Here is a 144179-nt window from a genome sequence, read left to right on the forward strand (position 1 = left end):
AGGTAGGAAGCTTCTGCCAGGTGACCCTCATCCTATTTTTTTTTTTTATTTCAATTTTTAACCGTATAGAGTAAATTTGTAACTTCCAGTTCCAGGAACGAACACTACAAACTCGCCTCTTTAGGCTTCATATATTTCAGATCATGGAGTTTTCACAATATAATTTTCAAACATAGGATGAGGCATCATCTTGAAGAAAAGGTTATTTGTAGAAGTTCTAGTAGTAAGAATAACATGTCAAGGGATTCGGAGAAACTAGGTCTCAACAACAAGCACAAACAATTCCAGGATTGATCAGGCATGATGCAAATTCTACACAAACACAAGGCACCCATAATAATTTCGCCTTAGGCAGGTATAGAAAATAATTAATGCGACTATTATCCATCTAACTGATCATAAATACTAGTAATAGCAAGAAATGAGATCATCAATTAAAGATTTGCAGGTCTCATCACTACAGTTCCAAACTTTCCAGGGCCAATCCAGTCATTAAACATGATATTTGAACAAAATTGTTTAAAAGCATGCATACCATATGCACTCCCAGGGGCTTGATAGCCTCCATTAGCAGGTGGAAAGCTTTGTAAGTTGGCAGACGAGGCTGCATATATGACCAAAAGGAGTCAAAAATTTTGATAAAAAAATCACAGAAACTGTGATTTAAATTTCCCTTGCTAAAATTAAACAGCAAAAATATGTATTATTAGTTCATCAAAAAAAAAAAAGGCATCATTACATTCACTAGCAGCGCCTCCTGTTTTATCCTCAGCTACCGCAGCCTGCAAGCAAATCACAGCAGGATATTTTTGAAAAACCCAGAAATTCAATTTCGATCAATACTGAATTAAGAAATATATCAAAGAAGACCAGCTCATATCACTGGAACTAGGTTTCATTAAGAACAAATTGGGAGGCGCAAGAATAAATTCTTTCGCTTTCTGAGAAAATACCACTAAAGAAGATCAAATATCTGGGAAAAAGAACATTTAGAAAGTGAGGGAAAAGATCAGATCGAAAAAAAGAACCAAGACGAATTTTTCTTGCAAAAACAAGAAGGCAAAAAAAAAGATCAGACCACCATGTGATTAAAGAATTCATGTTTTTCTTGAAAAGAAACGTTAGCGACGAAATCGAGTAAAGAGAAGGAAAAGGAGGAGGAAAAAGGGGAAGAGGCGTACGGGAACGGAGCCGAGCAAATGGCTGGTAGGGAGGCTCGAGTAACCTTCTTCCATGGCGGACTAATCTCAGCAGCAAAAGAGAGGCAGAATCAACGTTGTCTATAGAGCACCATTTCCAAGCCCAATCGGAGGTCTTTCCTTCCTCTCTAACGATTTCTTTTAACGGGAAGGAGCGCCAAACCGGGTCTTCTAATGCACCATACACAGGGTAGGTGATTAAAAGCTTTATTGCCAATTTTACCGCTGACGATTTGCAAAAAACCGGATCGGGGTGCGTTGAAGGGTACACCAACGAGTTACCAAAGTTTTTTTTTTTTTAATCCCTCCCCTCTCTTTCTTCCGCCTATTCCAATAAAACCCTAACCTCCAGATCTCCCCACCGACCACTTCTTCCAGATTGGTATTCTTTCTCACGCCACCGTGCTGGGAGCGAGTTGGTTGAGCCGGACCTCAGATGTGGTCACCGTGCGGTGAGAATAGGGACGCTGACAGAAACTCAATTTTGACAATAAAAATAAATTAGAATTTTCTCCTACAACGATGAATTTAGATTTTCTTCTCATCCTCTTTTATTTTGGTATCGATACGAGATTTTCTTTTTAGCTTCTTGGAGATTGATACCCTCAAAGTGATCACGATACGTGGAGGTACGTATCATCTGGTATCAGAGCTAGTGATCCTATGTCATGGGTTTGACCTGATCTAAGATTTTCTTGATCTATGGTGCAAATTCGTTCTTAGAATGAAAAAATGGATACGGAGTTTGCAGAAAAGGAGTTCACCGATATCCGAGTTACCAAGCTTGAAACTAAGATGTAAAATGTCACCAAAATCATCAACGATCTCAAAAATTTGATCATTGCCATGAATATGAAGATCGACTCCCGGCCATCTACTTTAATGGAGGAGGTGTTAATGCTAAGTTCTGATATGAACCACCCACTTCTTCCCATAATTATGAGGAAGAAAGATCATATTTTTCTTTTACAAAGACTGCAACTACAATGCAGTCATGGGTCACTTGATTGGAGTTTTCTCGTTTTGATGGTGATGATCGTACTTGATGAATCTATCAGGCAGAGCAATTCTTTACATTCAATCAAATATGCAAAATTCAGAAGGTACCACTTATATGTTATCATCTAGAGAAAGAGGCTCTATAATTGTAACATCTTACTCTATTACCAAACATGTAACACCTCACTCCTAAATCGAATAAGGGTGCCATAAAAATTATAGCTGAGCTGAACTCTATTAGCATCTTTCACAAAATACTATAAACTTCGATCATCTTCTAATAACCTACATCCATTTAATTCCATCAACTTTTCAATCCGACAACACAAGCATTTTAATTTATCTCATTATTTTTCAAAATTAAATTCAAATTTTCATTCATTAAACTATGCTTAGCACATATAATTTTTTTAACAATAAAATACATGTAACTTTTACTGATTTTCACAATCCAAACACATAGTATACATCTCCAGATATCCTCCTCTTACAAGTAAACATGAACAATCTTTTCTAGTATTAATACTGATTAAAGATGCTGATGTTTTACTTCTATGCTTGGCTAAGAGGCTGTAAATTTATAAATAAGAGAAAGTGAGGGGGATGAAGCCTAAGTCCCAATGAGTGAATAAACTATTTAATTATTAGAAAATAAGAAACTAGCTGTGATACTCATGGCACATATATCATAAATAACTGTTATACTTTTAAAATTTTGTATGCTAAACAAGAATAAAGCTATATAAATGATCATCAAAATAGAAAACTACTGGCTACCACCGATTGTGCCATAGTGCACCTCTATCATGGGCAGTCGATACGGTGCATCTGAAACTACTGAATTCTACTGGACATAATATTTCGTAAGGAGGCACTGGCTGGGGTACCGTCAACTACACTAGAGCGCACTTTCATTATGGACAGTCGATACGATGCATCTGATACTGCTGGATCCCACTGGGTATATATTTCGTAAGGAGGTATCGGCTGGATTTTGGCACACTTATAGGTTGATCACTCCTATGGGTAGCCTGCTGAAAACATGCTCGATAAATTTTTAAATGCTGAAAAGTTGATTTGAAATAATTTTAAGCCAAAAATACTTTGCTGTGTAAACTTGTAACACATATACATACATACTCTGAATAACATTTTAATAAGATTTATTTTTTATTTTCATGCTTGCATATACATATAAGCTGTAAAATAGTAGAAATATATTTTTTTTTCTAGAATCAATGTTCTTGCATAGCAAAATATAGCCAGAAAATACTACCATTAAATGAAAAACCCACTCACCTCATAATGACAATGGTACTATCTTGATGCTTAACTCACCCAAGCCACCCCTTGAGTCCTCTTTCTTCCTCTATAAAGTTGATACACACTGATTAATACCATATTAACATGATACATCAACATAGGAACACCTACTTTGCTTCTTTATACTTATTCTTTAGCTTTTCTAGTTCTTACTTTTTGTCCCATCTTGTTTTGCCCTGCTTAAGGTAAGCTAAACCTCAACATGACTTAAGAATTTTCAGTAAATTGATTGTATTTCACTTTCATCATCTATCCTAAGCTCAGCTAACATCATATTATTGCTTAATTGTTGAAATAATTTAAATATTTTTTAAAAAAATTAGTAGCAACACTATTTCTCCAATTCAAATTCGCAAGTTATATTTCAATTCCTCGAACATCAGGTCTTATATTTGTCATTAAAATTCAATTTAAATTCAGCTAACACAAGAACCTATTTGTTGAAATAATTCATACTATTTTCAATAAATTCTAGCAGCAGCAATTAACCCTCCAATTCAGGTTTAAATTCATAATTTAATTCACTAAAATACCAAATATGATAACAACTATTCAAGGTTCAATTTAAATCTACTTTAGAGATTGAATTTCTGATCTCAAGAAATCAAAATCTTGCTGAAATCAACACAATCTTATTTCTTTTTCAACTGTCAGCAATTTCAGCAATCTTCCTTTCTTTTAATTCAAAGCCATCTTTTTAGCTGAATTTTCTTTAATTTCTAACCAAGAACCAGTCCCTCTCCAGCTCCTCTCCCTCTCTATCTCTTTTGGTTTAACTAGAGAATTAAAACCACAGCAAAGAAGGAACCGGTGGTAGATAAGGCTGAAAGGGAATAAAATAAGAGAGCTGCTCGCCACTTATCACCCTCACGAAGATCGGAAATTAATGCATATGCTAAGGTGTTGTCGAAAAATTTTTTTGCCATTTTTTTATTGTATACAGCTGTTGAATTAACCTTTTAAATATTTCTTTTAAAAATTAAAATTTTAAAACATCTGAGATCCACTCTGTTTTTGCTGTTCTGCAGCAGATGAGTCAGCTCATCTGTATCTTGAGTTAGCTCACCATACACTATCATCTATTATATATATAAATTCATATAATTCTAATCTAATTAATTTTTTCAATTACATCTCTGATTACTTATTCCTTTCATTCTAATTTAATTTAGATTAATTTTGTATCTTCAACTGTGCATATGATATGGATCTGTTCATTAATTCCAAGCTGATTTCTCTTTCAATTTTCTAGATAAATTCTATCATAGTTATGCTATGTACTCTAATAAATTTTTACTATTTCTTCATGCTACTAAGATTTCAATACTGTGATATATCTCTTCATACTAAAATTTTAATGCTATCTTACAATTCCGCATCCTTCCCTCTACACCATTCAAGTCTAACTCTTAGCAATCACTAAGCAAATTCTTGATAAATTTTTTTTTCTAATATTCACTACTCCTCTTACTTTAAATTTTATGAATCTATACCACAAAATCTATCATGAATATCATTTACGACATACTTACAAATATCAGCTCATTTTATGCTCAATAACCATCATAATTTAACTTTAATGCCACTATTATTGATTTTGTTCCTCAATCATTTTCTTTCTTAATTAACAACTAAATTTATGCTTCATTAATGCAAATCAATTAAAATTTTAATGCTCAAGTATATCATAAATGAAATACCATGCCATACATATAAATAAATACCTCATACGAATATAAGTTTCCAATGTTACCACATTCTCGGTTCGAGGTGTTATAATTCTTTCCTCCTTTAAAGAATTTCATCCCAAAATTTGATTACCTTAAGTTTGAATATTTACTTATAATTTTATCTTCACTTTCTCATATCATGGTTCTAGCACAAAATCTTAACTAATGGTATAATCCAAGAATGCAATTCTTTTCTTCTTTTTGCTTAAGATTTATACTAATTCTTTTAGATAAGATAATTTTTTTTTTAATTCAACTAGTTTGAAATATATAACATATGATGTCTTATGAGATTAACCACTCTTATCAACTCCTATTGGTCTACTCCGACCTCATGCCTTTATCTCCCACTAATGGTTACTCTTGATCAAGTCCTGATCTCGTCTATATCATCTTTCTATAAAATATAATTGAAATAATCAAATTCACTATCCTCAAAAATAATTTAATAATTCTAAATATTGAAACATAAGAGTATACTATTATCTCTCAAATTCTTTTAGAAATACTTTTGCAGATGGAAACTACCTTTGGAGTGAGATTAGAACTAATTAAGAATACCTTGAACAAATTAGACATGAATTAGGGATAAATCCTATGTAAAAAGGTCATCTAAAAAAATTGAGTCGACTCAAAATAGATTTGACTCGACTCTGGTATGCTTTGGAAACTGGCACACCTGACTGGCATGACGTTGAGTCGACTCAGCCATAGAAAAATAGAGAGCCAATTTTTGCGGCTTGAGACTCGATTTGGTTCGAAAAATTCTCGAGTCAGCTCGAAGACCACTTATTATGTTTTTTAGTTAATTTGCTAGGCAACATGATTTACAAGCAATTATGCTATGTATATACCCATACAATCTATACTCTTTATTTGATCCTTACTTTTCTTTCCATAATATTACCATGATCAAAAAGCATCAAATTCCTTTCAAAGAATGATAGCTTGATTCTTACTCTTCACATATTATTTTCATGATCTAATAATTCATAGCTTTCAATGTCTAAACCATTAATAGTTCACAGCTTCATAATCTACTCAACTTTTAAGATTTACCATCTAATATGCTAATACTCAACCTTTCATAATGACATACATAATTATACTATTTCTTAAATGCATGGATATCACTTTGAGTCTTTCAACATAAGCTAGCACTTAAATAAACTCAAATTAGAATATTTTCAGTTATCAAGTGTGCATAAACTTATTCTGAATAACAATAAATCATATCTTTCTTATTTACTCTGATTCTAATTGCTTTACTTTGCTTGGTTACCCTTGACTTTCAACTTTATGAGACTCATTCTTTTTCATCATAATATTTATATATAATTGCACATACTATCCAAATACAGATCTAATTAGTCTTAAAATTTTAATTATCTTAATCGAAATAATATTTAAGGATATCTCGACCACCTCTATTGCTTTACAATCACCACCATAGAAATTTAATTATTGATACAAAATAACTATCATGCTATATGTATGAGGATGAATCCTAACTAGGTTGTAAATATGTACCAATCAATTCTCTTCTTCTAAAATTAATCATCATATATCAAAGATTGTTATATGCTCAGCAGGTCATAATTTCATTATGCTTCCACTGTACTACTCTAATCTATTTATCTTGCTAAATGCTAAATATTTATGGAAGTCAATCTTGTCTTCAAATATTCATATTATACTTGCCAATACTATGTCTTAACCATCTGAGTTCATTTTATCTTTTTTTTAGCTTGGAACTATAAATCATAATCTTACAAATTCTAAAATTCTCAATACATTTCAATCCTTAACAATTGTCATCTAGTTCTCTATCTATCAACATAAGTCATACCAACCATCATCCACATAAGAGCACAATCCCAACTTCCACCAGTTGATAAATAATATTCAGTATAAACAGAGAATATATAAATTCATATATTTCACTTATCATAATAACTATCAATAATTTAAATATACTTGCTCAACTTATGCTCATTAGGTAAAATATCTTTCCGCTAGCATCTTATGTCTGAGATCACAAGCTACTAATAAATCCTATCTGTCAGGCATAACTTGCTATAATTCAGATTATTTATCTCAAAGATATGCATAACAATTCATAGTATCACAAAAGATTGTATCTTAATTTTTGATAATCATCCAGCTTATGCCCAGGATATATCATCTTCTAGAATCTAAAGAAATACTTATAATTGAACCACTACTTTCCATATTACTTATACCACAATCTCTAGCAATTATAAACCCAAGTTCTCATACCACTTAAATCATAATCCCAAACAGGGGCGGCTCAACATTTTGGGAGGCCTAAAGCTAAATACTAAAATATAAATTTTTTTTATTAAATTTTTTGTAAATTTTTTATTAAAAATTTATTTTTCTAATTTTTTGAGATGTAAAATTTTTAATTAAATTTTTATAATAAATTTTTATAATATTTTTTTTCAATTGATAATATAATTAATCTATTTAATCTTTTTTGAGATATTATTGATCTTAAGTAAGATTTTATTAATTTTAATTTTAAAATTTTTTTTTTCTACCAAAGCAACACTTATTAGAATTGTTAATATTATTCTAAAAATAATATATGTATTTGAAAAAGAGTCGAGTCATTTTATATGATTGAATATGTTCATTGGACTGTAATCTTCCACTTGTATAATTTTGTTTTTAAAATTTTTAGCTCTGAAAATTTTTAGCCAGAAACTCCACCCCGCTGGAGATATCCCTCAAGCGTGGAATGTCCGCCGTCGGAGACCAAGAGACGCCCCTCAAATCAGACCGTTGCTGTCGGATGGTGGGATGGGTCCGCATCCTCTCCATCAATGGTGGTACCATCGGTGCCTCTAATGGCCTTCTCGTCGGTGTCGTCCTCACCTGCCTCAAGACCTCTCTCTGCAAGCTCTCCGACGACCCCACTATCCGGATTGCCAACTTCTTCACCCACGGCCCCGACGGGCAATTGTTCTTCTCTGCCTCGAGGCCTCCTCACCCACTCCTATCTCGTCGCTTCCACTCATCGTCTCCTGTCTCATCATCTCCATCTTTATCTCCAGTGTCGTTCATCTTTTCGTGCCCGTAGGTAGATGGTTGGATATGATGCAAATGGATGACAGAGGGAGGGGGTGGGAGGCCTAAAACAAATTGGGGCCTAAAGCCCTTGCTTTAGTGGCCTTACCTTTGAGCCGGCACTGATCCCAAATGATCATCAACCTAGGCTCAATTTGTAATTGATTATGCTATGCTTATGTCCATGAAATCTATAACCTTTGCTCTATCTCTCCTAATTGATCATAAACCTAGGCTCTGATACCAAACATATAACATCTTGCTCTGATACTAAACATGTAACATCCCATCCCTAAATCGGATGAGAGTGCCATAAAAACTATAGCTTAGCTAAATTCTATTAGCGTCTTTTATAAAATACTATAAACTTCGACCATCTTCTGATAACCTACTCTCATTTAATTTCAACAACTTTTTAGTTTGCCAATACAAATATTTTAATTTATCTCATTATTTCTCAAAATTAACCCCATGATTTCATTCATTAAACTATGCTTAGCACATATAATTTTTTTTAACAATAAAATATATGTAGCTTTTACTGATTTTCACAACTCAAATATATAGTATACATCTCCAAATACCCTCCTCTCATAAACAAACATGAACAATCTTTTCTAGTACTAGTGCTGATAAAAGATGCTGATGCTTTACTTTTATGCTTGGCTAAGAGACTCCAAATTTGCAAATAAGAGGAAGTGAGGGGGATGAGACCTAAGTCTCAGTGAGTAAATAAACCATTTAATGATGAAAAAATATAAACCTAACCTTGATACTCATAACACATACATCATAAATAACTGTTATGCTTTCAAAATTTTATATGCTAAATAAGAATAAAGCTGTGTAAATGATCATCGAAATAAAAAATTACTGGACTACCATCGATTATGTCACAATGCACCTCTATCATGGACAGTCGATACGGTGCATCTGATATTGTTGGATCCCACTAGACATAATATTTTGCAAGGAGATGCCGGTTGGACTATCGTCGATCACACCACAGCAAACCCTATCATGAACAATCGATATGATACATCTGATACTACTGAGTCTCACTGGACATATATTTCGTAAGAAGATATCAATTGAGCTTTGGCACACCCACAAGTTGATCACTCCTATGGGTAGCCTACTGAAAATATGCTCGATAAATTTTTGAATACTGAAAAATTGATTTAAAATAATTTCAAATAAAAAAAATAATAGCACATATACATATATACTCTGAATAACATTTCAGTAAGATTCATTTTTTATTTCTATGCTTGCATATGCATATAAGCTATAAAATAGTAGAAATATAACTTTTTTTTTAGAATTAATATTCTTATATTGCAAAATATAGTGATAAAATATCATCATTAAATAGGAAATCCACTCATCTCATAATGGCTATTGTACTATCTTGATGCTTAACTCACTCAAGGCACCTCTTGAGTCATCTTTCTTTTCCTATAAAATTGATACACACTGATTAATACCATATTAACATGATACATGAGCATAGGGATACCTACTTTACTTCTTTATACTTATTCTTTAGCTTTTCTAGTTTTTACTTTTGTCCTATTTTGTTTTGCCCTGCTTAAGGTTAGCTAAACTTCAACACGACTTAAAAATTTTCAGTAAATTGACTGTATTTTACTTTCATCATCTATCCTAAGCTCAGTTAACATCATATTATTACTTAATTACTGAAACAGTTTAAATAATTTTAAAAAAAATTAGCAACAATATTGTTTCTCCAATTCAAGTTCGCAAGTTATATTTCAATTTTTTAGAACATCATATCTTATATTTGTCATTAAAATTCAACTTAAATTCAGCTAACATAACAACTTATTTGTTGAAATAACTCAGACTATTTTCAATAAATTTTAGTAGTAGCAATTAACCCTTCAATTTAGATTTAAATTCATAATTTAATACACTAAAATACCAAATCTGATAGCAACTATTCAAAGTTTAATTTAAATCTAATTTAGAGATTAAAATTCTTATCTCAAGAGATTAAAATCTTACTGAAATTAACATAGTCTTCTTTTTTTTTTCAGCTGTCAATAATTTCAGCAACCTTCTTTTCTTTTAATTCAAAGCTACCTTTTTAGCTAAATTTTTTTTAATTTTTAATTAACAATCAAACCCTTTCCAGCTCTTTTCCCTCTCATCCCTTCTAGTTTAACAGAAGAAATAAAATCACAGTAAGAAAGGAACCGATGGATAGATAAGGCTGAAAATGAATAAAATAAGAGAGCTACTTGCCACTTGTCATCCTCATAAAGATCTAAAATTAATTGCATATGCTAAGGTGTTGCTAGAAAGAATTCTTACCATTTTTTTATAGTATACAACTACTTAATTAACCTCTTAAGTATTTCTTTTAAAAATTAAAATTTTAAGATATCTAGGACCTACTCTGTTTTTGTTGTTCTGCAGTAGATGAGTCGGCTCATCTGTATCTTGAGTCGGCTCACCATACACTGTCACCTATTATATATATAAATTTATATAATTTTAGTCTGATTAATTTTTTTAATTATATTTCTGATTACTTATTCCTTTCATTCCAATTTAACTCACATTAATTTTGTATCTTCAATTCTACATATGCTATGGAGCTTCTCATCAATCCCAAGCTGATTTCTCTTTCAATTTTTTAGACAAATTCTATCACAATGACACTATATACTCTGATAATTTTTTACTATTTCTTCATGCTACTAAGATCCCAATGCTATGACATATCTCTTCATACTACTAAAATTTTAATGTTATATTACAATTCCGCATCCTTCCCTCTACACCATTTAAGTCTAACTCTTAGCAATCACTAAGCAAATTTTTGATGAATTTTTTTCTCTAATATTCACTACTCTTCTTATTTTAAATTTTATGAATCTATACCACAAAATTTGTCACACATATCATTTACGATATCCTTATAAATATCAGGTAATTCTATGCTCAATAACCACCATAATTTAACTTTAATGCCACTATTATTGTTCCTGTTTCTTAATTATTTTTCTTCTTAATTAACAACTAAGTTTATACTTCATTAATACTAATCAATTAATATTTTAATGCCTAAATATATCATGAATGAAATATCATACCATATATATAAATGAATACCTCATACGAAGATAAGTTTCAAATGTTACTATATTTTCGGTTAGGGGTGTTACAATAATAGTTCAAATGGTTTGAAAAGAACTGTGAAATTATATCTTGGGTAGAGTTTGTTGAAGCTCTTTGCATCCATTTTGGCCCAATTATGTATGAAAATTATATAGGAGAATCAAGGCCTTACTCAATTGATTCGAAATTATCAAGCACGATTTGAGATGCTTGCAAATCGCACAACTAGACTAACTAATGAGTTCTTTATTAGCTACTTTATTAGTGGGCTAAGAGAAGATTTAAAATATGATATATAGACTTTTCGTCTTACCTCTATGTTTGTGGCGATTGATCTTGCTTGCATATAAGAAGAAAAGCTAATCGTCCAACGATGCATATCGAAGCCACTCCTTATTTGACATGCGATTTTTCTAATAACTGTATCTAAAGATGTACTTCCTCCTATTAAGCACCTAACACCTGCTGAAGCAAAGGCACGAAGAGGCAAGGGCCTTTGTTACAACTATGATGAAAATTTTAGCCATAGCCATCGATGTAGATCAAAGCAGCAATTTTTGATCGAGGGTGACTCTGATAATGAGATCAAAAAAATCATGGAGGAGATATATGAAGAGACTATGGAGGAGATGGCATCTGAAATCACTATGCATGCTATCTCGAGATCCTTATCCCCTCAGACAATACAGGTTAAGGGGCTAATCAAGCATCAACTAGTCTCTATTTTCATCGATTCTAGAATCTCCCATAACTTCATCGACCTCACTCTTGCTAAAGAATTAAATGCCGATCCTTGGAGAAAAAATCTTTTGAAGTAATGGTTACTAATAGGGACAAATTAGCAACAAGTGGTAAATGCTCTAACCTACCAATTATTATTCATGATTTTCATTTTAAGATAGTTGTGTGGTGGTGCTTGGAGCTTACTGGCTTCACACCCTTGGACCCATAATCTGAGACTTCTCAAAGCTATCTATGTAGTTTATAACATAGGGATGATAATATTCACCAAAAGGTTCCAGACCTCCAGCTACACATATCGTAAGTAGTGACTCAATCAATAAATTTCTGACAAAGGTAGGAACTGCAATGTATATGACTCTATATTTTATAGAAAAAGTAGAGTCAGAACAGCCCTTGCATTTGGAGTTGTAGAACTTGTTAGAAGCCTATGAAGACATCTTTTCTATTGCTACAACACTGCCTCTTAGTCGAGCTCATGATCATTGGATTCCTCTTCTATCTGGCAGTCGTCCTTCGAATATTAGGCCCTATAGTTTCTCACACTATCAGAAGGATGAAATTGAGTGCCAATCATAAGAGATGCTTGCTAATGGTCTTATTCAACTAAGCAGCAGTCCTTATTCATCATCAATATTGTTAATACGAAAGAGGGATGGATCTCGATGGATGTGTATCAATTATAGGACTCTGAACAACATCACCATTAAAGATAAATTTCTAATCCCAACTATTGATGAGCTATATGGAGCTATTTATTTCTTTAAGTTAGACCTCATATTAGGCTATTATCATGATGATGATATTTCAAAGATAGCTTTTAGAACTCATGAAGGCCATTATGAATTCTTAGTTATGCCCTTTGGGTACACTAATACTCCATCTACTTTTCAAAACCTTATGAATGATGTCTTTCGACCATTCTTACGGTGCTCAGTGTTAGTCTTCTTCGATGATATCCTAATCTATAGCTCATCGTGAAAAAATTAGTTGGCTCATCCAGAGGTAATATTTCGGATCCTTTGAGAAATGAATTATTTATTAAACATTCATAGTATTCCTTTGATCAAAGATAGGTGGAGTATTTGGAGCATATTATATCCAAAAAAGACATCGCTACTGATCTCTAGAAGATATCTTGCATGTTGAAGTGGTCTATCTAAAGATGCTAAAGGACTGCGAAGATTCTTGGAACATATTGGTTACTATAGAAAATTTATCAAGAATTATGAGAAGATCAGTGCTCCATTAACTACCTTATTAAAGAAGGATTGCTTCTAATGAAATAGTGCTGCAGAGTTGGCCTTTCAAGTCCTCAAGCAAGTTATGGTAACTGCTCTAGTCCTAGTACTCCCTGATTTCTCCAAACCATTTGTTATAGAATATGACACATCGAGCATTGGGATTGGTGCTGTATTGATGCAAGCAGGATGACCTCTTGCCTTTACTAACAAAGTCTTATCAGAGAAGAACTTGAGTCTTCTTGCTTACAAAAAAGAGATGATTGATGCAAGCAGGATGACCTCTTGCCTTCACTAACAAAGTCTTATCAGAGAAGTACTTGAGTCTTCTTGCTTACAAAAAAGAAATGATGGCTATATTACATGCTGTTGACAAATAGTGATAGTACCTGATGGAAAGACATTTCAAAATCTACACCGACCACCATAGCCTTAAGTACTTGATGGAATGATGAGTTTTTTCAGAGGTACAACAAAAATAGACTGCTAAGCTCTTGGAATTTGATTATGAGATCAAATACAAGCATGGAGTTGATAATTCAGTTGTTGATGCTTCATCACATAACATAAAAGGGTGATTATATGCCATCTCCTATCCATTATCCAATTGGATAGAGCAAGTTCGAGTAGAAATAGAACATGATGATTCTTTGCAAGCAATTATTCAAGAGATTCAAAATAATCCCGATAAGCTTTCACCCTATACATATATTAGAGAACTTTTTCGATATAAAAATAAGATGGTTCTAGAAGCCAACTATGAGTGGTGAGAGAAAGTTCTTCGACTTTTACATGAGTTTCGAGAGGCAGGATACTCCAGTATTCATAAGATATATAAGAGAGTTATTAAGAATTTTTATTGGAAGAGAATCAAGAAAGACAAAACATCATATTGCTTCTTATGATGTATGTCAGAGAAACAAAATAGAGACACTTGCACCATCGAACTTCTCTAGCCCTTACCAATTTCTCAATGCATCTAGACTGACATTTTCGTAGATTTCATTGATGGCCTGTCAAACTCTCTAAGGAAGAGCATGATAAGGGTTGTTGTTGACCGTCTTTCTATGCACGTCCATTTTATTGCAGTGGCATATCCATATAGTGCTTTTCAGATTGCTCAATTATTTATAGAGTATATTTTTAAATTATATGGGATGCCTATATCAATTGTTTGTGACCATGATCCATTATTCACTAGCACATTTTAGCAGGAGTTATTTCATCTTCAAGGCATTAAAGTATGTATGGGTTCAGCTTATCATCCCTGATTCGATGGTCAAACATAAGTAGTCAACTAATGCTTGGCGACCTATTTAGATGCTACACTAGTCAATAGTCTAAGAAGTGGACTAGATAGCTTTCGTGGGTTGAATGATGGTACAATACTAGCTATTACTCTTTCATATAGATGACTCCATATAAGGCAGTCTATGGACAGGCCCCACCTATAGTGCTCTCTTGTATTCTTAAAACTACTAATGTCCATTAATTGGAGGAAGAATTAAAGAATCAAGATTGCATCCTTCATTTATTGAAAAAAATCTTCATGTGGCTCATGCTAGAATGAAGCAACAAGTAGACAAACATCATTTTAAAAGGGAGTTTGCAATTGGTGACATGGTATATCTTAGGATTCAACCATATAGACAAATTTCTATTGCTGTTCGCAGTAATCTTAAGCCATCTCATCGATTCTACGAACTGTACAAGATCATTGAGAAAATGAGACCAGTTGCTTATAGGTTTAAGCTGTCAAGTGGATCTAAAATCCATCTAATTTTTCATATCTCTTGTTTGAAAAGAGGTTGGCTCGGTGGATATGATAATTTCTTAATTACTCAATTTAGATGATGGGGTACTTAACTTAAAATTTAGTTAGTAAAAATTCTTGATTATCATCTAAAAAAGTATCATAATCATGCAATAACTAAGGTGCTAGTCCAATAGGCCCATTTGCCTTCTGAAAACACCACATAGGAAGATTAGCATAAGCTTAAGGAGTACTTTCTAAAATTTCAACCTTGAGGATAAAATTGTTTCTTAAAATGATGGAGTCATAGAAACCCAATTTTGGCAATAGAAATAAATTAAGATTTTTTTCAATAAGAATAAATTTAGATTTTCTTCTTAGTCTTTCTTATTTTGGTACTGATATCATCGTCTATTAAAATTTTCTTTTTAGTTTCTCCTATTTTGGTGCTAAAATCATATGGCCTATTTGGTATTATATTTATTTCGCATTTGTGCTAAATTAAGTATGATGTAATAAATAAAATATTGGGTCTATATCAGTTTATATAATGTAAGCCATTAGCTCTTGATAATTAAGCAATAAGAAATCTCTTTCTTTCTTTAAATCTTTTGCTTCTTCCTTATCTTTTTCTCTTCTAATTGGAGGTTGACTCTCTCGAAGTGGTCATGATATATAGAGGCATATATCAGAAGCTTTCTAAAAGCTAGATTTTTTTCCATACTCAGAAGCCAAAACATATCGATCTTTGAAGTCAATAGAAAATTACTACTTATAACAAATGTATACATTAAAAATAAAGAGTGAAATGCATCTTTTTTATAGAAAGGAAGGGATGGAATATATACTATGTTAAAAAAAAAGCATTTGTCAATGAAATGTTAAGATTTTGTAAATAAATTTTATTATACAACAATCAACTGGATTAGTTTTGAAACAAAAATATGCATGTAACTAATTTAGTACTCTCTCTAATATTTAAATACCAAACTATATGTGATTCTCATGATAACTCTAAATTTTTATCTCTATTATAATATTTTTCTTTAAAAAACTTATTTTCCTTCCATCTTTACCCAACTATATCCGATCATTATTCCATTTTTATTAATTGTTATTAGCATTTTTATTGATGTTGATACAATACCAAAACTTACTGCAAATTCACACATAAATATAAAAAATACAATGAGAATGATATAAAAGCTTGAATGATTTCATAAGATGCATTATAATAAGTGAAAAAATAGAACTTTCTTGATGTTTTATGAGTTGATGGAGAATATCCTAGTTCTTTGGTTATTGGATGTATGTTTAACTTATTTGTAGTAAAGTGTTATTTTATAATAGAAATATTGTTTGCATCACTAGGCTTGTGACTATATTTTCAAACATGCAACTGAAGCCATATGACACCATGATCAATGAGCGAAAAAATATCAATTTGACAATTTTGCATGTGAGATCATTGTAAGGCATATCCCAATTTGAAAAATATCAAAAAGTAATAAAGGGTTACCATCCAATTATGATCACAATGATTAGGGATCATCAGAGGGGTAGAAATGAGAATAAAATTGTATGAAATTAATTCCAATAATTAATAAAATAGTAAAAATAGGAAGAGTATGAATCAATTATTCTTTCTTTTATGTATATAGTAAATCATCTTTACAATGACTCTACATTATTTTAAAAATTAAAAAAACTGATTTCTGATTCCAATTCCTCATCTCCCTCAAACTCTTCCTTAATAACTCTCATTTCTACATATTTTTTGAAATAGAATGCTTGCCAGAAAAATCTTATGGGCTTGATAAAATCTTCTAGTATCCAAATACCCCTTTGTAGATTTTATTAAGAAAATGATCATTTATAGTTTTAATCCATCATTATTGCCTTCTTCTTGTTCCTCTTTTTTTTTAATCATTACATATAACATAAGAGCTCGGCATGTAACTTTGTCGAGCTCATAATATATCAATGCTTATAAATGTGACTCTATCTGTGAGAAACTTTATTTTAATCTATATTCTTACTATATCCTTACGAGAGTTCTTGTACTTATCTATTACAAAATATATTTTTTTGATATTTATAAAATATCATACATTTAGTTTTTGGAGACTCATTACATCAATAAGTTTTGTTCTTATTTTTGTGTTTTGACTATTACTAGGTTATTGTTGAGACTCCACCTAGCAGGAGAATTGCTGCTTTATTTATTAAATGATGGTGAAACTAGAAGTTAGGAATCAATTTTTTCTTTTATTTTCCTCATTTTAGTTTTTCATCTTTAGTTTTGTGTTGGTATTATAGGATGATTTCTCATAAGATCAAGTGTATGATCATTAAAATACTGAAATAATTAATCAAAAGTTAAAAGAATACCTGTTTATGCCATTATGGAATACACAAATGTGTATTTGGTGTTTGATCTTTCTCTTCAAAAATCTTGCTCGAATGACGGCTATCAATAGGACAAGCATCTAAAAATTAAATTTTGAAGAGAAGACTTAGTCTATTTATAATGATTTACTGATCCCTCTCATTATGGATCTAGTATCCCTCTCATTATGGATTCAGTAAAATTCAGTAGCCCACACTTACTATCCAACCAAACTTTAAATAAAAGGTGCATTGGTCTTTTTAATTTTATGATCACAAATAGTCCATAATTTTATCTCATTGGACTATATCACAATTTGATTTTATTAAGCACAAATCATACAATTAATAAAAATCTAAATATTAATAAAATTTTCTAACATTCACTCACTTGGGCGATATTAATTGTAGACAAAAAAATTTAGACATGGCCATATTTAAAAAAAAAATTTGAGATAACACCTCAATAATAATCCAAGCAATATGACCATCAGTAACAAATTATGGTAATCACTATGCCATTCTACTGACATAAGATCAATTCATGATTACAATTACCAATAACCATACCGACATAAATTATTAGTCTAGTAGTGTAGCAAGAATAGCATCCAACAAGTAATCTCAAAATGTATGCTATATCCATGTAGGTCATCATCATGATTTCTCTTTAACCTCATGCTTTAATAAAAGCTAGAGAAATTCCACGGCTTCAAAAAAAACCTGTATATCTCCAAACAAATATATCAAGATCTCATAATAGTAAAATGAGACATATCCATACAACTGTCATTCTTAAGATAAATATTTGTTCTTGAGACACCATGTTGTATTTTATTTCATACGTGCATATAAATCATACAAGAACAAAATCCATCAATTAATAAAATAATCAATTATAAATAAAATTTATCTATCAACTCAATGCATAAACTCAAAATACATTAAACTCTCACTAACCTAAAAAATCAAAAGACTCTAAAATATCTATGTTCTCGATATGTTTTTTAAAAACTATGGGTCTTAGTCCTTTGGTTAGGGGATCAGCAAGTATTGACTCTGTACCAATGTATTCTACTAGAATATCTTCCTTCTTCACTAGGTCCCTGATTGTGAGATATTTAATTTTCATGGGCTTGGATCTACTACTGATCTTGTTGTTCTTCGAATAAAAGATAGTTATATTATTATCGCAGTAGATCATCAGTGGCCTTGAGATGAAGCAGACCATATGGAGCCCAGAAATAAAATTCTTCAACCATATAGCTTGAAGGGATGCTCTATAGCATGTCACAAACTCAGCATATATAGTTGAAGATGCGATCAATGTTTGGCTGATATTTTTCCAAGATACAACTCCTCCAGCAAGCATAAATATACATCCTAAAATGGATTTTCGATCATTTAAGCAGCCATCAAAATCTAAATCAGGGTATCCAACTACTTCAAGGCTATCCATCTTTCTATACACAAGCATAAAATATTTTATCTTCTATAGATACCTTATAACCTTTTTAGCTGCAATCCAGTAATCATATCTTGGATTTGAGAGATACCAACCAAGAACATTCACAACAAAAGTAATATCTGGTTTGGTGCATACCTGCGTATACATCAAGCTTCCAATGACACTAGCATAAGAGACATTCTTCATAGATTCTCTTTCAATATCATTCTTAGGATACTGCTTGTTACTGAGCTTATCTCCTTTCACAATATGTGCATCTCTAGGCTTGTAGTTTTGCATATTGAATCTCTTAAGCACAAGCTCAATATAAGCCCTCTTGGATAATCTAAGTAGGCCACGAGACTTATCACGATGAATCTCGATACCAAAAATAAAGGATGCATTTTCAAGATCTTTCATATCAAAAATCTTGGACAAGAAATCTTTGATCTCATGAAGCAGACTCATATCATTACTGGAAGGCTATATGTCATTAACATAGAGTATAAGAAAGACAACTCTGTACCCACTGACCTTCATACACACACTGGTCAAACATGTTTTCAATAAAGCCAAATGATGTCACAACCTTATCAAATTTGAGATACCACTACCGCAAAGCTTGCTTGAGCCCATAAATAGACTTCTTCAATTTGCATACCATGTGCCCCTTTTCTTCTTCTTTGAACCCATCAGGTTGCGCCATATAAACTTCCTCATGAAGATCTCCATTCAAAAAGACTATCTTTACATCCATTTAGTAAAGCTCCAGATAAAAATAAGCTATCAATGCCATCACTATTCTGAATGAGTCTTTAGTAGAAACTGATTAGAAGGTCTCATTATAATCAACATCTACTTTCTGTGTGAAGCCCTTTACAATCAGTCTGATTTTGAACCTGTCAATTCTATCTTTAGATCTTTAGATTATATTTGGTAGTTGGCAATCTATCCAGATTACTAATAATTTAAAGTGGATCCATACAGATTCTGTATTTAGTATACTTTTTGGATGGCAATCTCGATTGCTTTGGCAATCCAGATTACCTCTTAGAAGATAATCTAGATTGTTTTGGAGAGAGATGGCTATCCAAATTACTACTTATTTGGTAATATTGTAAAAAAAATTTTAGACAAATTAACCATCTAAACAAAATCACATAAAATTCATTCCTTCACCCCCTCTCCTGATGGCTCTCACACTCCCCTTATTATATATAATAATATGATATAATATATTATTATTATATCATTATTATATTTTTATAATAACTATATTATATTATAATAATATAGTATATTATATTATAATAATTTATTATTATATTAACATATAATATTATATATTATATTAATATATTATAATATATATTATATAAATATTATTTTATATAATAATATATTAATTATATTGTTATATTATTATATTATAATATATTAATATATGAATATTATAATATATTCTAATAATATCTTTTATTAATATAACATAATATATAATATAATATTATTATATATAATAATATAGTATAATATATTATATTATAATAGCTTATTATAATATCATAATAAAGATTATAATATACTATATTAAAATATATTATATTATATTATAATAATTATGTAAATATTATTATATATAATAATATATTATATATTATTATTATTATTATAAGGTTAAGGAGGTATTTTAAGAATTTGATTTCATATTATCAGTAATCTGATTGTCATACCAAACATGTCAATTAAGATTTTCAGTAATTTTATTACAATATTACCTATATGTACCCAACATAGTAATCAATATTATTGATAATTTAATGGTAGCAATCTATCTTGAAGGCAATCTAGATTATCTTTCAAGATTATCTGGTGATGCACCAAATACAACCTTAGAGTCTTTTTTAGTTTTGAATACCATTTGCAGCCTATGGGTTTGTAACCTCCAAGCAATTCTATCAGTTTTCAAACAAATTATTTGCCATGGATTTTATTTTCTTTTTCATCGCATCTAACCACATGTCAGATTAATGGCTTAAGATAGCTTCATCATAATTTATGAGATCCATGATCTGGCCAATATCATAATCTATCTCTTAAAGATAGATATAATAATCATTGGAGATTGCTGATCTTCTCTTCCTTGTGGATTTCCTCATAGAAATTTTTGTAAAAGGCTCATCTATAACAGGATCTCCTTCCGTAGTAGCTTCAAAATTTGATGGAATCTCATTAATAGCAGGTACATCTTGAGTCTCTGCATTGTGCTGACTCATCCCTTCTATAGATTCTGCCACAATATTATCTCATTTTATAGGTAAGAGAATTATAATGGAGGTGCCTAGCTCATCCTCAATCATAGATTGAGGATAGCTTTCATCAGCTACATCGAGCTTCAAGAACTTTGCTATTATTGATTCAACTACTCTGATGCCTCAAGTTAGACAATAAAACTTATATCCCTTGGAGTGCCATGGGTACCTAATAAAATAACAGTGGATGGTTCTAGGATCCAGTTTTTTCTTAGAAAGATTGTAAATCCTTACTTTAGTAGGACACCCCCAAACTCAAAAATAGTTTAGATTAGATTTTCTTGATGTCCATAGTTCAAAAAGAGTCTTGGATGCAGACTTGCTTGGAAACTCTGTTCAAAATGTACAGTACTGTCTTAATAGCTTCTTCCCATAAATACTCCTGCAGATTAGACCTGCTCACCATGCTCCTTGTCATATCCTTGAGGGTGCGATTACATCTCTCATCCATGCCATTCTGTTCAGAAATCTCAGACATGGTGTATTGGACAACGATTCTATAATCTTGTAAGAACATGACAAATGGATCCATCTGTTATCCAACTTTATCATGTTTGCCATAATACTCACCACTGCAGTCAAACCTAACAATCTTTATGACTTTTTATGTTTGCTTCTCAATTTTAATCTAAAAAATTTTGAACTTCTCAAGCTCACTAGATTTCTCTTTTATCAGAAAGACATAGCAATATCAAGAGAAATCATCAATGAATATCATAAAATATTTATTACTACATAAGATGGTTGAATAAGGCCCACTAATATCTGTGTGTGATTTTCAAAAGGCCTTGACCACAGGTTGTACTTTTCTTCTTAGTCTTAATCAACTTTCTCCTAATACAGTCAACACATATTCCAAAGTCTTGAAGATCAAGGACAAAAAAAATTTCTTTCTTTATCAGTCTGTCAACTCTTTCTCTGAAAATGTGGCCCAACCATTTGTGCCATAGTAGGGAAGACTTTTTTCTAATTTTGGATCTCTTTAATCCAACATTTTTCATATTAAAATATGAGTCAAAATTATTGGGAGCCAAGTACATCTTGCACAATCCATCAAATAAAACACAACTACCAATAACTTAGGAATTAAAACTTAAATCAATTATTTCATTACTGATAATAAAATTATATTTAATCTTGTCAAGTAAAAAAAATTGAAACTAAATTTCTCCTAAATGAGGATACATTAAAATGTTCTCCAAAACTAATTTAAATCCTAATCTAACTTCAACTTCACAGTTCCTACGCAGCTGATTCTTATTTCCACATCATTCCTCACTTTTAGTTTACACTCCCGCTCACTTGGCTTCCATCTCCTTATGAACTCCTGCAAGGTAGATGCTACATGAACAATGGCACTACCATCAAGCCATCAAAAATCTAGGAGAACATTAATCAAATTTGATTCAAAACAGACATAGGCTAGTGAGTTATCTTATTTTTTATTTTTCTTTTCTAGCCAAACTTTGAACTTAGTGCACTTAGCCTTCTTGTGACTCTTTTATTGCACAAATAGCACTTGTTCTTCATGTCACTCTTTTATTCTTCTCCATCTTGTGTCTGACCATTACTTTGCTTCTTGAAATCCTGATTTTTCTTAGGAGTAAAAGACTTGAATTCCTTATTGTTTTATTTTCTCTTAAAGCTAGATTTAGACTGAGCAACAAAGTGAGTACTTTCAGTCTTCTCCTTCTTCAGCCACACACTTGGTGATTTAATCATTGATGTCCCAAGACTGATTCTGAGTATTGTAGGCTATCTTGATATGATTGAAATCAGCTGGTAATGAGTTGAGGGTATAATAGATAATAAAGTTATCATAAATAGAGATCTAAAAATTTTTGAGCTTAGATTGAGTGTGGACCATCCTCTGAATGCATTCCCTTATTCCTTTTGAGTTGTCATATTTTGCACCTATTAATTCACTCATTAGATGCACAGCCTCAATATTGTCTGGTACCTGATATCTCTCTCTTCAACAATAGTAAAGAATTTCTTGGCACTTATGGTCTCAAACAAATCACTCATCAGATATTCTGCAATCGACTTCTTCATGACAAATAGGCTCAGTGGGTTGGACTTCTCCTACTTAGCATGGAGCTTTGTCTCTTTAGCAGTGCTATTGTTAGCAAACTTAGATGGCTCATCAATCTACAGAGCCAAATCAATATCCACAATCTCTAATGTGAACTCAATATCTTGCTTCCATCTTTTATAGTTGGAGCCAGTCAGCACATCAATAGTGGCATTATTACAGTCCACATTAGAGGAGACTAAACACAAATGTAATATGTGCATCTCTAGGCTTGTAGTTTTGCATATTGAATCTCTTAAGTACACGCTCAATGTAAGTCCTCTGAGATAATCTAAGCAGGCCATGAGACCTATCACTATGAATCTCGATATCGAAAATAAATGATGCATTTTCAAGATCTTTCATATCAAGTCTTGGATAAGAAATCTTTGGTCTCATGAAGCAGACTCATATCATTATTAGAAGGCTGTATGTCATCAACATAGAGTATAAGGAAGATAACTCTATACCCACTGACCTTCATATACACACACTGGTCAAATATGTTTTCAGTAAAGCCAAATGATATCACAACCTCATCAAATTTGAGATACCACTACCGTGAAGCTTGCTTGAGCTCATAAATAGATTTTTTCAATTTGCATACCATATGCCCCTTTTCTTCTTCTTTGAACCCATCAGGTTGCGCCATATAAACTTCCTCATGAAGATCTTCATTCAAAAAGGCTATCTTTACATCCATTTAATAAAGTTCCAGATAAAAATAAGCTACCAATGCCATCACTATTCTGAATAAGTTTTTAGTAGAAACTGATTAGAAGGTCTCATTATAATCAATGCTTACTCTCTGTGTGAAGCCCTTTACAACCAGTCTGGCTTTGAACCTGTCAATCCTACCTTTAGGTTGTATTTGGTAGTTGACAATCTATCCAGATTACTGACAATTTAAAGTGGCCCCATTAGATTTTGTATTTAGTATGCTTTTTGGATAGCAATCCAGATTGTCTTGACAATCCATATTACCTCTTAGAATGTAATTTAGATTGTTTTAGAGAGAGATGGCTATCCAGATTACTACTTGTTTGATAATATTGTAAAAAAAATTTTGGACAAAATTAACCATCTAAAAAAAATCACATAAAATCTATCCCTTCACCCCCTCTCCCGACGGCTCTTACACTCCTCTTATTATATATAATAATATGATATAATATATTATAATATAATATACTATTATTATATCATTATTATATTTTTATAATAACTATATTATATTACAATAATATAATATAATATATTATAATAATTTATTATTATATTATCATATAATATTATATATTATATTAATATATTATAATATATATTATATAAATATTATTCTATATAATAATATATTAATTATATTATTATATTATAATATATTATAATATATTAATATATGAATATTATAATATATTCTAATAATATCTTTTATTAATATAATATAATATATAATATAATATTATTATATATAATAATATAATATAATATATTATATTATAATAGCTTATTATAATATCATAATATAAGATTGTAATATACTATATTAAAATATATTATATTATATTATATTAATTATTTAAATATCATTATATATAATAATATATTATATATTATTATTATTATTATTATAAGATTAAGGGGGTATTTTGGGAATTTGATTTCATATTACCGGTAATCTGATTATCATACCAAACATATCGATTAAGATTTTTAATAATTTTACTGCAATATTACCTACATGTACCAAACATAGTAATCAACATTATTGACAATTTACTGATAATAATTTATCTTGAAGGCAATTTAAATTATCTTCCAAGATTATCTGGTGATGCACCAAACGCAACCTTAAAGAGTCTTTTTTAGTTTTGAATACCCATTTGCAGCCTATGGGTCTGTAATCTCCAGGCAATTCTATCAGTTTCCAAATAAAGTTATCTGCCATGAATTTTATTTTCTCTTTCATCGCATCTAACCATATGTCAGATTAAGGACTTGAGATAGCTTTATCATAATTTATAGGATCCACGATCTGACCAATATCATAATCTACCTCTCAAAGATGGATATAATAATCATTAGAGATTGCTGATCTTCTTTTCCTTGTGGATCTCCTTATAGAAACTTTTGTAATAGGCTCATCTGTAACAGGATCTCCTTCCATAATAGCTTCAAAATTTGATGGAATCTCGTTAATAGCAGGTATATCTTGAGTCTCTACACTGTGCTGACTCATCCCTTCTATAGGTTCTACCATAATATTATCTCATTTTATAGGTAAGAGAATTATAACGGAGGTGCCTAGCTCATCCTCAATCATAGGTTGAGGGTAGCTTTCATCAGCTACATCGAGCTTCAAGAACTTTGCTGTCATTGATTCAACTACTCTGGTGTCTCGAGTTAGACAATAAAATTTATATCCCTTGGAGTACTCTGGATATCCAATAAAATAATAGTGGATGGTTCTAAGATCTAGTTTTCTCTCAGAAAGATTGTAAATCCTTATTTTAGTAGGACACCCCCAAACTCGAAAATGGTTCAGACTAGATTTTCTTGATGTCCATAGTTCAAAAGGAGTCTTGGATGCAGACTTGCTTGAAATTCTGTTCAGAATGTACAGTACTGTCTTAATAGCTTCTTCTTATAAATACTCCTACAGATTAGACTTGCTCATCATGATCCTCGTCATATCTTTGAGGGTGCGATTACGTCTCTCATCCATGCCATTCTATTCAAAAATCTCAGACATGATGTATTGGACAATGATTCTACAATCCTGTAAGAACATGACAAATGGATCCATCTGTTATCCAACTTCATCATGCTTGCCATAATACTCACCATTGCGGTCAAACCTAACGATCTTTATGACTTTTTTTGTTTACTTTTCAATTTTAATCTTAAAAATTTTGAACTTCTCAAGCTCATTGAATTTCTCTTTTATCAGAAAGATATAGCAATATCGAGAGAAGTCATCAATAAATGTCATAAAATATTTATGACTACATAAGATGGTTGAATAAGGCCCACTAATATCTATGTATAATTTTCAAAAGGCCTTGACTATAAGTTGTACTTTTTTTCTTAGTCTTGGTTAACTTTCTCCTAATACAGCCAACACATGTTCCAAAGTCCTGAAGATCAAGGAGAGAAAGAATTTTTTTCTTTATCAGTCTATCAACTCTTTCTCTGAAAATGTGACCCAACCATTTGTGCCGTAGTAGGAAAGATTTTTTTTTGATTTTGGATCTCTTTAATCCAATATTTTTCATATTAAAATATGAGTCAAAATTATTGGGAGCCAAGTACATCCTGCACAATCCATCAGATAAAACACAACTACCAATAACTTAGAAATTAAAACTTAAATCAATTATTTCATTACTGATAATAAAATTATATTTAATCTTGTCAAGTAAAAAAAATTGAAACCAAATTTCTCTTAAATGAAGATACATTAAAATATTCTCCAAAACTAATTTAAACCTTAAATCTAACTTCAACTTCACAGTTGCTACGTAGCTGACTCTGATTTCCACATCATTCCTCACTTTTAGTTTACACTCCCTCTCACTTGGCTTCCATCTCCTTATGAACCCCTGCAAGGTAGATGCTACATGAACAATGGCACCACCATCAAGCTATTAAAAATCTAGGAGAACATTGATCAATTTTAATTCAAAACAGACATAGGTTAGTAAGTTACCTTATTTCTTATTTTTTTTTTCTAACCAAACTTTAGACTTAGCGCACTCAGCCTTCTTGTGACCCCTTTTATTGTAGAAATAGCACTTGTTCTTCATGTCACTCTTTTATTTTTCTCCATCTTGTGTCCGACCATTACTTTGCTTCTTGAAATCCTAATTTTTCTTAGGAGTAAAAGATTTGGATTTTTTATTATTCTATTTTCGCTTAAAGCTAGGTTTAGACTAAGCAACAAAGTGAGTACTTTCAGTCTTCTCCTTCTTCAGCCACACACTTGGTGATCCAATCATTGATGTCTCAAGATTGATTCTGAGCATTGTAGGCTATCTTGATATGATTGAAATCAGCTGGCAATGAGTTGAGGGCATGATGGATAATAAAGTTATCATAAATGGAGATCTAAAAATTTTTGAGCTTAGATTGAGTGTGGATCATCCTCTGAATGCATTTTCTTATTCCTTTTGAGTTATCATATCTTGCACCTATTAATTCACTCATTAGATGCACAGCCTCAGTATTGTCTGGTACCTAATATCTCTCTTCAACAATAATAAAGAATTCCTTGACACTTATGGTCTCAAACAAATCACTCATCAGATATTCTGCAATCGACCTCTTCATGATAAATAGGCTCAGTGGGTTGGACTTCTCCTACTTAGCATGGAGCTTTGTCTCTTTAGTAGTGCTCTTGTCAGCAGACTTAGATGGCTCATCAATCTGCAAAGCCAAATCAATATCCACAATCTTTAATGTGAACTCAATATCTTGCTTCCATCTCTTATAGTTGGAGCTAGTCAGGACATCAATAGTGGCGTTATTACTGTCCACATTGGGGGAGACTAAACACAAATGTAACATATTAGTGGTATGAATAATAAATAAATAAGTAAAAATAGCTTTAAATATGATAAGCTAGCTATTCCCCATAAGAGCACCAAGTGTATCATCATAAACTCTCATTTGGGTAGAGAATATGACATGCTATTGAGCTCCAAGTATAAGGTCAAAATAATGAGAATACAAGATGTTTGAAAATCTATCCTCTTTGGGCAGATAATTTTTTTAAGTCCAATATATCTCTTTACAAAATCAAGGATAATACATGTCAATTGAAAAATCTACTACCTTTAGGTAAACAGATTTCTCAAGATCAGTATATTTTCACCATTAAATTTCATATTATCTTCAATTTTAATATGCACAATAACCCCCTTTAGACAGAAAATTACATATATTAATATGAAGAATGTCTCATAAAAATAAAAAAAAATTTACGAGATTTGAATTAATACATCACTTTGGCAACGACATTCACAACAACTCACAAAATTCTCAATTGAGACCAAAATTATTGCCAAAATATGATTTCATGAGATATTCATTAAAAATTATTTTCAATAATCACAATTCAATATTTATTGTATTTAATTTTGTGAACAATAATTTTACCTAAAATTTAAACTCTAACCTCATATAAAATATATACTACACAAAGGTTTAGACTATAATTTCACATTCCCATCTAAGGAGAATATAATATGCAATCATGTTCAATAAATATCAAAATAATTTTTGAACCTTTTTTTGGGCACTAAAAAGAGCTTGCATGTACCCACACGCACTACATGATATGAGTGGACTTCGTTTGATGCGACTGGAGGTTGTCTTCAACATCTAGTCGGGTCCACCCGATTAGGATCCAGGTCATTCTGACATGAATCATGAATTGACTGAAAAACTTCAAATTTACGTCTTTTAAGCCACAAAAATTCAATGGATTTTGTTTAAAGCTTGATTTGTACTTGAAATCCATGTTTTAATCACATAAAATATGAAGGATTTGGATGATTTTTGGATCATAAAGTTTTAAAAAAAAGTAAACCCTTGCCTGATTTCTTTTTAAAAAATACATGATTTTGTGCAGTTAATCGAGTTCTTTCATGTTATAATTATCAAAAAAATCAACCATAAGCAACAACCTTCATTCAAACTCGAAAATCTCATAATTTTTTAAGATTTCGAAGATCGGTTTGTGCATGAAATAACAAAATTCTAATGCAGATTTTTTACCAAACTTTTAATTTTAGCCAGCAAAAAATAACAGATTTTCAGGTTCTAAATCATAACAACATGCTCTGGTACCATATATCAGATAATTTCTCATAGGATCGAGTGTATGATTATTAGAATACTGAAACAATTAATCGAAAGTTAGAGAAATACTTGTTTGTATCATTGTGGAATACATAATGCATATTCGATGCTTGGCCTTTCTCTTCAGAAATCTTGCTCGAATGACAGCTATCAATAGGGCAAGTATCTAAAAATTAGATTTTAAAGAGGAAATCTAGTATATTTATAATGGTTTACTAGTCCCTCCTATTATGGATCCAGTAAAATCTAATAGCCCATACTTACTGTCCAAGTAGACTTTAAATAAAAGGTGCATCAGACTTTTTAATTTTATGATCACAAATAGCTCATAATTTTATTTTGTTGGACTATGTCACAATACAATTTTATTAAATACAAATCATACAGTTAATGAAAGTCCAAATTTTTATAAAATTTTTATACTGTATCCTTACGAGAGAGTTCTTGCGCTAATCTATTACAAAATATATTTTTTTTGATATCTATAAAATATCATATGTTTGTTTTTTAGAGATCCATCACATCAATAAATTTTGTTCTTATTTTTATATTTTGATTATTACTAGGTTATTGTTCAGACTCCACCTGATAGAAGAATTGCTGCTTTATTCATTAAATGATGGTGAAAGGGGAAGTTAGGAATCAATTTCTTTTGTTTCCCTCATTTTAGTTTTTCATCTTTATTTTTGTGTTAGTATTTTATAAGATTCTATGATAGAGATGACTTGGAAGATGGTGTTAAAATAACTACATGGTGTTATGAGAAAAAAATACCTGACAAGTCCAAGACATGAAATGCAATGGTTATTAGTTCATAGGCCTCGTGGCAAGAAAATAAACAACTTGAGCCCAACAATTAAGAAATAACTCAATTAATATGAAATTATTTCAGAAAAAAAAAAACTTTCTCACAAGAAAGTACATAATAGCATATGGTCTAACATAACTTATCGTAAAACAATATATTCATCCAAAAATTTTGATATGTTAATGATACAATTAAATGTAATTTAACAGGGAGAATGAAATACAGGGTATATTGGAGATTTTTTTAAGGACCCGACAGCCAAAACTTGATAGTATTTGCTTCTAGAAGCATTAAAAATAAATTTCAATTTTATCTTGAAGAAAATTTTTTTATTTATTTTCTAAGAAGAGCCACTATAGATGTTCTGAAAATATTTATTTATTTATTTATTTTTTTTATAAAATTAATAAGTCAGATGGCTTCATCAGGGTCGTTTACTCTTTTTCTCATTTTTTATCTGACTAACCTAATATTGGATTGTCTATTCAGATTTATCCCTATAAATCATTTAGTGGTCAGGATTCAACCAGCATCATAAGAAATTACAGTCATCCAGTTCTCTTTTTTTTGTTAACATATATCCAGTTTTTTTTAACATTTATTATTTTGAGTGACTTTCCACGTGATCTTTCCGCTTTGCTTTCGAGAGCAACCCAATGATGAGGCCGCTAGCACCTTCGGGGACCGTGAAACTAAATTAATCATGCGTTACTCTTCTTATTGAAGCGATAATTATGCGTTACTTAACACCCACCCTGCTGCAGCGGTAGGTACGGATTGGGGGTGTATATTTCGCGCGAAGGGTTCACCTTCCTTCGCAGGAATCGTCCTTTGGATAGCACAATGATCGCTTCCAAATTTGTGCAGGCGGATGATTGAAGAGTTTGGATTGCTTGGATGGCCGTGTTGTGAGCGATCCAACGGTCGATGACGCGAAAGAAGATGGATCATTCTTTCGCGCGAAATATACAACTCGGACCCGGAGCTCCCCTACCTACGGAGTAAGATTCGTAACTCCGCTTACCATCCCCACCGCGAGCCCATCCTTCCATCTCTTTCCTCCGCTCCTTGGCGGAATCCCGAAATCTTTATTCATGGCCGCCACCACAAGGACTCCGCTACCGCGCCCTGCCGACACGCCACCGGAATTGTCTCCGTTACATTCTCGCCGATACGCCCGAAGCCCCGCCCTCCTCCTCTCCCTTTCCTCCTCTACAAAACCCTTCCCGAAGGTAACGTCTGTCCGGCTCCATCTTCTCTCTCTCTAACCTGGGCTATCCCAAACCTTACTCTTTTTTTTCCCTCTCTCTCCTCTCAAAGCTCGAGATTTCGATTGGGAGACGTCGGGCGAGCTGCTTCGTCACGAGATCCGGCACGGCGATGGGGGAACATACCGTCGCCGGCGAGAGGATGCTGGTAGGTGTCGAGCTTCTAGCGGCGTCTGAGTGGATCTTTTTGTGGGAGGTTTTTTTTTCCCCTTGCTTGTTCTTTTCTTGTTCTTTGATGATCGAATTGGGACTCAGGTGATGGTTCCGCCACATCCATTGATCAAGCACTGGATCTCTGTACTCAGGAACGAGCAGACCCCGTGTGCCATCTTTAGTGAGTAGTTTTCCGCCTTCAGTCTCGTTCTTTTATTCCTTTGGAGCCGATTACGAAAAAAGAATTGCTTGATTGTTATAGCAAATATGTCTGGATTCACTATACAGAGTGATAGCACCGATGGGGGGGTCAGAAGTTGTTTCTTTTACGTAGAATAGACATTTAATTCGAATCTAAATTTTCCTGTGGGAATTCTACAAGTGGATTGTATATCATCACATTGTTTGCATGCAGAATACTTGACAGGGTTTCATGATAGATTTTTTTTTCTGTTTCTGCTCAGTAATAAATTTATTGCAAATTGTGGGTGTCTAATTATATTTATATGAACTACGACTGACGAGAATTTATACATTTCAGTGTGTACAGCATATCATTTATTGAAACTGCTATTCATGAGATATTGTATCTTGGGGAAGAATAGACTACTATCATCCTTGACTTTGACTGTAATGTTTTAACATTTTTTATCTATCTTATATTTGATACTGCTGTTGCTAATTTTACTTTTAACCTTGATACATTCTATTTCAAATGGTGCAAGATTACCAACTTCTGCATGTAAGGTGATGCAGCTGTATGGTCATGGAAACTGCATGAAAAATAGCATATAACTGTTAGAACCAAAGGCATTGTAGTGTTCGTTTCTGTAATTTCATTTGGCACACCTAAATGTATTTTCTTAGTATATATTTTTTAATTGTTGTCACCTTGTTATAGAGAGCGCCATGGCAGAACTTGGGAGATTACTCATATATGAAGCTTCAAGAGATTGGTTGGTAAGTATACTTCTCAAAGACCTTGTTCCTCTCATTTCATATGTTGCATGAAGACTATAGTCCAAGCACATGGCGTGTACTTATCAAGTGAAGAATCCATGATGACTCTAAATCCTCAACCAGGTATACACCCATTCCAGTCATTGGCATTGATATATTGGCTTTTGCATGCCACCATGACTTATCACGTAAAATTATTGAACAGAAAATCGGCAATGTCTTTTCCACCTCACAATAGGAGATTGGCCATTAAATCAATGGTCGTCATGGCTAGACTTTCTCGTAAAGATCCAAACCAATTTGATATTTTGCAAAAAGACTCTTGTGCATGTTTTGAACCAAATTTCTTTCATATCGGATGGTCTTACCATTTGCAAGCATCTGTTTTAGAAAATAACATATTGTGAGGTTATTGGCCATCCTTCCCTTATCCTTTCTAACAATGCCTATACTTTCAGACATCTTAAATGCTAGAACGGGCATAACTGACATTTAATGTTTTGCTAGCTGTGGACTTTGGCATAGTAATCTAGGAAGTCCCACACTCAAGTGAGGACTTAAAGTATTTCATTGACATGTTAATTGTGTGTTGAACATGTACTTTCAATTACTTGCGTGTTCTCCATGATTGTGCAAGTGTTCTTGTCCAATGAATGTTCTTCAGTTTGTAATGGAAGTCTGTGAAACATGGGCATCATTCTGAGAGGGATATACATGCAAAGCATGGCACACTAATCTTTTTTTTTTTTTTTTTTAATTTTATTAGTGCTAAAAAAATGTTTGATAGGTAAAATGTAACTGGACATCTAGCAACACAAGGAAATTTTCAATTCTGCAGTTGGAATCATCATCATTATCATTGTTCTAACTGCGGAGTGAAGCTTTCTTGTGTCGCTTCAATTGGAAAACATGAAGATCTCTTTATTTGGATTTTGGAACAACAGGATCTGTTGGGCTTCTAGGTGACCGGGAGATTGCCCCTATAGGCTGAAGATACCATGATAAAATGAAATTTCGAAAGCCCTCTTTAATATAAATATAATTAAAGATATATTGCTTAACTTTTTTTGATTGCTTTGGCAGCAGTATACTCTACATTATATCATGGGATGTGGCTGCTCAGGTCTTTATCATACAGTAGTTTCTAGATCTCTTGTTCCTCTCTTTTTAGTCAGGTGTTAGTAAGCCTAGCAAGAAACAGCTCTCATTGAAAAAGATAAATTAAGCATGTGTTGCAAACATGGTTATCTTTTCCAGATCTTTGACAATTGACTTGTTCTCCTTGCAGCCTACAATTATGGGAGAGATCCAGTCACCAATTGGTTCTGCTACTGTGGAATTTATCGATCCACGTGAGCCTGTGGCGGTTGTTTTTTTTATCTCTTTGTTATTTTTAAAAAAAAATTGTATCTTGATTCTTAGATAATTTATTAGAAACGAGAATATGGTTGGCTGGTTCTTTTTGAAATTTTTTTTCTTGCCATTCATAGTTTGTTAATTGAGCATTCTCTTGTGCATGTTTTGCTTTCAAATTAGCAGGTCATTCCCATCTTGAGAGCTGGTCTTGCTCTAGCTGAGCATGCTCCATCAGTTTTGCCAGCAACAAAAACTTACCACCTGGGTAAGGAAAGGTTCCCTTTTTTGGATTTGTTTAGGCTCCTAATATTATGATAGCTTGATGATATATCCTGTGTTAACACTTATGGTTCTCCAGATTAATGCCCTGTGATACAATTTTGTCATATGCATATTGATCGTGATAAACATCTATACTTGCTATTTAGGAGTTTTTTATGACGATGATATTGGGTTTTAGGATCTAGGTAAACCGGATTAGATTTGGACTCTTTCAAAATACCAGTCTTAGTTTTGTTCTTTGTTCGGTTATTCTGAAACAGAGATGTTACTTGCAATATTGGTTTAAATCAAAAAGCTAGTGAAAACTAGCTGACGGTCAGCTTGATGGTTATGATGATGGAAATAGTATAAAAGCTAAATTTTAAACCTCATTAGTTTCATAACAGTATTTGGTCTATATGTAATGTCTTCTTTTTGCAAATGAAGGCGTGTGCAGGGATGAGGAAACGCTACAGCCCTCTGTATATCTGAACAAGTAAGAGCATATTTTCCTTGCCTTTTCTCTTATACTGTAAAGTTTGAAAATATTTCTGTGTTATCTTGTTCTATTGGTGTCACCTGGAGAGTTCAAGGCTTGAAAACCTAGCAACTTGATTGTACTTATTATTATACAAGGATAGAGGGCATGGAAGGATTGAAAGTTTCTTTGACTGGGTTATTTGAATTCACCTTGTCTGAGCTTATCAGTGTCTTTCCTTTCTTAACTATGTGTCGAACTTTATTTACCTGTTTATTGGTTCCAATTGCTATCAGTGAATTATTGGTTTCATTTTGTTAACAGGTAAGTTCTTGCTTGCTTTGCTAATTTAATAAAATTTCTACCAGAATATCATCACAGCAGTTTCCCTGTCCCAATCGTCATAGCTCCATTATCTTATTTTGCTGATTGAGGACATATCCTCATTTGCAATGCTTGTATTGTTTCAGTGGTGGCATCAGAATATCTTGAAGCTGGACAACTAGTTAGCATAGAGTTGTCTATTAACTATGCAGGTGATTGAGCAAAACCTCACCCCAGCCCTTGGCCATTGTCCTTTGGCTGGCATACTTCCCTAACTTTGTAAGATTTGTTGTTTTATGCTATCAATGTGAAGCTGAATTAAGTGGGGAGACTTAAGAAAACCTTTGTGCAACAGCTTCGCAAGTAGGATGGTAGCTGGGTTGTTTGTCAAAGGACATGAGGAAAGAAGGGGAAGGCCTGAAGAAAACCTGAGTGCAAGGCATGATTCAAGGATTAGGGAAACTGAGTTGAATAAATAACATTTTAGGGATAAAGTAAATGGTTAAATAAATGAAGAGCGCTTGTTCGTTGTTGATTGATTTATGGTTTTTACTTTGTGATTTATTTGTATATAAATTCATTGTTACTTAGACTAAATAGTTTGATGTTCTTCTGTCATACAACAATGTCAAGTCGTCTGTATGTTTTTCAGAAAGGGACAGCTGAATTGTCTTATCATGTCTGTTTTACTTAGTTATTTATTTTCTGTGTTCCTTAATGTAGTGTGGCAGTATCATGCATTATCCTGTCAAATTTGGCAGTGGGTGGTTTTGCAAATAATCGCGGTATTGGTATTACTAACTCACAAACTTTGTTCTGGTATAATGATGTATTTATATTCCTTCACTCATTTACTGCAGCTTGCCTGATAGATTTCCAGAGGGATCTCGTATACTTGTTGTTGACCCTATGCTTGCAACCGGTAAGTTTTTTTTTTCTTACCGATGTAAATTCTTTCTAAACATTCTGGTTGAAATTTTTGATTGTGGCAATTTCCATTAGAATCATAACAATTTTATTCTAGTTCTGTGGTATTTGTTCTTGTTTCTGATGCTGAGATCAAATTAAAGCATACGATTAGATTGTTTTACTTCTATCTAAATTAATGTACTATAGTTAGTGGCATTGCACTGTTTTCATACAATTTGTTCCCTTTGCTCTTGATATAATAAACAAGCTCCTTTTCTGGAACCTTTTCAATGTTATATTTTGTTGCATCAACTCAAACCAAATTATCATGATTTTCTTGATAGTTTCAATGGTTGCAAATTACATTTGGCTCTGAGGTTTTGCATTGTAAGGGCATGTAATCAGCAAGTTGCATCCTTAACATTCTTTTTATTTAGTTAAAGTGTTAAACCCTTCTGCTATCTTTAGTCCTATTGATTGGCATCGATAGTCTAATACTGTAACATGCAAATTTAGGCAGATATGTGGAAAAAGAATTATAGCTATGAATAACAAGACTTGTAACATCCATTTGAGATCAATTGATTGAGCCTCCATGAAGATTTGCTCTAATTAAAAATATGTTCCTCATTCATGGCAAACTGTATCAAATCAGAAGAAAGCAGTTCATTTATTTCCCTTTTTCTTTTGAGATTTTTCACTAAATAGAGCAATGAAGTATACATGAACATGCCTGGCTTGATTTAAATGATTGATATTATATCTAAAAATACAATTTTCTGACCAGTACTTTTCTTTGTAGAACAGCTATAATTCAACCAGAAGCAATTGTCACTCATAGTTAGAAAAGTTACATTCCATGAACATTGCTACTGCATTTCATTGTTTAATGATTGTTAGAGAAGCTGGCGATGCACTAATATATTTCAGCCCTTCAAAATTAAGAAACATTTAACTAAGACCATGACAATCTGTCTAGCTGAGGGGTGAAAACTTTTGGAGTTATCATTAAAGGAGAGTGGGAAGGCTCCCATCTTATTTGTGCAATTTTGAGCATATTTCTTTTTTGATATGTACAATTAATCATCGATATGATCATGATCATTATCATTGTAAACCAGTCCTTTGGATCAAAATGGGATCAGAGTTGGTGCCTATCCTTTTCTCTAATAGTAGTAAATTTAGCCTTTGAAAAAGAGTATGGAAAATAAAATGAAAAAACTTGCTTGCATCCCTTAGGTGGATCCAGATATTGAATAGCCCATGTCTAAGTTCTTTTCTGTCAGCATAACATATACAGAAAAATAATATTTTGCTTACATGGTGTGGTGATAAATTTATTTAATGCAGAGTCATTTGGGTTCCATTTCTGAATCCAGCTGGCATATCCCTATGTTGAATTACTCAAGATAGGATTTGGTGCAGAGCTTGTTTAGTGACATAATGCTAACCTTGATGTTTTCCTGAATTGCAGGTGGCACAATAGTTGCAGCTATTGAGTTGTTGAAGGATCGTGGTGTTGATAGCAAGCAAATAAAAGTTGTAAGTGCACCAAAACATCCTTTCAGGCCACTTCCACATATTCTATACATCTTACTCCTTTGTACAAATCCCATTTTCCACTGTAGATATCTGCCGTTGCTTCCCCGCCAGCATTGCAGAAGCTCAGCGAGAAGTTCTCGGGGTAAGTTAAATGAATCTTTACTTGCTTGTTGCACTTTTCTGGGCTAGTAGTTTATCAAACTGATGCTGGTTCTGTTTTCAGGCTTCGTGTATATGCAGGAATAATAGACCCAGTTCTGAATGAGAAAGGGTATGGTCCTCTGATCAGTTCATGCATGACAAAGCACATGCACACATGTTCGCACTCACTGCACGAGAAGCAGGCTTCACTCATACACGCACAGAGTATAAAATTTGTCTTGCATTAACATCTTAGTATATATGCATTGTCAGGTTCATAGTCCCAGGGTTGGGAGATGCAGGGGACCGCAGCTTTGGTACCTGAGACCATGCATGCCTTCGATGTAGCTTCTTTTTTCTTCCCAAAAAATCAGACTTTGAGCATGGCTTCAGCCAGTTTTTAACGCTGAGCATTAATTTGCAAAATCTTTGTCGGTGCTCTTTTGGTGATTCTTGTTGGTTATCTTTGGTCTCAGTCGAATTTTTCCCCTCAATCACCTCTTAAGGTGGCATGTAAAAATTTGCTTGCAGACTGCTTGGAATGTGATTCCTTATTTGCCATTTATGAGATATGAGTTGTTTTAGGGACCCAAAAGCTTCATAAATTTTCGGGATAGTGGTGTGCTTGTCACGTGATACCATTTTAGGTTTTATTTGCTTTTTCGGTGGACAAGCATTTTTAGGCTCTAAGAATAGGTAAGGTTGTGGATATAAAGGAAAATCTCCTCACTTTAACCGAGAAAAGTTGGAATAATTGTTTGATTATTAGTGAACATCCAATGTCCAAGTCAAACTCGAGGCAAGAGTACCGTCTATTCTAACTACTGAGATGTTCAAGGCGTGTGGCGTGAGCTCAAATACTGACTAAAATTGCATTACGTCGTTGCCAAGGTTCTTCTGCGAGTGCGTGCTGTGGCATATGGCATGAGCAATATGATTCTTAAGAGGTTTATGTTTGATATCATAATCTTGAAATCATATTATATGCCTTGACAACGCAAAACCAGTGGCAAGAAAACAACCATGTACCAAATCAGACAACGGAATAAGATGAAATCAAACATATGATGATGAACAAATAAGTCATAGGGCATATTAATTTGGACGATATTTTGTAAAATTTAAAACTGAAGTACTACTCAAATCAAATAATATATCTCAATAAAACTGATGTCCTACTTTAGTCTCCAACAATGAGAGAAGAAAACCATAGATAAAAGAGCCTAAAATAAGAATGATCATATATATATATATATATAAAGATTGTAATGAGAATACTTTTAATTTTAATTATCCAAAATTAGGGGGAGCAAATATCTGCTTAGCAATAGATCTATCTACTTAATATAAGTTATAATAAATATCAAGAAAATACTCAGAGACACAAATCGAAAAGGGAAATACCCTAGATTTTTTTTTTTTTTTTTTGTCTTTTATTCACATATGATTTTTTTCCTCATCTTCTTGGAGCTTCATAAAATATAAACCAATTTTATAAGAGCTAATTTAATCAATTTTTTTCTTTGAAAATGAGTAAAGTGCATTTAAAATATTTTTTTTTTCACTATGATTTTATTAAATATATCAAATGTTAGCATATCCTACATCAAGTGTATAGTATATTATGAAACTAGTTAGAAAAAGAAGAAAAAATTAGGGTGTTGCATTCTATATTATCATTAATAAGCTAAAACTCGCATATTAAATAAATCAATGTATTGATTGAATTATGTAGCGATTAATTATATATTATAAAATAATAATTTCTAATCACCTGACATGTGGATATAAATAATGAAATTTAAATCCTTCTCATATTCTATATTATCATTAATAAGGTGAGAACTATATATTAATTAAATTAATGGGACAAAAAGAGCTGATATTAAGCATATAAAAAAATAGTTACAGATTTTAGAATGATTGCCTTTAACTTGTTTTACAAAAATTATAACAACTACAAATAAAATTTTCATATAACACTTGAAATAAATATATCTAAAATTAATAATTTATTTAATATAACATAATAATTATATAATAAAAATATCAAATAAATATATTTTGGATTTGTTATAACAACATATGAAATGTCATATATGTAATATTACATATTTATAATTTAATTTTAACTCAAGCTCAAGCCAATTAGTATATTCATAATCTTAAAATTTAGTATAATTTAGCCAGCACATTCGTAATTTATTTCATGCTCTCAAGTAATACTCATCATAACATCATATTAAGGTTTTGTCAAATCTATACAATATTTTAAATATAATTTATTATTTTTATATTATATTTTAAAAGATAATTTAAAAATAGTTAAAAAAATACATTAATGCATTGCACGGGCTTGGATTTATGCGGCAGGAGTTTCCTTAGTCGATGTGACATCCGAACGGGCCCGGCCAGGGGGCACGTCGGCACGGACGCGTTAGCTGCTTCGGGATTCCACACAGATCACGGGGCGAAAGCGGGGCCAGAAGTCAAGAAGCCGTGTCGTCGCGTCGCTCTCCTGGCCTGGGAGTTCCCAACCTAAAACTCGCACTCCACAGTAAGTCGGTCACGGAGCGTCTGCCGCCGCCGCCGCCTCCTCCCAACCCCATCTGCCGATAATAATATAAAAGGGTCGAAAAGAAAGCGCTGCGGTGGGGAAAGCAGGAGAAAACTCAAGTGAAAGAAAAAGGAGAAAAGAGGTCTCTGCTATCTTCTCCTCTTCTTCTTCAACCTCGTTTCTCGGCCGCCATGGATCCCACTCGAGCTTTCGTAAAGGACGTCAAGCGCGTTATAATCAAGGTTCGTCTATCATTCTTTCTCTTACCCCTCTTTAATCTGCCTCTTCCTCTTTGCTCGATCCTTTTTTTCAAGAACCCTAATTTTTTCTTTCTTTCTTTCTTTCTTTCGTTCTTTTTTTTCCACAAGAACCCTAGTTTATGGACTGCAAGAAGCGTGAACGGTTTTGTCTATCAAGAATGGGGGTGGTTCATGTTAACTTGCGCCTGTTTTATCTTTTATTTCAAGTCAATGGATTGCTATTATGTTCTACATTGCTGTTGTTTTTTGTTCAAATTTCTGAGTTCACGCTTTTGATTCTTTTCGATGACGCTGTGAGTTTTGTTTACTTGCCTGATACTCACTTTCATGATGCCCCCACCCAAAGAAAGTAGTGATTCTTGTTCTTGATTCTTTTCTAGAATGCAGTGATTTTTTAAAAATTTTCTGAAACTTAAGTTCTTGATTCTTTTCTAGATTGAAATGATTCTTGTTCGGTTTTCTTATGTTCTCCTTGCTTACTGTCTTCTATAATGCTTTTTTGTTTAAAAAAAAAAAAATGGTCTGATGGAAACGTTCTTGGTTTATCTCAGCTGCTTATTATTAATTGAAGTATTATTTCGTTGATTTATAGTCTTGGATCTGTTTTACTGAAGCATATATTGATGGTCTTGAACTTGAATCTGGCCTTCCGATCAGAACTTAGGTACTTCTTGTTCATAGACCTTGTCTCAGTCCCTTCATGGCTTCAATAATATCCTTCTGATGTCTTTCAAGTCAGAATATTCCCTCTCTGTCCCAAATTCTTTCTCATCCTAGTAAATTCTCTCGCAAAGTTATATTTAGCAATGCAAATGATTTTTAAGGAATGTGAAATTTGGAACTCACCAAATCGCATTAATTAAAAAACTATTAGGTTTTTCCCTTTATGGTCTTTTTTGGAGAGAGAAAAAAAAAGAGCAATGAATCTCTAGTTACTATATATTGTCTGATAGCAGATTGACTTTGTTAATATACATCTTATAGGTGGGTACTGCTGTTGTCACTAGAACTGATGGGAGACTGGCTCTGGGAAGACTTGGAGCTCTTTGTGAACAGGTATGCTTGGACTGTGCCATGGCCACATGTACCTGTCCCTTTTATCGCAAACACTATAGTAGTGCAAGATTCAAACTTTTAGATACTCTTCTTATCGAAATGAGACATTTCTAGGTTAAAGAACTAAATTCTCGAGGCTTTGAAGTTATTTTGGTCACTTCAGGTGCAGTGGGTGTTGGCCGGCAAAGGCTTAGATACAGGAGACTGCTTAACAGCAGGTTGATACATCTCCTTGTTTTTAAGTAAAGCAAGCACTTTTGAAATGATGCCCTCATCTTTAATTTTTTTCAAAAAAAGAATCTCCTCTCCAACTAAGCTACTTATATTCTAAGTTCTGCTTGTTCAAATTCAGTCAGTAACTAGTTAGATTATGCAGCTTTGCTGATCTCCAAAAACCACAATTAGAACTGGATGGAAAGGCTTGTGCCGCTGCTGGTCAGAGTGGCCTAATGGCTCTATATGATGCCTTATTTAGTCAGGTGTGCTTTTGATCTACCAACCTTTTACAACACTTGTTGCTTGTTGTCCACTATTGATTGAATATCTTTTCTTTGTTTACATGTCACCCTAGTTTCTCATAAACTTCATTACAAATTCTTAATGCAGCTAGATGTGGCATCGTCTCAGCTTCTTGTCACTGATAGTGAGTTTAAGCATCCAGATTTCAGGATGCAGCTTATTCAAACTGTGAATTCATTGATAGCTCTTAGAGTTATTCCTGTTTTCAATGAAAATGATGCCATCAGCACTAGGAAAGCTCCATATGAGGTACGCTTTTCATGTAAACCTAGAATCTGAACAAGTTGAATTCTGGCAGCTTTTTTATAATATTTTGCTGATGTAATTAATTGCTGTGTATAACTTATTGCTGTCTTCAATTTTACATATACATAGACACAGATGCACATTCCCAGAAGGTGGTAACTGGTTAACTTTCCTGTATAGTTTTTGGGGACAACTAATATGGCAGCTTATTCTCTGTTATGCGTATTACAATATCCATATGAAAGGATGCGGATCTGTTATCTTTAAAGGTGTAATGATTCTTACAAGCCTGTACACAGATTGTAGATACTGAGTTCTGCGTAAGTTGGGAGGAGTTGATTTGTACTATTATAATGCCAATCATCAGGGTTTGACTCCAACCCCGAGTTCGACTCTGCTTTGTTTTGTTTTTTGTTTCCTTCTTTTACCAAATAACTCCACCTGTGGAACCTATATGGAATTAATCTAAAAAGAGGCAGTTAAAGTATCCTCTTATATGTCCATACATGAAAATAAGAAAGGCATCGGCTGGCTTTATTGGTTGTGACTCTCATCTGATGGTTGATTCAGATGGATAGGGAATTTCATTCAGGTCTGTTTGGCTAAACTAGGACTCCAGACACTCCTGATCTTTGCATTCACGTGTGTTGCACATAGAGGATTCTGGTATTACTAAAATAGATGTCATGAAAATGCAGCAATGGGATCAGAAGTGCGGATCAATCATGAAATATAGTAAAAGGAATGAGGAATTTTAGATAGTGATTACATTTTTAAGGTAAAGAATGCTTTTAGACTTTAAGAGATATTTGGGTGGAAAGACAGAGTTGGCTATTAGCTTTCCTAATTTGGACCATGTCTTGTCATTAAATTTGAGAATATCTACCAAGGTATATTTTTGTAAGCTCCTTTTTTTTCTTTCCAACATATAAATACTTATTTAGTCATCTAGACTTGTGATTACTTAGCCTCTTTATGTCTTGAAAGGATGAGGGAGAGTGATTTGTCCATTGGAGATGGGGAGCTTGTGAGATGTTCACCATTGGGCGTTCTCTGGATGAAATATGGATGATAATGATCCTAAGTAAAAAGTGCTGTAGCTTCGTGAGTGTGGAACCAAGTTCTTGTTTCTTGAAAGAGTCAATGGCTTATAGGCTTTCCACCATGGTGTGTACTTTTCTTGATGTAATTTTTGTAATTTAAGAAGATAGAAAGGTTGACCCATTAGGTCCGGCAAACATTTATGCTGCTTCAGATGTCAACCCTCAAATAAGGTGGTCGGCTAATGAGCATTTAAGCTTGTCAGGGGTTTTCTTTTATACCCCCATACCCAATGAGGAGAAACCACTAGGTTTTGTTGTGGTCTGAAGCCACTTGACTTGTTGTGCCAGGGGGCTCACCACTGGCCAAAATTATATGCTGGGTGTTATGTTTGGGAGTCTCGATGCTTCCTTTTTGCTGTTTCTGGAATTCATACTTTGTTGGAGGGTCCACAAAATTTAGAAAATAATATGTTAGCCTCTATCTGTTAACGTAAATTTATCATCATTGTAAAATTATGATTATTTTTAATTGACACATGCAGGGAACTTGCTATCATAAGATTAAGTTGATATGTTCTAGAACATGTTGTTGACCAGTTTAATGTTATGACCAGACCCATGTCAATTTAACGAAGCGATAGGGTGTGCCTTGATTCAGTTGGTTATGAACGAAAACCAGTTGCTCCTCTCTTTGCTATTGCATTGTTCTACACTAAAAAAATGTGATCTTATCTCTCTGTTTCTCAGATGGAGAAACCAAAGATTGCTTCTTTCTTGCATGGGCTTATATTGCAACCATAAACTTCATGTCCTAGATTTATCATTTTAGGATTCATTGTTAGTTCTTTTCGTGGCTAGAGTTCCCTCCCTGAGATTTTAATAGCAACTTTTTATGAGGTCTAATTAATTGACAGTCATCATTTAATTTTGATGACTAGAATTGTGCTATAGAGCCACACCATGAGGATGGGAGAAGGCTAGAACGATGATAATATTGGAAAGTGGATTGAGAGGTCTCTCTTGTCCTAGGAAACAATGGCCAGATATATTGTTGACATCCCTCCAACCTTTCTACTTGTACAAGGCATCATGTCATTGTCAAGAATTTGCACCTAGAGGGTGGTAAGTCGCACTAGAAGCAGCAAAGAATCTCTCCTCCTTTCTGTTCTTGATTCAGAATCTTTCAATCATTTGGGTGGGTCCTTCACTGGAATGGCCAGACCTTGTCACTTGTAGACGCCTCTCTGTCAGACAGGAGCATTCTTTACTCTAAAAGAGGGTTCATCGCTTGTAGTATGCACAATAATGCTGTGTCACTCACATCCTCAGTTATGATTTGTGATGTTGAGAATTTGGTAGTTAATTTGAATGGATATGCAAGTTAAGGATATTTGCAGGGCTTAATTTAGCTCTTTTTTTTTTTTTCGAAATAATTTGGTCAGGTTATGTCACAAAATCTTTGTAAAGCAGATTGCAATAAAGAATTAATAATCAAAAGTTGGTCTCTGATATGAGAGAATCACTATTTTAAAATACATGGCCTTAGAACCATGATAGTACGATCTTGTTCCTTAGAGCATTGTTATTATTATTATTATTTTGGACTTGCAAACTAAAGTTAACAACCAAGGTAGGCAAATCAGTAAGCTATTGCAATCCACTTGAAAACTAATGAATTTTTTCCCTACACCACTCAATATGGTTCTCAATGACTTGATATCTATCCCAAAATTTGTTTTTGCTGGATGCCCCCTATTTTTGTTGTGGGAGAAACAGTACACGTGCTTGGTGGAACATCTGGGATTGTCTGTCAGAAAGGAAATAAATCTACAGTATCTTGTGAATATGATGTTTCTTGATCTTACTAAATTTCTGTTGTGTCAAAATCATTAGGTAGAGCCATGCTTTTAAATGTATAAAGGTTACATCTTCGGAGACAATGATGCTCCTGATTAATCAAGCTTATGCTGTCAGTATTATCCTTATTAAGACTAGTCATGACATTGTAATTCAAAAATCTATCTATAAACTCATCTATAAGCTTATAAGTTATAACTCTGCTCACTATCTACTTTGAGTTTTCCGTCAAGGTTATTTATCACTGTTTGTGGCCTGTTGCTCTGTCTGATATCTGATAATTTGCAGGATTCTTCGGGTATCTTTTGGGATAATGACAGTTTAGCAGCTCTATTGGCTTTGGAGTTAAAAGCTGATCTTCTTGTTTTGCTTAGTGATGTGGAGGGTCTATATAGTGCTCCTCCTGGTGAACCTCATTCAAGGATAATACATACTTACATAAAAGAAAGGCATCAGGGCGAGATTACTTTTGGGGACAAGTCTAGGGTGGGAAGAGGTGGTATGACTGCTAAAGTGAAGTCTGCAGTTTATGCTGCGTCTGCAGGCACCCCTGTTGTAATCATTAGGTATGCCTAGTACCTTAATCCTTATTTTCAAACTCGCCAGTTACTGGGTCAAAATGCATGTAGTGCAGCATATTATTAGACTTCATACCGTCATTTAAAAATTTTGATGTCTTTTCTTTATGTTAGAGTCAATTAAAGAAGGAAAAATCTTTGTATGGTCATTCATGTCTAAAGTCACCAGAATGATGGTTGAAAGCATATGCTTAAAAACCTGGGTTTCAAATGCCGGAGGGATGGTGGGGCATCCAACCATCCTAAGTGTTGCGACGGGGCACCATCTTGAGTATTGAGATGGGACAAGACAGTAATTGGATTGGGATGGAATGGGACATTCACCACCCGAGTGTCGGTACTCGGTATGTGGGATGTCCCATTCCTTGGAATTGGAAAAATTGGTACTGTTTGATTCCGTGGTATTTGATGATTGACGACTGTTAAATAAGATATTTGATGCTCTCTTTCTCTCTCTAACATGCGTTTTCATGCACAGACGTGTGCGCACTGCATATGCATGTACACCCTACTTGCAGTCATAATTTCTACAGTAGTATTATAAAGCTGATGTAAGTTGCTAGTAGTCTAGTACTCTACATATTTAGTATCTGTTATGATGTAAATGATTTTGGTGTTATGATAATAATAACGACTCGATACTGAAATTGGCACCATACGGACCAGTATGCTGTTATACTAGTAGTAAGAGGAGTGCCTAAACTTGTGCATGTAATAATGCTAATTGCTCATTTTAAACTAGCACCAGTTCTTAATGCTTTGATTTGTGATGAAGACTTGAGAGTTGGAGATTCGTCTCCCACCTTTTGGGAGCTTGGATCTGTACTACAGAGCATACACTGCTATGCCCTACATGGTGTGGTAGCGGCCTAAGCAGCCATAACTGAGTCACCAGACCCTCTGTGGGTCCTGAGTTACAGCCAATGATTAGACTGGCGACTGGTCAGAGGACCAAGTTGCCCTGTGATGCTCTTTAGCCATATTTAGGTGGTCACAGCAGGACAGCTTTTGTCTGTTCTAGTTTCATCTGTTGTTTAATAGAAATTGTATATTTCTAGTCTACGGCGTCTGATTTTTATACAGTTTTGAAAAGCCAATGAGTCTCAACTTGCTTCTTTTTTTTTTTTTTTTTTTTTCTTTTTTTGGGTGGGTGGGTTACTGTAGTGGTTTTGCTACTGATAGCATTATAAAAGTACTTCAAGGGGAGAGAATTGGTACTCTGTTTCATCAGGATGCACATTTATGGGCATTGCCCAAAGAAGTTGGTGCTCATGAGATGGCAGTTTCAGCAAGGGAATGCTCCAGGCGACTTCAGGTATATTACATGAGTTCAAATAGTATGGCATCCATATTCCTTCATGATACATTCTTTGTCATGCTGTGTTGTTTTATTGTTTATATTTTGAAGTGTTCCTTTAATTATAGAATTGTTTTGCTTACTATGAACTCATTTCAGTCTATTCTTCAATATTGAGATATCCTGTTCATATTAGAAGTTCTTGTTAATTGTTTTTGTGTTGTTTCCAGAGTGTGTCATCAGAAGACCGCAGGAAGATTTTGTTGGACATTGCTGATGCTCTAGAGGCAAATGAAAAATCAATCAGAATTGAAAATGAAGCTGATGTTGCTGCTGCACAGCAGGCTGGATATGAGAACTCATTGATTTCTAGGTTGACCTTGAAGCCTGGAAAGGCAAGGCACAAAATATCTATTCTAGCTTATTTGGGACAGGACTTATGTCCATGGATTGGAACTTAACATTGCTTGCTAGTTTGAGATAACATTTATATTCATATTCACTTCAACTGATCCACTATCCACTGTGCCCTTTATTTATGGATGTTTTTTGCACTCTAAATGCTGTGTGTAGATACTTGCTCTTGTTTGTTTTAATCTAATATTTCTTTGTTTGACAGATATCAAGTCTCGCAAAGTCCATTCGTATACTTGCAGACATGGAAGACCCAATAGGCCATGTCTTGAAGAGGACAGAGGTTAGGAATCTACACTAAGAAATATATATTTTTTTTGCTTTGCTTCATTTTTTGACGTAATTTTTGATTGAAAGATTATGTATCATGAATATAAATTTATAAATGCTTTACTCCAATTTGATACACATAAATTATTATATTTGTTTGCTGTTGTCATATGTTGCTTGCAAATCCTGAGGCATGATATTCATTCAGCTTGCAGATGGACTTGTCTTAGAAAAGACATCATGCCCCCTGGGTGTTCTCCTGATTGTTTTTGAGTCACGACCTGATGCCTTAGTTCAGGTAAAAAAAACATGTTATTCGTACTTTTACTTTTCTATCCCCCCTCCCTCTAAAAAAAAAAGCATGCTGATAAAGTAAGACTCTTTGATATTTCTTGCATTGAAATGTTAACTGTAATAAGTCTACACAAAGATTTAGCAAGTACCATGCTGCAGCATATGCACATCTTTTCTTCCTTTAGCAACGAAACAAATCCATCTTGCTGATGTACTGGCTGTCATGTTTGTAAACACATCATGTCTCAGAAAATGACCCCTTTTCATGGGTAAACAAATTTTGTCTTAGTTCACAACTTTGCAAAGTCAAAATGGAAAATAAACCTAGATAATCAGACAAATGAGAGGTATTTCTAGAGTGTGGTCATTCCAAACTTCATCTTAAATCTCTTATCTATGTCACATAATGAGATGCTTGCTCATTCAAATTGTTTTTTCTTCATATTTTTACGATCTGGCTTTGCTTGAACAGTGTTGAAGAAAATCCATTTGGTAACACCTTTAACCTCCATGAGATGCCTCGGTGCCTCCATTTTGTTCACACCTCACATCATGCCATACAATGTTCATCAGCCATCTGCTAATATAACATCATGTTGGAAACAGCATCAAGATATTGAGATATTGGAATGGAGAAAAGGTCAAGAGATGAAATTAAACCCATGTGGTAAATCTTGTTTTGTAAAAAATGTCAAATTTATGAAGAAACTAGGCATAAAAATTGGCTTTATGATTTTCAAGACAGAACAAAGAATGCAGGCATAGCTAGGTATGCTACAAATGGAACAAAACTTTTTGTTTGCTACTGCGACATAGAAGTTACATGAAATTCCTTTACAAGGCACAACTTTAATCTGCTATAACTAAGATTTTTCTTGGATTTGGATGTATATCCCTGTTTCTGATCTTTTTCTGTTTCTGGGCGTCTCTGTGAATGCATCCAGTATTCTGATTATCATACGATCATCCAGTCTTGTATTTGGTTTATACTTAGGTAATCATGTTGCAGTGAAAGCAATATAAAGTTGATTTCATGGATGACTACAGATGCAAGAGTCCGTGTTTTTATAGAATTGCATAATGTTTCATATGCCTCTGTGTTCATTGAGCCTATTCATGTTTATCTAGGTTGCAGCATCTGAAATGCATTTGAGACTTTTGCTTATTCACATAACAGTGCCATAGGTCAATTATGTGGGTGTTCTTAAGTCCAAGACTCAACTTGTCAAGTAAAGGTGATACTTGAAATGCGATACCTTATGATTGCTGGGAAGTAGTAGTTAAAGAAGCAAATTTGGAGTTATGAGGGAACTAGATAATCTCTTGCCAGTATCTGGTTCTTCAGCCTATCATAGTTACTCGTATAATGAGCCTTTTTGGTTGGATATATTGCATGTTTCCCAAAAGTAACTCGTTGTTTTATTTACTGACAACTTCTTGATACATTTACATCAAAATAGAATTCTTTTTACGAGGTACATATACGCAGGCATGCATGTGTGTTCACCCATTTGTTTGTGTCTAGAAACCCATTTTGTAAATTTTGAGTATGGAATTTTAATGTGTGCACCAACTGTATTTGTGTTGCTTTTCAATTCTGTCGATCATATCTTAGATTTTAGTTCATACATCAGTAAATTTTATTTCTGTATGTAATTGTTATTGTTCTGATTCATTTGTCATTTGCTTTTGGTTTGATTGGTACAGATTGCATCTTTAGCAATTAGGAGTGGGAATGGTCTTCTTCTGAAAGGTGGAAAGGAAGCGATGAGATCTAATGCAATCTTGCATAAGGTTTACTTCTTTGATACCAAATTTCTCAAACTTGAGGATTGTCAATTTTAAATTTAGATGCTTCTTTCATTTTGTTTCAAACTGTTTGTTTGATGTTATCTGTTAGGTTATTACTGGAGCTATTCCAGATACTGTAGGTGAGAAGCTTATTGGGCTTGTTACATCAAGAGATGAGATTCCTGAATTGCTAAAAGTAAGCTTGTTTTAGGGGCAGAATCTTAAAAGAATGTCTTTCTAAAAATTATTGGAGTGGTTTTCTTTTTTTCACTTTGAAATTGCAATTTTTTTCCAGCTTGATGATGTCATTGATCTTGTCATTCCAAGAGGTAGCAATAAACTTGTTACTCAAATCAAGGAATCTACTAAGATTCCTGTTCTAGGTCATGCTGGTAAGATAACTAATCTTGCTGTACTTTAGAAGTACAATGCAATGTCAGAACAATAGTCCTATTGCAAGATGCATTTTTCTCCTATGGTTCTTTAATTTAAGTCGAAGGTCAAGTTCACTTCTGGTTTTTACCCTTCAGATGGCATCTGTCATGTTTATATTGACAAATCAGCTGACATGGATATGGCAAAGCGCATTGTATTGGATGCAAAAATAGACTATCCTGCAGCCTGTAATGCTATGGTATTTTCTAATTTTCTTTAAGATGATTAGTCTGCTGCGTAATGATTTTGCTTTTTCAATGCAATTGTTATTGTGACTAACCATTTTTTGTCCATCATAATTGCAGCTTATTGTGTTCTTGTACATTGTAAATTAATTTCTCTAGGCAATTTAAACCATTAAGCCATGCTATCTGGGGCTGGCTTTGCTATTCCTCACATGCCAGACTTGCCAGTTGTTTCTGTTAGGGACCACCTCTAGTTTTACCAAGTGTTGCTATCCCTTTTACAACTTCCTTGCATGTCAGCTTAGGTCTTTCTCTCTTCTTTAGATCTTTCAACACGGATTTAAACAGTTGGCAGTTTGCATTGTCAGGGCCTTATCTAACTTGTCACAAATGCCAATGCCACTTCATTTGATTTTTCATTACTCTTCCATCAATTGGTTCAACTTCTATGTTTCTTATAATTTAGTCATCCTTAAGCTACACTATTTTCCCTTTACCAAAAGTCTATCTCTAGATTCTCACTTTCAACAATGTTCTTTATTGCTTAACATTTTGAACCATATAAGTGATATAACATATCGAGCTTAACTGCCACCATGTGAATTCCTGCCTTAAGATGCCAAGAAATGTATTAATCATGTAAATGTAATACCTATATTTTTCATCTAAATCTCTATTGTTTTCCCCCACTTGACAGCCATAACAACATATATTGTGGGAGCATCTCTGTCCAGGCTTTTTTTTTTTTTCCGGTTTCACTCTATTGAATTACAGGCCGTTGATTTATGTAGTGGACCCCAACTAGTTTGGGATTAAGGCTTAGTTGAGTTGAGGAATTTTAGACCATTATCCTCTAAATGCTCTTCCATAGTCCCAATTTAATATTTAATCTTGTCCTCTTCACATCCATTGAGTCTGTATCATCTGGAAATAACATACAGACCTATTTTGTGAATTTATTCGCCTTTGAATTTAAGTTGCAGCTCTTTCTGCGTTTTGCAGGAAACACTCCTTATACATAAGGATCTTTTGAAGACCAAAGGGCTAAATGATCTAATAGTACAACTTAGAGGTCAAGGTATGTTGGTAACCCTCGTTTGGCAAAATTTGTAAGGCACAGTAATTGTGATGGATTAACAGATACTGGCCACATTGGTCTTCTGTTGTATTGTTCATTGGCAAAATGTCTGATATGCATTAGTGAAAATGTGAGATGGTTCTGTTATATTTTAATAGAAAAACAGCTGCTAAGAGACATCATGCAATGACAACCGACAAGCAGCCTTTATTGTGAGCAGAAGGGAAGTTAGCTACAATGTGTGAATAGACAGATGCAAAAGTTGAATTCTGACATACAATGAAAGTATTTGAAGATTCATTCCTAGAATATTTAAATATCAAAAGTACTAGGTGTCAAAGCCAAATTAAGAAAATAAACTTTCCACCATTTCTCTGGCATTATTTTGAAGTCCATTTTCTTGCTTCTTACATTTCTAATAATTTTAATAGATATTAATTTATGTTACATTGTTTTTCTAAGAGTTAAAACATAGACGTGGTGGTCTGGTGTCATGGAAGTAGAAATCTTTGTTCGGATGGGCCTGAGAACCCAGGTAACATCATCTTGATTCTTTAGAAGTACTAATCAGTTTGATGTGAGTTATCTCACCATTTGGATTTTGTTCTGTGTCTATTGAGAGATACAAAGAGCAAAGATCTTTACCAAAAAAGATGTTGTGCAGCAATACACTCAGAGTTCTGGTATTTTGTTTCTGAATTTCTGTGGTTCAGTTATAGAATTTGTAAGTTTCTGCATTACCATGGTTTATTTATAGCATTTGTCATGGAAAGAGTTTGATCCACAATGCACAAATTCTTCCATGTTACACTATTCCAGAAAGCATTGGCATCACCCAATGAATGATTCACTTGGAAACTCATTAACTATCTTCTATTGATATCTTGAGGCTCTGATATGCCCGGATAGTTTTTGTTTATCTGGTACTACTTTGCAGCTGTTTCATAGGTTTGTTTAATTATTTATCTGAAGTAGGGATTAGAGTGTTTTAGTTGACATTTTCCTCCAGAGTTGAAAGGCATGCTACTGCAGTTTATTTGTGTGTACTCCATAAAGAATATTCCGAATAATTTAGTGTGGTTGAAGATTTTACCTACTACACAGCATGATCTTTCTCTGATAAATAATGCATTAGCATGATCTTCCTCTGATAAATAATCCATTATATCATATTAGTATTTTAGATGGCTATCATCCAGGCCTTTTTCTTTTTTGCTACAATTTGTGCTAAAACTATATAGTTTGTTTCGAGTTTATGATTTAGGAGTTGCATCAAATGGGAAAAAGGAAATCTATGATCATGCCACCTCTTCTGGTTATTGATTCCATAGGGATTTTTGGGAGTGATAGATAAAACTGGGGTGACAGATAAAACTGGAGCACCCATACAAAAGCAGACTGTAATCGTCACTTCTTGAGAGAATTTGCAATCTACTAAATTTGTTCTGATCTGTATGACGGAACATCATGTAATTGGGCCTTTCTCATTGGTAATCCTCTTAGATGATGTTTAGGGATGGACATCCTTTTTGGACTGAAAGGAAAATATTGCTTAAAAGAAATCAGCACTTGATGAACATCTAAGATATTCATCCATGCTCAAAAACACAGAGTCATAAAAATTTCCTTGAACTCAATTTTTCTGTGGTAATTCTTAATCCATTTCTCATTGTAGGGGTTACTATTTATGGTGGACCTAGAGCAAGCATTGAATTAGACATTCCACGGGCACATTCATTTCATCATGAGTATAACTCGATGGCTTGCACTATTGAAATTGTTGATGATGTACATGCTGCAATTGACCATATACATCGTCATGGAAGGTATGTTTTAGCATCTCTGCAGCACCTATGTTCCTAGCCTTAGTTTGGGCAGGGGTATGTTTCCATTTGGTTTTCATTGCCATCTCAGTTACACGGTAGTATTTTTAGTATTTAGAGTTATGCAAAAGCATCTTGATCTTCAATATCAGATACCATGAAAATTTATTGTTTTGGTCCCCTGGTATTCTCCAGTGCACATACTGATTGTGTGGTTGCCAAGGATCTCGATGTGGCAGAGATTTTTCTTCGTCAAGTTGACAGGTATGACAAGGGAAGTTGATTTCCTCTTCATTTGGTTTATTAAGTTGTATCCTTATGTTTCTTTCGTATGCATCCTTTTCCGGGCTGCATTTTACATTTTAAACACTTGCCTTTTTAAAAAGGAAAAGATTTCCTCTTGCTTATTTGAATCATCTTCTAGTCAAATTTTATTTCAAGTATTACATATTATACTCATTAACTACTGCATGTTGCCTTTTCTTGATTGGACATTTGATATGTTATATTCCAATTATATTGAAACAGACTCGAAGCATTGCTTTGCAACTATGAAATCCTCTGTGGATTCACATTGCCCTATATTTTAATTCTTTATATCAGTTATCAGGTTTTGCCCTTTCAATCAGCTCATTAGAAGGTCATATTTATTTGGTTGTTGGTCTTAGTCTGGCTCATTATGACAAGCCAGTATGAGTCAGTTTCGACATGAGCAATTTAGGCAAAAAGGCTAAAGAACAAAAAGGGGAGGGGGCGGAGAGAGCAGGGATGACTAAAGAAGACTTATATGGGAATAGAAATTTTCTTTTTTCGCCCTCTTGAAAATCATCTCTTTATGCTGGACTACACCTAGGATAGGAGCAAATACGTGGGATTCATATAGTGATCCTTAAACTTCTAAATTTGAACATTGAAAGCAAAGATTCAGGTCCCAGCGAGATGTTCTGTGGGACACCAGAATGGGATACCATCCCATGTGTTGGGACAAGGCCATCCTGCTAGTGGCATTTTGATCGGGATGTCTTGGGATATCCTTTATCCCAAGTGTTGGGACGGGACAGGATGGTGGCGTGTCCTGTTTTATGAGAAAATCGGGACAGTCCCATCCCACGGGATTTAAAATCTTGATTAAAAGAGACTTGAGCTCAGTTTAGTCCAAACTGGTTTTGTTAGTCTACCTAGTTGAATAATTCTATTTTGATATAGTGTATTTGTAAGAGTTCTATTTATAGCAATGTTTGCTGTACCGGTATCGGACGACGTGCCGGTACCGGTACAAAATTTTTTTCGATTTTCAATTTTTTTTTTAATTTTTAAAGTTAATAATTGATAAATACAACCTCAATATGGCATTATATTGCATATTATTGACATATTTGGGTTCAATTTGGAGTTAGGTTGCGGTACAAAGACTCTTGATCCAAAATTTCAAACATATATTTATTTACATTATATTTCAACTATGTCATCTTAAAACTAAAGAAAAAATATATAAAATACGCATGAAAATGTATCTAAATATTTAAATACAAAGCGCAATAACTGATATACGAACCTTAAGATGTACTCTGCATTTAATTTCTTGTCGAGTGTCTGTGACGCTCGTAGATATCTGGATCATCAACATAGTCTAAAGGGACATCAGTCCAACCTTCTAGCCAAGCTGCACTGTACTCTCGAATATTCATCATCTCATAAGGCATCCTCTCTGGATTGTAAGACATCTCAGACTTCTCGCTAAAATTCTGACTCTGAGAAGTATCCTCGAGATGATGGTACGGTTGTGGAGGAGTCCATCCAAATATGTCAGTAGCAAAATCTGATCTTGGAGCTGCTCCAGGCTGCATATGGTAGTAACCACTAGAAGATGATGCCTCGGGTGCACCATATGCATATGGATCATAAGGTGGCTGTGGATAATAGGATCCATAATGCGAGGATGATCCAGATACATCCAAGGATCCTACTCCACGTGCAAGATCGTCCGCAGTTGCATCATGTGCTGGACGACCTCAGGAGCCCGTCGTCTATATGAAATCGGCTCCCCACGATCTCTACCGACTCGTCCACCATGATCTCTATCTTGTGTGACATGCTTAAACTGAGACTCACCGATGAATCGAATATCACCCTGTGGCTATGTCTCATAAACGGTGGTTTTCTGTCCTCCAGTTCCTCCCTGATCATCAGATCCATGGCTACTACTACCAGTATCATCATCACTCTCTCTGGTGTCCGTATCTGAACCAGATCGCTCCTGTACTCTCGAGAGTGGTGCACGTGCAACTGTCTTTTCCTTTCCCCCCTTGTGCCCCTCTGTGATTGAGTTTCCTGTGATTGGGAGGATGGATGCCTTCTTGCTGGCTGCCGGGAGGAACGTCTATACATCTCTCACTCGAATCTCTGGAAAGATGTATCGGATAGCGAGTCATGTGATGAATGAGTCCCTTGTGCCCCCTCAGACTGTGGCTGATCAGTTGAAATCCTATGTGGAATATTTTTTTCTGCCCATTGCCCTGGATCCACCCTGATCTCCCTTGCCACCACACTGGCTGGTCGTGGAGGGGATCCTGGCTCATCAAGCTCTGGCTCCTGTTGCTGACCTGCAAGCCATCCGATGATCAGATCGTCATCCTCGTCGGCATAATCATCCAGCGTCGGATCAGTGTACTTCAACTGAACTTCCTCCTGAATACATTTTAGCCTCAACCTCAGATTGTAGTGAACATATACAAGATCGTCGAGGCATTTTTGTGTTAGACGATTTCTTTGTTTACTGTGGATAAAGGCGAAAGTGGACCAATTACGCTCACAGCCACTAGCAGAGACCGTCTGAGAAAGAATTCGGACAGCCATATGTCTCAAATTTTCTGCTGACGTTCCAAAATGAATCCAACATTCAGCTACAAAAGCAAAATTATATATCAAATTTGATGATATTATTAAGCAAAATTACATATTAATCTACATTGCTCATTATTGATGTGTAATTTACCTGGATTCATCTGCTTTTTGCTTACGACAGCTGATGAGACTCCAAAACTGTCTGATCCCTCTCTAAACTGTTTCGTCTGAAATAAAATATATTTATTATTTATAAATATATCAGATCGAATTCAGTTGAATAATTACATCTGTTTTAAACTAGCATACCTATTGCAGACACAACGACGCGATTTCTGGATCGGGCACCATCTTATATATGACATTGCGAAGAGCAGCAAGAAGCTTGCTATCCATATCTATCTCCGAAATAGTATACTGAAATCTCGGATTCAAGTAATAAGCTGCAGATAAATTTCAAGACTGATTAAGCACAATTTTATTTTCATGCTTCGAAAAAATATTTTAAAACATTCTTGAATCCAAACTTACCAGCTAGATGCAAATCTCTGTCCATCTGATAGTCCCAACGGTGCTCAATAATGTTAATGAATTCTTGAGCATGCTTGGAATCATTCTCACTGATCTGTTTCTTTGTCCTCTCCATCATATAATATAGGAAGCCCATCTGGGGGTATCTCTTGCTGTCCACGGTGCGAAGCACCTCATATAAAAGTTTGATAGCCTTCACTATCTTCTCAGCCCGCTGCCAAAATGACTGACTCATCACCAAGTTCTCCACATGACTTCCATCAGTGCCGGCCCTCGCATATCTACTCTCCTGCCACTCGGCACGGACAAACATCTGACGTAGGGCTGTTTTCTTCTGAAGAAGACTATCAAGTGCTATGTAGTTGGTAGCAAATCGTGTGATATCCGGTCGTAAGATCTCCCCCTCAGTATATGTCCCCATCAATGAAAGAACCCATGTGTGGTTGTAGATGAATCTAGTAATGGTCTGGGTAATCTCCACTACCTGCTGCACCCTGCGAATCTTTTCGATATCCATCAATATAAGATCAATGCAATGTGCAGCACATGGAGTCTAGTATATCTGCGGTCGCTGCTCCATCAGCAACTCTCCGGCAGCCTTATATTGTGGTCCGTTATCTGTGATGACCTGCACGACATACTGCTCACCCACTGAATCAATCACCTCCTCCATCAGATCAAGGATATATGTGGCATCGTGCATCTTATCTGAAGCATCGATTGATTTATAAAAAAATATTTTTTCATCACAGTATGTCAAAAAATTAATGATGCTCTGCCTAGTAGGACCTGTCCAACCATCACACATCACTGTCAGACCGTATGTAGGCCATTTATTTTTGTAAGAAGCAATCCATCTCTGTAAATCTTTCTTATTGCTGTCAAGAAGCTGACCATAGATATCCTTGGGTCCTGGAGGATCTACATCCTGGCCGGCAGCCTCTATGGCTGAAATAGCAGATCGGTAGTAAGGATTGGCTGCTGCATTTGCTGGAATATGGCTGAAATGAAACAATGATCCAATAGCTCGCCACATATCCTTCTTATCTTTTTTCAGCATACTGTCAATTCTCTGCTGCTTTGAATCCTTGCTGGGCAAAGCATGTGGATCCAAATTCTGAATGCTGGCTCCTGTTGGAATATCTCTGGAGGACCTCCTCCTACTACCAAAAGCTCCCAACAAAGAAGACATGCTGCGTCTGCTCCCTCTACCACCAGGCTCTCTGATTGAAGTAGTCCTCCTGAACTCGAATTCTCTCCTACCAGTCGCTGATCCAGATCTTAATTCGTAGCATGATGGTCCGAATCGATTTCTGTACCGGGCCATCTCCTCCTGCTGGTACTGATCCGCCAAGCTCGCATGAATAGCAGTCTCAATCTGTGCCTCCTCATCATCTGGAGCAGAAGCCTCCTTTGACTCTCTAGAGTGATAAGAAGGTGGCTCTGCAGCTCGACGATCTACTTCGGTCTTTTTCTGTTTTGTCCTTTCCTTCGCTGCTTTCGAATCAGCAAAGTACTTTTTCATCAATTGTCGGACCTCTTGCGGATATTTCCGACACATCGACACATCAGGATAACCACCAGCTAGATGCTGCTTCAACCTAGTCACTCCCTTGAACTCTGTGTTGCACCATTTGCATCTCCAATGATGTCGAACCGAGAGCATCTTGCCATGATCCCAACCGATGTCACGCTCTTGATTTTTCTTCTTACTCATTTCTACAGATATAACAAAATACTAATTATTTCGAATTACCTGTAATATAACACTAATTACATATATTTTTTATTTGATAATATTTTTTACTATTTAAATATTTACAAAAAAAATTTTAAAAAAATCTCAAGTTAGATTCAAATATTTCAATTGTTTTGAATCATTCTAAACATTATTCTCAATTTCAAAACTAACACTGATTTTTTATTTTTTTATTTTTTTAATAATTTTTATATAAATAAATATATGCTATAAAATAGCTGATTAATTAAAACAGCTGATTAATTAAAACGAACGAACGTCATGCTCTAAATTTTTTTCTTATAAATATATGCAAGTATAACAAAATACGATAGTTTAACGATAATTAAAATAATTATATATAATTTTAAAATAATTTTAATAATTATTTTAAAACTTATAAATTCAAAATAAATATGTTATATGCTTCAAATAATATTTTTAAATTAACTAAAATATAACATTATTTTTATATATTTTTTATTTTATAATTAAATTTTTAAATTTAAATAGTTAAAAAAATAATTTTTTAATTTTAAATATTTGAAAAAAAAATAAAAATTAGATTTAAGTAGTTTGAATCATTCTAAACATGATTTTCAAACTCTGATTTTTTTCCTAAAATTTAAATTTTTTTTAATTTTTAAATAAATAAATATTTAAAAATATTTAAAAAATATATAATTAACGAAAATTAACAATTTGGATGTCATTGTGTAGATCTTTCAAAGATCTATCACATATAATTAAATCATTCCAAAATCACAAGATTTTAGCATGATTTTCTCTTATTTTCATTTTTTCTCATTCTTATCCTATTTTTAACAACAAAAATTAAAAAAAAAAATTTACTAAGAAAATAACACATTATCTTACCTCCGGCCAAAGATCAGTCTCTCCTCGAACCACTCCTGCAATTTGACGGAGTTTTTTTTCTTTTTTTCTAATTTTTCGGAGGTCTGAACGGTTTCGTTGAGACCTTCGGACTCTCGGGAGTTCTCTGAAACATCTCAGAGAACTCCAAAGCAGGGTAACAGGTTCCTTTATATATGTGATCTCCGACCCCCCTCCCCCCTCGTCACTTTTGGCACATGGGGTGTCGGTACGGTTTGGTTCACGCCGGACCGAATCGGACCATACCGTCCGGTTTTGGACGGTATGGAAGCGAACCGGACCGAACCGCTCGGTTCGGTACCGGTTCGGGGTGTTTCTCGAAAAAAAGATCCGAACCGAACCGTTTGAGCACTGGTCCGGCTCGATACGCCCCGTACCGGGCGGTTTGGCCCGGTACGGCGAACCCTGATTTATAGTGTTTTAGAATTGGAAATTGCTCCAATACTCTTATAATATTTTATAAAAAGTTATGAGGTATCTGGACTATCCAATAAATTATCGTATTTAGGGAATTTTGTTCCTAAAAGATTTGTGGCAGGTTAGCAGTTTCCTCATTTTTATCATTTTCCTGAAAAAAATATTTTATTGCTAGCCTCAATTTTTGTTTTCAAAAGAAAAATATTTAAATATTTTTTCTTGCGGTGGGTGGTGGCGGCGGAGAGGGTGGAGGGGAGGAGTCGAGGTGTGGTGGCAGTGGAGGAGAGGGAAGGGAGTGGAGGTGGCGGTGGCAGAGAGTAAGAGGAGTGGAGGTGGTGGCGATGGCGGAGGGAGGTGGCGATGCATGGTAGGGTGCTGCAAGTGGGAGGGGTGCCATGGGGGGGGGGGGTTGAGAGAGGGCCGGAGGTCATTGCCCTCTAAGCCTCCCAACTGCCCCTGTCCTCCTTGTTTGACCTTCCTTCCTCCAGTCCTCCTCCTTCGAGCTGCTTTCCTTCGGTTGCTTCTTTTGCGGCTAAAGTGCCCTTGCCATTGCCGCTGCCGCCGCCTCCTCCTTCCCATGTTCTTAGGTTTATAATGGAATGGCATAGATAGCTTTTATTTTCTAACTTCATTTTTTTTCCTCCTTTGAGTCTCTTGGTACACCAGCATGCTCTCCTTTTGGATGTTGTTTTGTGCATCTACGAGTGAGTGAGAGCGAGAATTTTTTATAAGAAAATGAATGTATTTTCCTCTGCAAAGTCACCAAAAGGATTTTTTTCCTCCATTTTCTGATACTTTTTACTCTCTAAAAGCTCTGTATTTACTTTTTTTTTCCTGCAATATGTTAATTCTTGATGAATAATTATATTTTGTTTGCTATGTCATGAACGATTATTGTGAGCATTCTTATTTGTCCAGATATATGTTTTTCTTATTGGCTTATAGCTGGGTATATGTATGATCATCCATTGGATTTATCAGTCAAAACATTATTGTCGATTTGGCTCCTAAGTTCTATTATCATTACCACTATGACTGATTTCAGTTTAGCACTGTTCTGTTTTAACTTTCTTTTATGATTATTTGTAAAAACTAGTGCCAAGTTTCATGTCTTATTGAGTTTATAAGGCAAAAAGATTATGATTTTTCCCCCTTCTCCAATCCCAACAGTGCTGCTGTTTTTCACAATGCAAGCACACGCTTTTGTGATGGGGCTCGTTTTGGACTTGGTGCAGAGGTATGCTTTCTTGGAACAAGTTGTTTGAAATATCTTAGTTTTATTTATTGCCCTTTTACTAAATCTTGTTTGTGGCCTATGAAGGTTGGTATAAGTACGAGTAGGATACATGCTCGAGGTCCTGTTGGTGTTGAAGGACTGCTAACCACACGATGGTACATGCCAGATGATGTTGCTTTTCTTGCATCTTGTGATTGTTCTACTTTTTGTGGTTTCTTTTGTTTCCTTAAGATAACCTGAGCATTCATTAGAGAGTATTTTCTTTTAATATAATAAGCCAAAAGAAACTAAAGTAATTGACAAATAGCATAGAGGAGGAAGAAAATGAGCGGAGAAACTAAAATCTGCCAAGTGACAGCCATGCTTAGTTCAGGTGGTTTTCAGAAAATTTTGAGAATTTGTAATTCTGTTCTCATGGATGTGTTGTTATTGATAAATTTGGTGTTGGGTGGATGTCTGGTCAGGACACCACATTTCAAGACTTTTTCAGTACCACGCGATGCAGCAGGCAGAAAGAAGGAACAAAACAAAACAATCAAAATATATGGATCAGCCACAAAAGGATTTGCCTCCACAGGGCATGCAAACTTCACTATGAAAAAGAAATTTTACAAAAGGAGACCTCATCCTCAATCCTTGTACATCCAATTCTCTCTCACTAGAAGTTCCCCTCTCAAAAGCTCTCTTTCTTTTGGAAGACCCCCTGAATCCCTGAAGTGCTTGGCGTCCACTGTCCAGGAGCCTCCTGCTCCTCTCTAAGCGCTTTCGCCTCTCTCTTCTCTCGGATTCCTCCGTACGGTGTTTGCGGCAAAATCAGAAGACCACACCACCCACGGCCATTGTTCCCGTTCCCAAGCCTTTATAGGCCTTAAACAAGAGTTAGAATAGGATTAGAAATCCTAATCCGCCTCAAACAAACTTTAAATAACCTCCAGCCGTCGGATCGAAAGCAGGATCAACCCATGCCGTTTGATCGCGATCGGTCCACGGAATAGTGCTATGGACCGCGTGAAACGCCTATGCGGTCCACAGGCCCAGCTGTGGATCGTCTGGTCCACGGTGGATCGGGGTACAGGCCCAAGCAGGGCGCTTGGGCCTGGGCCGGCCCGCGCGCGGGCTGGGTTGCGCACCTGGGTCGCGCGTCCCACGCGTTGGCCCCGCCTGGGCCGTGCGCCGCCGCCTGCGGCCGAGCCGCCGCCGCTTCGCCAGTTGCCGGCGGTCCGCCGTCTCGAATCTCGTGCCGACTTCAAAAGCTCGTATCTCCTCCATCCGAGCTTCGTTTAGGGTGATCTTGATCTCGTTGGACTCTGTTTTTCGCCACGAACATCACTGTGGGCTCAATATGGGCTAAATCTCGAGGCGTCAAATCTCAACAATCTCCACCTCGACTCGATATTCGGCCTCCAAACTTCGAGAGCTTCTGGATCTCCTCGCCCCCATATCCTGGGGCAATCGTCTGCTGATCATAGATGGGCAAACATGGGAGTCGAGCCAGGCTGCTCGATCCCATCTCCGTCGTATGCTGTGTTCCTCCTAATTTGAGATCTGCTCGGGGCATCATCTTGCGGTAATAGGAATCTTATCTTGCGACGTCGCCTCTCATCCTCCCGAGTCTCTTGTCTCGTGCCCAATCCATCTCCAGGAGCTTCACTTCGCTCTGGGCTCTGCCTGGCTCCCGAAGCTCCACCTCGCACTGGGCTCCCTGCTAGGTAATAATGTCCTCTGCTCCCCTTCTCCTCCAGCACAATCCTATCGCCGCGTAGCACCCTCAGGATTCCTCCACCAGCTACCGTCCTGTAGCCTCTCGAATCCAGTCTGCTAAGTGAGATAAGATTCTGCTTGAAATCGGGTATGTATCGGATCTTCCCCAATCTTCTCACTGCACCGTCATGTGTCCTCCAACTGACCGTCCCAATGCCTCTGATCGCACAGCTCGATCCATCCGGCAGATATACGATGCCCTCACTGTTCTCCAGAGAGTCAAACTGCTCCTCTCTGCAACATACATGATAGGGGCATGCAGAATCTAATATCCACTATTGGAAAGTAGATACCTCGTTAGATATCTCCAGAATATCTCCATCTGAATCGCTGCCGGCCGTCGCTATAGCAGCCACCGTTCGATTTTTGAGTTGAGGGCAATCTCTGGCTAGATATCCCAACTCCTCACACCGGTAACACCTGATTTTGTTCAAGTCCCTCCTGGACTTGGACCGCCCGCGTTGCGATCTCCTGTCGCTCCGTCTACCACCTCCTGCTCCTCCAGAAGCCACCAAAGCTGAGCTGAGCTATCGTCACCTGAGCTCGAAGCTGGGTTTTTCCTCCTGAGAACCTCGTTTTGGAGTATCGCCGCGGTGACCTCGTCCATCTTTATAGTGCTCTTCTCCACTAGAAGAGCAGTCATCAAAGACTCGTACGAAGGAGGAAGCGACGCCAGCAAAACCAGCGTCCTGGTCTTCTCCTCAACATTCTCACCAACGCTCAGGAGGTTGGTGAGGATCTTCTGGAAGTGGCTCAGATGCTCCTGCACACTGTCCTTCAGTCATCTGCAGTTGGTAGAACTGTCTCCAGAGAAAAAGTGTTGGTGAGAGCCTTCGCCATGTACAGCTCTTCGAGCTTCGACCACAGCACCGTCGGAAAAGTTTTGCCAGCACATGGATCACCACCTCATCCGCCAGGTACATATGGATGGTACTCACCGCCTGCATCTGTAGCCGTTTTCAATCCCGCACCTCCATGGTGGTTGGTTTCTCATCGCACAAGAGAGCATCGATCAACCTCTGTTGGATGAGCACGTTCTTCACCCTTGCCTGCTACAAGGAGAGATTGCTCTTACTATCAAACTTGTTGATCTCCATCTTGATTGTTCCTGTTTTCTCCATCTTCAGTCTTGCTCACCATCGCTGCAATCTGTGTCTTTGTACCGCCTTACTCTGATATCACTTGTTGGATGGATGTCTGGTCAGGACACCACCTCCCAAGATCTTTTCAGTACCACGCGATGCAGCAGGAAGAAAGAAGAAACAAAACAAAACAAAACAATCAAAATACGTGGATCAGCCACAAAAGGGCTCGTCTCCACGGGGCATGCAAACTTCACTATGAAAAAGAAATTTTACAAGAGGAGACTTTATCCTCAATCCTTGTTGATATGTCTTAAATTTACTGCAAGCGCACGGTGTGCAATGTAGCACGTCCGACGGGTACGAGTCGATCCCACGAGGAATTGGATTTTGAATTGTATTTAAATGCTTGCTCAGGCGAGCTTTAGAGAAAAAGGGAAGAGATTGTTTGTTGAATTATGAACTACCAAAGCAATAAACTAATTAATTATAAAGATAAATTATCTAAAAGATCTAGGACTTTTGAATCCACTAGACCAATGAATTAGAGAGCCTTCTTATGATTTCTCTTATAATGTCTCTTGATCAAGGTGTAAAATATGAACAAGCATGGATCATGAAGAGATTTAACTCAACTATGATCCATCAAACATTTTGTTCTCACCCTAATTAAGAGATCCTTCTTTTCTTCGTTTTTCTTGTGTTATTCAAGTATAGGCTATGAAGGGATTCTGACCCAACTATAACCCATCAAGATTTCCATATGGAAAGAGAAGAAATGATTTAGAAAATTATGATCCTTTTATTAATCATCTCCTCTTACACCGAATCAAGCATGGACTATGAAGGAAATTTGATCCAATTATAGTCCATCAAGTCTCTTGGCGAGAGAGATAAAGGGAGAAGGATTCTAAAAATTTTAAAGCTCGAAAAGAGAAATTGAATAGAGCAGACTTCTATTCATGATCTAGCTTCATCGCAAACCCCAGAAGAAGGATTACTTAGCCAGACATAGTTGATTTGAAGTAAAAAATAAAATAAAGACTAATTCTACTTGCTGGAGTTGAACTTGCGGAAATTAAAAATTACAGAATTAAAAGATGTAAAAATTTAAACTATCCTATTGTAGAAATTAAAATTATAAAAATTAAATAGAAAAAAAATAATTAATTTATTTCTAAATAAAAATTCTGATATAAAAATTTTTAACTCCTAAGCCATTAACAAAGCTTGGAGTTTGAACAGAAAATAAAATCTCTTACAGAACCAGACTTCTCTCCTCTTGGCTTGGGATCAACCTTCTTCTGGCTGACTCTCCTTCTCGTGTGTTGAAAGGGTGGAAGAAAGTGAGAACAAGATGGTTAAAAAGTTTTAAAGGTGGGTATGTCTGCCTGTCACACAGACCCTCTATAAGAATTATGGAGTGGAGAGAGATACTATGAATGGAGGCATTAGGCTTTATTTATAGATGTATGCAGGGAGGAGGATTTTATATTTTTTCAATGTGGGATTAAAAAGAGAGGATAGATGAATGGTTAGGATTTAATTTGGAAAGTACGGATGGATGGATAGACAATTGGTTAAATAGGAAAGACAGGGGTGGTTGTTTTATTTTAAAATTTTAAAAATATCTCTCTTCGTTGCGGTTAGTGATCCAAACGAGATCCAATTTAAGGTCCGTGTACGCCGCCTCCCTGCGTTGCTCGCATCCCATCAAACTCCTGTTGCCGAATTTGAATCGCTCTTATGTTCTCGCGCCACCAAGATTAGATTTCGGGTACACATCAAGTCCAACTCCTATCTCCACGCTCGCGTGCCAAAGTTCGCCCAGAGTCTTCTCTTAAGCCCATTTGAATCCAAGCTTTGTTTGTTTCACAAACCCCTCAGGCATCCTATCTTTGATTTGAATCCCATACATTCCGCCAGAGTCCTCTGTGAGCCATGTAAAAATTACTGTGGCATTTCATGGCTCATCAATTTTCTTATGGACCAAGTGGTCCATGGTGGACCACCAACTTGGGTATTGGATTTGATTATCTTTCAGTTTTGAATTTAAATATATTTTAACTCCATTTTTAGTTTCGTTTAATCCCTCTAAGCCTGCAGATCGAGCTCTTCATATTGGTGCAGCTCTTTTTTATAAAATATATAAAAAAGTATCAATTTTAAAAGAATAAAAATAATTTGATCCATAAATTAATACTAAAATGGACAAATTTATATACCTATCACTTGTATACCCAATTCTCTCTCATTAGAAGTTCTCCTCTCAAAAGCTCTCTCTCTCTTGGAAGAACCCCTGAAGTGCCTGGCGTCCGCTGTCCAGGAGTCTCCTGCTCCTCTCTCAGCGCTTCCGTCTCTCTCTCTTCTCTCGGGTTCCTCCGTACGGTGTTTGTGGCAAAACCAAAAGACCACACCACCCACGGCCACTGTTCCCGTTCCCAAGCCTTTGTAAGCCTTAAACAAGAGTTAGAATAGGATTAGAAATCCTAATCTGCCTCAAACAAACTTTAAATAACCTCCTCCAGCCGTCGGATCGAAAGCAGGATCAACCCATGCCGTTTGATCGCGATTGGTCCACGGAATAGTGCCGTGGATTGTGTGAAACGCGTGGGAAACGCCCACGTGGTCCACAGGCCCAGTGGTCCACGGTGGACCGGGGTACAGGCCCAGGCAAGGCGCCTGGGCCGGCCCCCGTGCGCGAGCCTGGGCCGGGCCCGCGTGGCCGCGCATGGGCCGGGCCGCGCGTCCGGCTGGGCCACACCGCCGCCGCTCTGTCGGCCCGCATCGCCGCCGCTCCGCCGACCCCTGCCGGCGGTCCTCCGTCACCTCGGGTCTCGTGCCGACTTCAAAAGCTCGTATCTCCTCCATCCGAGCTCCGTTTGGGGTGATCTTGGTCTCGTTGTACTCCGTTTTTCGCCGCGTGCTCGTCTGGGCCGCGCGCCAGGCTGGGCCGCCCGTCCGGGCCGTGCGTCCGGCTGGGCTGCACCGTCGCCGCTCCATCAGCTCGCCGCCGGCGGTTCTCCGTCGCCTCGGGTCTCGTGCCAACTTCAAAAGCTCGTATCCTCTTCCATTCGAGCTCCGTTTGGGGTGATTTTGGTCTCGTTGTATTCCGTTTTTCGCTGCGAACCTCGCTGTGGGCTCAATGTGGGCTGAATCTCGAGGCGTCAAATCCTAACATTTGGCATGATAGCTTTTGTTCACTCTTTAGATTACTATGGCTTTGCCCTGGGAGCCATCTTTTTTATGGAGATACCCTATATGACTGAGACAAGATAGCTCATCCTATCAAGTCCTCTTTCGTGCAGTATGTATTTTGTCCATTTCTCTTCAAAACGTCTGGATATTCTTATGCATGTATTCCAACTTAATTAACTGTGTTAACTTCATGATGTGAAGGATTCTAAGAGGAAGCGGGCAAGTGGTGGACGGAGATAAAGAGGTGATCTACACCCACAAGAATCTTCCACTTTAGTAAGTTTCAATCATCTCCTCTCATGATGCTAATTATTTTATTCTACCGAATCTATATATTTTAAAGATTGTGCTTTGATTATATTGAATTAAAATTTTGTAAAACATGATGGACGAAGAATGTGGCCGTTGATAGGAATAGATGAGGGAATGCGATCTAGAGAAGTTGATGAGGTAAGGTTTGTTGGTTACTGTTGTAGAGGCTGTTTTCAGAATGGCAAGAATTTCTTAATTTGTGTATAGAGTAAATGTAGTTATTCTATCAAATAAGACAAATGCTTCATCACAGACCATCAGATTAAAAAGAGAGATCAGTCCTTTAGCAAAAAAAAAAAAAAGAAAGAAAGAAAAAAGACTTCCGCATATGTATTATAACATAGTGTACATATAATGTGCATTTTATATTATATTTCTGATTGCACATCTTATTGGACTCAGGACAAACTTATTTTGAGTATTTAATGTCATACATTTTTCAAATCTTAAGAATGTCAAAGTTTTTTTTTTTTACTTCCAAGTACGATAATCAATTTTGTCTTGCTGTTTGATATGACCTAAAATACATTTCAGATTTTCTTTCCCTTTCTTTAGGGTTTTTTTTTTTTTTTTTTTGTTTTGGGTATTAGAGTCCTCTTGTACGGATATTCCTAACCCATAATTCTAAGCTTTTAGATCTTTTTGTAATAAAAGATAACCAAAAGTTTTTAAAATCACAAACTATAAATTCTTGGGGGTCATGGAACTCCATATTGGAAGGACGGCTATTTGTAACAGTCCCTAGTGCTTGTAGGACTGTCTTGACCTTTATTCAAAATAAAAAAATTTCTTCTTAATCTATATATTTCTAATAACTGATAACTCGAGATCTAAACTTTATAATGTTTTGTGCCTCTGAATTTCACCTCATCAATTGAGGTGATCTGGCAAATCTCCTGCTGCCATGTGGATCCGTTCTTTTATTTATTTATTTATATTTTATTTTATTTTGGACTTCCAATATGTGACAATGTAGTCAAATTCCCTCTTCCTCTTCCTGACTGAACATGGTGAGGAGGCTCCTAAATGGCTACACATTGGGACCCTTATGCATGGCCAACTTCCATTGATCTCCCACCTTTCTTTTCCCTTCAAAGCTTCTGTTTAGAATCAGTTCATGATCTAACGTGCTGCAATTTTTCTTCTCTCTTGTACAGGAGGAATACAAGTCTATTATCAACTTCCATTGATCTCCCACCTTTCTTTTCCCTTCAAAGATTCTGTTTAGAATCAGTTCATGATCTAATGTGCTGCCATTTGTTTTCTCTCTTGTACAGGAGCAATACAAGTCTATCATCCGCTTGATCTTGATGTGGCTAGACAGATTTTATATGGCGCCTAACTTTTCAGGCAACTGGGAGAGGGAATTCTTCAGCCACACACAGGTGAAGCAAGAATTGCTAACTGACGCAAATCCGAGATTTCACCAAAGCCCTTCCATTTTTGGTACTGTATAAAATATCTGTTCGCAATCTCTCTGGCTAGTCATTGAGAATACTTTCTTGCCCAGCCTTTCGTGCTGAGATCAAGATAACCTCACCCAATTAAGTTGGTGTAACGATGGTATATTCTTTTAGTACTTTTTATAAAAACTGCAGTTGAAAAATTGCACCGTTTTTTCGGAAAAATTTTCCATGAGTATTGTGTTGTCTTTTGGCTATGAAACTTTCTTATGCTGCACACCGTTCTGCTTATGTACCACATATGATGTCCTTTCCTCAAGTGCGGAAAGCTGTATTTTGGTCTTGGTATCCTATTAGGTGTGGTGTGAGTGAAATACTTGGGAATCCGGATTTGATAACAGGAAATAAGTGAAGTCAAAATGTTTGTTGAGTATGTGATCATTGAAAGGTTTCTTCATTTTTCCCAAGCATTGAATCGGAAGATTCAAGTAACACTGATGCTCCATTAGGTGAATTTTTCAGTGGCTATCATAGAACATTGTGATGGGAGTTGGTAAAATTCCTTTGCATCTTGTGGCCAAGAATCTGAGCTGCTGGGATTTTGCTTTTGCTTTTGCTTTTATTATTTTATAATTTTTTTAGTTTTACGTCCCTTTTGAAACCCAAGTGTTTGCCTGATATCTGCCAATAATTTCGTGTAAATTGTGGGATGAAATAGAGAGTTTGCAGCATTTCACCACATGCTGCACATTTTCACAAAGGATGTTGGATGAAGAGGTGTACCATACTCTTTGCATGTCTGGCATCCACGCCGTATCATTTGGAAGGCATTTGGCATTTCTACTAGCAGTCCATCTGCTGTTTGACCTATTAGATAAGGTAAATTATCCTTGTGTGATGATCAGATTGAGTCTTGGCGGCATGTTGTATGGGGATGCTGGATTTAGGTATTCGAGTCATCAGTTACGGAGCCTTTAGTTGCGGTTTTGGTCGTACCAGAAAAAGGTCCGTTCAATGTGCCCAGCATTCCCATGGCATACTTGGAGGTCTGCGGCTACACCGCGATGCCTTCGCAGAAAAAAATGTTCATCACCCTGTAGTGCAGTAAGTGCCGAGGGAAATTCTTTGTGCACCACGGATAATGTAATAATTTTTTTGTGCATCATAAGTAATATAAAAATTTAATATAAAATATATTATCTTATCTAATTAATTCATATAGTCATCACTTTCCAACGTATTTTCCAACGTATTTTTAATATGTGCAGGTTGATTTTTTCGTTTAAAAATTTTGTATCACAAAAATATATATATATATATATTTAAAATTATGATATCTTATATTTATATTATGATATTTTATATTTAAAAAATTATAATTTTTATCCACTGGATGTCATAATATAATGGAGAATGTCATAATATGTATAAAATACTATAATTTTTTTTAAAGAACAGAAATATTTTCATCATTCAAAATTTTTAAACGAAAAAATAAAATTACAGATATAAAATACGTATTAAAAAATAATTAGATAAAAATATTCTTTTTCATATTATGATATCCTAGATCATATTACGATATTCTAGACTATAATATGTTACAGAATGTCATAATTTTTTTTCAAAAAATGAATATTTTCGTCATAATTTTTAAACGAAAAAATTGTGTTGAAAAATGATGACTGTGGATCCATCGGACAAGATAGTACGCTCCACGTTGGATTTTTTATACTGCCTGCAATGCACAAAGAATTGCTCTAACTCCCAATGCACTGATCTACTAATAAAGAACCGAAAAAGAATAGCAAGGAATTCAAAGGATCAAGAGAAAGTCTCTCTCTCCATAAAATGATCAATCTCCTGCACTTGTGTCGATACAACTATGTACACAAATTAAAAGAAAAAGTTGAAATCTATAATGGTTGCACACAATTTCTGGTGACAGAATCTCACCTGGATCTTCTTAATTATCGAGTCTATTGTTCCCCTTTCTCATATTACATCACAGATATCAGCAGAACCAAATCTAACGATACTTCAGAAGATCCTCTAGTCCTAGGCCTGCTTCCACATTGATCAGCTGCTATGTAAAAAATCCAATTATCTCAAACTATTTTCACAACACAAATGTTGAGTATTCTGAAAGTAGAAAACACCCCAAAAAAGGATTATAATTTGATTGAAATCCCTGATCATACTTCAAAGTAACTGGCGGAGCTGTTGGTTTTCCCTTCGTAGCGACTGTACTTCTTTCGTCAACTCATCTTGCTTTTCTAGGATTGAGGTTAGCAATCCCAACATTTCCGTCTGTCATCAAAATATGAGAAACAATGTTAAGAGATGGCAGCAGTAGGATTATCATCATTATAAAGGTTACCATTAGATGTGTATACATATGAAGTAGAAGCAGTAACCACATCACAGGAAACTTGATGTAAAATTTGCATAGGTTTGAGTGTGAGAACTATTGTTAAGATGCTTGGAGCCATTTGTGTTAAACATATGACCTTGGCAAGAAGAGTGCTACGTACATGTTTTAGGGTCAAAAGAGGGGGTCAAATTGCTTGGATGGAGCTGCTGCAAGTGATCTTAAAGGCCATTTCTGTCTTGGTTGCTCGAAGAGAAGTGGTGTGCAAGAGCAGATTTGGATGAGGAAGCAAGACACTGTAGGACTCATAATTTAGGATGTCAAAGCATCCATGTAAGAAAGCACTTGCTTGGCCATTGTATCAAAGTAATACATATTATAGGGATAACTTAAATGGTAAAATGATAATAGTTGTAATTATGATTAAACCTACTGATCTTAATAAAACATGGCATCAACTGTAAATCTTTATTTGATGTGGGTTAGCTGCATTGGGAGTGGGAGGGAAGTGGGGCAGGATTTCAAAGGATGTGGGACATGGAAGGTGATTTCAGGTAAGATTTCCATTTTGGAGGACTCGGCCTTATCTGCATAACTGAGCTAAATTGATGGGATAACACTTGCTCTTTATGTTTATGTTGACAGGAATACAGAGCATTATAACTCCAACCTAAATTTGTAAAGATCAGCCAAGATTTCCACAATTCTCGTAGGTTATGCCATTTTGCTCTTTCTAATACTAAATATCTTGTATCTTATGCAAAAATATGAATCAAGGCATCAGCTTTCTAAAATCAGAGGCATATGCTTGAGAAAGAAGTCTCTGCCATCCTCGCTAGTGTAAAAGTTTATTGCTGAAAATGCAACAGGTTCTTTTTTAAGAAAAATGTAATGCATATTTATGCCATAGAATTCTAAATAGTGCTTGCATACAGATATGTACAGAAAAGCTAAAAATAAATCATCATTATAATCTACCTCCTGCATATGGAATTGTCTTAGCAGCTCAATGTGAAGATTCCTCACATCTTCATGGATTGACTTCTGCAGAGATCCCAAAGTCTCTTCAAGAGTGTGCTGGACTAGCTGAAGTGAAAATGAAGAAGTTCCTTGTTGATCTGTTGGCTGACCTAATGCTCGCTTCAATTGAGATGGCACTCCCTGTTGCAACAAAAATTAGGCACAAATATCAACCTCTCATGCAAATTCGTAGTGCTGTACGAGTGATGTATCACATGAGTATGTGTGTGTATGCATGTCTAATTACATTGATTGCTGAAAGGCTCCCTGTCCCCAAGGCATTTGATGCTTCTTGCCCAGATAGCACGCTATTTAGCAACTCTTCTCTAGTTTCTGCTCCTGTTTTCTTTGATTTTGGTGAACCCACTGCGGAAGCTATTCCCTCACTGAAGGAAGAGGTGGTGCTTATTCTCTCAGCATATGCAGAATACCTCGAAGGGAAAGTTGATAGTGATGTTCCTGACAACTCAAGATTAGATGATGATGATGACATCATCTTAGTCCCTAACGATGTCGAAACAGAGCTAAGATTGTAAGCAGATGAGGATTCCATGATTACTGAAGAATTTGCATGGTTCAAGGTAAGTTTATTCTGCAGATTTGTAAAACTTGTGCTAGAATTTGTTGCAGAGTTCTTGGAGTGACTAGTTGATGAAGATGAATCTTGCAAGCCTGCAAATATGGATCCAGTGGCCAATGATGCAGAAGGCACAAAGCGTGACAGTGAAATTGGCTGGCGGTGAGTTAATTTGTCCAGCAATGCATTTCCACCCCAGGCTTCAGGAGTTGAAGAGAAAGATGATGGTTCACTCTTTGAAGAGGCAACTTGTGTGGCAGCTGATGATGGAACAGTAGAACTGTCCTGCAGTGGTGATGATCAAATTTCAATTAGAACTTTTCCAATGGGTTCACGGAATTATACAATAGAATGATATGTCATAAGGTCTACAGAAAGAATAAGATAGCTGAATGCTGTGATGCCAATGCCTTTTCACCTTGCGTCTTACAATGTCTCACATGTTTCAAAATTTACATATGCTAGCAAAAAAGGAAGGATGCAGAAATAAATTCATCGACTAAAGTCATCTCATGAGGACCATAAGTAAAATCAGTTGTTAGTGTCCTTCATATATTAGGACTTTAAATGAGCTCTCACCAAAATTTGAAAACCATTTAAAAAGAAATGGTCCAACTCTTGCAATTGGTTGCTGTAATTTCTAGCTATGGAACATCCACATAGTGCCAACAGGTTGCAGTCATTACCATGGTAGACAGAGATAACATCACACCTAGAGCTGCTCTTTTTACATAATGACAGGCAGCAATATGGAAAGAGTAAGAATCAAGTATTAAACCTGTTTGGATGTTGAATTAGACCTCCAATCTGAGATTGGATGAGAATCAGTGCTGCCTTCACTCAAGGGAAATCTCCTAACTGAGGGAGGAAATGCTGCAGATTTCTTGTCATTGGGCATGTTATCCTTTGTTGCTTCGTCATGGTCATCCCACCAATTGCCAAGAGAAGGTGTAATTGGCTGAACATCCACAAGCGGGGAAAATACATCCATATCATCATCCTTTAAGTTATAACTAGACCGAGGTGCATATAACTTTGGCAAAGATCCACCTGACCAAAGTCGACTCCGCTGTGGAGTTTCCTCTATTGCAGGTGCAGCTGATATTGACCCATTAGTGTTTGCTGTCAAAGAAGAGCGAAAGCTAGGCACCATTGCAGAAGGGAAACTCAATGCTGCCATAGAAGGCAGGGGATCTGGCATAAGAACAGAGTCCTCACTGGTACCCCCAAGAAGAGCAATTTCAGCAGTGCAACTATTCTCATTTACAATAACAGGCTTTGATCTTTGCCAGCACAAATTTGCAACTGCCTGATAGGAAGATGAAAACAAAATTACATTAAAAAAAAGGGATAGCAGCTCCAATCATAATGGATGTATGTGCAGAACAAATTACAAGAAGGCCATTTTACCATTTTCTGATATAAGGATTACCATATGGAACACAAAATACTCAAGAAGTAATCACATATGTTATCTCAAAGAAACCCCATCAAGAAGGTACTATTAAATATAAAAACCATGAATAATGTGTGGCTGGGGTAAATGTGTATGCACAAGAGTTTTTTCACATATAATAGGTAGTGATCAGATTTAAATGGCAATAAAAACTTACTGCAAAGACATCATTAGCAAACAAATGGTTAGAAGAAACTCACTAATAGACCTTTTTTTTCAAAAAGAGGTTATAAATTTCCCCGTGGCATGTTAGATCTGAATTTATTTTGTTTATGATGACCCTGCAACTGATGTTCTACCATGTAGACGTGCAAAGTTTTGTTGGTAATCTCTGCCAGTCATGACACTTCTAACAAACATAAGCACTTGATCTTCAGGATTGCTAATAAGAGGGGCAGTGAAATCAATTATTGGAACATAATCCTGTTCATGAGGGTTGCCCATGGTTGAAATGGATTCCTGCTTACTTATTCCTTAAAAGATCTTCTGCTATCGTCAATTCCACTGGACAGACATCCTAGTGAAAACAAAGCAGGACAATTAGTTGCTTTTATTTATTTGATCTGACATGCAACATATTAGCACATGTCGATGCTAGTAAATCTAGATATTCTTAAAAATCAATTTCTACATGTCTAAGGATGTGGAATCAGAATCATGAATATAAATGATACTGGAATGGCCACACATAAATAAGAGGCTTGCTACAGGATGATACTATTAATTTGATTATTTATTTTATCATTGCATCAATAGACAAGCTCATGGGTACATCTTAACATCGTAACCATAGATGGAATATTTTACTAGAAGTCCACACAAGGTAAGAAAGTTACAGAGTTTCAAATAAGAAAAGCGTAAGAATTCACAACGATAATATACTTGTATACCAGGTCTGCCGAATCGGAATTGGATGCCTTGCAGGCCGGCTGGCGGTATGGTTTCGTACTGGTCCATGCTGGGCCGAACCGACAAGGCAGAGAGAGAAGAAAGAGAGGAAGAGGGAGGGGGGAGGAGTGGGAGAGGAGGAAAGGGCCCCTGAAAGCTGTTGGAGGCCATCCGAGCTCTTGTTGAGCTTGATAAGGGCGGAGGGAGGGAAGGACCGAAGGAGAGAGGGGGAGATCCCTCTTATCGTGTGTTTGGAGGCCGTCGGAGGCCATCAGATGGACAGCGATGCCGCCGCGACGTCGGAGGCCATTGGAGGTCATCAGATGGACAGCGATGCCGCCGCGACATCTCCGACGGCGAGCGAGCGAGTGGGGAGGGCGGCCGGGGTTGGAGGAGCCAAGGAGGGCCTCCGCCCTCCTCTAGCGTGGAATAGGGTTCGTTCCGTATTTTTTATCAATTTTATCACATAGTTGCCGACTTCAACATATTTTATTTATTTATTTTTTTTAGAAATTCGATTGAAGTCGACAATCAGATTACGGACTTCAGCCAAATTGATTAAAAAAAATAAAATACACCAAAGTTAGCAATGCAATTGCTGAGTTCGTGTGATAAAATCAAAAAAAAAAAAAACACAGAAACCCATTCCGCACTAAAGACCATGCTGGAGGAGGGCAAAAGGCTCTCAGCTCCTCTAGCCCCAGCCACCCTTGCCACTCGCTCACCTGCCGTCAGAGACGTCGCGGCGGCGTCGACATCCATCCGATGACCTCCGACGGCCTCCGAACATACGGTAAGGAGTATCTCTCCCTCTCTCTCCTTCGGTCCTTCCCTCCCTCCGCCCTTATTGAGCTCGGCAAGAGCTTGAACGGCTTCCGGCGGCCACCTAAGGCCCTCTCTTCCTCTCCCTCTACTTCCCCCCTCTCTCTTCCTCTCTTTCTTCTCCCTCCCTCCAAGACAGCTGCATGCCATTTTCTACACTAGAACCGAACTGATTTTTCGCCGGTATGGTTCGGAATGGCCTGAACCGTCCGATTTGGGATGGTTTGAAAAACACTGCTTGTATAGGAGTATAAAGTATTATACATTACAATTGATTCTATACACAAACTAACTACCATATATGTACAGAAGACGGGTCAAAAAAGAATAGGCAGGCAAGAGATTAAGAAATGAAGAAGCTAATCCCAATTTAAAGAATTTTCTATGTTATAGCATGTTTAGAGAAGATAGCTACCTCAGAACTATTATATGCACGAAGAACGGTAAAAGGTTGAGGTTTTCCCCGAACATCATAGAATACTACACGTCCATTGTTTGTTCCAGCAGCCAATACATTGCCATCATCATGATATGCCAGCGATGAGAAGGGTGCCTCATAATGAGTGCATGATGTGGGCCTTCTTGCCCCAGAATCATATGTATACAACTTTTTATCTAGACCAACACTTGCAATTATCTATAAGAAGGTAAGAAAAATGTCAAGAGGTATCAACTGCATATCATACCTATAAAAATTGAAGAAACTTACAAAAAGAATTAAGGACAAATAGGGAAAAACAGTTCACATATTTACTGAATGTGTTAACTAATGACAAACTATTCATCTAATCCAATGATACACAATGGAATTACGAAAAAGATAAGACCTTGTCACTTGATGGTGAGAAGCAAATGCCAGTTGTTGGTGCAGAATGCTGTTTCAGCCAAGAAACCTGTTGCCAGTGAAAGTAATGAGCAAAATCCCTCATCTAAACAGTAGGAACTTAACATCAAAAACATATGAAGTAACTGGAAGCACAATGACTTTCAGCAGCAAAGGGAAACAGCTTTCGTTAACCAAAATAGGGTACACAAAGTGATCTGATCAAAGCATTGTATCTATATCTTTAGAAATTGCATAGCATGCATAGGGTGAAAAAATCAAGGCCGATACAAGATTGATATTTGTGTTTCCTTTGGTTCAAAATTTGTGGAATTTTAAACTTCAATACATTGAAAGATTGAATACCTGAGAAAAAACAAGTTAGACAGATGGACTTAACACCAAGGAAAAAGAGATGGACTTAAAAACACTCCATTTATTGATTTTCAGTTCAAAGTTTTCAAAACGTTTTAAATACCTACACATCAACATGTACGTATTTATAGAAATTATAGCTTCATATCTGTAAATCACTAACATGATCTGCTAACACCTCCAAAAAAACAACCTAAGTTATCAGCCTCCCTAAACCCCCAGACCATCTAACAATCTGGAGAAAAGATATCCAGTCATGACCTAGAAGCAAGATATGAGAGCATCAAAGTATGGCAGCATTTAGAATTTTTATACAGTTCCAGAACCTTGTTATGTACATAGGAATAAGCTCCAACCATTTGATGCTATCAACTTATAACATCATAACCACCTCTTATTTACACAATTTTGATTATTATTTGCGACTAGGAGTAATAGAAAGCACTGACATCACACAATTTTAAACCAGTAGGAAACCCAGCAGCATCACCCTTCATTCTTACAATTATATGCAGTGAGAATCAGCAATACATTACCGACCTTTGGACTGCGGCCAGTTGTATCCCATAGATGTACAGATCCATCATCACCTGCTGTCACCAAAATGTGCCTACTAAGTCGAGAATAATCAAGCACTCTTAATACCTGGTCTTAGAGCATTAACACAATTGAAACATCAGATTCAGAAACAGTTTGTCTAAACATCTCTACATGCACATCAATAAGATTAAGTACATAACAATCAACTAAACAAAGAAAAGAAAAGACAACCAAACAACCTGCCCATTTGGGTCCTTGAGTTCAGCAGCCCGTGCTCCAGAAGCAAGATTATGGAGAATAAGATCCCCCTTTACACTGATGGATGCCAAATGCTCATCTTTGCAATTGTACATAACGCCAGTGATTGTATCAGCATGACCACTCAGCCATTTGATGCAGCGTTTTCTTTGTAAATCCCATATTCTGACAATATGACCACTTCCACCAGAACAAAGATATCTAGAACCTTTGTTACTAAAGCTGATAGAAACTATAGCCTCCTGCAAAAGAAGGAAAAGGATTTTCAAAGAATGGTTAGAGAAATTGTGATCTAAAACAAGATCCAAAAAAGTGATGGTGTTTGATAATATTTATGCAGACATGACATCAGACCAAATTTACGACCCCAGCAAGCTGGTTCAGAATTTCGTCATTATGGCCCAAGCAAGCTAATTCAGAGTTTGGTTATTCAAAAATTGTTCAATATCATTTTATGCAATATGGAACTCTGACTTGTCTCTGATTAAATAAGAAAGTATCAGGTTGCAATCCGTAAAAATTCAACAGTGTATGTATGTATGTATGTATGTTGGACAAACTGAAATTAGAAGTCAACATTTAGAAAATCTGTCCTCTGTGAGAAACAAACAATTATCCGCATCTTGAAATGAAGCAAGATCAAAATATAGCAGATGCAACAACCCATTAGTGCAATCTAGCATGTAAGTTAATCCCGTGAAGGTAGCCATGCAATAATATAATGCCTATCAATAAAAAAAGTGCTATGAATATGGCAAATGTAGACATCTAGTGGCATCATTTTCCCCAGTAGAATCCATGGTACCAGTAGCTACTCTCATGCCCCAGATATATTTCAATTATTTTTCATATTACAAGTTAATAGGTGGATCAGCAAAGGCATAATCAAATCTGCATACAACCTTTGAATATGTACATCATATAATGTATGCTATCTTACTTGAAATAAACCAGCCTAACTTCTTTGCTAATTACAAATATTTAACTATTATTAGCATTCTGAAGTTGCCAGCGGCAGAGTTGCTTAATAACTGCTGATACTAGAGACTGGGTTTGATCTCCACATTCACCCAATAAAACAAGGTGGACCTCTGCATCTGCTCCTCCTCCTCTCTAAAAAAGTATTAGTATTAGCTTCCTTATCATCTTAATTCTCTCATATGCCATCTTAATTTTCCCATATCATATGACATTTGACATTCTATTCTTCTAGTTTTATGTTGGTATATCTAGTAATTCCAGAACAGGAAAAAAGTAACCTCAATGCTCAACAGCTGAACTCAAGCCAGAAACATGACAATAACAAATTGTCTAATGTGCAGACATCATTAGCATCCCCTCAAATGAACTATAAGAAATGTGATGCATATTTTAACTATAAGAAATGTGATGCATGTTTTAGAGTGCAAAATGACACTTGGAGAGGTTTGTAATGAATTTTTTTGCATGTAAAATCCTTGACATGGTTGCAAATCCTGTAGAACATGTGTCAGGCAAGCATAATTAACCCAAAACACAAAATTTAGTGGAATTGTAACCCAAAATTTTAGGGTTTTCTGTTGCACATTTTTCTTTTCTTTTGGTCTTTTCTTTTTCATTTGATGGTCCACCTTATTACTGTGACAAATGGAGTTGGATTACTTGTTCACCCTCTCTCTAGTTACAACTTATTGTTAAATTTTTCTAGCTTTTCTCAGTACCTAGATGAAAGTAACAAAATGAATCAATTACTCCAAAGTTGAATTCCCACTTACTATCGGGAAAAGGCCTACAAGAACATATCCTTTCGGGATTGATAATGATTAGTCCATGATAGTATTACAGCTCATTTTTTAAAGAAATATTAAGACTTAATCAAATTTTGAGAAGGAAGAGGTAGCTATGGCCCGGGACCAAATTTAAATATTTCCAGCTCATCTTGCAGAAGCACATTGTAGTGCCATATATGTTAACAGATTCACCCGACCTTCCTGGTAATCCGGTCATTCCACCGATATTGCAGTGTCTATGTAACATACTTTTGAAAGCAAGTACATTGTACAGAATATGAACTTAGAACAATTGCACCAATGCATAAACTCACAAAGTAATAAAATGAATCAATTTAATGGCAAGCGTGTTAAAATCTAAAATGTTCAGGTAATCAGAAGCCCATTCATCATGTAAATACTGAGATGAATATATACAAATAGGAAATTACTTCAATATCATCACCAAGATCACCCCCAGAAAGAGGTATCACTCCCATGCTTTGACCGTTTTTATGCCACAGAGAGATCATCCTATCATCCCCAGCACTAGCAACCACTAGATCTGCAACAACAACAAATAAAACTAAGATGAAAATATCAATGCTATCATAACTTATCATGTGCATACATCTACTGGGTGTTTTATCATCTTCTATAGTACCGTAATATACTAAATTAAAGATTTGTGCCCTACCAATAACAACCTGACAAGACACAACCCACATCAAAATCAAGACCATAATCTGGTCACAGCCAAGTCCAATTGGTATCAAATATTAACCAACATGCATAGTGTCCTCTGGCTGTTCAACAAGAACAAATTAGTTATGTAAACATAAAAATGTCTGTCATTCTTATTTAGGAAGTTCATTCACCCTCTTATGCAAAAAACATTGATCATGGGCAAGATATCTATACGATTTATGAACAAACGTTGCAATGCCAAATTTAATATCAGGAGATTCATGACATGTTGCTGATACAAGAAACCTCTCAATACCAGCTATAGGTGGTATGCAGGACTAATAAGAGATTTCAAACTAAATGTCATTATGTATGATAGCCATCATACATATGAGAGCACATTGTAGTTAAAGGTCAAGTCCAGGTACTGTGGGATGGTTTAGTAACAATGTAACATTGACTAAGTTGTACTGTTCTAATAAAGCAAGTTATTGACAATCAGTAACCAAACAAGGAAAAAAACTAATTTGTGATTCAGAAAAGGAAAAATAAGAATCTACATTTGAACTGGAAAATTAGCTAAACCGGTGAAGCAAAATGCAAAAAGTCAGGAAAAAAATCAAAGAAAAAAGTGAAATGACAAAGCATCGGAAAAAGAAACACATATATCAGCTAAGATGACAGAGAGAAAACAAAAACATGTAGATTTAAACAATTAATCTTAGAGAGGGTGGTGCAATTTAAGTGAAAGCAGTTAAAGTTAAAAAAGGTAAAAGCATCCCACAAGTACTCATCAATGCTTCTAGAGACATATAAAGGACCACAATTAGGTAAGATTGATGTTTGCCATCATATGAAGTAACATTAAAGCATATATCATGTAACGCGGGATTAAGATGCTTTTTTTCTTGTTTAAAAGCAGGATAACTTTTTGTGAAATGGATACAAGTTACACAAATAACCAAAACAGTTTGCGTTGATAGAGAAGAGGCAACCTGAGAAGGAACTGATGGAAAGGAAGGGTTCCAACGTTCACATTAGACAGCTGATTTAGGTTTTCCGACTATTGTAGTAATGATAATTTCTTGGTTGTGATGTTTGAGATGTGCCTGTCGTGCAATAGTTATAATTTCAAGTGGTCCAAAAAGCACATCTCAAACATCATAACCAAGATTTTTTTTTTCCTCTCTTTTTTTTTTCTTTTTTTAAAAAAGAAGAAAGATGGGTATCCCATCGTTTCATTTCAAGACAACTGAAACCAAGCATTAGAATCTTATTTTTATTTTTATTTTTTTTGCGCGTAATTGAGAGCAAAACTAACTTATCCATAAAGGGATATATGATTGTTATCCAAAAAAAAAAAAAAAAAAAATTGATGATCAGAGAAATAAAGCAAGGAAGAGGTTACTGGTGTGGTTCCATTTGAGGGAGTTCACTTGGGATCCAGCAGAGGGAGTGTAGCTCAGCACGCACGGATCGCCCGAATCCACCGTAACATCGAAGATCTTAACAGTGTCCCCACCGCACGTGGCCAGCAGGGACGCCGATGGATCCACGAAGCTCATCGTCCGACCGAATGAGCAACCGAATCCTCGCCCTATCAAGCAACAAACAATACCTGATCCAAAAACTCAAAGATCAAAATAATGCCCTAATTTTTTCCTTCTGAAAAACAATGCCCCTAATTCGACGGCGAGGGGAAGATAGAGTGAGATCAAAAACCCTAGTAAGAAACAAAGAGATACCTGGTAACGAGATCGGGAATTACGTCTGATTCAAATTCTCACCTTTTGTCGTTTCTTCACCTTGCAATAAAATTCGCGAGGAGGGGATGGAAAGAATTGAAGGAGCAAAAGAGGGAAGGAGCGGAACCCAGCGGCCGACGGCTATTCGACTGGGTTTTCAAATAGGTTTCGGATTTTCCTTCTGCTTCAGTTCCGTGGGAACTACTAACGGTCATGTTTCCTATGCGTGCGTTGGGGACGCGCTCGTCCCGATGGAGGTGGATTTGGGAGTGAATACTACTAGCAAGGGGTGCGCAAAAAAATAAACCAGCTGGGGCTGAAAAAAAAGCCACCTAGGGTTCGAACCGATCTTTTCGATTTGGTTTATATTTTTTTTTAAAATTTAATTTATTATTAGTTTGAAAAAGATATGAGTGAAAAAAAAACGATTTGATTCTAATTTAACTTTATATATATACACACATATATAACAAGGCCTTATGAAAGATGTTAAAGAAAATTGTTTGAAATAACAAAAAGGATTGGCACAAGAGGCTGTCCATAGAACTTTGGGTTTATTGCACTATCGTTCCGATACTCTTTTCAACTTAGGCATTGGAAGATTTGATTAGAACTAATTCGATGAGCTTTTATTTTCTTTTTACGTGTAGATTAGCATCTCTTTATGATATGAACAATGCCCTCCAGGTCATCATAGTTGGACAAGATTTTGGTATCAACAGAATGTGCTAGAAGCAGGGAAGTCTGAGCCGATCATAAATAATTCAAGCCTCTCAGATCATTCCTAAAAGCATCTCAGACTCACTTAGCTGGCCTCAAATATAGGTCAATGAGCAATCAAACTATTTCTTTCGTGCAAGCTAGACAAAATGATTTGGGTTTGGAAGTAGGGGGTATACGATATGGTATAAAATCAACCTATCCATCATGGATGGCATGTGGCAAGTAGAGGTGCAAATGGGTCAAGTCGAATAGGTCGTGAGTGACCCTAACATGATTCGATTCCTTGATGAGGTCCAAATGTTGGACCCAAATCCAACCTAACACAAGATGGAATCGGGTTGAATCGGGTCCATGGCTAAAATGTTCGACCTAATGGGTTACTTAGGTTGGATCGGGTCCATATATAACTCGACCTCAACCTGAAAAATTCGGATCTGGATTAAATACAGCCAACTACATTTTAATTACTATATAGCCAATTGCTATTAACCACAGAAAATAGACAATAGACCATATTGCTCTCAAAACAAATTAGGATATAAAAATAATTTTAAACTTATGTTTATGTTAAAGATATTACTCATACAAATCTTAAATTATAGCTTAAAGGCTCAAACAAGCTCAAGCCCTAATAATATACTGGGTTCAGATCAGATCGGGTCATAGAGTAGAAGATATAAAATTGACTTAAAAATCAAACAGGTTAGGTCGGATCAGGTCCAAATTTAGTAAACCTAATTGGACCTGAAAAATGGAATGATCCAATTTAAAAACTTGACCTGGCCCCATGGGTCCTTTATAATGAGTCAGATGAGTCAAGCTGGGTTAAGTTATGGGTCATTACAACTCATTTGCAGCCTTATTAGCAAGCAAGTTCAAATAGATTTGAATTTTGGATGGTTACAGCTTTACTATTAAGGAAGGAGGTTATGACAATCTCCTGATTTCTGCTTTTAAATCATAATGGATCCATACTCCAATACGTATACAAGCAAGCCTAAGGGACCCCAAAGAGAGAGGCTCAAAAAGAGGTATTCCTATAGCTTAAAGCTCTCCTAGGGAGAGGTTCTCAAGCCCTCATCCATTATTTTACTCTTTTTTCTTGCAGGTCAATAGGTCTATGTGCTGTCGAGATAGTGGTGGAAAGGCCCAAGCCGAAGTGAAGATCTAGACTGAGGTGAAGACCAAGCCGAAGTGAAAGACAACTGTGGCGAAGGCCAAGGCTGAAGTGAAGGTCAAGACTAAGATATAGATTAAGCCAAAGTGAAAGATGGCTAAGATGAATGCTGAGGTCAAGCTACCAAATTTGAGCCTCCCAAAAGCCGAACTCCCAAAGGTCGAGCTTCCAACATAAAGCTCCCAAAGGTTGAGCTCCCAAAGAATGAGCTCTTAATGCAAAGCTCCTAAAGGCCAAATCTTCAAAGGTTGAGCTTCCAATGCAAAACTTTCAAAGATTGAGCTCCAAATATAGAGCTCTCAAAGGCTAGACTCCTAAAGATTGAGCTCCCAAAGTCAACCTTAGAAGGCCGAGGTGAAGAGTCCAAGGCCGAACTCACAAAGATCGATTCGAAGATCGACCTGGGAAGGTCAAGGTAAAATGATTGACTTAAGAAGCCCGAGATAAAATGTCTGATCTGAGAAGGCCAAGATGAAACAACTGACTTGAGATGGCTGAGTGAAAAGATCGACCTGACAAGATTGAGATAAAACAATCGATCTGACAAGGTCGAGGTGATATGGCTGAGGTAAGAAAGCTGAGTAAGAAGACTAAGGTAAAGGTTGAACAGAACTAGGCTGACCAAAAGAAGTAATATTCTATACTACTTTAATTTTCTCATATACTTTCTTTTTACTATTGTTATTCCAAATCCTTTCTGAGTTAGGTATCGGAGGGCCGATCAGAGTCAATCTGATGAGTTTGTTTCTTCTTTTTTGTATATAGATTAATGTCTCTCCATAGATTGACCAATGCCCTCCAGGCTACCATAGTCGAGCAAGATTTTGGCATCAACATCCTCCATCTTGAGAATGAAAGATTCCGACTGTCTCTTTGCCTATCATGTATGGCATCGAATGACATATTTGATATGGAAAACAATGTTCTCTATTTTGAATGAATGATAATTGCATGTTTCTAAGTTAATAACATAGCAACTATCCGATGATGGAGAATAAGCACCTTTCATAAATGAATAGTACTCAAGTATAACCTCAAGAAGACTTTGAGTCTTCAAATTGACAACAACCAAAGATTGAGATTTTTTTTTTGAAAAAATATAGGGACACCCCTTCAAGTTTGAGCTAATTAGACTTAGACCCCAAAAATTTTAAAAGTTCCAATTAGCCATCAAAATTTCATTTTCTTTGCAATGTGGTCTAGTCATCTATCTAGGTCTTAGCATTGTTAACAGAGTAGAAAAAGGATAAAAGACCCTTGATTTAGAGAGATCGGATTGTGGCTTTCATGCATTCTCAAAGCACTCCATAATCTATCATCCATTTATATATATAGATTGAAGCACTTCATCCTCAATCATACATCCATTTGAACAGCTCTTAAGGCACTCTACCTCTATCATTCATCCATCTCAAAGATATTAAAATACTTCATCCTCCATCATCCATTCATTTGCATAGATTTTAAAGTGCTTCATTCTCTGTCATCTATCATCCACACATATCTCAAAGCATTTCATCCTTTGTCATCTATTTATTTGCATAAATTTTAAAGTACTCCATTCTCTATCATCCAATTTATCTATACAGATCTCAAAGCACTTTGTCCTCTATCATCTATCTATTTGCATAGATCTAAAACTTTCTATCCTTATTGTCCATCTATCTACATATATCTCAAAGCACTATTCTCTATTAACCATCGGCTAGATAGATCTCAAAGTACTTTCACTTGCATAGATCTCAAAACACTCCATCTTTTGTCATCCATCTGCTTATATAGATCTCAAAGCACTTCGTTCTCCATCATCTATCCACTTATACAAATCTCAAAGCATTCCATCCTTTATCATCTATCTATTTACATAAATCTCAAAGCATCCTATCATCCATCCATCCTCTGTCATTCATCTATTAGCACTGATCTTAAGGCGCTCCATTCTCTATTATCTAGAGGCATGTATAGATCTTAAAGTGCTTTATCCTTTGTCATTCATTCGTTGGTGTAGATATCAAAACGTTTTGTTTGTATGACTCTTCTTTCTATCAATTTGTGACAAAAGAAAAGTTCTTTACTAAGTTAGTGAAAAGGATATCTTTAAAATTTTATAAAAATTTAGTTAATAGATGATACATATATAATAATATTTTACAATAGTGGAGACACAGGCTGGCCGTATTACAATGAACTTAAAATAATTTATGATCACATGAAATTTCATCACTACTACTGCTTAGCAAACTATGTGGTATTAATGGTAAAGATTACTAAGAAAGCTCTATGACTTTTTTATGATATCTAAGATTATTTTTTAATTTAATCAAAGGAAGAATCAACACGTATTGAAGTTATTATCAGGATAATTAAAATTGTACCAAGAAAAAATGATGATTAATAAATACTTATGGTCCTTTTAATGGTTATGGTTGAACTGCTTGTATCCAAGGAAAAAAACCCTCTCCAATTTGTAGAATTCGAAGCATCCAGTCATTTCATCTATTATCATCTATTCCAAGTATGTGTATTTTGACTAGCATCATTGAATTTATTTTTTTTTAAAAAATCTTTCGAGACTGTGATGATGTCTCTAAATTCATCATTAGCAATTTTTGGAATTATTATGGGGATACACAAACTGTGGTTATGGGTTATGCACATTTAATGTTTCATGTATCCATTACACGATTATTTAACACTATGTAGATAATTCTCATCCCATTCCATAGGATGATATATGTAAATATAATCAAAAAAATTAGAGGGACATACTATTATTTTTCTAGCAAAAAGAATCCAGCATGTAAAATCTATAGAAATATATTAAAGGTGAAACCGGTGCTCTCCTAAAACAACAAGTATAATACATCTAGATTACCATGTGTCAACAATATGAGATGCCACGTATCAAGCATCAGATGGCCCACACCACCCACTTTGTGGCGAACAGATTTTCTACACCGTGGGCAGTGTACAAAGAATTTTTCTTTAGCAAATGGTAAAAAAAAAAGAAACAAAATGATGAAAAAATATGCAGCAGGCTTACATTTACTATTTAAAAAAAAGGTAAAAAAGCACGTGCTCTGAATCCACTTGCTTGTTGATAGAGATGTCTATTTAAGAGGATGCGAGAAGGATCTAGACATTCATTATAAGATGGAATTGCTTTGATAGAGTAATCCCCGGATGCTTCCTTTTGACTGATGGTTAGGAGGAATGATGTTCTACAACTGTTGGATAATGGACTATTTGAGAGTTATTGAATGGATTAGATAGGGAGTCGGGGCTGCTGGATAGCTTTATTCCAATCGATGGAGGGGGCTATTCAATCAGAGGAGTAGGACATATGATTCGATGATAGACAGTTAGTGAGAGAGGGGATTATAAATATTCCTCTCTACGGAGTGGGCAATAGGCATGTGGAGGATAGGATTTTTCTGATGAGCTTTTTTACTATACTTAGAGCTTTGTTTACCTACATTTTTTTTCTTATTTTCAACTCATCAGGTTGTGTAAGGTGGTTGCTATAGGTGTGCTTCAACCATCTATTCTCCTTGGTGCATCATCTGAGAAAGAAAGGATTCTGGTCCAACTTGAGGTGAGGTTCCTCTGTGTTTTACCATCAGAGCTTCAGGGGGTTGTTGCATCATTTAGTAACCTTCTTCCTCTCATGTTGCATCATGTGGGAGATATCAACATGGTTATATGGCCACTATTGATTGCCATTTGGAAAGGTTGTTGCATGCAGTGGCCTTCCATTCATAAAAATTACTGTGGATGGTGTTTTTAGCAGCCCTCCATGGTAGTGTGAAGGAGAGAAAAAAGGAAGAAGAGGAATCAGGATGGTTGTTGCTGAAGTTTAGCAACCCCCCATCCCTTAGTTTAATTTGGGTTTCGATCAGGGTTCCGATCCAATAGAGTTTATTAAGGGTTCAGGTTTGAACAGAATGGTCTGGGTTCTGTTAACTAGCCTAACGAATTTAGATTTGTAGATTTGATTTGTCGAATATTGGTTGGATTTTAGGTTAGGAGCTTTTGGGCTATTTTTCAGTTTGGGTTTGTCTAGATGGCTGGGTTAGCACTAGGTTTGTCGATAGGATTTGGTTTAGCCTTAGGATCTAGGTTGGGTTCTTGATGGGAGTTACCATCGGCGATTGGGATGACTAGGTTTGGGTTAGGGTTAAGGATTGGGTGATGGGGGTGGTAGAGGAAAGAACCAGGATTTTCAATTGCGAAGGACCATGGATGGTGAGGATTCAGATTAGGGAGATTGAGATGGTGGTGGAGAGGATAAGGGTTGGCACTGGGGTTTGGGTTAGGATTAGAGTTTGATCTAGGGAAGTGGTGATGGCAATAGGTTAGGGTTCTAACTATAATTCAACTTAGGATTTTGAAGACGGAGCTCAGGATGGCGGAGGAACAGGGTAGCGATAAAAAGGGTCTTGGTTAGGATACAGTTTGAATCGGGGTGGTGGTGGGGAGAGTTATGGTTAGCATTGGGGTTTAGATTAGGGTTAGGATTTGGTCCATGGATGGCTAGGGTTTTGGATTGAGAGAGCTAGATTTTAGGGTTTGGTCCATGGAGGTGGGGATGGTGGTGGGGTTGTAGAGGGTTTCGGCTAGGGTTAGGGCTAGGTCTAGGGTTGGGTTTACAGAGATGGGGATGATGATGGAGAGGGTCAGGAGAAAATAGAGGGAGAAGTAAGGAAGAAAGAAAAAAAAGAGAAGGGTCAAATCCATGAAAGGAGAAAAGATACAGGATCAAATACTGGACTAGCAGCGAGCCAGCACCAGTGCATCTTGTCGATGGCACACTTCTTCATCGATGGAGAGGAGGCTGGATCCATGGTTGTGGACTTCGGACTCTCTGGTGTACATCCTCAAATGATGAAATCAACCTATAGTAGTGGGATCCAGCCAGCGGAGGGATTGAAAGAAGAGTACCCTATAAGTCAATCGCAAGTGTGTTATGATGAAACTTTTCTTTATAATTTTTCAACTCATGAAATGACATTTATTATTTGAGGTATTGATTCATCATATTAGCTGCATCTTATTATGTCTAAGATTATGATGAACCCCAAAAATTAGGACAATAATTTTAGGAGACATGAATGGGTCATGCTAGTGAGATCTAAAATCTTAAAATCCTAATATTAAATATTTTTGATCGTAAGAGCATTAAGTCAGAGATCAATATTTCAAATAAACTGACACATCCTATGTATGCTCGATGGAGAGGATGGCAGATCCCATTAGCCACTTGTGTGGGATACTAATTCAAAGATGTGGGTGCTCATTTAAAAAATAAATTCACTGAATTGACTCGATGAAAGAGAACATCTTATGAAAGCCTTACTTGCATGTCAAAGATGGTTCTCTAAGTAAGAGTTGTGCAAGTGATCCTTAGATCTGAGACCACCATAGAATCTTGTGCACATAAACCCATATTTTGATTCATATCCAGGCATGACATTAAGAATATATGGGGTATTTTGGATATGGTAGAGTATATATGAAGGTTGTGAGTAGGTCAATATGGAATCGATCACTCCTACTAAGAGGAGATCACATCCTGTGTATTCTCAATCCTAGATGACTTGAAAAAAATCTTTTGGTCAAAAGCAGAAAAGAGATTAGAAAGAGTTTCTAATACTTCTTCATTGGAGTCATTATTGGTTAATTAAGAATCGATATGAATATGTGTTTGAGTTTGACATGATTTCATACTCATGAACATATTCAGGGTGCAAGGATGATCGAAGGATTGAATTGTATGGTAACTTACCACTGAAGGGTATATTTGATATTTCTATCAAAATTCTATATCTTCTGGATAGTCATGATACATTGTTAGACGTCAATCTTGACTTATAAATTTTTGATCGAATTAAAGAGTTTAATTCGATCGTCAATTAGAAAGGATTATAATTGTTGAACTCGGATTAGCTTGATTGGACCTAAATTGATTAGATTGAAATCTAATCAAATTTGATCAACTTGCACCTAAACTTACTGCCAGCCAGATGTAGAACCCAATGGGTCACACACATATAAAAATTGGCCAAGGATCCTGTTGGGTATAAAATACCCACAGCCGAAGTCCTCAGTAGAATCAACCCCGGGAGGACTCCGCCCGGACTCCTACGGGAACCGGGCTCCGATCGCAACATCGACTTCAGGAGGACTTTGTCCGGACTCCTACGGGAGTCGGACTCCGCCAACAACTTCAACCGCAAGTAGACTCCGCCCGGACTCCTACGGGAGCCGGGCTCCGTCCTTAACATCAACTACCAGTAAGCCTTGTCCGGACTCCTGCGGGAGCCGGACTTCGCCTTTGACTTTAATTGCAGGGAGATTCCGCCCGAACTCCTACGGGAGCCGAGCTTCATCCTTGACTCCAACGGCTGCAGGGGACTTCGTCCGAACTCCCACGGGAGCCGAACTCCGCCGACAACTTCAACCGCAAGTAGACTCCGTCCGGACTCCTACGGGAGCCGGGCTCCGTCCTCAACATCAACTGTCGGTAAGTCTTGTCCGGACTCCTGCGGGAGCCAGACTTCACCTTTGACTTTAATTGCAGGGAGATTCCGTCCGGACTCCTATGGGAGCCGGGCTTCATCCTCGACTCCAACGGCTGCAGGGGACTTCGTCCGGACTCCTACGGGAGTCGGACTCCGCTAACAACTTCAACCGCAAGTAGACTACGTCCAGACTCCTACGGGAGCCGGGCTCCGTCCTCAACATCAACTGTCGGTAAGCCTTGTCCGGACTCCTGCGGGAGCCGGACTTCGCCTTTGACTTTAATTGCAGGGAGATTCCGCCCAGACTCCTACGGGAGCCGGGCTTCATCCTCGACTCCAACGACTGCAGGGGACTTCGTCCGGACTCCCACGGGAGCCGGACTCCGCCGACAACTTCAACCGCAAGTAGACTCCGCTCGGACTCCTACGGGAGCCGGGCTCCGTCCTCAACATCAACTGCCGGTAAGCCTTGTCCGGACTCCTGCGGGAGCCGGACTTCACCTTTGACTTTAATTGCAGGGAGATTCCGCCCGGACTCCTACGGGAGCCGGGCTTCATCCTCGACTCCAACGGCTGCAGGGGACTTTGTCCGGACTCCCACGGGAGCCGGACTCCGCCGACAACTTCAACCGCAAGTAGACTCCGCCCGAACTCCTACGGGAGCCGGGCTCCGTCCTCAACATCAACTGCCGGTAAGCCTTGTCCGGACTCCTGCGGGAGCTGGACTTCGCCTTTGACTTTAATTGCAGGGAGACTCCGCCCGGACTCCTATGGGAGCCGGGCTTCATCCTCGACTCCAACGGCTGCAGGGGACTTCGTCCGAACTCCCACGGGAGCCGGACTCCGCCGACAACTTCAACCGCAAGTAGACTCCGCCCGGACTCCTACGGGAGCCGGGCTCCGTCCTCAACATCAACTGCCGGTAAGTCTTGTCCGGACTCCTGCGGGAGCCGGACTTCGCCTTTGACTTTAATTGCAGGGAGACTCCGCCCGGACTCCTACGGGAGCCGGGCTTCATCCTCGGCTCCAACGGCTGCAGGGGACTTCGTTCGGACTCCCATGGGAGCCGGACTCCGCTGACAACTTCAACCGCAAGTAGACTCCGCCCGGACTCCTACGGGAGCCGGGCTCCGTCCTTAACATCGACTGCTGGTAAGCCCTGTCCGGACTCCTACGGGAGCCGGACTTCGCCTTTGACTGTAATTACAGGGAGACTCCGCCTGGACTCCTACGGGAGCTGGGCTTCATCTTCGACTCCAACGGCCGCAGACAGACTTCGTCCGGACTCCTACGGGAGCCGGACTCCACCCACGACTCCAACCGCAAGGAGGACTCCGCCCGGACTCCTACGATAGTCGGACTCCATCATCAAGCTCTGACCGCTGTCGAACTTCAGCCGATGGATCTGCACTCCCAGGCAGGCCACAATAACGGCCACGATCCTGCTCCGCTTCCTGCGGTGGACTCCGCACAGCTCCATCACTCCATGACAGGCCGCAGTAACGGCCATGATTCTGCTCCACTCTCCGTAACTGATTCTACGTGGCGAACCACGGCAACGGCCACGATCCCACTCTACCACCCTCCGCAATAAATTTCTCCTGACTCTGGGCGGCCCACTACCGGACGGTTACAGGCGTCGCCATCAATTTGTTGCCCCCTCTGCCTATAAAAGGGGGCCCCAGATACGTTATTAAATAATCTCTAGTTTTTACCTAAAACTCTGCTAAATTCTCCGTTCGAGCACTCCATTCTTGTTGAGGTAGAGAACTGACTTGAGCGTCGGAGGGTCTTGCCGGAGCAACCCCACCTCCAGTTTAGACTTTCTTTGCAGGTCCCGGTGGCGATCGTGACTTCCTCGACTCCAGCTTCTCTGGCGCAAGCGGGTTTTTGCACCAACAGGATTGGCGCTAGAGGAAGGGGTTGTGTCTTCGCAGTACCCTTGTTCTTAAAGGAGCGCTCAACGGAACCGCCTCCGATCACCTTCTCCGGCACCCGCTTCTTGCTTCCCTCACGGGATCCTCACCTGATTCCCTCTCGCGAAGCATCCGCACCGATACCCACGGCCTCCGCAGCCGTATCCCGGACCCCAGACACGCCTGTGGTTTCCCAAGCCCCGCATCCTCCAGCTATGGTCGCCAGCAGGGAGTGGCCGGACAATCGGCCTCCGATGGATTCCACCAACACCGTCTCGGGGGGATCCCGACGGGAAACGACCAACATACCGTCTGTACCCCCCAAGCGACAAAAGACTGAAGAGCCCATAACTTTTATCGAAAGAGACGCCCAAGGAGTCCAATTCCCTTATAACGATGCGGTCGTGATTTTCTTGAATATAGCAAATTATGACGTCCGTCGCATCCTTATCGACAATGGAAGTTCGGCCGACATCTTGTTCTACGATGCCTTTTCAAAAATGACTACTCTTGACGGTCACTTGAGGCCGATTTGCTCCCCCCTGGTAGGGTTTACCGGTGACGCCGTTCCGACGGAAGGAATGATAGCTTTGACTGTGGCCGCGGGTCAATATCCAAAGCAATCCAGGGCTCTGGTGAATTTCTTGGTGGTGAAGGCGCCATCCGCCTATAATGCAATCCTTGGCCGACTCGGCCTCAATGCTCTCCGAGCTGTCGTTTCGACCTACCATTTGAAGTTGAAGTTCCCCACCAACCAGGGGATCGGAGAGGTCCGGGGAGACCAAGCCCTGGCCAGACACTGCTACAACATCGCCTTGCAAAGAAGCGATCAGGCTGACCCCTGTCCCGTCGATGGACTGGATGCTCGCGATGACCTCACCGAAGAAAGGGACGGCCCAATCGAAGATCTGGTACCGATCCCTTTGAATGATGGGAACGCGGAGCATGTGGCGCTAATTGGCTCCAACCTGGGGGAGGAGGTGCGGACGCGTCTCATTGATTTTCTACGAAGGAATGCGGACGTTTTCGCTTGGGTTCCAGCCGACATGCCGGGGATTGACACGGAAGTCATGGAGCATCATCTGGCCGTCGATCCAAAGCATCGACCGACGAAAGAAAAAATTTGGAGTCATGCCCCAGAGAGGCAGAAGGCGATAGCCGAGGAAGTGGATAAGCTCCTCAAGGCCGGATTCAATAAGAAAGTCAATTATCCTGATTGGATTTCCAACGTTGTCCTGGTCAAAAAGGCAAACGGCAAGTGGAGGATGTGCCTAGACTTCAAAAAGCTGAATAAGGCCTGTCCGAAGGACAGTTATCCCCTTCCCAGAATCGATCAACTGGTGGACGCGACCTCTGGCCATGAGCTCCTTACCTTCATGGATGCGTTCTCCGGCTATAATCAAATTAGAATGGCGTCGGAAGATGAAGAAAAGACAGCTTTCATCACTAATTGTGGCCTTTACTGTTACAGGGTCATGCCTTTCGGCCTCAAGAATGCGGGCGCAACCTATCAACGGTTGGTGAACAAAATCTTCAAGGAGAAGATCGGTCGTAACATGGAGGTCTACGTGGACGACATGCTCGTAAAAAGTAAATCTTCCAGAGATCATGTCACTGACCTCGAGGAGACCTTCGATGCTCTCCGAAAATATAGAATGAAGCTGAACCCAACTAAGTGCGCTTTCGGCGTAACCTCAGAAAAGTTTCTGGGCTTCATGGTATCAGGACGCGGAATTGAGGCTAATCCAGAGAAAATTCGTGCCATCCAGGAGATGACCGCCCCAAAGTCGATCAAAGAGATTCAACACCTCACAGGGAGAATAGCGTCTCTTAATCGCTTCATCGCGAGGTCGGCCGAACGGTGCTTGCCCTTCTTTCAAACCCTCAAGCAGCCGAAGAACTTCTGTTGGACCTCTGAGTGCCAACAGGCATTCGAAGAATTAAGAAGCTACCTTGGATCACCCCCGCTATTAGCAAAACCTGAGCCTGGGGAGGAGCTATTCTTATACCTGGCGGTCTCTCCCATGGCCCTCGCGGCCGTCCTTATCAAAGAAGAGATGAAAGTCCAGCGGCCAATCTACTACATTAGCCGCGCGTTGAGGGATGCCGAGACCAGGTATACCAAACTAGAGAAATTAACTTACGCCTTGTTGATTGCAGCCCGAAGACTCCGACCCTACTTTCAAGGGCACACCGTGACACTACTCACCGACCAACCAATCAAGGCGGTCTTGCACCGGGCAGACACCTCCGAAAGAATGGCAAAATGGGCGATCGAGCTCACAGAATTTGACATCAACTACCGACCTAGACCAGCAGTAAAGGCCCAAATACTGGCAGATTTCATAGTAGAGTGCACCATCCCAGAGGAGGCCGAACCTGAGCAAAGCAAAGCTGACGACCTGGAGTTTCGATCGAACTCCCCCAATGAAGAGGCCAATCCCTCCGATTGCTTTTGGACCCTCTATGTGGACGGATCTTCCAACATATCGGGCGCAGGTGCAGGCCTGATCTTGGTCAGTCCGGAGGGAGTCATCGCGGAGTACGCTCTGCGTTTCGAGTTCCCCGCAACAAACAATGGGGTGGAATATGAAGCTCTGATCGCAGGACTAAGGATCGCCAGAGAGCTGGGAATAAGTCAACTCCAGGTGCACAGTGACTCTCAACTGGTGGTGGGGCAAGTCAGCGGGAGTTACGAAGCGCGGGAGGACAGTATGGCCAGATACCTTGAGAAGGTAAAGGAGCTCATCCCCGCCTTCAGCAGCTTCAACATTAGACAGATTTCAAGGCTGGAGAATACCAGAGCCGATCTTCTCTCCAAGCTGACGACATCGGCTCCGGCCGAATTGCCCAAAGGCATCCTCTTTGAAGTTCTAAAACATTCGAGTACAGAAGAATCGTGGCCCGTAATGGAGATCGACCATGAGCCCAGCTGGGTCGACCCGCTGATAACCTATCTTAGAGATGGAGTTCTTTCCCAGGACGCGAAGGAGGCTCGGAAGCTCCGAAATCAAGCCTCTCGGTATCTCCTTTATGAGGGCAGATTGTACAAAAGATCATACTCCTTGCCCCTCTTGAAATGTCTCCGGCCCTCAGAAGCTGACTACGCCTTGTGGAAGGTACATGAGGGAATTTGCGGAAACCATTTGGGGGCTAGATCTTTATCCCACAAGCTGCTCCGTCAGGGATATTACTGGCCAACGATGCATCGTGATTCGATTGAATATGTCAAAAAGTGTGATCGATGCCAGAGATACGCCAACATCCAGAGACAGCCCACCACCGAGCTTTCCCCCTTGAGTGCCCCATGGCCCTTTGCGCAATGGGGGATGGATATCCTTGGCCCTTTTCCCATGGCATCTGGGCAAAGGAAGTTCCTCCTCGTAGCGATCGACTACTTCACCAAATGGGTTGAAGCCGAACCACTAGCAAAAATCATGGAAGTAAAAGTACAAGATTTCGTCTGAAAATCGATCGTGTGTAGGTTCGGTCTGCCTAGAACCCTAATTACTGATAATGGACGATAATTCGCGGGAGCGAAATTCATCGAATTCTGTGAAGATCTAAATATCTCCCACAACTTCACATCAGTAGCCCATCCCCAGGCAAACGACGAAGCCGAGGTGACTAACAGAACCCTTTTGCACGGGATTAAGACAAGGCTTGAAAAAGTGAAGGAAACTTGGACGGACGAACTTTATCATGTGTTGTGGGCGTATCGAACTACCCAGAGGCTACCTACGGGGGAGACCCCTTTTGCTTTAGCCTTCGGTACGGAAGCTGTCATCCCAATCGAGCTTAAACTCCCGTCGGCACGAGTCGTGGCGTTCGACGAACGTCAAAATTTGCAAAGTCTTAGAGCCAATCTCGACCTGCTGGAAGAAAGACGGGAGATAGCTCAGGTTCGAATGGCAGCCTACAGACAGAAAGTCGCTCGATATTACAACGCCTGGGTCAAGAACAAAGCCTTTGGAGTGGGAGATCTAGTGCTTCGACGAGCCGCTGTCTCGCAACCTCAGGACCGAGGGAAACTCGCCCCAAACTGGGAGGGACCGTATGAAGTCAAAGAAGTAGTCCAGCCCGGAACTTATTATCTTAAGGAACTTGGAGGAGCCGACCTCCCGCGACCGTGGAGCTCGAAAAACTTGTGGATGTACTACCAGTAACTTCATTTTAATTGAAAATCACATACCTATATGACCTTGGACAATGCAAACAAACTGTATCAAAAACAAAAGGGAAACCTCATCCCGACAAGGTCGAAGGCCCGGTTCCATTTAGACCGGATGGGAGGAGAGGCCCTACAACGCCCTAACGCGCCCCCACAGCCATGTCGGGAACAGGAGGAGAACCTCGTCCTGACATGAGCAAAGCCGAAGGCCCGATTCTTTTAGACCGGATGGGGGGAGAGGCCCTACAACGCCCATATGCACCCCCACAGCCCTGTTAGGGATAGGAGGAGAACCTCGTCCTAACTTGAGCAAAGTCGAAGGTCCGATTCTTTTAGACCGGATGGGGGGAGAGGCCCTACAACGCCCATATGCGCCCCCACAGCCCTGTTAGGGACAGGAGGAGAACCTCGTCCTAACTTGAGCAAAGCCGAAGGCCCAGTTCTTTTAGACCGGATGGGGGGAGAGGCCTTACAGTGCCCTAACGTGCCCCCACAGCCATGTCAGGAACAGGAGGAGAACCTCGTCCTGACATGAGCAAAGCTGAAGGTCCGATTCTTTTAGACCGGATGGAGGGAATGGCCTTACAGCACCCTAATGCGCCCCCACAGCCAGGCCGGGAATGGGAGGAGAACCTCGCCCTGGTTCGAGCAAAGTGGAAGGCCCGGACTCCTACGGGAGCCGGGCTCCGACCATGACGCCAAGGAAGACTCCACCCGGACTCTTACGGGAGCTAGGCTCCGACCATGATGCCAAGGAAGACTCCACCCGGACTCTTACAGGAGCCGGGCTCCATCCACGATGCCAAGGAAGACTCCACCCGGACTCCTATGGGAGCCGGGCACCCGGACTCCTACGGGAGCCGGGCTCCAACATGACACCAAGGAAGACTCCGCCCGGACTCCTACGGGAGCCGGACTCCGCCCACGACTCCAATCATAGGAGGGTTCCGTCCGGACTCCCACGGGAGCCGAACTTCGCCTTTGACTTTAATTGCAGGGAGACTCCGCCCGGACTCCCACGGGAGCCGGGCTTCATCCTCGGCTCCAACGGCTGCAGACAGACTTCGTCCGGACTCCTACGGGAGTCGGACTCCACCGACAACTTCAACCGCAAGGGGGACTCCGTCCACGACGCCAAGGAAGACTCCACCCGGACTCCTACGAGAGCCGGACACCCGGACTCCTACGGGAGCCGGGCTCCGACATGACGCCAAGGAAGACTCCGCCCGGACTCCTACGGGAGCCGGACTCCGCCCACGACTCCAATTATAGGAGGGTTCCGTCCGGACTCCCACGGGAGCCGAACTTCGCCTTGACTTCAGCGGAGAGAAATTCTGAGCGAAAAGGAAAAAGAAAGGCAACGGACCATGACAGCTACGATTGGAAAACAGACAGCGGTCGAGGTACAGAAAGCTCTGTCACCGCAAGGACTGGGGCTCCCATCGGGAGTCCCAGCTTTTGAGGAAGTTTTCGACACAAAGTGGGATAACTTATTTAGGATGACAGAAGCTCGGATCCCCGAATTCGAGCCCTAGGAGGGGCCCCAGGCCCGAATGGCTCTAAGCGAGTCTGCAGCCATTGACGGAAAAACGACAGCCGGGTATCTTCGAACGGCGTAAAAGTCGAAAAGGAGCTCGGCAAATAACAATCCGACACGAATAAAAGAGGTCGTCGATGACCTTAGGATGACGTGAAAAAGAAAAGAAGAAAAGGAGGAAGAGAGAAGAAAGAAGAATAAAGAAGTTCGACAAACGACTATTCGATGCTAGATGCAGACGAGGTAACAAAATCTCCTTTTCATTTTTCAACCAACAAGGTGTACGGTACATGACCTGGTGGGCCAAAAAAAAAAAAAATAAATAAAATAATACATCATCGACGACATCGAGAACACGGTTTGGAAGGGATACACCGGAAGCCGCTTCAAGCTACAAACTTCTCTTCCCATTTCGTGTCCAGTGCGTGTGGCAGGCCTATCGGCTTTCGCCCCGCCTTGCTTCGCCCCACCTCCGAAGTCCCAACCTCAGGGGGAAAAGGCTGGGATAGATTCTCAGGGACGGTAAGGGCAACGGCAGCAGCAGCGAAGACCTGTTTCAAGAAGAACCGGAGTCACTCTGAGGGCAACGGTGGCGCCAAAGATATGCGTCATCACCGAATACTCCGTAGTAGCCACCGTCCAAAATGCTCCGGTAAGGTCGGCATGCGCTACTTCCACCACCCCCGTAATAAGTTTCGCTGCCCCACCGTCGACGTCGACTGCTTCTGGTCCCTCGGCCCCAACGGCATCAAGGATCCCGCCACAGCTTGTGACGACAGCTCTGCCCTCTTGACCGGTATCACCCCGCCTTGCTACTCCAAAATTCTCGGGTAGAATACCTTTACCGACGGCCCCCATTATTAAACCCCTGTTGTTGAAGGAATTCTTCCTTGGGCCCCCTTTGAAACGACGGGGATCCTCACCGGCCGCTGTTCTCCTCCTTGCTTTCCTCCAAGCCCTGGACATCCCTTCGAGGATGGCCTCCGGGGCGGAGGACATGGCGTGGGAACACCTTAGAGAAGAATCGGGGGGCTGAAGATGGCAGGGACCGACGCGGAGGAAGTGGCTGAGTAGCTAGGTTCTCAGACGGAAGAAAGGTGCCGTCCTCTCGGCAGGGTGAAGCCCCGAGGGAAGAGTAGGGGGTTTAAATAGGCAGCGGATCTTAGCGCAATTATGATGGCGGGTGTCCTTAGACCAGCCAGTGCTTACCGCATGTCCCACTCATCGCTATCGAGGATTGACTGTTCGCAAATTTTCATGGCGCGATGCTTGGGGTCACGTCTCAGTGGGAGTTCTGAAAAGACTCTTCGGGTCGCCATAATCGGAAATAGGGCTCTGGCGTGCGCGCATTAAATGCCGATATATCCAAGGATGGTTGCGCCCAGACGTCGGGGGAAGAACTTCGGCCGCGACAACTTCTCCGTACTTCCTTCATTCGAAATTCGAACTCGAAAGTAGGGGGACTGATGTTGGATATAAAATACCCACAGCCGAAGTCCTCAGCAGAATCAACCCCGGGAGGACTCCGCCCGGACTCCTATCGGAACCGGGCTCCGATCGCAACATCGACTTCAGGAGGACTTCATCCGGACTCCTACGGGAGCCGGACTCCGCCAACAACTTCAACCGCAAGTAGACTCCGCCCGGACTCCTACGGGAGCCGGGCTCTATCCTCAACATCAACTGCCGGTAAGCCTTGTCCGGACTCCTGCGGGAGCCAGACTTCGTCTTTGACTTTAATTGCAGGGAGATTCCGCCCGGACTCCTACGGGAGCCGGGCTTCATCCTCGACTCCAACGGCTGCAGGGGACTTCGTCCGGACTCCCACGGGAGCCGGACTCCGCCGACAACTTCAACCGCAAGTAGACTCCGCCCGGACTCCTACGGGAGCCGGGCTCCGTCCTCAACATCAACTACCGGTAAGCCTTGTCCGGACTCCTATGGGAGCCGGACTTCGCCTTTGACTTTAATTGCAGGGAGATTCCGCCCGGACTCCTACGGGAGCCGGGCTTCATTCTCGACTCCAACGGCTGTAGGGGACTTCGTCCGAACTCCTATGGGAGCCGGACTCCGCCAACAACTTCAACCGCAAGTAGACTCCGCCCGGACTCCTACGGAAGCCGGGCTCCATCCTCAACATCAACTGCCGGTAAGCCTTGTCCGGACTCCTGCGGGAGTCGGACTTCGCCTTTGACTTTAATTGCAGGGAGATTCCGCCCGGACTCCTACGGGAGCCGGGCTTCATCCTCGACTCCAACGGCTGCAGGGGACTTCGTCCGAACTCCCACGGGAGCCGGACTCTGCCGACAACTTCAACCGCAAGTAGACTCCGCCCGGACTCCTATGGGAGCCGGGCTCCGTCCTCAACATCAACTGCCGGTAAGCCTTGTCCGGACTCCTACGGGAGCCGGACTTCGCCTTTGACTTTAATTGCAGGGAGATTCCACCCGAACTCTTACGGGAGCCGGGCTTCATCCTCGACTCCAACAGCTGCAGGGGACTTGTCCGGACTCCCATGGGAGCCGGACTCCGCCGACAACTTCAACCGTAAGTAGACTCCGCCCGGACTTCTACGGGAGCCGGGCTCCGTCCTCAACATCAACTGCCGGTAAGCCTTGTCCGGACTCCTGCGGGAGCCGGACTTCGCCTTTGACTTTAATTGCAGGGAGACTCCGCCCGGACTCCTACGGGAGCCGGGCTTCATCCTCGACTCCAACGGCTGCAGGGGACTTCGTCCGGACTCCCACGGGAGCCAGACTCCGCCGACAACTTCAACCGCAAGTAGACTCCGCTCGGACTCCTACGGGAGCCGGGCTCCGTCCTCAACATCAACTGTCGGTAAGCCTTGTCCGGACTCCTACGGGAGCCGGACTTCGCCTTTGACTTTAATTACAGGGAGACTCCGCCCGGACTCCTACGGGAGTCGGGCTTCATCCTCGGCTCCAACGGCTGCAGGGGACTTCGTCCGGACTCCCACGGGAGCCGGACTCCATCGACAACTTCAACCGCAAGTAGACTCCGCCCGGACTCCTACGGGAGCCGGGCTCCATCCTCAACATCGACTGCTGGTAAGTCCTGTCCGGACTCCTACGGGAGCCAGACTTTGCCTTTGACTGTAATTGCAGGGAGACTCCGCCCGGACTCCTACGGGAGTCGGGCTTCATCCTCGACTCCAACGGTCGCAGACAGACTTCGTTCGGACTCCTACGGGAGCCGGACTCCGCCCACGACTCCAACTGCAAGGAGGACTCCGCCCGGACTCCTACGGGAGTCAGACTCCATCATCAAGCTCTGACCGCTGCCGAACTTCAGCCGATGGATCTGCACTCCCAGGGAGGCCACAATAACGGCCACGATCCTGCTCCGCTTCCTGCGGTGGATTCCGTGCGGCTCCATCACTCCCTTATAGGCCGCAGTAACGGCCACGATTCTGCTCCACTCTCCGTAACTGATTCCACGTGGCGAACCACGGCAACAGCCACGATCCCACTCTACCACCCTCCGCAATAAATTCCTCCTGACTCTGGGCGGCCCACTACCGGACGGTTACAGGCGTCGCCATCAATTTGTTGCCCCCTCTGCCTATAAAAGGGGGCCCCAGATACGTTATTAAATAAGCTCTAGTTTTTACCTAAAACTCTGCTAAATTCTCCGTTCGAGCACTCCATTCTTGTTGAGGCAGAGAACTGACTTGAGCGTCGGAGGGTCTTGCCGGAGCAACCCCACCTCCGGTTTAGACTTCCTTTGTAGGTCCCGACGGTGACCGTGACTTTCTCGACTCCAGCTTCTCTGACGCAAGCGGGTTTTTGCACCAACAGATCCTTTCAAAAAAGGTTGATTGAAATTTTAGATTCAATCAAGGCTCCGATAAGCATGCTAGCACATGTGGAACCCTTGCTCTTTTGGAGGTAAATTTGGTTTCATCTCTTACTAATTAGCTAGTCCAATTTAGTGGATATTTGGATCAGATTGTGCCACCTGGAAGCAGTCCAAATTGGGGTGTCACATCCCATTTTAATGCCAATTATGAAGAGTCCAAGTTGTGAAGGACTCTGGCGCAAAATAGGTTCTGCGTACAAGTATTGGCATGGGCAGAAGAAAAGAGTCCTTCTGGCATGGGATTAAGATGCATGTGGTAGCCTATATCACCCTCCATCCTCTGGTTCATATCTTAAAGCATGAGATGCATTTTTTCTAGAATTTTTGGAGTAGAGAAAAATTGGAAAAAGGAAGGAAGTCTTGCATGCATGCAAAAGTATCGCATCTCTCTGAGATTTGGAGAGTCCTTCTCCTTATAAAATATTTTCAAAATAAAACTATTTTTGGTAATAATGTTCTATATTTGACAAGATATTTTTGATAATTTTTTTAGAATTTTTTCAAACTTATCTGGATGCCAAACGGATGCCATAAGTTCCTCCTCACGCCTGCATGCGTGGTGATCAGACTTTGCATGAAAGGATGTGAGAACACATCCATTTATGAGAATTTTTATCCACTAATTATATATTCTGAAATTAAAATTGAATCCTCTATCCACATAGATTTTTGAGGATTTTTTTGATTTGAGAAAGGATGTGAAAATATCCCTTCTCTGGTCATGCACGTAGAGCAGGATGCTGATCGACGTATCATTGATAAGAGTCCTTCTGTTTGAAGAAACTCTTATCTCTGATAATCAGATCAGATAGGCCTCTTAGATGTGGTGCATCCCTCTTTTTTGGCATCCCTCTAGTGGCTATGAATTGGTCGGGGCACTGGGTGTTTGATGCAATTCAGAAAGAGTTTCCAATTTGGTCTTCATTGCTCTCTTTTTTTTCTTACAACCTATCTTAGTTTTAGGACAAGGCTTTGGGATTTAAGATAAAGCCTTATCTAGTCCTAACAATAGTTATGAGGGTCCTAAAGAAGGAGGATCAGAAGTTCAAAAGAGATTCTGAGAGGGTGAAGTCAGTTTTTTGGAGAAACCTGATCGGTATGAGGCTAGTCGAGTTCTAGTGGCTAGAACTCTTGAAGCAAGGTGAAGAAGGAGAGCTATCCTTGGTTCAATTTTCGTGTGGATCACCATTGGAGGGTGGACACTTGGATGTCTTGTAAAAATTAAGATTAGCACTACAGATATTCTTCTTATCCTAATTTATATTTATGGTATTTTGATTATTATAGTCAAAGATTTTTGGGCATTGGGGTTTCTGATGCATCAGATATTTTGAATGAAAATTTTAAACACCTAATCATTCTGCTGCACCACTGGAACCCAATAATGGTATCAGAGCCTACCTTGATCTATATAATCAAAGGTTAGAATGTTATCTTGATTGTGATCAAACATGAATTTTTAGTTTGGTTCAAGTCGGATCAAGGGTTGAACCTAATTGAACATCCAAACCCTCACATGTCTTAGAGATATATTTTTAAATATAAAATGTATGATGCATATATAAAATCTTTTTTAGTAGCTTAATACTCTAATTGGATTCATCATCAGGCCATCCGGTCATAAGAGCAAGTAGGATTCAAAGATCCTCTCTTCCTATTCAATAGGGTACTCTTATGGCACATAGGGGTGTCATTGTGATATCCTAAGAAAAAGAACCATGAAAATAATATTTTGTACTCATGCATGTTATTAAAACTTCATGCATATGTGATATGCTTGAGATGCTTAGTTATAATCATATTAAATGATTATGATTTCATATCTTAGAGATATGAATAGATACCATGATTAGTTGTTATGATTATTTAGATATAACTATTATAATGCATCATTGTGATTGAATTAGGATGTGCTTGAGACTATTAAAGTCCTCATAAAAATTATATTAAGTCGTAATGTTATGAATTAGTAGCTGACCTATTTCTTGAATCAATTAATCAATTGGTGTCTAAGGAGTGTTTCAAGTGCGGTGGTTATTTAATTGGTTCCGTTGCTGGCTTGGCCAATTTTATTGGTGTCTAAGAAAAATAACGGGAGGATCCCCACCAATCTTCATACTTTTCTAATCAATTGGATTAGTTTAAATCTTGAATAAAGGTAGCTCAATATTTTGAACACTATATATGCCTTCCTTCATGTCTAGTCAATATCCTATAAAAAATCATAGTAGGTTTGTTGTGATATCCACAAGGCTTGCTATGGGAATTGATGTGGATTTATCTTGGTGCATATTATATGCTTTATGGCATATTTGGATATGTTGCTTTGTTGTGATATCCATAAAGACATTATTTTTTATATATGACTGTATGAAAATGAAGGGTCTGACTTAACTAAAAAATACTATAGTTTGTTGTGATATCCACAAGACTATGAGTATTTTTAGAGGTAGATTATGTTGAGAGTTGCATGAGAAGCAATTGGATAGATTTTTTTACCTTTGAACTTATTGAGGTTTGTTGTGATATCCATAAGACTTTATTGAGGGATTAGGGTCTCAATCCCATTAAGAAACTAGATTAGAATTTCTCGTTTATTATAGGAGAGGGCTATGGTATCCAATAAAATAGTGAGAGACATAACTAGTTTAAAAGTCTTCATCTAGTTATGCATGTCAAATATGAGTGGTCTGCTTGTACTATTATTTTTTATTTATATAGATTTAAGTCTATATTATGGTTTTTTTATTTTTACTGCATGATACCATAGATAAAAATATGTTGACCGATCCAACTCTGTGGATTGGTTGAGGAACTTGTAAATAAGATTTGTATCAGAGAAGAACTCCGATGTTCTGGATATTCCTGATCTTGGGATGATCAGTAATAATGAGAAGGCAAAAGATATCCTTAAGGATATCATCTGTTCATTTTGTGGTAAATTTGATCATTGAGAGTATAATTGCAAGAATAATCTTGCAAGATTGAAGCAGGATGCATATGTAGCATCAAAAGGTATGTATATGATATAGACCTATTTTTCATTGAGTGATTAAGATTCTGATATCTGGATATTAGATACCACCTGTAGATCATATATTTATAATTTATTATAGTGACTATAGAATATCAAAAGTCTAAAAAGAGGTGATCTCGAGCTGTATGGCACAAGTGGAGAGTCTATTAACGCAGAGGTTGTGAAAATTTATATACTTGATTTATCTTCGGATAAAATTTTAAAATTAAAAGACTGTTATTACATATCAAAGGTCATTAAAAATATTATTTCTACATCTTTGTTGTAAAAACAAGGTTATGAAATAAGGCTAATGAAAAATGGATGCTTTATTTTCTTTTCTAATGAATATTATGGCAGTAGTTATATTAATCATAATCTTTTAATTCGTGCACTCAATAAAAATATTTTTCATATTGAAAGAAATATGAAAAGAAAGAGAGAAGATGTGAATGTTATATATCTCTGGCATTGTCGTCTTGGTCATATTAGCGAGTCAAAGATTAATAAGTTATATAAAGAAGAATTCTTTGACTCATATGATTATGAATTATTGAGAATTTATAAATCTTGTCTCATGGGTAAGATGATCAAGATTCTATTTTTTGGATATGGAGAGAGGGCGAATGAGTTGTTAGCCCTAGTACATACAGATGTATGTGGACCAATGATAACTCAGATCAAAGGTGGATACTCCTATTTTATTACCTTTACGAAAGATTTATCAAGGTTCGGATATGTATATCTTATGAAACATAAATTCGTAGCCTTTGATAAGTTCAAAGAGTATCAATATATGATCGAGAAATAAACTAAAAAAGATATTGAGATTTTTCGATCTGATCGAGGAGGAGAATACTTATCCAGTAAATTTTTTGATCATCTTAAAAGTAAAAATATTCTCTCTGAATGGATCTCTCTTTATACACCCTAGTTAAATGTAGCAGAAAGGAGGAATCGCACTTTGATGGATATGGTGCAGTCCATAATATGCTTTACTGATCTTCCAATATCTTTTTAAAGATAATGCCCTAGAGACTGCCACATACATATTAAACAGGGTGCCTTCAAAATTTGTTGCAAGCACACCATATGAGATATGGAAGGGAAGGAAGCCTAATTTTAAACATCTTAAGACTTGGGGCTATCCTGCTTATGTCAAAAATATTTTTGGACATAAGCTTAGTGTTAAATTAGATAAGTGAGATTTGTAGGATATCCTAAGGAAACTAATGGATACTATTTCTACCACCTATTGAATAAAAGATATTTGTTAGTAGGCATGCCACTTTCTTGAAAAATGAACTCATCCAAGAAGGAGGTAGTGGGAAGAATATTGAACTTACTGAAGTTCATGATCTACAAATCGATCTAGAAATACTAGTAGTTGGACCACAAGAAGATCCTCAATCAAAAGTACGTAAAGATGAGATACATCCACAATACACACCTCTCCGAAGGTCAGATAGAGTGCATCATGCACCTCTGAGATTTGATGACAATATGATCAACATCATTCAAGATGATGATCCACTGATCTATTCGAAAGCTATCATGAGTAGAGACTCAGACAAATGGCTGAAAGTCATGAAATATGAGATGGACTTAATGTATATCAACCAAGTGCGGACCTTGGTTGATGCATCTAAGGGTGTGATTCTAATAGGGTACAAGTAGATCTTCAAGAAAAAGATCAGAGCAGATGGCCAAGTAAAAACCTACAAAGCTAGGTTGGTGGTGAAAGATTTCAGTCAAAGCTAAAGAATTGACTATGATGAAACTTTCTCACCAGTGGCTATGCTCAAGTCTATTCAGATTTTACTTGCTATAGCGGCATACTATGACTATGAGATCTGACAGATGGATGTCAAGACCATTTTTCTTAATAGTAATTTAGAGGAAGAGGTCTATGTAACTTAGTCAGAGAGATTTGTCTCAAGTGAGAGGGCAAATTAAGTATGCAAGCTAATGAGATCCATCTATGGATTGAAATAGGCTTTGAGGACTTGGAATATTCGATTTGATTTGACAGTCAAAGAGTTTGATTTTATCAAAAATAAGGATGAACCATATGTGTATAAGAAGATAAGTGGGAGTGCTGTTGTCTTCTTGGTTCTGTATGTCGATGACATATACTGCTTATTGGAAATGATATCCCAATGATGCAATCAGTCAAGATTTGGGTATCGAATAAGTTTTCTATGAAAGATTTAAGTGAAGCATCCTATATACTGAGTATAAAGATCTATAGCGATAGATCTCAAGAGATGTTAAGCTTATCCCAGTCATGGTACATAGATCTCATATTAAAGAAGTTTAATATGGAGGCAAGTAAAAGAGGTTACTTGCCTACTAGTTATGGTATACGTCTTTCCAAGAAAATGTGTCCTAAGACATTAGAGGAGAGAAAAAGAATGAATGAAATCCCTAATGCTTTGGCTATGGGATCAATTATGTATGCCATACTATGTACCAGGCCTGATGTAGCTTATACTTTGGATATAGCTATCAGATTTTAGGCTGATCCAAAAGAGGATCATTTGAAAGCGAATGATAGCAAGTCGATATCAAGGTATGTCTTTACCCTAAATGATAGGGCAGTGAGTTGGAAGAGCTCCAAGCTGCAAATGGTATCTGGCTCAATTACTGAGGTAGAGTACATCGCTGCTAGTGAAGCCATTAAGGAAGCTGTCTGGATAAAGAAATTCATCATGGATTTAGAAGTCATTCCTAAGAATGAAGGATCAGTGTCACTCTATCGTGAAAACACTGGAGCCATTATTCAAGCAAAGGAACCTAGGTCTCATTATAGATCTAAGCACATCCTTAGATGCTTCCATCTTGTTAAAGACAAGATGTTGTCCTTGAGTGAGTAGACAGAAAGAACAATATAACAACCCATTCACTAAGGCCATACCAAAGTAGCTATATAATCGCCATCTTGATTATATGAGATATAAAGGTGATTGGCTTTAGTGCAAGTGGGAGATTGAAAGAAGAGTGCCCTATAAGCCAATCGCAAGTGTGTTACGATGGAATTTTTCTTTATAATTTTTAAACTCATAAAATGATATTTATTATTTGAGGTATTGATTCATTATATTAGCTGCATCTTATTATGTTTAAGATTATAATGAATCCCAAAGATTAGAGCAATGGTTTTAGGAGACATGAATGGGTCATGCTAGTGAGACCTAAAATTCTAAAATCCTAATCTTAAATATTTCTGATCGTAGGAGCATTGAGTTGGAGATCAATATTTCGGATAGACTGGTACATCCTATGTATGCTCGATGAAGAGGGTGGCAGATCTCACTAGCCACTTATGTGGGACACTAATACAAGGATGTGGGTGCTCATTTGGAGTCCACTGAATTGACTCGATGAAAGAGAACATCTTATGGAAGCCTTACTTGCATGTCAAAGATGGTTCTCTAAGTGAGAGTTGTGCAAGAGATTCTTAGACTTGAGATCACCATAGAATCTTATGCACATGAACCTATATTTTGGTTCATACCCAGGCATGGCATTAAGACATATATGGGGTGTTCTGAATATGGTAGAGTGTATATGGAGGTTGTGAGTAGGTCAACATGAAATCGATCACTCCTAATAAGAGGAGATCGCATCCTGTGTATTCTCAATCCTAGATGACTTGAGAAAAATCTTTTGGTCAAAAATAAAAAGGAGATTAGAAAGAGTTGCTAATACTTCTTCATTAGAGTCATCATTGGTTAATTGAGAATTGATATGAATATGTGTTTGAGTTTGACATGATTTTATACTCATGAACATATTCAGGATGCAGGAATGATTGAAGGATTGAATTGTATGATAACTTGCCACTGAAGAGTATATCTGATATTTTTATCAAAATTCTATATCTTCTGGGTAGTCGTGATATATTGCTAGATGTCAATCTTAATTTGTAGATTTTTGATCGAATTATAGAGTTTAATTCGATTGCATATTAGAAAGGATTATAATTATTGAACTCGGGTTAGCTCGATTGGACCTAAATCGATTAAATTAAAATCTAATCAAATTTGGTCAACTTGCATTTGGACCTACTGCCAGCTAGATGTAGAACCCAATGGATCACACACATATAGGATTGGCCAAAGTCCTTTTTGAAAAAGATTGATTGGAATTTTGGATTCAATCAGGGCTCCGGTAAGCATGCTAGCACGTGTGGAAACCTTGCTCTTTTGGAGGTCAATTTTGTCTCATCTCTTGCTAATTAGCTAGTCCAATTTAGTAAGTATTTGGGTCAGATCATGCCACCTAGAAGCAGCCCAAATTAGGATGCCACATCCCATTTTAACGGCAATTATGAAGAGACCAAGTTGTGAAGGACTCTTGGTGCAAAACAGGTTCTGCATACAAGTGTTGGCGTGGGCAGAAGAAAAGAGTCCTTCTGGCATGGGATTAAGATACATGTAGTAGTCCATATCACTCTCCATCCTCTGGTTCATATCTCAAAGTATGAGATATATTTTTTCTAGAATTTTTGAAATAGAGAAAAATTGAAAAAAGGAAGGAAGTCTCGCACGTGCAGAAGCGTTGCATCTCTCTAAGATTTGGAGAGTCCTTTTCCTTATCAAATGCTTTCAAAATAGAACTATTTTTGGTGATAACATTTCACATTTGACAAGATATTTTTGGTAATTTTTTTGAAATTTTTCTAGACTTATCTGGATGCCAAACGGTAGCCATAAGTTCCTCCTCATGCCTGCATGCGCGGTGATCAGACTTCTCATCAAAGGATATGAGAATACTTCCATTTGTGAGAATTTTTATCCATTCATTTTATGTTCTAGAATTAGGATTGAATCTTCTATCCACATGAATTTTTGAGAATTTTTTTGATTTGAGAAGGGATGTGAAAACATCCCTTCTCTGGTCGTGCGCGCAGAGCAGGGTGCTGATCGACGTATCATTGATAAGTGTCTTTCTGTTTGAAGGGACTCTTATCTCTGATAATTAGATCAGATAGGCCTCTTGGATGAGGCACATCCTTCTTTTTTGGTGTCCCTCTAGTGGCTATAAATTGATCGGGGCACTGGGTGTTCGATGCAATTCAAAAAGAGTTTCCAATTTGATCTCTGTTGCTCTCTTTTCTTTCTTACAACCTATTTTAGTTTTAGGACAAAGCTTTGAAATTTAAGACAAAGCCTTATCTGGTCCTAATAAGGGTTGTGAGGGTCCTAAAAAAGGAGGATCAGAAGTCCAGAGGAGGTTCTAAGAGGGTGGAGTCAGTTTTTTGGAGAAACCTGATCGGTATGAGTCTAGTCGGGTTCTAGTGGCTAGAACTCTTGAAGCAAGGTGAAGAAGCGCTGTCCTTGATTCAGTTTCTATGTGGATCACCATTGGAGGGCGGATACCTGGACGCCTTGTAAAAATTAGGATTAGCACTACAGGTATTCTTCTTATCCTAATTTATATTTATTGTACCTTGATTATTATAGTCAAAAATTTTTGGATATTTGGGTTTCTGATGCATCGGGTGTTTTGAATGAAAATTTTAAACACTTAACCCTTCCGCTGCACCACCGGAACCCAATAGGGATGGGAAGTGCAGATTTAGCATAGAGATAGGGAGATGGTTGAGAGATTGAGAGGTGAGGGGCGAAGGAGAAGAAGCGGTAGGGTGGAAGGATCAGGAGAGAGAGTGGGATGGGTTATTTAAAAGGGTGGACGCATGGAGCAAATTATGCACCTATTATGCATAGAAGCTCTATGCACCCTCTTATTATGTACGTGTCCTTATAGAAAATCTTATGCAGGAATTGAATTTAAAAAGTTTTGATTGCAAGGAAATTGTATGCGGACGTTTGCATGGCTTTGGTGTTTTTGGGTTTTTTTATGTGGATGTTCTCATATTAATATTATACATGAATTATAGAAAAAATATATTGCTTTGCCTTTTTTTTGCATTAATTTGATGGAAAAAAAGATAATATTTTGACAAACTAAATTTTATATAATATTAGCATAGATTAGTGATTTTTTTAAAAAATCTCTATTGGCTAGTATAAATTAGTGAAAAATTACTCTTTTTTGAGATAGGATAATATAATATATTTATTAAATAATTATTTTTAATAATCAAATTAATTTATGATTTAATTAATGCCGCATCTTGATTATTAGCATAAATTAGTGTGCCAATAGGATAATATAATTAATATATTAATTAATTTTTTTAAGCAGAGGAGTTACTTTATGATTTAGTTAATGTTACATCTTAGTTAAATATAACTTTTCTTGGTTAATTTATAAAAAAAGGTTGTCCTATTTTTTAAAAAAAGGTTATCCTATTTTGCTTTGGATGTACAATATAATATCATAAATCTGCATCATATATTCTACATGATAAATTTTATAAAAAAATACCACTTGATTGATGGTATGTGATCAGAATTTATTTATTTTATTGGGTTTAAAATTTATTATATTTGCTTTGCTTTATTTTTTTTTGAATTGAAACACTAATCTTTAATTGCTTATGATTGCAGAAATTTTTACAATTAAAATTTCATTGAAGATCATGCTCGAGGAGAAAATAGATAGATTAGGAATGTACAAGCCACTTTATCCAGAATGATGGTATGCCAAGGGCATATATGGAAATTATGCTTGAACATGATAATGAATCATCTGAAATTCTTAAAACTTGAAGTCTTTCAATGTATAATTAAAAAGAATTGAAGGAATATGCTATAGGATTTACAATAAATAGATTACAACAGAGATTAAAATTTGAGATGAAAGATTTTAATTTTGAAGATAATTAATATTATAGATATATGCACCGAAGAATTAATGATGCTTATGGACAGCTCGAGTATGAGTATAGACAATTACATTGAAGATATAATTTATCAGTTGATAGGTATAAAAGATTGCTAGATGAATATAGTACTCTGAAAAAAAAAACTAAAAAGTATAGAAAAATATTCCATCCAGATGCTGAATCATCAGTTGTTGAGAATATTATCTCAGATAAAAGATAAATATTTTGGGGGTGTTAATTTGAAACCAATATCATGTATAAGTATTGCTGCATAACCGTGCATTTTGTATTTTAAGTTTAGCTGGGGCAGGTTTCTTTTCATTATGTATCTGTTCTGTAATTATAATATATTTTGAGTTGCTCAGCGATGTTCGCTTTTATTGGTAATAGATGGATATATATATATATATATATAATGTTAATTTGATCTATATTCTTTTTTTTTTTAGGCCATACAGCTCTTGCATCATTTTTTATTAATTTTGGTATTGATGTGTTAAATTTATTTATTTTGAATAAATTCAACTATATTTTATTAGAATAGACATCAAATATTTTGTTATGCATCCCAAGTATAAGATCAATAAACAATTGCTTTCATTTATCCAAAAAATTAGCATAATTTATTGGGTACAATTTCTTTTTGATGAAATCTTACTAAATTGTTTTTCATTGATCTTTGTAGGCTAATTTATGTTTTGAATTTTATTTTTTTGATCTAATTGCTGCATAAGGTATGTACAGAATTACTACTATGTTCTTTTTATCTTTGGCATGAAAATAGAGATATAGAAGATAATTTTAATTATTTAATTATAATTATCATAATTATATATTGAAATTAAAATAATTAGTAACAAAATTTAATAGTATATGATTAATAATATATATAAAAATATTTATAAATAATATAAATAAAAAAATGAAGAAATATTATAGTTTTATCAAAAAAATTAATGGGGGGTTATTTTATCATTGCAAAATTTTGTCTACCAATGCTTCATCCATCCTTCCTTGCATCCTTCCAAACGGGGAGGATGCAAATTGGTGGATCAGGGTGTCCGAAATATGAAATTTCTCCTAAATTTATTATCATTCATTCTATTTCTATTTGTTTTTGCTATATTGAAGTCAATTCATTGTTTATATTCTCTAGATTTTTTTTTTAATTTTGTAAAAAGAAATGTTGGTAACAGTTTGGGTTGAATTACTTTTAGATTTAATTTAATTTTTTGCACCATAGAATGAATTTAGAAAAAACACATATATAGGAAAAATAGAATAAGAAGCATAAATATCATTACTCAATAAAGAGATAAAAGATTGTTCAAAAAGATCATTTGCATAGACAATACTGATGAAAAAAATCAATACTAACATATACATTATCATTTCATGACAAACAACGAAGAAAATTTACATACTATTGCATATGAAAGTTCTTAGAGTTCTAATCAAAATAGAGTATCTAACGCTGAAGGAGGTACATACATGGTAATGGATGAGCATAATATCTTGGAGGAGAATCTTATACTGAATATAAGGAAAAGTAATATCTATTATATTCTGATCTAAGTTAATTATATTCTAATTTTATGGTATTGATTAATATCAAGATTTATTGAAGTTCTAGTTGATGATCTATTCCATAATCGAGATGATTCCGGACCAAGTTTCCCTAATATACAAAGTAAGCCATTTGGCAATAGTACAATTGTTTATTTTGATTTTCTTAAAGTTGGAGAAAAATTCAATTAGATTTTAGATTTTCATCTTTTTTCTTAATGTTGTAGATAACTTTACTGGACCACTGAACATTGGGCTTCTTGAACATCAGTGCCAATTATGTAAAACTTTATTTTGGTATAAGGAACATGTGCATAAATCATATGGTATATCTAGACCTATATTTAGTTTATGTTATCGTGAAGAAAAAGTGGATTTATCATTATTGGAACAAACTCTAGCTTTTTTGGATGCTTTATTAGATTATGATGGAGGTTGGAGGGCTTCAAAATTTCAAAAAAATATTAGAATATATAGCTTCATGTTTGCCTTTATATCGATTAGAGCCAGAATTGATAATGAAATCAATCATAAATCTAGACCATATATTTTTCGGATCAATAGATGGAATCATCATAATATGGGCTCGCTTCTTATAGTCGAGGAAAAAAGTTTTAAATTTGTATAATTATATATATACGATACTAGAAATGAAGTAACAGACTGAATGCACTAAATTCGGATGATGGTTCATCGGATATAGATTGAGAAATCTTAGATGGATTGATGAAGAAAATCAAATAGTCATGGCTTTTAGAATGGTTAGAGATCATTTTTAATAATCTTAATGTTCATATATATGTCTAAAATTATTGGAGAGATATGATGGAGATAGTTTGCAGTATAATACACATTCAGCTTCTGAAATAGCAGCATTGATTGTTGGCAATCTGAGCTAGGTAGATCGCTAGCGTGACATTATTGTTGAACATAGAATAGAAGGATAAGACATATCAGTGATCTATACCCTAATTTTATGGCTATGCAATATCCAATTTTATTTCTATTTGGTGAAGATGGTTTTAGAATTAATTAACATCAAATATAAAAAACCTTCATATGGACATTCATATATTAGATCATATATTACTATGAGATAATTCTATACCTATAAAATACAGCAAAGAATCAATGAAGGACATTGATAAAGAGAGGGAGATTATTTCAGCAATATATAATTGATGCTTTTTCATCCATGGAGGAAGAAAGATTAAATTATATTAGAAGAAATTAAAAAGATCTTCAATCAAAAATTTATTAGGATATTAAAGATGCTATCATTCATGGTGATGTTGATGGTGACACAATAGGAAAGAAAATTATTTTGTTGTCAAGTTTTATCGAAATTTCAAGATATATGATCTAGAACTATCAAGATCTTATTGCTATTTATAGATGGCACAGACATCCTGATTTATTCATTATATTTTCATGCAATGCATAGTGGCTTAAAATTCGGACTGCTTTGGATTTAATTTTCGATCAGAAAACTGAAGATAGATCTAATATTGTTAGTAGAGTCTTCAAAATAAAACTTAAGAAATTGATTTCGAATATTACCAAGAAGCATCATTTTGGAAGGATGGTTGTAAGTAATATGCTGGTTTTTTGCTTAAAATTTTATAATAATAATTATAAGCAATTCTTCCAATATATTTTTTGAATGCTTTTTGTAATTTTATATACAATAGAGTCTCAAAAATATGGTTTACCAAATGTGCATAAATTACTTTGGTTGGGTTTGGAGTGTGAATATTTGATGGTAGTAGATATGATTCCATAATATGTGCTAAATTATTCGATAAAGTTGCTAATTCTATTAGATATGAATGTGTTGTGAAGTTTATGATGCATAGTCCATGTAGATTGGATAATCCAAAATTATCATGCATGATGAAAGGACACTATTTGAAATACTTTTTAAAAAATTTTAGGAGCAAACAGTAACAGATGAGAATGAATTTGCTACTTATAGGAGAAGAAGTGATGGATGATATGCTGTTAAAAATAGAATTAGACTTGATAACCAATTTATTCTTCCATATAATTTAAATTTGGTAATGTGATATCAAGCACATATAAATAGTGAATGGTGCAACAAATCAAAGATGATTAAATATTTATTCAAATATATTAATAAAGGTATAGACAGAATAAGAGCCGTAATAATTGATCAGTCAATAATAATACTGGAGAATGAAGTTATGAAGAAGTTGATGAGCTTAAGACATTCTTTGATTGTAGATATTTATCGATATATGAAACTGTTTGGAGATTGTTCCAGTTTGATATTCATTTTACAGAGCCCAAAATTGAGTGCTTAGTTGTGTATCTTTCATATATGAATAGGATTACTTATCATAAAGATCAAAGTTTACTATCCATTCTTGTGAGGAGAAATGTAGATAAAATAATGTTTATAGATTGGATGTAGACTAATAAACTTTTTGAAAATAGTCAAGATTTAACATATGCAGAGTTTTCTATGAGGTGGATATGGAATGTTTGTTAAAAATTATGTCCCAAAGTCAATTATCAGTCTGTTGATAGTTAAACTTATTATTATAATTATATATAAATTATTAAATTAATAAATATTATTTAATTTTTTTATTACTGTGTACATCTTATTTTGAACTTCTATTATGTGATGAAGTCCTTAGGACTATTTGATTCGATATAGGAGGATATATCGTTTAGTCTTTAAATCTTAAATTCATGATCAAATGATATACTATTATTAGGACGATATCTATATCAAGTATAGATCATTGTGTGTTATGTACGTTGGTTATCCTCTTAACTAAAGAGTGTGGAGACACTGATATGGCATGCAAGTGAGATATAGAAGTATATCTCACTGAACGTGACCAACTGCTGAGCACTCTGCTGTCAAGAGTAGCTCGCAAAGGATATGAATATAGGTGTCCTTCTGATCTGAGATCACCATGGTGACTTGCAAGCAACTCACTATACTTTGGTGCTGGACTACTTAAATTTTTAATTCAGTAATGAAAGATTTCTGGGCATAGTCAAGTACTTGTGAAGTCGGTGCGAGTCAAGATGGAATTGACCCCTCCAAATAAGTAGGAGTTAATGTATTAGTGTGTTTCAATTCAGTAAAATCTTGATCAGGATAATTCATGTAATAGATTTTGAAAATTAAAATACAATGTGGATGATCACATCAGGATTGACAGTTAAATCCTAGGTTATTTTGAGCATTTGGATCAAAGGGATGAATTATATGGTAACCATATGCTAATAGGTTCTTGAATGATGCTTCACAATCTTTCGACCTATTCGGACATCGGGTATCATTGCTAAATGGTCACTTTGATTGGTATAGAAAGTTTATTTTTATACTACTGACTTAGATTCGAACCTATGGGATCATACTCAAAAAATTTTTTTGACTGATCATATAGTTGATCAACGATTAAGAATCATTCTAGGATAAAATAGTCAATTCGATTGATGATTAATCCTATATAAAAATTATAATAAATTAATTTGCTAATTATTAGTGAATTATAGGAAGATTGATTAGTAATTAGATTACTAATTAGCTTAATTTGATTGAGCATTGAGGTTTGGATCAAATCTAATTGAATTGATTTCAATTTGATTTGATCCGATTAGGTTATGAGATGACCTAATCGCTAAGGGTGTTCGATTTCTGATTTGATCAGGACTTGAGCTTGATTAATTTTTAATTTGATTAAAATTTAATCAAAGTTATTTACTATCTAATTAGATTAAGTTTAGTACTCTAATTAGGTCTAACCTAATTTGGTTGGGTTAAGAATTCAATTGGATGAGAAAATAATTTGAATTCAAATCCCTTGCACCTCCTTTCTCTGCGCCCTCTTATTCTTCATGCAAAAAAAATTTTTATATAAATTTTTCTCATGCCCAAAAGCTTTTCAATGTTCACATCTAATTTTTTTTAAATTAAAAATTAGTTGGTTTAAATTTGAGTTCAAATGGGTTTGAATCTGAATGAAAATCTAGAGTCCAAATTGAGTTGGACTCTTCTCTTCACGCCGTCACATTTCTCCATGCATAAAGTATTTTTGCATAAAATTTTTTACACCAATCTGATATTGATCGACCCCTCTCTGAGTTCATAAGATAAGGATAAAGTTTGGTTCAAAATTTAATTTAAATTGATGATAAGGATCAACCAATGTTTGAAATTGAACCAAAACTACCTTTTCCTTATCCTTATCTTCCATGGGATGCCACCTTTAAGAAGGGATCAGTTTTGTGTGCGATTAGAAGTAATTTTTAGTATGGAAAATCTGAGAGTTGGGGCATGAAAAGTTGAGAGTGGGTTGGGCTTCTGTGCATGAGAAACAGAGGAAGTGTTCTTCCTCTCGGGCATGAGGTGTGGGGTCTAAGGCTTCAACTCTAGATTTTGTGAAAAGAAAAATATAAGAGTGAGTTTTGTTCAATCTCCCACACCATCACCTTTTTTTAAAGCTTCATCTTCTAATCTGGAGTCTGAGAGATCTGAAGAAAGGAGCTTGGATCAGCTATCTAGAGCCTTCGATGCGAGCTAGCACTCTTGTGAAGGAAGATCTGATTAGGGCTTTGAGTGGATAATCTATAGAGGTCGGACGACCTATACGATTGCTCGATATTAGTGAGAGTTTTATACCATGCCTACCAGCAGTGGAGATCATCAACCTGTGAAAAGGTGACAAGTTATGAATTCAACTGATGTTATCTAAAGGTTAGATCAGATTCAGGACATCGATATGATCGATGTAGTTTTTTATTTTATATCAAATTTTATATATAAATTTTTCATATTATAGATCTTTAATTTATAGTTTAGATATAATCCAAGACATGTTTAGAAGATTAAAGTATTTAATCTTTTATTTTTTGCTGTAAAATTTTAGAAATACTTGCTTTGAACTATCCATTTTTCTTTCAATGCTAAAGATAAAATATGGACCAAAAGAAAATGAAAAAATAAATTTGGTAGGATCACGTATATTCATCCCAGTTCGAATGAATTATATTACTTACAGATATTCTTAAATATAGTAAAAGGAGTAAAAAATTATGGTGAAATCAAGACCATAAACAGTATTGTACATCTTATATTTCAATTCACATATAATTAATGCAATTGATTTATTAGGAGATGATAGAGAATGGCATAAATCATTGAATGAAGCTTTTTTTTTAGCAATAATATTTGAATTAAAATAGCTTTTTGTTATACTGATTATTTATTATAAAGTAGCAGATTCAGATAAATTATTTCAGATAAATTGGAATAAATTTACAGATGATATTATCTGTGATTTGAGAAATATATTGGAGCTTTTCAATCTGCATGTTCTAGAATCATAGTTGAAAAATCATGTTCTATTTGAATTAAAAAAATTATTCAATAAAAATTTTAATTTTCTTTTGGATCATAATCTTCTAATACCCAACAGAATTATGATGAAAGAAATAAATCATAAATTACAAAGAGAGGAGCTCGATTACGATGTACAGATTCTATAACAAGAGAATTTAATATTGGTAGATAGATTAAATAAGGAGCAAAAAAATATTTATGATACGATCTTGGATGCTATAAATAAAAATAGAAGTAGATTACTTTTTATATACAGTCATGGAGGAACAAGCAAAATTAATCTTTGGAAGACTATTATATTAAAAATTAGATCTGATGATAAAATTATTTTAATCATTGCTTCTTTTGAAATAGCATTGCTTCTATTGTCCGATGGCCAAACAGTATATTCTAGATTCAAAATTTTGATTTAGGTTGATGACTACTCAACAGGCAAAATTAAGAAAGATACTTAGCTCACAAAATTGATTGAATCGGTGAGTTTGATAGTTTGAGATGAAGTTTTTATGAATCATAAGAATTATTTCGAAGCACTCGACAAATCTTTAAAGGATATTTTACAGATGAGGGATTCAAATGCATCAGAAAAGCCATTCGGTAAAAAATGTTATACTGCTTGATGGAGATTTTAGATAGATTTTATTGATTGTTGTTGGAGAAAATAGAATACATATAACTAATGCATCAATAAGTCGACCATATCTATGGAATTATGGTATCCTTTTTTATTTGAAAAGAAACATGCGATTGTCGAGTGATGACATGGATGAAGAATCAAGAATATCATTGATCAACTTGGGAAAATAGATTTTGAAAATTGGTGATGAAAAAATACCAGCTATTAAATTACATGATGATGAAGAAGAAGCAACTTGGATAAAAAATTTGAATAATCTACTTATAAAAATGGATAAAGATAATGTTTAGCATGTTGCTTCTATAATTTATTCTGATTTTGAAAAACTTTTATTGTCCTTATATATTTGAAAAAAAAAGGGCTACCATTACACCTACGAATGAAATGGCCAATGAAATATATATGCATATACTTTTTTTGCCTTCTGATGAAGAAAAACTATATGTAAGTTTCGATACAATATATCAAACATCAGTAGATGCTGCATGTGAGGATATTCTTTATCTAGTTGAGTTTCTGAATTCTTTAAAATTCAATGGTGTTCCATATCATAAATTAAGGTTAAAAAAGAAGCATCGATAATGTTATTATGAAATATAAATCAAAGTGCAGGTCTCTATAATAGTATCAAATTAATAATAATAAATCTCACCACAAAAGTTATTGAAGTAGAGATTATTACGGGTGCTAACATTGGTGTCAACATTTATATTCCTTGTATTACAATGCAGGTAAAGAAAATAAAATGGTCATTTATTTTTATAAGGAGATAATTTTTGATTAAGCTTTGTTATGCCATGATAGTTAACAAAAGTCAAGGTCAGATATTAAATAAAGTTGGATTATATTTATCCAATCCAGTATTCAGACATGGTCAGTTTTATGTTGCACTCTCGCGTGTCACTTCACATCAGGATCTCAAGATTCTGATAAAAAATGAGCATATAGGATATGAAGATTATACAAAGAACATTGTCTCTAAAATTTTTTTTTCAGACCTACCTAAAGATATTTTTGTGGTATTTAATAATATACTATATACTTATATAATTATATAATCATCTATATCATAACATTATGTTGTTGCTTTTATAGAAATTTATATGTTTATTTACATACTTTATTTGTCCTATCAGATTTATCATTAGAAAAATAAAATTAAAAAATAAAGATTAGGATAGCAAGAATTTGGGATCTAATAAATCCTAGTGCTGATGTTAGTTGCTGAGCGTTAATTATATTTTCATCGATGAAAAGGTTATAATGGATATCTATTTTTTATTAATTTTGATATATACATGTTCTGTTAATTTATTTTCAATAAATTGATTTTATATAGAAAAATACTATTTTGGCATCAATTTGTAGAGAAGATTCGGTGCAATTCAAGACCATCCTCATTGAAGAAAATATCTATTTTATTGAAAGATTCAATGTTGCATAGAACAAGAAAAATTTCAGAGCTACTATGCATAGATATATTATTTACATTAATAAATGGATGATTATACAACAAGTTGATGATCCCAACAATGCTCGACCTCTGCAAAAATTTAATTTTATTGATTTCGATGAATTATTGATCCAAAATTATAATGATCTTCATTTAGTTGGTACGTATAAATTTTATTTACTATAACTTATGATTCTTCGAGAAAATATTTTTATCGTATTGATCGAATTATTTTCAGATGTTATTGGTCACATAGTGACTATTGGATCTCTTGAACAAATATATGTCAGACAAAAATTAGTTTATAAGAAGAATTTAGAGATTAAAAATTTGAGGTAACATATATAAGCTCAATTTATCTTTCATAATATAGAATATTATTATTTAAATATATGTAAATATTTTGTAGCATGCAAAGACAATGCATTATCTTTTTGGCTAAAGTAGCTAAAAAGATTAATTAAAATACTATTTGACAAAAAGAAAAAGAAGGCCCGATTGTTTCTATTTTCATGAGAACAACAATAAGAACTTATAGAGATAATTTTTTAATCTCTTACAAATTTAGCTATCATAATTAAATTTGTGATTTCAAAAGTACTCTATACATTTTTTATCTATAGAGAAAATATGCCTATCATCATGTTCAATCTTGAAATTTTTTATGGCTCAAGAAATACAAAAGTTAGAAGAATATCGAAGCAGGTTAGAACATTGACTTTTTTCAATACTATATTCAATGAAAAAATAAAATATTTATTATGATATAAATATGATTATGAATTTTAGTGTAAGATAAAAATGCCGATTCCATCGATTAAATTGGTAGAGCAAGAGCATTGCATTGTTATTCATCCGCATGATGAGAGTATTACCAATAGAAAAATAATAGATAAATATTGAGGTTGGATCGAAAGGAGTTTCAGGTATAAGATGAATTGATCGAATAAATGAAATATACTCATATTTAATATTTGAATAATTTTTTTACTTTTTTAGAGAGCGAAATTCACATGTAAAGTTAATACTATAAAAAAAATTGGCACATCCTATAGATGGTGGTACAAAATATGTTATAGTTGCAGAGCTGCGATAAAAGTTTATGATGATAATTTTTAGTGTAATCAGTGCGGAAGAAATGATTAGCCTCCAGTGCTATGGTATGGTCATTATATCTTCTACCATATTTTCATTTTATATGAACATATATCATTCAGTATTTAAACTAACAATTCTTTAAAATCTAAAATTTATAGGTATAAATTGAACATTATTGCCGAAGATAGTATTGGTATAACAAACTTTATCATTTTCGAAAAATTGACTCAATAATTGATTGGAGTCCCTGTGATCAATCTTACGACTGATGGAAGATGTGATCGATTCACTCTTCCCACCATCATATAAAAAAATTCTCAACGACACCTATAATTTTCAAATTTGCTTTGTTCGTAGAATTCTAATGATAATGTATATAATTTCAAAGTAACTAACATTTTTAAAGAAGATGAATTTTGACACGATACTGTACAATATTTTTAAAGTAACAAATTTTCAACTTCGGAGAAAGAAATACAGTATTATTTTTTTTTAAAAATTACTCCCACAAAATAATTATCAAGCACGATGTGATAACATATTTTTTTTATGCATCGCTTCTTTTTCATTTAAGCAAAAAATGCATATTAATTGCATCACACCGTATGTACAGAAAGACATTAATAATCTTGTCGTTGAAAAATTAAGATCAAAGTACTCTAATTTTTATAACTGTATATGCATCCTTTTTCTTTATTTTAATTTTTATTGCATTATAAAATTTTTGTATTTGAATAATCTTTCAAAAAAATTTTGTATATTCTTTTTGCCGTTTGGGTGAGGAAGCCCTTGTGGATGAAAATTGATAATGTGTTCCTTGATTTTTTAACTTACGGTGATCAAAGCTGGCCATATGTGACAATGTTAGACGCGTTATAATTGATGTTTAAAACCATTTATTGGATAAACTATCTATTTTGTATTGAATGATAATATAATGTTAAAAATAATAGGTAGAATTCAGATGATTTTTTTGATGCTCAACGATATGATTTTAACTTAAAATTATTATTATTTTTTAATTATTATTATATATTTATCAAATATTTTTTTATTATTTAATTTCATCTATCCTGTAGCACGGGTAACTTATTAGCGCACGTGAAAGGCTGCGGCTAAATATCGTTCAACTCTCTAACTATGGTTTGGGCGGGGTCACGGTGTACTGGGATAGTTTTGAAATGTTAAAAACGGTTGAATTGAATGCTCGGAGTCCTGCGCTAGCGTTGCTTCGTTTTTTTTTTGACATTAATGGCCTTCGTAGAAAATAACAATGTTTTCATTTCGACATGTGCTTTTGAACGGGACCGCGTTTTCGTGCTTTTGAACGTGACCGCATTTCCATGACCCAATGCAATAATATGAGTTACTTCATGCATTCTCCATAAGATTTGAACGTAGACGAAGTTTATGAAACCATTAACTTTCGTTGCGAGATGGTAATAAGTATGCCGAGAAATTGGAAGAATCAAGATCCGTGTCTGTTTTGAACGGTAGATAGGTCCCGCGTCACTACCACTTCACCTAGAGAATGGATGATTGTGGCTCGTCTCCTTGACTACTATTGGCATGGAAAATGACGTTCTCCATTTTAAACGAATGGTTGCTGTGATAACGACGCAGCTGCAACCCAGGGCTCCAACATGAGAATCCCCTTTTTTTTTTTGATAGAAACACAAGCATCTTTTGCAAACGATGACGGCACCACTATGGCCTCAAGAAGGCATTAAGTCTTCGAATTGACAATTAATGGTAGATTTGATTTTTTTTCTTTTAAAATTATAAAAATATCTTTTTAAATTTAAATTAATTATATTTAGATTTAAAAAATTAATTAGTCATTAAAATTTTATTTCTTTTACAATATGATCGAGTCATCTATATGGTTCTTATTGGGGATGGGCATCACATCTGGATTGAAGTATGTCCTCATTGATGTCAAGGCGAAACCGATCCTCATGGAATCTGTATCACCTCAGTTAATCCGATCCTCACAGTGGATACACTATCTAAGAATTAAAGATCACCCGACCTCCTGGCTGCGGTCCGAACTCTTCTTTGAGATCGAACCGATTCCGACTTTCGGATCCTAATCTGATGGCTAATTTTGGTGGCCAAGGGACCTTGGGTAAACTTCAATAATCCGACTCCGATCAAATATCTTCTCAGCTACTTCAGGCAAAGGCCAAGCATCGGATGATCGTCCCCCATCTGGGGACCTGGGGTCCAAGCTGGAAGACGTCCTCATCATTCCTCCATGCAAATCCACCAGGTCATATCGTCCAATTGTGCCACTCCAACTGGCTGCATGACCAGTTGGGCCCGTATCACATCACATGTCACATCATCTCTCTCTCCATGGCTAGATTGCGTGCCGGTTAGAAGACTATTTACCGTCGGAGCCATTTAAAGGTGCTCCTTGCAGTTCTGTACGATGGGACACCATCGGAATGACTTTCCCTCCCCCTTCATTTGACCTTTGCCCCTCCCATTAATGCGGGGGCAGAGGGGGCTCTCGAGGAACATGCGTATACTGGGCCACCCGGACATCGGACTCGAGGCCAAGGGAAGCTCAGCTTTGGCATCATCCCCGAGGATTCTGAGTCGATCCTTACTCCTAATCGGACTCCGAATTCTTTACTATTATAACCTATCATTTCGGAAAGATCGGCTCTTATTACCTTGACCCCCATACAATGGAACGAACTAGTCTTCTAGGAGGGACAAGCCTCATCTTCCTGACCCCCACCACCTCCGAATAGGACCTCATAGAGAGCCCTCCGGTGTCTGCATTTTGACCACTGATCTCGACCATCACCAACCAATAGATGGGTGAGTCCGAGCAGACTGGCCGATCCTCCCTCCTGACTGATGCTCTCCATTTAATAATAGAGGCTTCTGTTGGCCTCCAGATTTCGGCATCAGGGGAAGAATCGGGCATCGGATAACGGCCATCCATCTAAAGTACGGGTTGAAGGACTAATTATGATTTTTGTCTAAACATGTCGAGTCAGGACACATCACCTTGCTGCGCCATTCCACTTGCCGCCCCATTCCACTTGCCGCCCATGCGCCTGTTAAGCTTGCATCATGTCACCTTCCCTATCGATTGCGTGTCGGGTAAAGGTTCACTTGCCAACGGAATGCGTGACATGACCCGTACGGCCCAGCATCATCAAATGACCCTGCATGACTTATTGTCCAAGGTTTGTCAACCTCAATGCCCCTACAAATAGAGGTAAAGAAGAGACCCCCAGGTGCGCACGTGCTCACCATACTTGTGCTCTCTTGTGATTGTCCCTCCTCCTCTGTCGTACCAGATTTCTGATTTGACCGTCGGAGGATTCTCGTCAGAGCCAACTCCAGTCGGAACTTATTTTGCAGGAATACTGCTCTGATGGTCTCCAGCTCTTTCCAGCCATCTCTTGCCATAGTCGGAAATCTTTTGCAATAGTTCTTAATAATATTAACAGGGTGAAAAAATAAAAAAAATCTTGATTCGGCTTGTGGCTTTCATGTGATCTCAAAGTATTCCATCCTTTATCATTCATCTGCATATATAGATCTTAAAGCATTCTATCCTTTATTATTCATTCACATGCATAGATCTTGAAGTGCTCCATCGTCTATCATATATCCAATTGAATAGCTCTTAAAGTATTTCATCTTCCATCATTCGTCCATTCCCATAGATTTTAAAATACTTTGTCGTCTATCATCTATCTATCTTTGTAGATCTCGGAGCGCTCTATCCTCTAACATCTATCTATTTGTATAGATCTCAAAACGTTCAATCCTTTGGGTTGGATCATTAGGGACACTATCTTCTTCCAAGACCACATCATATTGTAAAACTCAAAAAATTATCTGATTTTTTTAAAAAAGATCATCGAAATTGAACATTGTATAAGTAAATTATAGTCTCAAAAGTTTAGCTTATGACTTGACTTTCTGATATGATAGATCTTGCTCTGGATTCTTTCCAACTCTATCCATGATGCCCAAAGTGATCTACATCAAGTTCACCGATCCTGTTGGATTACAACTTACTCTATCATCTATCATCTATTCACATGCACATATCTCAAAGCACTCCATCTTCTATGATACTGTGGGGAAATTCAGTGCAGGGGTAAAATGGTAATTTTAAAATTTTTTCAAAATCATGATTTTATAGTGAAAAAATATTAATTAATCTAATTAATTAACATGAATTTATCCTACATTAGGATCTAAATATGATATATAGTATGCATGAATTTAAATTTGAAATTCGAATTTGAACAATAAATACTTTATTGTAATGTGTTCAGAACACAATACCTTTGTGCGGGTAGTAGATCGCCGCAATCAGATCACCGTCGGGAGAGTCTGATCGTCGCGATGCAGCCACACAGCGTGTCTGGCCTCTGTGGATCATCCACATGAAGCTTCCGGTCTGATCGACTCCTCACGAGTGCTAGCTCGTTGTAGAGCCCTTTTGACGGTCGATGCTGATCGAACTCCTTCGATCGATATCTGTCGATTTTTTGGATGCTCCGGATCATCAACAGACGTGCTTGAGAGGATGTTAAAGATCTTTCTGAGATTTTGTGGGCTCACGACACTCGTAGCTCACTTTCTCACTTTTCGAACCCCAGGCTAAAACTCTAGGGAACTCACCGAAAACCTTGCACCCACTTTTCTTTCTTTTCTTTCTTTTTCTCTTGGAAGGATATGGACTTTCTTCTCACGCACAAGACTTCTCACGCCTCAGAATTTTTCTTCAAAAAATCTTCTTCTTTCACACCCCACTCTTCTCCTCCTTTTATAACAACCTCAAACGTCTTATCCAAAAGAAAGGATAAAGATGAGTAATTGCATATTTGAATTCAAATTAAATTTTGAATTCAAATGGACACCAACTCATCTCTTATCCACTAAAGGCGTGAGGCGTGGCTTAAATTATGCATGGAGTGATTTCATGAGAAATCTTTTCTCATGTAATAAATGGGGCATAAAAAAAGGGATAAGGTGCAAAGATTGATTGCCCATTCAAATTCAAACTTTATTTTGAATTTGAATGGCCAACCAATCATCTTTATCCATTCATTTGGCATATTAAAGTGGGGCGTGGAGAGAGCTTGACGTGAGAAAATAATTCATGAGAAGTTCCTTCTCATGAATTCAAATGGGTGCAATGGAAGTGAGGTGGCGCATGGAGATTGGGTCAAGGTGGTTTCATTATTTAAACCAACCTAATTGAACCAAATAAATTAGGTCTAATTAGACTAATTTAAACCCAACTTAATTAGGCTTAATTAGGCTCAATAAAATCCTAATCAAATCAAGAATTGACTAAGCCCAATCCCCAATCAAATCAGGGACCAAACCATCTTGACGATTAGGTCAACTCTTAACCTAATCGGGTCAAACCCAACTGAATCCAATTCAATTGGACTTGATCCAAAAATAATTACTCAATCAAATTGAGTTAATTAGTGATCAAATCACTAATTAAACCTCTCATAAATACTGAGTCTAAATTCGATGGGCAATCGGACATCAGAATTCATCGATATGTAACCCTGATCGAAAAGTCTCAACCAGTGGGACTCTTGACCCCGGTACCCATAATGTGTGGAACTCATGATCAGAGAATCCTGATTCTCGATCACTGAGTCTCAAACATGTAAGATTCTACATCAGCCATCAGATCAGATAGGAACCTCTAATGTGTGTGACCCTGCAGGTTCGAACCTAAGCCGGTAGCACAGGAACCAATTCCTGTACTAATCGAAGTGACCATCTAGCAATGGTACCCGACATCCAGATAGGTCGAATAGTCACAATCGCAACACTCAGAACCTACATGAATATGGTTACTGTATAATTCATCCTTTTGACCCCTGTGTTTAGGATGACTCAGGGTTAAACTGTCAACCCTGATCAGATCATCCGAATCGTGCTCAACTCAAATAGTCCTGTGACTCCTCACAAGGACTATCCTGATCAAGGTTTTGCTAAATTGAAACACGACTGTACACAGCTCCTAAACTGGAGTAGTCAATCTCATCTTGACACACGCACCGACAAGTCAAGTACTTGACTACACCCAGCAGCCTTTCGTCACTAAATTAAAAATTCAGGTAGTCCAGTGCCTAAGTGCAGTGAGTTGCTTGCAAGTCACCATGATGGTCTCAGGTCGGAGGGACATTTATACCCATATTCTATCGGAGCAAATCTTGACAGCAGAAATAGCTCTGGAGTCGCTCACGTTCAGTGCAGATGTACCCTTACATCTCACCTGTATGCCATACCAGTATCTCCACACTCATTGATTAAGAGGACAACCAACCTATATGGCACACAACGACCTATGCTTGATAAACGTTGTCATCCTTAGTAACAACGTATCATTTGGTCGCGAACAGATTTAAGGACTAAACGATAAATCCTCCTTTGTCGAGTCTAAATAGTCCTAAGGACTTCACTACAATATAAGAGTTCATTAGAAGATGAAATATTTTGTGATAAAAAATATAAAAATAATTTTTATTAATTCATAATTCATGTACAAATATAAAAATGAGCACAACCATCAATAGGCTGACGATTGACTTTGAAACACTATTCTCAACAGATACATCTACTTGCATAGCTCTTAGGTTGCATTTAGTACATTGTCAGACAGTGGTAATTTGGATTACCTGATAATCTGGATTACCTACAATCTGAATAGATTGTTAGTAATGTTAATTACTATATTGGGTACATGCAGGTAATGTTACAATAAAATTATTAAAAATCTTGATTGACTTGTTTGATATGACAATCAAATTACTAGTAATCCTTATTATTAGTTTAGCATTTTTAAACTATTTATTTAAATTTTTTTAATGATAAAAATTATTATATAAAAAATTATTTTTTAATTAAATAATTAATTTTAATTATTTTTAATACTTATTATTATTATTTTTATTACTTTTATTTTATTTTTTTTATTTTTTCTCCCTTCTTTCTCCTTCCCCTGCACGCTACACCCCTCCCCCCACCCTCGACCGTCATGCCTCCGGTACCACCCCCCGATCGTCATGCCTTCGGCACCGCCCCCTGATCGTCCGTGCCTCCTCCCACCCTCTCACACCACTCTGAGCACTTCCCGCACCCTGTGCGATCGCCCCCTACACCCTCTGTGGCCCCATCCCGCCGCCGTTCCCTCTCCTTTCCTCCCTCGACTCCGGCAAATCTGGGCCCCTGTCCCTTCACCCCACCCCTTGCGGCACCATCCCGAGCACCTCCTGCACCCTATGCGACCTTCTGTGATTTGTGGGAGTACCGACACGATTTCACCCTTACCCCTCCCCTCCATCGATGGATTTCATCGGTGGCCTCGCGGTATTCGTCGGTTGATACTCTTGTCCTCTACCTGTGAGAGCTGCCAAGGCATTTCTAGGCTCGCACCCAACACCGCATCATCTAGCTCCTCCGTTGGCTCTTAAATTTTGTTTGATTATTTTTTTATGAGGATAATTACATCCAAAAATTGTATTACCAAATTATCAAAGTAGTGATGATCTGGATAGCTACCTCTCTCTTTGAGAATCTAGATTATCTCCTGAGAGATAATCTGGATTGCCAAAGCAATCTGTATTACCAACTCAAAAAGCATACCAAACGTGATAATCCAGATAGCCACATTAAATTCCTAGCAATCTAGATAGATTGCCAGCTACCAAACACAACCTTAAAGTAATTTATTTTCTATCATTCATCTATCTGCATATATAGATTTTAAAATGCTCGATCTTCCATCATCCATCCATTTATATAGATCTCAAAGTATTCTATCCTCCATCATCCAGTCACTTACATAGATCTTAAAAAACATCTTCTATCATCCATCCTACATAATTTCAAATTATTTCATTTTTTGTTATCCATTCATCTATATAGATCTCAAAGCACTCCATCTTTTATTATCTATCTATCTACATAGATCTTAAAATACTCCATCCTTTATCATCCTTTCGCTTTTATAGCTCTTAAAATACTCCATTCTCTATCATCCTTCTATCTTTATAGATCTCAAAATACTCTATCTTTTATCATTCATCTATTTGCATAGATCTCAAAGCGCTCCATTAAGCACTCCATCCTGTATCATCCATCCATCTATATAGATCTCAAAGCACTTCGTCCTCTCTTATTTATTCACTTACATATATCTTAAAATGCTCTATTTTTTATTATCCTTCTCCTTGTATAGTGCTACATTCTTTATAAAAAAAAAAACATAATAATAATAATAATAATAATAATAATAATAATAATAATAATAATAATAATAATAATAATAATAATAATAATAATAATAATAATATGATAATAATAATAATAATAATAATAATAATAATATTATTATTATTATTATTATTAAAAAATAAAAAATATTGTAAAACAACTCATCCTCTTTCTTTCCTTTCTCTTGTGTTTGAACCACTGGCCTGGTCGTACTGGCATGCCTTGAACAACAACAACCAAGGACAAGGGGAAGTGGTAAGGAGGGAGGCAAGGTCGCCATCCAATTTGTGCGGGTTGGACAACTTATATGTCCTTCATTCAAGTGGAAAAATCTGCCCCTGAATCTGGGGCCAACAATAATTCAAGGTCCAGCAACTATAATATAGGATGTCAGATCCGAAAGCTATGATCAAGGGGATGTGCTGCTTTCCCTTTTCTTGTTTGTAGCTCCATTCAAATTCTCAGCTATGAGAAATCCTACCATGTCTACCATCGTCATCCCTCTCTTTCTCATCTTCCTGCTTCTCCTTCCTTTTGCATCTCCAGCGCCTAGAATCTCTCTGACAAGCCATTCTTTCCTTTCTGTGGAGGATGACTCAGACATCCTCATCTCACAAGACAAGTCATTCGCATGTGGCTTCTACGAAGTTGGTACGAATGCTTTCACCTTCTCCATCTGGTTCTTAAACTCCAAGAATAAGACTGTCGTGTGGACGGCGAATCGCGACCGCCCTGTGAATGGTCATGGGTCCAGAGTTACGATGCGCGAGAATGGGAACTTGGTTCTAACCGACTACGACGACACCGTCATTTGGAGCACCAACATCAGCTCAACTCGAGATCAATCGCAGCTTCTCGATACTGGGAATCTTGTTGTCAAGGATAAAGATGGTAAAGTTCTATGGCAAAGCTTTGATTATCCCACTGATACTCTTCTCCCTAACCAGGTATTCCATAAAAATTCTAGTTTGGTGTCCGCTGCTGCTGGTGGATTACTATCTTCAGGCCACTACAAATTTTATTTTGATATCGATTATGTTTTGATACTCATATATGATACACCTGAATTTGATAGCATCTACTGGCCTGATCCTGATCATATAGTGTGGGATGATGGCAGATCAGGCTACAACAGTAGCAGATCTGCAGTCCTTGATGACATGGGAAAGTTCGTGTCCAGTGATAACTTGACAATCAGAGCTTCGGACTTGGGTCCGGGGATCAGGAGGAGGCTGACTCTGGATTATGATGGTAATCTTAGCCTGCACAGCTTGAACGAGTCGACCGAGATGTGGTCGATTTCATGGGTTGCTCTTTCGTCGGCTTGTCTGGTGCATTCGTTGTGTGGTAGGAATGGAATCTGTGTCTACACGCCCACATCCCACTGTACTTGTCCTCCTGGTTTTGAAGTGAACGACCCGAGTGATTGGAGCAAAGGTTGCAAGCGCAAATATGACATCAACTGCCACAAATCTCATGAAGTTAAATTTTTCGAGCTTCCCCACACGGATTTCTGGGGGTCTGATGTCAATGGCACTCTTTCCCTGTCATTCAGGGCTTGCAGGAAGATTTGCAGAGTGGACCGTTCATGCGAAGCGTTCGGATATAAGAAGGAAAGTGGGAAATGTTATCCAAAGACTGCTCTCCATAATGGAAGAAGTCATCCAGGCGTCGATAACAACATATACATAAAATTTCCCCGATGTGTAGAGACCTTGTGATAGCCCGAGGCCCATGTAAGAATCCCAGCCAAAGCCCAAACGAACAAAAAAAAAAAAAAAAAAAAAAAACAGAAAACAGGGGAGAAGACTCCGGAAGGGAGTCTTCTTCCTCCTCTCACCGGCTCTCAATCGGAGTCGGAGACGAGCTCCCTCCAGCCCTATTTAAGGAGGAGATCCCTCCTCTCTCCTTTCCACCGAAAATTTTAAGCTCAATCGGCGGCAATCGCCGAAAAATCCACCGCGAAAGACCGTCCCTGTGCCATCCAATTTCTCTCCGGAAAAGCTTCACCGGCGACGGAGGTAAGCCTCCTCCCCTTCCTCTCTTCTTCCCCCTCCTTTCCGTGCTGATGTGCACGCTCGCCGGCGACTGGAGTCACCGGATTTTATTGCGGAAGAACCTTCCTTTTTGCCATTTTCTCCGACGCCGATGGTCACCGTCGACCACCGGTTTGACCTCCTCTTACTGCCGGATCGTCTTCCCTCCTGCCAATGGCCGCCCCATGCCGGCTGCGCCGCCGACCGGCCAGCCAACGAGGGGACCTCACGGTCCCCTGTTTCGGCCCAAATGAGCCCACGGGAAAAGAAAAGAAGAAGAAAGAAGAAGAAGAAGGAAAAGAAAAGAAAAAGAAGGAAAAGAAAAGAAAAAGAAAAAAAAAAAAAAAAAGAAAAAAAGAAGAAGAAAAATAATATAATAATATAATAATAATAATAATAGAATTTTCTCTCCTCTCTTCTGTGAAGAAAAAGAAAAAAAAAAGAAGAAGAGAGAGAAAAAAAAAGAAAAGAAAAAAAATTTATTAAATTAATTAATAAATAATGATATAAATAATAAAATATGAGAAAGAGAGTTTCTCTCTCTTTCCTCTCTCTCTTCAGCTTGAATTAGTATTTTCTCTCTCTAGAATTGGACTTTCTCTCTCTACTTTCTCTCTCTAGAATCCTCTCTCTAGATTATTTCTCTCTCCTAAGATTTTCTAGAATTTTGAGAAGAATGATGATGAATTTAAATGATCATAGTGATGGATTTTTGATCTGTGATCGTCGGATGGTACACCGACATCCACTTTGATCAGATCAGGTATTTTTAAGATTTTAATTTCTATAATTTTATTAAATTATCCACATGATAATCTGAGCATGATTTGATCTGATCGATCGGATCTGTTGAATCATATTGTCTGAAGAATTCAAGATGAGTTTTCTCTCTCTAGAATTTTCTCTCTCTAGAATTTCTCTCTCTCTAAAATATTTTCTCTTTTGATTGATTCTCTCTCTAAAAAGGTTAGTCAATGAAGAAATTTCTTTCAATAGTATTGATCTGATTCTAATGAAGAATCCTGATCCATGGTTGTCGGGCAGTGTACTGGCACTCACCTTGATCAGATCCGATATTTCTCAATTTGATTATCCATGATCCCGATTTAATCATGATTTGATCATGTTGATTTCATCAATCGAGATATTGGACCAATCGTAATGTTGGATTTGTATCACCTGATCAATTCGAATTGTACCTCATGAATTCTCTCTCCTCTGATTTTTTCTCTCTACTTGATTTTATGAAATAGATGAAGAAATCTCGATCCTATCACTTCGAATCTGATTTGATCTGATAGTCAAACTTTGGATCATTTAGGTCATAATTAGATTTTGATTAGATGAAATTAGATGATCGGATTCAATCTAAACCGCTGAAATATGGTATTCGTATTCCTTCTAATTATTGAAATTGATTCTGTATAGGATTGTGGATGTTTGATCATGAGATTATCGCGATATGATCTACGAACAGAATTTTTGAAAGAAAATTTATAGAATTATGTGGATTTATTGGAATGCGTTCAAGGTAAGTAATGTTTCACTTTTTTCAGATTTATTGACAAATTATAATGTATTTTTCTGACATGATTTGTGAAACGATGCATGAATTGGATGAATGGTATCTTGTTATGAAAATATCTTATTTGAAATATTATGATGAAGCATGATTGAACATATTGATTTCATGATGCATTACATTGATTGATTTCGATACTACATGATTATATGTTTTATTATCGAAATTAGAATATGAAATATGATTTATGAAGAATTATGATATAAGAAACATTATGAATTGACAACCTGACTATGTAAAGGACCCTGCCAATGGGGGCATATACGTTGGCAATTGATTGTCCTGAGGGTTTATGTCGCCAGCGAGACCAGCGACATGTCGCCAGAGAGACCAGCGACAAACCGCCAGCGAGACTAGCGGTTCCAAAAGACATGGTTGCCAGATGATTCGCAGCCTACCGCAAGCAGATACACGGTATTATGACCCTGCCACAGGAAAAATATGGTCATAGCTCATGGTTGACGAAAAGAATTTAAGAACAAAAGAAATTGAAATCTGGAAAGAAACTTAAATTTTTGAAAAAGAAATGAATTTGGCATGAATTATATTGCATAATTGAAATTGATTTCGAATTGATGAACTCTATATGCTTATTTTCTATAAATGATTATTTACTTAAATACCTGATGAAATCTGTTGAAAGTGATCATTACTTACTGGGCTGTCTAGTTCATTACCTCATATTTTACTGTTTTTACAGATATTGAGGAATTAAGATGATACAAGATATGAATGGAAGAGTGATCAGAAGCAGAATTTTCATACTTTTATTTTCGGTTGAAAGGCTTATTGAATTTGATGTAAAGCCTTTGAATCATTGTTGAATTTATTGAGACATTAAAGAAGAAATTTAGATCGTTATATTTTGAATTTAAATTATTGTCTAATTATTCTGCTGTTGTTTTAAGATAGCATGATAAGATGCCTTGCATGCTTATGGGAAGAGTTTTCTATGAGTATGCGGTAGTTGCTATGACCCTCGATTCAAAATCTTGGATCGGGGGCGTGACAATTATAGTGGTATCAAAGCATAAGTGGATGAATTATGAAACATAGAATCAGATATAGAATGGGTATGAGTGGATAGACACTAAGGACATTATAGTGTAGATCTTTGATGATTGTAGTGGAAGAAATATTTAAAAATTTTGATTAAACATTGAGATTATGTATAAAAGGATCGCAAGAGATTATGACATATGGAGTTTGAAATATGATGGATAATCTATAGATCATGATATGATTAGTTAGATCTTGATTGAAAGTAATTACAAAAGGATTGACCTAAAATTTTATTGTGCATTATGGTTATTAATTTGATCATTGGTTATTCAAGTGAATTGTAAGTTCAAATTTGATGTGAGAATAAAACTATGATATTACTTTTAGTTGAGAAGTTGACTATTATTGGCAAGATAAAGATTTGACGATAAAATATTATTCTAGGATGGACTAAGAAAAATCTTTTATGATGCTTGATTGAAATATTTATCGAAATTAAATTTGGTATGTGGATCATATATAAAGTGGCATATTAAGATGAATGCATATTTGGAGATATTGCAAAGAAGTCTATTTCTTATTGGTGAAATTGATTTTGAGATTGTAGGATATTCATCGTATTGGAAGCTTTAATCATCATCCTTGGATCTAAATAATAGATCTTGTTATGTCTCTTCGAGACTACATGATGTGTATGAAATTTCAATTTAAAGATTTCGTATCTAAGTTGATCAAGAGATTTTCTGATATTATTATTGAGGTTGTTAATAAAAAATTGATATCTTTAGATTAAGACAAAAGATCTGATTTATATTTATTTCAGATTAAGGGATCCATGTGAATTTACAATTTAAAAATTTTGGATTTAAGAATTGATATGGAGTTCCTTTGCTTTTGTTAACGAGGTCCCTAATTGAATCTACTATTAAATGGAGATTTGATTTTTTTTTGAAGCTTGTATGATTGTTATGAAAGAATATTTGATAGATATTGAACATCCTGATGATAGAAATTTTAGAAAAAAAATAATAATAATTTAAAATTCTTATATATTCTGATTATGTCCAAATTTGGTGGAGCATCGAAGGATTTTTTTCATTGATTTGACTTATAAGGATTTTGATTTGGAAATTATCGAATTGAATTGATATGAGAATTAAGATTTGATTCATATTGATTATAGTAAATCTATATGATGGTTCTAAATATGATATTGGACTCAAGGGTTAATCAAGATTATTGTACATCAGTAAAAGTATGAATGAGAATCGAAAGTTAATTTTTGACTTCAATTGAAATTTAAAATTTTAGATCTTTTCTATTGATAAGATAAAGAAATAATTTGATCAAAATTTTTTTGGTGAAGCTAAGAAATTTTGATTGTTAGATCAGAGTGCGCAGCGGAAGCATGGTAATCTGGATTATTTTGAGTAAGTCAGAAATATTGATTCTTTGAGTCAAAGAATTATGATAGATGATATGGTTTGATACAAAAAATTATTGATATTAGAAAGAATAATATTTTAAAATTTTAAATTATCTTAGATATTCTAATATAATTTTTAAAAGTAGTGCTTCCATCCATTATACTAAAAAAAAAATATTTAGCATCCTAATTTTAGGATGAGTGGACCTTTGATTTTGATTTTAGATTTAGAATATCTTAAAATTAAATTTTATAATTCTCTATTTATTAGGAAGAATTTGAGATCATTTATCGAATGATGATTTTGATCTTAGATTATTATACTCAAATATTTATCTCTAAGGTATAATAAAATTTGAAGTTTGGACTCTTTTGATCATTATTATTTCTCTGACTGAATAGAAAAGATTGAGGTTATCTATTGATATTGACGATTATTCTACAAAAGATGGATTGGAGTTATTTATAATTTAATCTGATAATGAATCGATTAATTAAGAGTTGTTAATGTTTAGATAAAAAAAATTGATATACTTACTTAGAATAGAGACATTGATTTTGATTATAAGAAAAATATAGTTTTGATTTAGATCAATTTTTGAGTAATTGATTCTTATTATGGAATGACTTAATGATAAAATTTGCTTCAAGAATTAGAATATTTAAGAGTTTGAGGGTTTGAGTAAGAAAATTTTGATGACTAGAAATAGTGATATTGATTCAATCAACAATGGTGATATTGATCTTTATGAAATGACTTAATGATGAAGTTGTATCGAGAATTAAAATATCAAAAATTCGAGAATGAGATGGAAATGATAAATCTTCAACCTTTGAAAGTACGAATAAGAGAAAATATTTTTAAATTTTGATTGATTGGGATGTCATCATATGATTCATAGAAGTATGTTTTCCTATCTCATGATGGGTTGAAATTAAGAGTGGTTAATATTTTGAAATAAATAAATAAATGAATGATGATGAATGAAGTTCTTATGTAAGAATAGAGACATTGACCTTTTTCTATTCACAAGAGATAGACTTAATTTTAATTTGAGTGGTGAGATATTGAACATGATTTTTATAAGAAATGAGATCATAATTTTGAAATCTTGAAATATTAAAAATCTTTGAGATGTTGATCTTGATAAATAAGAAAATAAATAGTTTCATTTCAGATCGATATTTAATGTACCGATTTTTTTTTATAAAATAATTTAAGAATGAATTTTACATCAAGAATTAGAATATTGAAATATTTATGGATGAGATTCAAGTAAGAAACTATGAAGACTCAGGCAAGAAAAATTTTGAGGACAAAATTTCTTTTAGAGCGGAAGAATGTGATAGCCCGAGGCCCATGTAAGAATCCCAGCCAAAGCCCAAACGAACAAAAAAAAAAAAAGAAAACAGGGGAGAAGACTCCCGAAGGGAGTCTCGGGAGTCTTCTCCCTCCTCTCGTCGGCTCCCAATCGGAGTCGGAGACGAGCTCCCTCCGACCCTATTTAAGGAGGAGATCCCTCCTCTCTCCTTTCCACCGAAAATTTTAAGCTCAATCGGCGGCAATCGTCGAAAAATTCACCGCGGAAGACCGTCCCGGTGCCGTCCAATTTCTCACCGAAAAAGCTTCACCGGCGACGGAGGTAAGCCTCCTCCCCTTCCTCTCTTCTTCCCCCTCCTTCCTGTGCCGATGTGCATGCTCGCCGGCGACCGGAGTCGCTGGATTTTATTGCGGAAGAACCTTCCTTTTTGCTATTTTTTCTGACGCCGGTGGTTACCGTCGACCACCGGTTTGGCCTCTTCTTACTGCCGGATCGTCTCCCCTCTTGCCGACGGTCGCCCCACGCCGACTGTGCCGCCGGTCGGCCAGCCAATGAGGGGACCTCACGGTCCCCTGTTTTGGCCCAAATGAGCCCACGGGAAAAGAAAAGAAGAAGAAAGAAGAAGAAGAAGGAAAAGAAAAGAAAAAGAAAAGAAAAAGAAGGAAAAGAAAAGAAAAAGAAAAAGAAAAGAAAAAAAAGGGAAAAAAGAAGAAGAAAAATAATGTAATAATATAATAATAATAATAGGATTTTTTCTCCTCTCTTCTGTGAAGAAAAAAAAAAAGAAGAGAGAGAAAAGAAAAGAAAAGAAAAAAATTATTAAATTAATTAATAAATAATGATATAAATAATAAAATATGAGAAAAAAGTTTCTCTCTCTTTCCTCTCTCTTCAGCTTGAATTAGTATTTTCTCTCTCTAGAATTAGACTTTCTCTCTCTAGAATCCTCCCTCTAGATTATTTCTCTCTCTTAAGATTTTCTAGAATTTTGAGAAGAATGATGATGAATTTAAATGATCATAGTGATAGATTTTTGATCTGTGATCGTCGGACGGTACACCGACATCCACTTTGATCAGATCAGATATTTTTAAGATTTTAATTTCTATAATTTTATTAAATTATCGACATGATAATCTGAGCATGATTTGATCTGATCGATCGGATCTGTTGAATCATATTGTCTGAAGAATTCAAGATGAATTTTTTCTCACTAAAATTTTCTCTCTCTAGAATTTCTCTCTCTCTAAAATATTCTCTCTCTTGATTGATTCTCTCTCTAAAAAGGTTAGTCAATGAAGAAATTTCTTTCAATAGTATTGATCTGATTCTAATGAAGAATCCTGATCCATGATTGTCGGGCAGTGTACTGGCACTCACCTTGATCAGATCCGATATTTCTCAATTTGATTATCCATGATCCCGATTTAATCATGATTTGATTATGTTGATTTCATCAATCGAGATATTGGACCAATCGTAATGTTGGATTTGTGTCACCTGATCAATTCGAATTGTACCTCATGAATTCTCTCTCCTCTGATTTTCTCTCTCTACTTGATTTTATGAAATCGATGAAGAAATCTCGGTCCTATCACTTTGAATCCGATTTGATCTGATAGTCAAATTTTGGATCATTTAGGTTATAATTAGATTTTGATTAGATGAAATTAGATGATCGGACTCAATCTAAACCGCTGAAATATGGTATTCGTATTCCCTCTTATTATTGAAATTGATTCTGTATAGGATTGTGGATGTTTGATCATGGGATTATCGCGATATGATCTACGAATAGAATTTTTGAAAGAAAATTTATAGAATTATGTAGATTTATTGGAATGCGTTCAAGGTAAGTAATGTTTCACTTTTTCTAAATTTATTGACAAATTATAATATATTTTTCTGACATGATTTGTGAAACGATGCATGAATTGGATGAATGGTATTTTGTTATGAAAATATCTTATTTGAAATATTATGATAAAGCATGATTGAACATATTGATTTCATGATGCATTACATTGATTGATTTTGATACTACATGATTATATATTTTATTATCGAAATTAGAATATGAAATATGATTTATGAAGAATTATGATATAAGAAATATTATGAATTGATAACCTGACTATGTAAAGGACCCTGCCAATGGGGGCATATACGTTGGCAATTGATTGTCCTGAGGGTTTATGTCACCAGCGAGACCAGCGATATGTCGCCAGAGAGACCAGCGACAAACCGCCAGCGAGACCAGCGGTTCCAAAGGACATGGCTGTCAGATGATTCGCAGCCTACCGCAAGCAGATACGCGGTATTATGACCCTGCCACAGGGAAAATGTGGTCATAGCTCATGGTTGACGAAAAGAATTTAAGAACAAAAGAAATTGAAATCTGGAAAGAAACTTGAATTTTCGAAAAAGAAATGAATTTGGCATGAATTATATTGCATAATTGAAATTGATTTCGAATTAATGAACTCTATATACTTATTTTCTATTAATGATTATTTACTTAAATGCCTGATGAAATCTGTTGAAAGTGATCATTGCTTACTGGGCTGTCTAGCTCATTACCTCCTATTTTACTGTTTTTACAGATGTTGAGGAATTAAGATGATATAAGATATGAATGGAAGAGTGATCAGAAGCAGAATCTTCATACTTTTATTTTCGGTTGAAAGGCTTATTGAATTTGATGTAAAGCCTTTGAATCATTGTTGAATTTATTGAGACATTAAAGAAGAAATTTAGATCGTTATATTTTGAATTTAAATTATTATCTAATTATTCCACTGTTGTTTTAAGATAGCATGATAAGATGCCTTGCATGCTTATGGGAAGAGTTTTCTATGAGTATGCGGCGGTTGCCATGACTCTCGATTCAAAATCTCGGGTCGGGGGCATGACAGACCTCAAAACTATCTTCTTGTCTTCAAGGGCATGAGCTTGTTTGCAATCTCACAGAAGTAACGCATGGCATCGGTATCGGGGGAAAAAATTGGGCCTATTTCTACTGGTTCCTATCAGCATTTTTTGTAATAGAGCTCCTTTTTGTTACATTTGGTTGGTGGTTTATTTTCAAGAGGGAGAAACAGCCAACCCGCATGGAAGAAGGGTATAAGGCGATCTCGACTCAATTTCAAAGATTCACTTACAAAGACTGAAAAGGGCTGCCAGAAACTTCCAGGAAGCGCTTCATTCTCCATCATCTATCCACTTGTATAAATCTCAAAGCATTTCATCCTTTATCATCTATCTATTTATATAAATCTCAAAGCATCCTATCATCCATCCATCTTCTATCATTCATCTATTAGCACTGATCTTAAGGTACTTCATTCTCTATTATCTAGAGGCATGTGTAGATCTTAAAGTGCTTTATCCTTTGTCATTCATTCGTTAGTGTAGATATCAAAACGTTTTGTTTGTATGACTCTTCTTTCTATCAATTTGTGACAAAAGAAAAGTTCTTTACTAAGTTAGTGAAAAGGATATTTTTAAAATTTTATAAAAATTTAGTTAATAGATGATGCATATATAATAATATTTTACAATAGTGGAGACATGGGGCTGGCCATATTACAATGAACTTAAAATAATTTGTGTTCATATGAAATTTCATCGGTACCACTACTTAGCAAACTATGTGGTATTAATGGTAAAGATTACTAAGAAAGCTCTATGACTTTTCTATGATATCTAAGATTATTTTTCAATTTAATAAAAGGAAGAATCAACACGTATTGAAGTTATTATCAGGATAATTAAAATTGTACCAAGAAAAAAGATGATTAATAAATACTTATGGTCTTTTTTATGGTTATGGTTGAACTGCTTATATCCAAGAAAAAAAAACCCTCTCCAATTTGTAGAATTCGAAGCATCCAGTCATTTCATCTATTATCATCTATTCCAAGTATTTGTATTTTGACTAGCATCATTGAATTTATTTTTTTTAAAAAATCTTTTGGGATTGTGATGATGTCTCTAAATTCATCATTAGAAATTTTTGGAATTATTGTGGAGATACACAAATTGTGGTTACGGCACATGGGTTATGCGCATTTAATGTTTCATGTATCCATTACACGATTATTTAACACTGTGTAGATAATTCTCATCCCATTCCATAGGATGATATATGTAAATATAATCAAAAAAATTAGAGGGACATACTATTATTTTTCTAGCAAAAAGAATCCGGCATATATAATCTATACAAATATATTAAAGGTGAAGCCAGTGCTCTCCTAAAATGACAAGTATCATACATCCAGATTGCCATGTGTCAACAATATGAGATGCCATGTATCAAGCATCGGATGGCCCACACCACCCACTTTCTGGCTGAACAAATTTTCTACACCGTGGGCGGTGTACAAAGAATTTCTCTTTAGCAAATGGTAAAAAAAAAAGAAACGAAATGATAGAAAAATATGTAGCAGGCTTACATTTACTGTTTTAAAATAAGATAAAGAAGCATGCGCTTTGAATCCACTTGCTTGTTGATAGAGATGTTTATTTAAGAGGATGCGAGAAGGATCTAGACATTCATTATAAGATGGGATTGCTTTGAATAGAGTAATCTCCAGATGCTTCCTTTTGACTGATGGTTAGGAGGAATGATATTCTACAACTGCTGGATAATGGACCATTTAAGAGTTATTGAATGGATTAGATAGGAAGTCAGGGCTGCTGGATAGCTCTATTCTAATCGATGGAGGGGGCTATTCAATTAGAGGAGCAGGACATATGATTCGATGATGGACAGCTAGTGAGAGAGGGGATTATAAATGTCCCTCTCTACGGAGTGGGCAACAAGCGTGTGGAGAATAGAATTTTTCTGATGAGCTTTTTCACTATACTTAGAGCTTTGTTTGCCCACATTTTTTTTCTTATTTTCAACTCATCAAGTTGTGTGGGGTGGTTGCTACAGGTGTGCTGCAGCCATCCATTCCCCTTGGTGCATCATCTGAGAAAGAAAGAATTCTGGTCCAACTTGAGGTGAGGTTCCTCTGTGTTTTACCATCAGAGCTTCAGGGGGTTGTTGCATCATTTAGTAGCCTTCTTCCTCTCATGTTGCATCATGTGGGAGATATCAACATGGTTATATGGCCACTATTGATTGCCATTTGGAAAGGTTGTTGCATATAGTGGCCTTCCATTCATGAAAATTACTGTGGATGGTGTTTTTAGCAGCCCTCCATGGTAGTGTGAAGGAGAGAAAAAAGGAAGAAGAGGGATCAGGATGGTTACTACTGAAGTTTAGCAACCCCCCATCTCTTAGTTTAATTTGGGTTTCGATCGGGGTTCCAATCCAATAGAGTTTATTAAGGGTTCAGGTTTGAACAGAATGGTCTGGGTTCTGTTAACCAGCCTAACAGATTCAGGTTTGTATATTTGATTTGTCAGATATTGGTTGGGTTTTAGGTTAGGAGCTTTTGGGCTATTTTTCAGTTTGGATTTGTCTAGATGGCTGGGTTAGCACTAGGTTTGTCGATAGGATTTGGTTTAGCCTTAGGATTTAGGTTGGGTTCTTGATTGGGGTTACCATCGGTGATTGGGATGACTAGGTTTGGGTTAGGGTTAAGGATTGGGTGATGGGGGTGGCAGAGGAAAGAACTAGGATTTCCGACTGGGAAGGACCATGGATGGTGAGGATTCAGATTAGAGGGATCAGGATGGTGGTGGAGAGGATGAGGGTTGGGTTAGGATTCTGACCATAATTCAACTTAGGTTTTTGAAGATGGAGCTCAGGATGGTGGAGGAACAGGGTAGGGATAAAAAGGATCTTGGTTAGGATACAGTTTGAATCGGGGTGGTGGTGGGGAGGGTTACAGTTAGCATTGGGGTTTGGATTAGGGTTAGGATTTGGTCCATGGATGGCTAGGGTTTCGGATTGAGAGAGCTAGGTTTTAAGGTTTGGTCCATAGAGGTGGGGATGGTGGTGGGGTTGTAGAGGGTCTCGGCTAGGGTTAGGGCTAGGTCTAGGGTTGGGTTTGTAGAGATGGGGATGATGATGGAGAGGGTCGGGAGAAAATAGAGGGAGAAGGAAGAAAGAAAAAAAAGAGAAGGGTCGAATCCATGAAAGGAGAAAAAAAACAGAACCAAATACTAGACTAGCAGTGAGCCAGCACCAGCGCATCTTGCCGATGGCACACTTCTTCATCGATGGAGAGTAGGCCAGATCCATGGCTGTGGACTTCGGACTCTCTGGTGTGCATCCTTAGATGATGAAATCAACCTATAGTAGTGGGATCCGACCAGCGGGGGGATGGCAGGTGCAGATTCAGCATAGAGATAGCGAGATGGTTGAGAGATTGAGAGGTGAGGGGCGAAGGGGAAGAAGCGATAGGGTGGAAGGATCGGGAGAGAGAGTGGGATGGGTTATTTAAAAGGGTGGGTGCATGGAGCAAATTATGCACCTATTACGCATAGAAGCTCCATGCACCCTCTTATTATGTACATGTCCTTATAGAAAACTTATGCAGGAATTGAATTTAAAAAGCTTTGATTGGAAGGAAATTGTATGCGGATGCTTGCAAGGCTTTGGTGTTTTTGGGTTTTTTTTTATGTGGATGTTCTCATATTAATATTATACATGAATTATAGAAAAAAATATATTGCTTTGCTTTTTTCTTGCATTAATTTGATGGAAAAAAAGATAATATTTTGACAAACTAAATTTTATATAATATTAGCATAGA

At 36.8% G+C, this 144179-nt stretch overlaps 5 protein-coding genes, 1 long non-coding RNA gene and 1 pseudogene across 27 annotated transcripts in view; 4 read left to right on the forward strand and 3 right to left on the reverse strand.

The window, feature by feature from the left end:
* The window catches only part of LOC105052171 (uncharacterized), a 10093-nt gene extending 8512 nt beyond the window's left edge, over positions 1-1581 (reverse strand). Inside the window, exons 1-3 of one of the 2 annotated variants that reach the window (XM_010932903.3) lie at positions 1182-1581; positions 740-782; positions 536-604 (exon numbers count right to left, since the gene is read on the reverse strand). In XM_010932903.3, coding sequence (XP_010931205.1) covers positions 536-604; positions 740-782; positions 1182-1235 — 166 coding nt within the window. In that variant the 5' untranslated portion in view covers positions 1236-1581. The remainder of the gene's footprint in view (positions 1-535; positions 605-739; positions 783-1181) is intronic. The other variant, XM_010932902.4, reaches the window with a different exon arrangement.
* Positions 1582-30943: 29362 nt separating this feature from the next.
* LOC105052170 (uracil phosphoribosyltransferase) lies at positions 30944-38095 on the forward strand. Of its 2 annotated transcripts, none has more exons than XR_012134946.1 (12): positions 30944-31349; positions 31438-31533; positions 31641-31719; positions 32440-32498; positions 33787-33864; positions 34038-34119; positions 34563-34611; positions 35641-35702; positions 35778-35839; positions 37301-37368; positions 37455-37510; positions 37592-37639. XR_012134946.1 is itself a non-coding variant. In XM_010932901.4 (12 exons), exons 1-12 carry the CDS (start codon positions 31212-31214, stop codon positions 37832-37834), a joined length of 867 nt encoding a protein of 288 aa, XP_010931203.1. In that variant the 5' UTR covers positions 30968-31211; the 3' UTR covers positions 37835-38095. The 2 variants fall into 2 exon arrangements, 1 of the variants encoding a protein (XP_010931203.1); XM_010932901.4 differs by lacking the exon at positions 35641-35702 and adding an exon at positions 37783-38095 and having other exon boundaries at positions 30968-31349.
* A 1923-nt stretch (positions 38096-40018) lies between these two features.
* Positions 40019-68854, forward strand: LOC105052168 (delta-1-pyrroline-5-carboxylate synthase). 19 transcript variants are annotated; one of them, XR_012134948.1, is made up of 23 exons: positions 40019-40308; positions 41311-41382; positions 41497-41600; positions 41759-41861; positions 41989-42150; positions 45336-45613; positions 46790-46940; positions 47153-47317; positions 47542-47619; positions 47815-47904; positions 49608-49694; positions 49801-49887; positions 49987-50083; positions 50222-50325; positions 51314-51389; positions 53065-53215; positions 53408-53476; positions 60807-60873; positions 60958-61028; positions 66928-67023; positions 67116-67190; positions 67310-67364; positions 68384-68854. XR_012134948.1 is itself a non-coding variant. In XM_010932889.2 (21 exons), coding segments are annotated over exons 1-21 (2139 nt in total). In that variant the 5' UTR covers positions 40019-40257; the 3' UTR covers positions 68385-68854. The 19 variants fall into 19 exon arrangements, 11 of the variants coding, with proteins under 11 accessions (XP_010931191.1, XP_010931190.1, XP_010931192.1 ...); XR_012134949.1 differs by lacking the exon at positions 67310-67364; XR_012134950.1 differs by lacking the exon at positions 67310-67364 and having other exon boundaries at positions 68504-68854.
* On the reverse strand, positions 54763-58304 carry LOC140852043 (uncharacterized; annotated as a pseudogene).
* Positions 68855-70441: 1587 nt separating the features above from the next.
* Positions 70442-82208, reverse strand: LOC105052167 (protein NEDD1). Of its 2 annotated transcripts, none has more exons than XM_010932887.3 (11): positions 81982-82208; positions 81603-81812; positions 79960-80072; positions 77741-78001; positions 77502-77606; positions 76591-76656; positions 76179-76400; positions 73376-73906; positions 72268-72882; positions 71979-72161; positions 70442-70939 (listed from the first exon to the last, which is right to left on the reverse strand). In XM_010932887.3, the coding sequence occupies exons 2-11, from the start codon at positions 81757-81759 to the stop codon at positions 70832-70834; spliced, it is 2361 nt and encodes a 786-aa protein (XP_010931189.1). In that variant the 5' UTR covers positions 81760-81812; positions 81982-82208; the 3' UTR covers positions 70442-70831. The 2 variants fall into 2 exon arrangements, with proteins under 2 accessions (XP_010931189.1, XP_010931188.1); XM_010932886.3 differs by having other exon boundaries at positions 81940-82208.
* LOC140852031 (uncharacterized) lies at positions 71514-72310 on the forward strand. Its single transcript, XR_012134933.1, has 2 exons — positions 71514-71713; positions 72051-72310. It is a non-coding gene; the product is annotated as an uncharacterized lncRNA (long non-coding RNA).
* Positions 82209-130418: 48210 nt separating the features above from the next.
* LOC105037824 (putative receptor protein kinase ZmPK1) lies at positions 130419-131819 on the forward strand. Its single transcript, XM_029262381.2, has one exon. It carries the CDS (start codon positions 130566-130568, stop codon positions 131817-131819), a length of 1254 nt encoding a protein of 417 aa, XP_029118214.1. The 5' UTR covers positions 130419-130565.
* The last annotated feature ends 12360 nt before the right edge of the window (positions 131820-144179 follow it).

Source organism: Elaeis guineensis, chromosome 10 (assembly GCF_000442705.2).
Source record: "Elaeis guineensis isolate ETL-2024a chromosome 10, EG11, whole genome shotgun sequence".
Classification (NCBI taxonomy): Eukaryota; Viridiplantae; Streptophyta; class Magnoliopsida; order Arecales; family Arecaceae; genus Elaeis; species Elaeis guineensis.

What these genes read in the sequence shown, in the direction of transcription:
- LOC105052170 (XM_010932901.4), top strand. Translation starts at nt 31,212, where the DNA reads ATGGCCGCCACCACAAGGACTCCGCTACCGCGCCCTGCCGACACGCCA. An exon ending in CTACAAAACCCTTCCCGAAG is followed by an intron (nt 31,350 to 31,437) that starts GTAACGTCTGTC and finishes CTCCTCTCAAAG; the next exon opens with CTCGAGATTTCGATTGGGAG. An exon ending in ATAGCAAGCAAATAAAAGTT is followed by an intron (nt 37,369 to 37,454) that starts GTAAGTGCACCA and finishes TTTCCACTGTAG; the next exon opens with ATATCTGCCGTTGCTTCCCC.
- LOC105037824 (XM_029262381.2), top strand. Translation starts at nt 130,566, where the DNA reads ATGAGAAATCCTACCATGTCTACCATCGTCATCCCTCTCTTTCTCATC.
- LOC105052168 (XM_073244731.1), top strand. Translation starts at nt 40,258, where the DNA reads ATGGATCCCACTCGAGCTTTCGTAAAGGACGTCAAGCGCGTTATAATC. An exon ending in AATGCTCCAGGCGACTTCAG is followed by an intron (nt 46,941 to 47,152) that starts GTATATTACATG and finishes TGTTGTTTCCAG; the next exon opens with AGTGTGTCATCAGAAGACCG. An exon ending in AGATTCCTGAATTGCTAAAA is followed by an intron (nt 49,888 to 49,986) that starts GTAAGCTTGTTT and finishes ATTTTTTTCCAG; the next exon opens with CTTGATGATGTCATTGATCT.
- LOC105052167 (XM_010932887.3), bottom strand. Translation starts at nt 81,759, where the DNA reads ATGAGCTTCGTGGATCCATCGGCGTCCCTGCTGGCCACGTGCGGTGGG. An exon ending in ATCTTGGTGATGATATTGAA is followed by an intron (nt 78,002 to 79,959) that starts GTAATTTCCTAT and finishes CTTCTTTTGCAG; the next exon opens with GAGGCTATAGTTTCTATCAG. An exon ending in GACAATTCCATATGCAGGAG is followed by an intron (nt 70,940 to 71,978) that starts GTAGATTATAAT and finishes TTTTGATGACAG; the next exon opens with ACGGAAATGTTGGGATTGCT.